The sequence below is a fragment of the Siphateles boraxobius genome, unplaced genomic scaffold (assembly GCF_051911475.1).
Source record: "Siphateles boraxobius isolate OS27281-9 unplaced genomic scaffold, OSU_SipBor_1 86, whole genome shotgun sequence".
Lineage (NCBI taxonomy): Eukaryota > Metazoa > Chordata > Actinopteri > Cypriniformes > Leuciscidae > Siphateles > Siphateles boraxobius.
Genome location: NW_027509215.1, coordinates 7,465,105 through 7,572,500, shown reverse-complemented (window position 1 = coordinate 7,572,500; position 107,396 = coordinate 7,465,105). Strand labels below are relative to the sequence as shown.

At 38.3% G+C, this 107,396-nt stretch overlaps 2 protein-coding genes and 1 long non-coding RNA gene across 4 annotated transcripts; all 3 read left to right on the top strand.

The window, feature by feature from the left end:
• The first annotated feature begins 13,225 nt into the window (after positions 1-13,225).
• LOC143731440 (uncharacterized) lies at positions 13,226-17,431 on the top strand. The gene is made up of 2 exons (XR_013200760.1): positions 13,226-14,138; positions 17,123-17,431. It is a non-coding gene; the product is annotated as an uncharacterized LOC143731440 (long non-coding RNA).
• Positions 17,432-23,445: 6,014 nt separating this feature from the next.
• gna11b (guanine nucleotide binding protein (G protein), alpha 11b (Gq class)) lies at positions 23,446-80,541 on the top strand. The gene is made up of 7 exons (XM_077222184.1): positions 23,446-24,464; positions 60,045-60,229; positions 62,970-63,124; positions 65,986-66,114; positions 69,215-69,344; positions 69,482-69,635; positions 75,206-80,541. Exons 1-7 carry the CDS (start codon positions 24,329-24,331, stop codon positions 75,394-75,396), a joined length of 1,080 nt encoding a protein of 359 aa, XP_077078299.1. The 5' UTR covers positions 23,446-24,328; the 3' UTR covers positions 75,397-80,541.
• Positions 80,542-82,138: 1,597 nt separating this feature from the next.
• On the top strand, positions 82,139-101,600 carry chico. Of its 2 annotated transcripts, none has more exons than XM_077222236.1 (7): positions 82,139-82,774; positions 92,286-92,383; positions 94,631-94,694; positions 95,407-95,451; positions 95,787-95,849; positions 96,040-96,114; positions 96,738-101,600. In XM_077222236.1, the coding sequence occupies exons 1-7, from the start codon at positions 82,748-82,750 to the stop codon at positions 96,963-96,965; spliced, it is 600 nt and encodes a 199-aa protein (XP_077078351.1). In that variant the 5' UTR covers positions 82,139-82,747; the 3' UTR covers positions 96,966-101,600. The 2 variants fall into 2 exon arrangements, with proteins under 2 accessions (XP_077078351.1, XP_077078352.1); XM_077222237.1 differs by having other exon boundaries at positions 82,140-82,774; positions 96,741-101,600.
• The last annotated feature ends 5,796 nt before the right edge of the window (positions 101,601-107,396 follow it).

Genomic DNA, 107,396 nt, shown 5'->3' with positions numbered 1-107,396 from the left:
GATGCTTCAGTTTTAGCACAGCTAACCAAAAACATCTAAGTTACTCTCTGGCATTCGAATATTAGCTGATACGGAACCGGTCATGGGCATTCTCTCCTTTTTATCTTATGCTCAAAGCACTCAGTTTCTAAAAGGTTTTTTATCTTCTTTGAATTGTTAAAACAACCAACAACATCACATGTAGAGCCCGAACTCATTCTCTCACTCACTGCTAATACAATACGAACCGGGAGTAGGCAACCGGAGTCGTCGTCATTGCGGCGCGCATTTAGAGCAGAATAAGGTAGATAAGTATTAATAAACTGCCAATATCCTATGCAAGCTAATATGCAACTAGTTAATAGTGAGAATTGGATCCTAAATTAAAGTGTTACAAAAGTTACATCATGCACCTTTAATGATGGTGTTGCCTAACATCAATTTCTAAAAAGAGACTATTTTAAGTAAATATTTTATTTTTTATGTAAAATGTAACAGAAATGCATGTCATTTTCTTGAAATGTAATGATATACGTCACTTAGGCTACTGAACATGCATTGATCATTGAAGCCCCGATCTAAATGGCTTAAATTCTCCATGCATTGCGTTATTTTAAAGAGAGTGAGTCACAGTCCTGGTTTAAATGGTCTTCATTAGCCTTCTACATTCAGATGCGTCATTAAACTTGTACATGTACATATGATAAAAGCGTATCGGTGCAGAAAGCTAATCCCCTGCTTTCAAGACCCCTCTCTGGAGTTCAGATGTGTTGTTGCAATGTATTCTTTTGGTTTTACGGCTGTTGTAGCAGTGCATGTGAGCGCCACACACACACACGCTAAGAGACTGTTCACGGCGGGAGGCTTTTCTCTCCAGTTCAAACCCGCTCTAATTGGCTACTGTTTGCATGTAGCCATATTTCTCAGCACTAATAATGAAAATAGCTCAGATGCATCAACTAGTCAGAGTCTGATTAGTAGCAAAAAAAAAAAAAACTACCCATGCTATCATTAAGGGGGAGGATACAATGTCCAGTCTTTACATTGTTACAGTGTTAAATAATAGAGGGAATATTTTTGCTTATTATTTTACCTAATATCTTTTTTCTAAAATGTCTTTGAAGAAATAGAATCAAATGAGGCAATTGTTGCGGATAGCATTATATTATTTGGTGAGAAATATTTGATTTCATATTGAGATCTGCAAACTTGGTATGTGTGAGCACAGTTTGAGACAATGTAGAAACATCATCAGGAGGAACATCATTCAAACTCATTAAAGAGATCTCAATTATTTCACTTGTTTTGCTGCCCATCTTCATTAGCTTCATCAGTTTGGCTTTCAAACATTTTTCTGGTGTAATAATTTTCTGTGCCTTTTTCCCATTATTCTCAGATCATTTGGATGAATTACACTCTGATATATACTGTACATATTACTAATGTTAGCTTGTATCATTCTGATTTCCTTGTATCTGACATTGAGCCATTTTTATGATGACATGTAGCCCTTTTTGCAAATGTTGAAGTGGCACTTGACGCTGGTTTCATCATCACATAATGTCAGGAAGAACAACGTGTTCAAAAGGTCAATAGATTATTAGAAGAATTAGTATTACTCTATTATTTTATTTCCTCTTAAGATTTCCCTTTGGAAATCCAATTTTCCCCCTTGGTGGTGGCGAATTAAATGTGAAGTGTGTAATTTCTCGGCCATAAACTCACCAAATGGAATTGCAAAAGTAATTGCTGTGTTCCAATTCACAGGGTCCCTACACAGTGTTGACTGCCACGTCATCAAACGCAGATAACACTTGAGGTGAGCAAATTAGGGGTTTTGAATATGATGATATCTCTCATATTTAACAGACGTATGTTGGGTAACTAGGTTATGACTTTTATGCTGCCACTCCAACACAATCTCATGAAAGTGCATATTTATACTACAAATGTTATTTCTCGTGCCATTTATACGCCAAAAATGGTTTCAGCGTGCATATGCTTCGCGATGAAAACCCCTTGGGTAGGATTAGGGTGGGGAGTGCGTGCGTATTACACGCCATAAAGTGCGTATCATATGCACGCAAAAACTATTTTTGGCATAAATGGCACGAGAAATAACATTCGTTGTATAGATAGCCTACGCATTTTCATGAGATCGGGCTTGCCTATCTGACCTTCCACATTTAATGACCGTTCACACCAATGACAATATGGGTAACGATATAGTTCTAAAAATCGTTCTAAATATAAAAGAATAGCCCACACCACAACTTTAACGATAACGGCACAGGGGAATTTTATTGTTAGAATCAGTTTCATAAAGAGTTTTTTGCAGCTGATGAATGATAAAAACACTGACATCCAATCAGAATCCATCCTGCTTTAAAGAGCTTGAGCATTTAAAGTGACAGATGCAGAGTATACTTAGAATAAACAGAACGATACTGGCATGGATGGACATTTATTTCTGTCAATGAATTGTAACATAATTTTTAAAGATCCATTTTAAAAAAGTTGCAAAGAACTTCATGCATTTTGTGTGTTCATTTAGGTGTGTGTGTGTGTGTGTGCGCGGGTGTGTGTGTGTGTGTGTGTGTGTGTGTGTGTGTGTCTGTGTGTGTGTGTGTGTGTGTGTGTGTGTGTGTGTCTGTGTGTGTGTCTGTGTGTGTGTGTGTGTGTCTGTGAATGCAGTATATTGATTAATCACATCTAGCAAAAGTTTGTTTATATAATATACTGTATGTGTGTCACATATATATATATATATGTGTGTGTGTGTGTGTGTGTGTGTGTGTGTGTGTGTGTGTGTGTGTGTGTGTGTGTGTGTGTGTGTGTGTGTGTGTGTGTGTGTGTGTGTGTGTGTGTGTGTGTGTGTGTGTGTGTGTGTGTGTGTGTGTGCATACAAACACACCTCAATTAAATGCAAAAAGTGCATGATGTATATATTCAGGAATCCAACTGAAAATTTTATGATGTTGACTTCGCTTGGCTGATTGGAACATGTTTTTTTTATTATTATTTTTAACTCCCCTCATCCTCCATTATTCAATTAAACTGAGATATATGAAAGCATTTTAACATCTAAAACAAATCATATTTATAAAGTTTATTGCACCTTCTGGCTGCATTTCATATTGGAGCAAACAAATGATTCTTCCTACTGTTTCTGAGTGACTTTCATGCCATCTGGAAATGGCTGTCAGCGCCCTTGATAAAGCCAAGAAATCTTAGCTTTTTGGCTCTAACAATATTTTTTAATGAGAATATTTGACAGAAGTGTGAAAGGTCTTTAGAGTGAGTTGATTCAAAGTCCCGTTGATTCAGGCGCACTCTCATTACCTTTCCTCCCACTTCTCTTTCTCCGCAATGAGCATTTCATGATCAAAGGATGCCTCTGCAGTTAACACACTCTTTCCACAAAGCTCGGATTAATGAACAGATTTACCCAACATCATCCCGGCCTGGTTCACCTAAACATCAGGAAACCCATCCAACCATGTGGCGTGTGTGTACCGGCTCTGTCAGTGCACATGTTGCACATGATTAAAACCTCTGCGATGGATTTCTTCAGCTCATGGGACTCTCTTATATAATACCATCTCAATAATGTGGCTCTTTCTTTCACGCCCGACTTACAGGGGGATCAATCCATCTAAATGCCACCTCACAAAGGAATAGCACAAGTTAAAACCAATGAACTTGGCTCTGTAAGGCTGAGGCGCGTAATCGATATTTCCTCTCCTTTGATAAGTTCTGGTTGGTCAATGGCGCATTGACTATCTAATACTGACCCCGGTACCGGAGACGGCAGGTGACGCTGCTCTCCAGCATTGAAGTCAATTACGGGAACAAAAGCCACTCTGAAATGCCATGACTGATTCACTCCGAGCGTACAGAGCACAGCTGTTGCGTTCCCATTTACAGGCATACGGTCGAGAAGAGTCAACACCGGCGGTTTGAGCTGCAGAATCAGCCGCTGGGGAAACTTTCAATTTTACTGCTCAGCGTGCGAATGACTGGAAAATAACAAAATATATCACATTTCTCGAACTCACACAGTACAATTTGCTCACGGAGTCATTTGCAGTAATGATTATTTACGATGGAAGGAAGCTGTAAAATTTCTTTTCAGTCTCTCGAATAAGCCGGTGAAAAAAGCTGAACGTTTACAGGCTATTACCAGCCATAATGGTTGAATGCTGTTTTCAGCAAAAACATAAAAAATAGCTTCAGTTCCAAGCAGGCGCTGAGGCTTTTTTCCCCTAGATTTGGGATGGCAGCATGGAGGTGGACAGCGAACGATAATGTGTTTTGGAGGTGCAGTCCTGAACGCCGACGGCTTGACAAGGCTCATCGCATCACCTTCAACATCTCACACGGTAGGTGAACTCCCACACTCCAGTCAACAACACCTACAGGAGCCAAAAAACACTTTCACTTTAATATCTTAACTGTTGGATCTGTAGAGCGAATGGAGACTTTTACCTAAAGCACCGTAAAAACAAAATGGACAATTCTGGTTTTTGTTTTCTTATGGAATATTGGAGTATTTATTATAAATAATTGATCTGTGCACATTATTATTGTTTTAAATTCATGTGCCTCATAATTTTTAATCAAAATAACTTCCCCTCTTGCAGTGACATCTTCTCTTCTTTGATGACGAGGGCGGGGCAACCTGTCAATTACATGAGATCCACCAATAGCAAACCACAATCATCCAATCAATTCCCAAGGGACATCGAAGCCCCGCCCTACATTCAGTCGCATAAATGGGGGGAAAGACTTCCGTTTCATGGTGACTTTAAATCTCCTTTTTAGATTTTTGTTGTTGTTGAAAAAGACCGCCAAAGTAATGCCAATAAAACTGTCTAGATTCAGAAGAGATCTCAAATTGTGCTCAGGTTAGTTCTCAGATAAGTACTCGTTTTAAAAATCAATAAACTATTGGCAGCTCTATTTCACCACAGTAACTTACATTTTTTGTAGCCTAAAGTTTGTTTTGAGTTACAAATCTCTGTGTACTTTATAAATACATACAAATAACAAGTCTGCAATGAAACGTCTTCAGTATGAAATTTTCCCAAAAGCAATTAATCTGAGCTGCTGTCTACATTTTTTTTATTTTTATGGATGTGCTGACAAGAAAAAAAACATGGTAATACCATGGTACATAAAAGTAAACACAACCGAGACATATTTGGACATTGTTTGTGAAAAGCAATTGTATTTTTTTTGCTTATTTATTCACAGAGAAACCATCGAGCAGTGAAGAATCTCCTGGAAAAAAAACATGGTGAAACTGGGGTAAAGCATGGGGTAAAAAAAAAACAGTATATCATTTTAAGGTAAGCATGATGAGTATTTGTTCTCTTTCTTTTGAGTAAGTATGTACAGTACTAGTTTTTTAGTTTACTCTTTCTTTTATTCGCCCTCTTTCTCCTGCTTTCCCCCGATCACTGTGTATTTATGGTGTTTCTATTTGCAGGTATGACTTATCTGTCTGGATAAACAAATCCATGGTGATGGTGACATACAACTTTGACATTACATCTCACATCCTGATTTCTAACATAACCAATTATGCTTGTTTGTTTGCTAAGGCTAGCATCATTATTACTATTGCTTATACTTGGAGTCAGTGATTTGCCCCCTAAATATGTAATATGAACAAGAACACTGGGAGTTCTGTCTTTCATTCACTCACCCAGTATGACAAACTTCTTCCAGTTTAACGGTACATCGAGTCACAGGGAGACCCACTTATTCTCATTATCAGAATAAATGAACACAAGCTGAAGATGAGGTGAAGAGTAACTTTACTTTTAACGTCTTATGTTCGGGTCATATTGACCCAGAGAGGATTTTCTTTTTCCCGAAAATGGTAATGTTATCGCATTGGACTATAATTTACTGACTTCACTCACACAGTGTTTAAATAGTTCCCAAAATGTTTTGGGATTTTTTTGGGGATTTTTTCCTCCTTGTTACACTTCCGTGTTCCCGGTGACCGGCCTATAAAAAAGCTAACAAACAAAAAAAGCTTAGAAATCTCTCTGTATGCTATATTATTATCAAATACTAGATTCAATCTTTTGTCAACTTGTTTTCTTTGAATTAGAACATGTTTTGTATTTATTTTTCAAACTGTCTGATACTGTAGGCCTTATTGATCTGAGCTTATATTGGTCAGAAATTACCAGCTATTGAAAATGAAAGGGAGATCGAAAATAAGAGAAACGTTTAGTTAACCCTAGCATGTTTATCGTGTTCACATATTTACATGTGTGCTTGCAAAGATAAAGGCCTCAGACCTGTGCAAGCATGGATACACACACGCACTCAAACACACACACACACACACACACACACACACACACACACACACACACACACACACACACACACACACACACACACACACACACACACACACACACACACACACACAAACAGACTTTCTTAGGCCCCGTCCACACTACTGCGTTTTCGTTTAAAAACGGAGAATTAAAACGAAAATGATCTCCGTCCACACCAGCGTTTTAGCTGCGTATTAGAATTGATCTCCGTCCACATTAAAACGACTGAAAACTCGGATCACGTGACCATTCTCCAACTCTGTGCATGCGCGTGCCGGTGTAAACAGGAAACGGATGGACTATTCCTCAGATTTGATGAGGAAGCAAGTAACGTTAGCTACCTCTGCAAAGATTAGAAAATGTCGAAGACCAGAGATTTCTTTTCATGGACCGCCGCTGCACACGGGAATTGTCATAGATCGCTCGAATAATAGTTTGCCTCCGGCGCATGTAGGCAGTTATAGCATTGTAAAATGCAGAATTTGCTTGCACAACAGCTGCTAACAAAGACATCAAAGTCAGTAACGCTTGTAATTCGTTATCCATGTTGCACTCACTAACATCAGCTACGTAGTCCAGGATGTTTTTGTTTGTTTTCTTCCGGTGACGGGACATGTGATGGGTGGCTGACGAATCAGGGAAGGATACGTCATGGGTGATGACACCCAATCATAGAGCCGAGCGTGACCTTCTACGTCATCGTTTCTAAACTCCTCCGTTTTGTCCCGTCTACACTAAAACGCCCTCCGGAGATTCAAAACGAAAAACGGAGCTGCAGCGTTTCTAAACTTCTCCGTTTTGGGTCTTCGTTTTTCCCGTTTTAGTGTGGACGGGAGGTGCAAACGTAGCAAAAGGTCTCCGTTTTTAAACGAAAACGCAGTAGTGTGGATGGGGCCTTTGTCACAGAGATCAGTGAGGTCAAGATCAATAAGGCCTATGGTCAGTTTAAAGAATAAATACAAAACCTGTCCTAATTGAAAGAAAAATAGTTGACAAAAAGATTGATTCAAATATTTGGTGATAATAGCATAATGCGATTAAGAAGCAATTATTTAGGCCAGTCATTTTTGACCAGGAATTTTGTAAAATTTTGTTCAAGATAAAAGCATATCAAAACAAACTTCCTGATTAAACATTAAAGCACACTAGTGTGATAAACAGTGCAAATTTTTCCAATATTATGTTGAAAATTGACAAGATTGTCCACAAATACTGCTTTTTTTCACTTAAAAACTGAGGTGCATAAGCTCAGATCAATGAGGCCTATTTTAAAATAGAAATACAAAACCTGTGCTAATTGAAAGAAAACAAGTTGACAAAAAGATTCAATCCAATATTTGGTGATAATATAACATAACAAGCGATTTACAAGCAATTTCTTTTACAAAGGCACATTTTTGACCCGGGAACAACACAGCGTATAAGGTTTAAAGTTGGCATGAAACAGAATTTGCAATAGTATTTTCTTCTCTATTGTGACATATCTGAGTGAAACAGCTTCTAGAAATAGATGAGACTGGATTTTTTGTCCATGTCTGTGCAATTAATTAAATGGTTGTGGTTTGGTATTGGTGGATCTCGTGTGAGTGACAGGTTGCCCCGCCCTCGTCAAAATAGAAGAGAAGAGAAGAGAAGAAGAGGAGAAGAGAAGAGAAGAGAAGAAGTGGAGAAGAGAAGAGAAGAGAAGAGAACAGAACAGAACAGAAGAGAACAGAAGAGAAAAGAACAGAAGAGAAGAGAAGAAGAGAAGAGAAGAGAAGAGAAGAGAAAAGAACAGAAGAGAAGAGGAGAGAAGAGGAGAGAAGAGAAGAGAAGAGAAGGGGAGAGGAGAGGAGAGGAGAGGAGAGAAGAAAAGAAAAAGGGGAGGGGAGAGGAGAGGAGAGGAGAGGAGAGGAGGGGAGAGGAGAGAAGAGAAGAGAAGAGAAAAGAGGAGAGGAGAAGAGAAGAGAAGAGAAGAGAAGAGAAAAGAAGAGGGAGGGGAGAGGAGAGGAGAGAAAAGAACAGGAGAGAAGATAAAAGAAGAGAAGAGGAGAGAAGAGAAGAAAAGAGAAAAGAACAGGAGAGAAGAGAAGATAAAAGAACAGAAGAGAAGAGAAGAGAAGAAGAGAAGAGGAGAGGAGAGGAGAGGAGAGGAGAGAAGAGAAGAGAAGAGAAGAGAAGAGAAGAGAAGAGAAGAGAAGAGAAGAGAAGAGAAGAGAAGAGAAGAGAAGAGAAGAGAAGAGAAGAGAAGAAAAGGAGAGGAGGAGAGGAGATGAGAGGAGAGGAGGAGAGGAGAGAAGAGAGGAGAGGAGAGGAGAGGAGAGGAGAGGAGAGGAGAGGAGAGGAGAGAAGAGAAGAGAAGAGAAGAGAAGAGAAGAGAAGAGAAGAGAAGAGAAGAGAAGAGAAGAGAAGAGAAGAGAAGAGGAGAGGAGAGGAGAGGAGAGGAGAGGAGAGAAGAAGAGGAGGAGAGGAGAGAAGAGAAGAGAAGAGAGAGAGGAGAGGAGAGGAGAGGGAGAGGAGAGGAGAGGAGAGGAGAGGAGAGGAGAGAAGAGAAGAGAAGAGAAGAGAAGAGAAGAGAAGAGAAGAAAAGAAAAGAAAAGAAAAGAAAAGAAAAGAAAAGAAAAGAAAAGAAAAGAAAAGAAAAGAAAAGAAAAGAAAAGAAAAGAAAAGAAAAGAAAAGAAAAGAAAAGAAAAGAAAAGAAAAGATAAGAGGAGAGAAGAGGAGAGGAGAGAAGAAGATAAAAGAACAGAAGAGGAGAGAAGAGAAGAGAAGATAAAAGAACAGAAGATAAGAGAAGAGAAGAGAAGAGAAAAGAACAGGAGAGAAGAGAAGAAGAGAGGAGAGGAGGGGAGGGGAGAGGAGAGGAGAGGAGAGGAGAGGAGAGGAGAGAAGAGAAGAGAAGAGAAGAGAAGAGAAGAGAAGAGAAGAGAAGAGAAGAGAAGAGAAGAGAAGAGAAGAGAAGAGATGCAAGACGGAGGGGAAAATATTTGGATTAAAGATTACGAGGCTCATGAATTTAAAATAATAATGAACACAGATAAATCATTTATAATAAACACTGCAATATTCCAACAAAAAAAAAGATTTGTCAATTTTGATTTCATGGCGACTTTGAAGAAAAAGATTTAGAGAAACGCACATTCTCTAACATATTGAGCTGTGGTGCTTATATGGCTAATACAGGTTCAAATCCAGTTTCTCCATTTACTCTACCTTTTTCCACAATATTATGAATATAAAACGATAAAAAAGAATAAAAATAGAAGATCATACTATTCAGTACAAGTATGAATACTGATGTGTCCAGTTTTATATAATAAATGCTTAGAACATGCAGGTCATTATTTTCTCTCATTTATTATATATTGAATTCATGCAAATAAACAAGTATTAGTCTGTATTTACAAAAACAGAAGTGTACCTTGTGTCTAAAATAGCCTCCTACAATAAGTATATTTATATTTTTTGGAAGGTCAGGAGACTCATTTGCCGTATCAGCTTTGTGTTGGATGCTTCTCCTAGAATTCATGGGCAGAATTAAAAATAGACACAAATGAGACAATAGTTGACATACATTAAAGAGTATAGCGCAAAAAGAATTAGTTAAAAAGAAAGATTCAATAATTGTAGCGGACTGAATGGTTTTACGTGGTCGTCCTTTATAGCTCTGATTCAAACTGTAACCTTTCAGCCTCCTGTTGCTGGACAATTATTTCCTTGATTTCTCATCGTTCCCGACGGCGAACCTGTTTCAGGACCGACCTCTGTGCCTTAGTTTGCAGCCGTTCCTATTTAAATTCCCTCCCTGGCTATTAATCACTCTCTTAATTGGATCTGTGCATCTTAATTGCAAAAGGCCTCTTGGTTAGTTTCAATTTGTGACTCTGATGTCGAAGGAAGGATGTTTTAATTAATGACTTGGGCTTGCAAAAGGCAAGATAGCAGAGACACCACACTGTTTTCGTTCACCGCAGGACCTCGGCTACCCTGCGCTCTCTGTGATAGATAACTGGGAACTTGTCAAAAAGACACAGTCAGGGATTTTGTGGAATCGTGTTTTGTAAGCGTGCGCTACCGACTGTTTTTCTGCAGAACTACGGGGATGAAAAGTTGTTTGGCAAGTGATTTGTGCTATGAAAGTGGAAGAGTTTGGGTCTTTGTGCAGAGACTGTCCCTGATGTGAGAACCGTCTTAGTAATCCTGATATCGGGAACAGGAGACGTTGAGCACTGTGGGTATTTATGTGGCCATTTCATGCAGCAGCATTTGGGAATATTGCTAATCCTGATGAATGCTATGGCCTGGCAAAACACTGAGCTGCAATGCTTACACTGCAACTGCATAGAAATACTCTTTATTATGCAACTATTGTCTTTATTATTGCAATAAGGGTTTTTTATATATGAAAATATATTAAAATGGCATTTATTCCTGTGATCAAAGCTGAATTTTCAGCATAATTTCTCCAGTCTTCAGTGTCACATGATCCTTAAGAAATCATTCTAATATGCTGATTTTATGCTCAAGAAACATTTGTTGAAAACTGTTGTGCTGCTTCAATTTTTGGTGAAAACCATGATAAATTATTTTCAGGATTCTTTGGTGAATAAAAAGTTCAAAAGTACAACATTTATTTGAAATAGAAATGTAGTGTGATTAACTTTTTTAACATTATGAGTGGTTTTACTGTCACTTTTGATAAATCTGTACTTTGTATTATTATTATTTTTACATTTAATTTCACTTAACAGGCCCCACATCAAAAATGAGAAATATTTATTAAGCAAAGTATTTTCATATTTGTATAACAATTTTTTTTTTTTACATCATAATCATGATGCAAAACATTATGATACTGATTTGCTTTACCAAAACAGCATATTCTCAAATCAAAATTTGCAACAACATCACATATATGAGCCCAGGCTCATTAGAAAAATTTAAGATCATACACACATACAAACATAGTTTGCGAGACATTGCGAGATTCACTGGTAATGATGGTCTTAAACTCTCTTACACAGCAGGCCATCCTTCTTGATGAACCCTGGTAAAGTGTTTATGCCCATATATTCCAACAATCTTACATTTGTTGATCGTGTGCACGTGTTTTTATGCTGTGCAGCTTGAGCATTTTGTTGTTTTGCCAATTCTGTAGCCAAGGTAAATCTATCAAGCTGGCCAACATAGATTTTCCAGTTTATAGCTGTCACAGAGTTACATTATAACTATTGGAAATAGAAAATAAATTATTTGATGTTAAGTGCCTTTTCAGTGTTGATTAAAATATAGTTGCCGAAATATAGTTTTCTGACACTGTTGCTATTTATTTATGTTGGTGAGCCCGGTGAACCCGATATTTGCATTAATTGCAGGGGAAGTCCCTGGGGAAGAGCCGGGATTAAGTGCCATAATCAAGTGTACAATGGCTAGAAGCCAGGATTGACGTCTTAATAATACCTCATGGGTCAACCCTTTTCACAAATGATCCTGTGACCTTTATAGCAGAAGCACTAATCCTGAACCATTATCGTATGCGTCCACAGATATACAGAGAGTGGAGCTTTCCAAATCATTGTCTTTAAGAGCTGGACGGTAGGGATTGTGGGGTTCACAGTACAGTCAATCACTGTGAGGTGAAGACAAGCCAAGGTTGTGATGTTTGGCACAAATTACAAGCTAAATCAACAAATGAAAATTCTGTCCTTATTTGATCACCCTCTTGTTATTACAAATGGTACTGTTGTTTTCTCTATGCAACACAACAGAAACAATTCAGAGCCCATGTTTGTTTAGCTCCCAGAAGTACAGATAAACACCTGAAAATGAGGAATGCAGCAGAGAGGAAGATTTTCAGGGAATCACAGCATAAATTTCACACAGCAAATGCATTTTGCACGACTTGAGGGTGAGTAAATGATGATAGAGTTCTCATTTCTGTGTACAGCATGGTGTTGCCAGGTCTGTGTAATAAAACCAGCCCAATCCTGCTCCTGGAGGGAGCTTTTGCAATATTTCTAAATCGTTGATAAAAAACTATTGCGAAATGACGGCGTTTTCATTAACCGATCGCATAGGCTATAACTCAAATGTAATTTTTTCCTCTTGCGATAAGTCATTTAAAAACTCATGGCGATGGATGTTGGTAGGTTTATGTATATCGCAGCCACCGCACTAGCCATTATTTATAATGGAAGGAGACTGTGATGAGGGGGGCATGGTTTTGCAGAGTTTCTAGTGGGAGAGTGAGGGAGTAGCCGAGCGGTAAGTAAGTGGGTCAAGTGCAAAATGACGAACACCTGTCTCTGATTGCAGTAATTGGCGTGGGGAGACCGCATAAAAGCTGGCTGGTGCAGGAGAGCGAGGGAGAGGACTAGGGACTCGTACGAACACTCACGACCTGCTGGCTGACAAATGGACTGAGTTTGCACATCGAAAAGAGTTTTATGAATGGACTGAGTTTACACATCGGGAAGAGTTTGATAAAAGTGGACTGAGAGCTGAGCCCAGCAGGAAAGAGTGTCTTTATATTGTGCTGTAGTTTAACCTACGGTGAACGCGCATGTGGCGCAACTTTTCTTTGTTTTGTGTTTATTTAATAAATTGTACGAGTCCCCGTTACGCCGACCCTTGTCTTCTTTCATCCCTCACAAAGAACCATCGTTACACTGGTGCTGAATCCCGGGATGGAAGAAGAAGCCGCCGCCAGACAGTCTCCGTCCCCATTTGTGGATGTCATCCACGCGCTCGCGGGTCTACACCAGGAACAACATCGTGACCTGCTGGCCGAGAAGGAGTAACAGGAGCGCCGGTTCGAGGCGCTGCTCCGCACCCAGCAGGAGGACCGCGAGCTGTTCCGGAGCGACGGGCCGGACCATCAACGCCAGCTTCAATCTCGGCCCAGACCATCCCGCTCAATAAAATGGGTCCACTGGACGACCCGGAAGCGTTTCTCAACCTGTTCGAGAGAACGGCCGAGGCCTGGGGCTGGCCGCCCGGGGACTGGCCAGTGCGGTTGATCCCACTGCTGTCCGGAGAGGCGCAGATCACCGCACAACAGCTGCCAGTCCCAAACCTCCTGGTCTATCAGGACCTCAAGCGCACCATCCTACAGCGGATCGGCCGGACCCCTGAGCAAAGCAGACAGCGGTTCCGGACCCTGGAGCTCGGGGAGTCCGGTCGCCCCTTCGTCTTCGCGCAACAGCTCCGGGACGCGTGCCACAAATAGCTGATGGCCGAGGAACGGGACGTCGAGGCAATCATCGACCAGGTGGTACTGGAGCAGTTCGTGGCATGGCTTCCCCAGAGGACCGCGCAGTGGGTCCAGTGCCACCGCCCGACGTCGCTGAACCAGGCCATCCAGTTGGCGGAGGACCAAATGGTGGCGTGCCCAGGGGTCGGCGAACCCCTTCCAGCAGCTTCTCTCTCTCTCTCTCTCTCCCTCTCTTCCCCCTCAATCTGTTTCTTCCTGCCCTGTTCCTCTCCCTAGGTCCCGTGGGAATTTCTCTCCTAGGCCGGCGCCCAGTTGGAGAACCGGCACCGGGGGAGAGCCTGTCCCCGCACCTTGAGCGCCGCCTAGCGGAGCAGCCTCCGCGTCCGGTTTTCCTCAACTCCCTATCCCTGCGCTCTCCCCACGCCAACCACTTGACCCATTTCCCGCCACTAGGGCGGCGGGAAGGACTGGGCCGGCCTGTTGGCATTGCGGGGACCCTGGTAATTTTATCGATCAGTGTCCAGTAATGGAGCTGGGGACCCTGGTCAGGGTCCCTGACACACCGCAGGCCGCCCCCGATCGAGCTGGGTTGTATCAAACACCAGTGAGTATAAAGGGGGGTACTTCTCAGGCTTTGGTGGACTCAGGCTGTAACCAAACCTCCATCCATCAAAATCTGATTCAACCTGGGGCATTGGATAATAGACGCATGGTTAAGGTAAGGTGTGTGCAGGGGGAAGTGGTGGAGTATCCCTTAATGCCAGTCACGATCCAATTTAGGGGCCAAAATCATAGTGTGGAGGTAGCCGTAAGTCAGCACCTCCGACATCCGCTCATTTTTTTGGAACCAATTGGCCAGGGTTTAAAGTGTTATTGGGACATTTATGTGCAGGGGTTTCTGGGAATAAAAGGAAGTGGGGGAAGGGAGCGGTCGCTCAGGTGGGATGGCTGTGCCGGGACCATAGGACCCTGCGCCAGAGGATCAGAATGCTGTTGAAAGACAGGATCTTTCGGAGCGTGATGACTTTCCTCTGGAGCAGTCCCGAGATGAAACGCTTAAAAATGCATTTGATCAGGTCCGCACAATCGACGGACAGCCTCTCCACCCAGACCTGCCTCTTTCATATCCTTATTTCGCAATTATAAAAGATAAGTTGTATCGGGTGACCCAGGACGTCCAGACAAAGCAAGATACAACACAGTTGTTAGTTCCGAAAAGCCATCGGGAAATGCTATTCCAGGCGGCTCATTGTAATCCGATGGCTGGGCATTTAGGACAGACAGCAACACTAAATTGTCTAATGACCCGATTTTTTTGGCCGGGCATTCACGAGAACGTGCGCAAGTGGTGCGCGTCTTGTCGTGAATGTCAGTTGGTAAACCCACAGGCCAACCCAAAAGCACCATTGTGCCCCCTTCCTTTAGTGGAGATCCCTTTTGAGAGAATTGGCATGGACCTCATCAGGTCATTAGAACGGTCCGCACGAGTGCATCGTTTTGCATTAGTCCTAGTGGATTATGCAACACGATAGCCAGAAGCAGTGGCGTTTCGCAACATTTCAGCCAAGAGCGTAGCGAGCGCACTGTTTCAGTTAATCTCCCGGGTGGGAATCCCAAAGGAGATTCTCACCGACCAAGGCACGGCGTTTATGTCACGTACTATTCGCGAGCTTTACGAATTATTGGGCATTAAATCGGTTCTTACCAGTGTCTATTACCCACAAACAGACGGACTGGTCGAACGCTTTAATCGCACGTTGAAGTCAATGATTCGGAAGTTCGTACAGGAAGACGCCAAAAATTGGGATAAGTGGCTAGAACCCCTCTTGTTCGCTGTACGCGAGGTTCCCCAAGCCTCCACGGGGTTTTCCCCCTTCGAGCATCTTTATGGGCGTCAGCCCCGCGGGGTGCTGGACGTTCTTAGAGAAACTTGGGAGGACGGACCTTCAAATAGCAAAAATGAAATTCAATATGTCATGGACCTGAGAACAAAACTCCACACTTTGGGGCGGCTTTCTATGAAGAATTTGTTACAGGCCCAGGACAAACAAAGTCGGCTGTACAACAGGGTGGCTAGACTACGCGAATTTGCACCGGGAGATAAAGTACTTGTATTACTCCCCACGTCCAGTTCAAATTACTCGCGAAGTGGCAAGGACCCTTTGAGGTCACACGGCGAGTTGGGGATCTCAACTATGAAGTAGCTTGTACGGATAGGGGAGGGGCACATCAGGTTTACCACCTCAATCTCCTTAAAAAATGGAGCGAGGCGGAGTCAGTGATGTTGGCAACGTTAGTGAGTGGGGAGGAGGATCTTGGTCCAGAGGCGAACTCAAAATCTCAATCACTCGCTCTGGCCGCGGGTGGAGACCACCTCTCCAAATCACTGATATACGCAATTTACAAACGGAGTTTGTTGATGTGTTCTCGCCCCTGCCCGGCCGAACCGACCTCATTCAGCACCACGTTGAGACCGAGCCGGGTGTAGTAGTACGCAGCCGGCCTTATCGCTTACCTGAACATAAAAAGAAAGTAGTTCAGGAGGAATTGAAGGCTATGCTGGACATGGGGGTAATAGAAGAATCCAACAGTGACTGGGCAAGCCCGATAGTTTTGGTACCAAAGCCTGACGGCTCGGTCCGGTTCTTTGTGGATTATCGCAAGGTGAATGCTGTGCTGCGACACTGGATTTAACGAAGGGATATTGGCAGATCCCCTTAACTCCAATGTCTAAAGAAAAAACTGCCTTCACAACGTCGTTTGGATTACACCAATTTCTTCACTCTTCCTTTCGGCTTGTTCGGGGCTCCGGCAACCTTTCAGCGCCTGATGGACAGAATTCTCCGGCCGCATGCTGTATATGCCGCTGCTTACTTGGATGATATTATCATCTATAGAAATGATTGGCAGCGTCATATGCAGCATTTTCCGGCTGTCCTCGGGGCGCTGCGAGGAGCCTGGCTCACGGCCAACCCAAAGAAATGTGCGGTTGGGCGTGTGGAGGTTAGGTATCTGGGCTTCCACTTGGGTCATGGACAGGTGTGTCCCCAAATTGATAAGACTGCAGCAGTTGCAACCTGTCCGAGACCTAAGACCAAAAAGGAGGTTAGACAGTTCCTGGGGCTAGCGGGATATTACAGAAGGTTTGTGCCTAATTATTCGGACCTCGCTTGCCCGCTGACTGATCTAACTAAAAAGGATGCACCAGATACCGTCCAATGGACGGAGCGGTGTCAGCAGGCCTTTACCGAGATAAAGGCTGCTCTGTGTGGCGGACCGCTCTAACAGGCTCCTAACTTTTCTCTCCGTTTTATTCTGCAGACGGACGCGTCAGACAGGGGAATGGGTGCAGTCCTGTCCCAGGAGATAGAGGGTGAAGAGCGGCCGGTGCTGTACATTAGTCGTAAGCTCTCTAAGAGAGAGACTATGTACAGCACCATAGAGAAAGAATGTCTTGCCATCAGCGGTGGGGGTATGTGATGAGGGGGGCGTGGTTTTGCGGAGTTTGCAGTGGGAGAATGAGGGAGGAGCCGAGCGGTAAGTAAGTGGTTCAAGTGCAAAATGACGAACACCTGTCTCTGATTGCAGTAATTGGCGTGGGGAGACCGCATAAAAGCTGGCTGGTGCAGGAGAGCGAGGGAGAGAAGGACTGGGGACTCGTACGAACACTCACGACCTGCTGGCTGACAAATGGACTAAGTTTGCACATCGGAAAGAGTTTTATGAATGGACTGAGTTTACACATCGGGAAGAATTTGATAAAAGTGGACTGAGAGCTGAGCCCAGCAGGAAAGAGTGTCTTTATATTGTGCTGTAGTTTTACCTACGGTGAACGCGCATGTGGCGCACCTTTTCTTTGTTTTGTGTTTATTTAATACATTGTACGAGTCCCCGTTACGCCGACCCTTGTCTTCTTTCATCCCTTACAAAGAACCATCGTTACAGAGAAGAGGCGTGTTTCCAACCATTAATGGCAAGGAAAACCCCTTATTCTGGGAGCTGCTTCTTATGAGGTGTTTCTCCTTCATATCTGCTTCAAGGTCTTGATAAATTGTGGCATTTCTTTGTTGTTTAAAATCCAGTATTCCCAAATACTGGATACCATACAAGGCAAAGCCACTTGAAAGCAAGCCTGAAATGTTAGCAAATAATAAAAAGTGCAACGCCTGCTAACGCTGTGGTACGCATTAAGGAGCGTTTTTTTAATGGATGTCGAGAGAGACTTCATTACATTGAATAAACTGCTTTTGTGGGAAAACGGCTTATCATTTAATGAATTGACAGCCCATGGGCTAATCTTCAACATGTTTGAACTTAAACATTCCTTTTGGATTATTCTATTTTTAAATGCTGTTTTATTCGAGAACTCAGGGACAATTGCATGACAGGTTTCAGTTTAAGGCACTTCTCATTCATTTCTATGTTATCTGCAAACAGTGATTGCCTGTCGCACAACTCTGAACGAAATTCAATGACGTCAAGGCTGTGATGTGATTGTTATCAAGGCACACATGATCCAAGTGAACCATTACGCTTTCTTCAGTGGTAGAGCTACAGAGCCTCGTAAATTTTTATGACCTTCACTCGCTAACTTCCCTTCGTCTCGTGGACTCGGATGTGCGCCCACTACTGGCAGAACTAGTGCATAAGGTTTAAATGGTTTTAAATGGCTGATTCATTATTTAAAACCCCTTTTTTACACCATTATATATGCATATAAGCCGTTGGAGGAAATATGTAAAATCCTATAGGTATGAGCTGTTGGAGAAAATTAAAATGACACAAACGGGAAAAAAACTATCAATATTATAAACTTTGACTGTGAACATAAGGTAGCTATAAGTATTATGCGATTAAATCTCAACATAATTAATATACTATACAATTATGCGATTAATTCTCAAAATAATTAATATATCATATGTAGATCAGCGAGATCTGCTGTGACGTCACAATCAAGTTGAATTGTCGGATAATCCTGCTTGAGATATACATCAAGCGGTGCATCCCAATTCGCATACATCCATGCTAAATAGTATTCGAAAGTAGAATTAGTACGTCCCAAATCGTAGTATGTTGAAATTAGTGTTCTAAAGATACCCGGATTGTCTACTATTTCCGGTCAGAATCCGAAGTGCAGATCGATGCACACTCTAACGGCTAATATTGCCTACAACCCATCGCGCGTTGGACGAGGATTTGTTTAGAACTACAAATACGAGTAAAAAGTGTTTAAAAAAAACTACAGACATGGGAGGATGTGCGATTCCGGTGGTTAGAGTGGTTTAGATAAAGGGGTTTCAGAGTGATTAATTATCAGTACCTAACCTGACGAAAATGTACTTATGCAATGTTGTCCACATTATATTTCGTCTGCAGCTGCATGGTGTAAAGATACGTTTAGCCATTAACTTTTAAATGCATCATTATGTTAAAATTGCAAACACATGAGGAGAGTCTCCTTATCAAAGATCCACCACTGGCAGATCACGTGCAACATTTCTTTCCGAAACAGTAGGAAATTAAATTAGATTGAATGGAGGATTTTAACTGTGTCAAGATGATTGACAGGGCAGTTTACAGTGACATGATGCACGTAATAAGCACAGAGCTGTCCGTTAAAGGTGACGAAGTAGCATGTCCCAAAGTTTGCCAACTCTTTTACTACACACTCAAAAGTATGTACTTTTTCTTCACAAAAAGAGTAGCCTACACACTTTAACGGCATAGTAGAAGTAGGCGAATTGGGACGCAGCCCACGCTCCATCGGTCAAAATCGAGGGGATTATCTCTGTGAACCATTGAACAAGTATATAGGTTTTACTTGATGTTTTAGGCATACATTTTTTAAGGAATTATAGTAGGCTAGTTATCTCTTATTGGCCTGTTTAGTTTAGCAATTGGTTCAATTGATTCAAAGCTTTGAAAAGATTTTCTCCCATTCATTAGCTACTTCCAGGTATGTGTGTTGAGGCAAACTGGAGCTAAACTGCACTGGACAGTGTTTGGACACCCCTGCCAAAGGCCAATCAAAAACAGCCCGAACCCTGTTGCCCTTCCCAAATATTTGAGATTTGAAACCCCGAGATTTGGCAGCCCTGGAAGTGTACAGAGTGTTCTGGCATTCGGAACGTTCCATGACTGGCCGGGTGGAGAAATCGCAAACATCCCGCGGTGAAATCAGATGACGAGGGAACCTTCTGCGTTCCACATGGAACTCTCTGAGTCGCTGCTTCGAGCTGCACATATATGGTTGCCATTGGAAACAGGCTTGGAGCTCTGGCGGGAATAAAGTGATCTCGGCCTTTGCCAGATCAGATCCAGTAAAGCACGTAAATCCAGGGCGAGACCTTCACTATCAAACATCAACAAACCCCCACCCCCCCATAAAAAATCAATACTGCATTTATTCTAAACGACTATATGAAAGGCAATTTTTCTGTGTTTATACGTTGCAGAGGGTTTGTGCTTATTGTAGCCAAAATTGTGAAATTTAAAGAAGTTCGAACCCATCGAGAACTTTTTTTTATATAGCCTAGGTGTCTCGCTGTCGCTGACAGCGTGTCTTTGCGTGTTGGAAGCTACCTATGTCCATTTTGCAACTTGATCGAAACGAGACAATAAAGTGAGACTGGAAGCAACAATGGCTTTGAAATTTGCAATGTGATCTTAGAAAACTGCAGGTCATGGCGTGCATGATTGTTTTTTAGTTCTTCATAAAAATAAAAATGCATTAGCAGCTAGGCCTAGCTATGTCGTGTGTGCAAGAGGTTGTTCTCGAGGTTTATTAGGCTAATTATAATAACTTTTCCCCTTGAACTGGATCTGTGCAGGGTTGAAATGAATGAGTATGCACGGCTGAGAGCATTTGTAGTCGAGCAGTGCCCTCTTTTGATTAAAGAAACAACAGGATCAGCGGATGGTTGATCACGAATATCTGCTGCCCTCTGCTGTCAGGGTCTATGTAGCTACTTTATTCTGCAAGCGACTGGTTGCGCAAAATAAGAACAGATAGCATGCAAATTTATTGTTTCTTATTAATGATTGAAATAGCAGACATTGCTACCACATCAAACTAAATCACTGTGAGGACATTGTTAGCATTACTGCCAAGTGAAGCATAGATTAGGCTTTTAAAGGGTTAGTACACCCAAAATTGAAAATGTTATTTAGCCTTATCACCCTCATGTAATTCCAAACCCGTAAGACTTACGTTTATCTTCGGAACACAAATGAAGATCTTTTTAATGAAATCTGAGATATTTCTGTCCCCTCATTGACAGCTACGCAACTACCACTTTGACGCTTCAAAAAATTCATAAAGAGATTCTAAAATTAATCCATATGAACCTCATTGGTTCTTGCTGAAGCTCAATCGTGCTGCGTAACAGGAGAATGAACCTCATTGGTTCAAGCAAACACGCATAAGCGGAGTTTGAGGGGGGACCACAGGGGGCTCTGCCCCTCCAAGACCAGAGCCAATGATTTTGTCTGAGCTATGAATTTAATAGCATTATGATTGTCAAATATGAAAGGAAAGCTTGTAATTTAAAATTTAAAAGTTTCATACAGTTATAATAATAATAATAGAATTCATATTATTCTTATTTTATTTTTCCTTATCTTATGCTTTTGGCATAGAATGAGTAAAGCTGTTTAGTGTTAGGATGAAAAAAGTTTTAAAAGTTACATTTTTAGGATGATTACATTTTTCAGCTGCTCTGACCAATCAAATCAAAGAAGGCGGGACTTATTGTGTTTATGTCACTGTCACAACTCAACGAGAGTTCGTTTTTATCGTTTATAATCCATTTTAATCTTTTAATTATTTAATAATGAATAATACATTTAAAATTTTCACTTCTGGGTGTACTATCCCTTAAAGAGAGAAAAGCATGTGACGTTTCCCACATGTTTGTCATGTAGCCTACTCACTCATATTACATGAGCATTGACCAACAATTAACAATAACATAAGTATATTTCCAGTCATGTTTAGAGATATCGTAAATCACATTACTATTTTCTATATTTTAAAATAATAGCCTAGTAAGTCATCAAAACAATAAAATAACATAAATGCTTTTGCATAGATTTTTTGATTGATTTACATTTATTTTATGCTGTTTTACACTTCGCTATGAATTTTTAAAGCAAATGTTTACCCACCCATGAGGACTTTATCAAGACGTTATGACGTCAATTATTCAACATGTACTACCAGATATGTCCACTAGATGTAGGCAGAGTTCCACAATTGTGAATTGTGTATTAGCCTACACAATAACAGCAACACACACACACACACACACACACACACACACACACATATACATATATATATATAGTTGATAAAAGATAATTAAATATATTTTCTTTTTCTTTACATATATATATATAGTTTTTTATATCAATATGGTACAAGATTATCCTATTCAAATCAATGATAAAAATTATATATACATTTCATTTTCTGTAATCAACAACATATAGAGCATTAAATATAACATTAAGTCAGGGTTTCCCAGACTGTGGTTCGTGAGTTTAAAGAAAAGCTATACATCATCTACATTTTTAAATTAAAATGAATGATTTTAAAATAAAAACAGTCAAAATGAAACATTTACTTAAAAGATTTTAAAAATATTTGTTAACCTGCATGTCATGTCATGTGACCATTAACCGACATCAGAGAACCGTGAAATTAATTTTATCATTATTATTGACTTAATTTTATTATTGACCTAACTTATTGACTTCAAATCTAAGGGGGTACTTCAAGTAAATATATTAGGTCAATGAGGTTCAGCTGACAAAAAACTTGGGGAATCCCTGCATTGCATATAAATATGAAACAATGTGAATTTGTACATTCTAATGTGTTTGAAAGACAAAACGCCTTCCAAGACACTAATACAAACTGAAATGACTCACTGAGTGATAATTCAGATAATAATTAATGTGTTCGGCAGGAGCTAGGCATGCAACGTTTAGAAAACTACTTAAAACTGAAATGATTTATGTAAATCCAGTGATCAAATGCTGTGTGTCTCAGTTTTCAGTGATAGTGCAACTCCACAAACCTGGAAGACCTTCTGAACGTGTAAATAAGTAGTAAGCAAAAAGAAATAGCTATAATAAATTAATTTTTATTTACCGCTATTGTGAGAATAACATGTAATCAATAGAAAATTAACTGTAGTCTGACTATGAGTATTTTAAAATGTAATATAATCTAATTTCAAGCAGGCTACTTATTTTTTATCTGATTACATAATCCAGATCACATACATATATATATATATATATATATATATATATATATATATATATATATATATATATATATATATATAGTGTTCTCATAGAACAGAATGACCATATTTTCCATATTTGTCTTTATAATTAAAGAAGGTTAAATTATTTAACAATGTATCAAGATATTTCCCATGATGTTTGTCCAAGTAATTTCAGCTCAAATTACAATAAACTGATTTAAAAAAAATATTTGAATCTTATATAGCCTAATAAAAAGTTGAAAATTGTTTAATTTTCTATTGACTATAACTTCTATTTTGATGTGATTAAAAATACTCATTCCATAAGGGGAATAAGCAAATATTATTATTAGTATTATTAATAGTAGCCTAGTATATTTACAATTTCCCTCATGGGATCATTAAAGTAGCCTATATTTATCTATTATAAGTGCAAAACTGCGAATGCCACTAATATCCTTTTTGTGTGTGTGTGTTTGCAGAAATCTCTTCTAATTTCCTCAGAATAAGGGACACACCCCGGAGTGCGCGCTTTCAGATCAGAATGCCTGACTGACTTTGTGCCGTCGACCAAACTTGACAGTTCCTGTTATCCACACGCGCAAAGTTCCCGCCTCTCCTTTCCCTGTCAATCATCAGTGGAATCACACTAGTGTGCGCGCGCACGCAGCTCCGCTGATGTAGGAGGAGACGGCGCTGCTGTCATTGCAACAAAAAAAAAGAAAAAAAGTGGCATAATCCATTTTTAAAGGCAACGGACTTTTTCCTTCCTTCTTCCAGGATTTCTTAAAAAAATTCTACAAGTGTCGTTACTGACTGAGATCTTTCATTATATAAAAACGACACAAAAAGGAATGTTTTTGACATTATTCATTGTGAAGCAGTGACGCTTCATTCACCCGAACGGACAGCAATTCCTCCTTTCCAGAGGAGTTTTTTTCCCCTCCGTTTTAAGGGGTGGATACGGCTGGAGAGGAGGAGGAGGGGGGGATAGCCAGGAAAAGTGGATGTCGCGACTGTGCGATCTGTCCCGTTTTCACCGGGACCCGTGTTGGTGGTGAGCCGCCGCGGAGCCGTTTGTGGGAGTGTCGCACGAACGCGAGGATAGTTTGTCCTGGATTTTTCAATCATTTGCGAGATAAGGCTCCCGGACCTCCTTCTCCTCGTCGACACCTATCCTCCCTTCCTCATCCTCCTGGTTTTTGTTCCTCACGTACCTCCGTGATTTCACCGCGGTCCGTACGCGGGGTAGAGGCTCGCGGTCGCCGCGAGAGGACTGAACGCAGCGCGCGAGGCCCCCCGGCCCCCTCCCCCACTCTCAAACCCCCTTCAGATCATCTCCTCACCTCCCTCCCATTTTCCCCCTTTTCTTCTTAATATTTTACCTCAGAGAAGGAGAATAAAGGGGTTATTTAATATTTTTCGCGCCTTTTTTCCAACGGCCACTTGAGCGAGGTGATATTTTTGTGTTTTTTCTGGTTTCTGAAGCCCCGACGAGGCCAGTAAAACAGTGGGGATGACTTTAGAGTCGATGATGGCCTGCTGCCTGAGCGAAGAGGCCAAGGAGTCGAAACGGATCAACGCCGAAATCGATAAGCAACTGCGTCGAGACAAACGCGACTCGAGACGGGAGTTGAAGCTGCTTCTGCTCGGTACGGAGACCGCAGTTGCCGCCGCCGCCGCCGTTAAACTCACTAACTCACACATACACACACTCACAGTCAGTCGACAGGTTTCGCTGTGGTTTTCAGCTGTGACTTGTGGTGCTAAACACACCACCTCCTTTTTGGTGTGGTGGCGGGTTGAGGTGTTTGTGGTTCATGTTTTTATTTATTTATTATTCAAGTGAATAGTACCAACGTTACGGAAAGTGCTAAGGCGTTAGCGGTTTAGCATATGTGGGCCGAATGCTGGACAGGGCCTGGCATGCAATGTAACAGCACACAAATCTCAGCATGCTCTCTGTTGTGTGCATGTACATGATAGTGCTTGTCAGCATAGGTATTCCTATATAATCGTACATTAGCTGGTTCATTTTTCTAGCTGTCACTTTTGTGTTATGAGTCAACCCAAGTGGTCTGTTGTGTGATATTGCATGCTGCTTGATAGAGCTATAAGAATGCAAATGTGCAATCAATAATGAGTTTACTGTATGGCAGGTTTGCTCTAAAGGATGCAAGGTGTCAATAGGTGCAAATTATATGAGACTGTTTTGTGGTACTGCATTACTACTCCTGTAAAGTTACACTATTCAAATTTTAGGGAAATTATGCTGAGGTTTGGAAGATTGTCAGCTGAACGTTTACAGCTTTAGTGATTTGCAGTATAGAAATGGGCGTAGTTTTGGTTTGAAGATCGAACCATTTAGCGTGCGATTTATTTGTTTATTTATTTTTGCTAAATGGTCTTTTGTGGCATCACCCACATGCAAAGTAGGTTGATAACATAACTGCAATAAAGAAATAGCCTAGTTAACAATTACTTGTTTACATAGGATATATTATGTATTTTATATTATTTAAGGACCGAAAACGTTTTCAGTTTGACTGAATTTTACTTAAAGAACTTAATTATTGTATCTGAAATCCAAGTTTTTTGTAATACCTGTCATTTAGCATAACACATTTTACACAGTTGTTTAGCCAATAATTCAAGAAGGTCTAGACTTAAAGGTCTTGCACTTGGAAATTATGAAAAAGTAACATAGTTATTGTAATTGTTTAACTATACCATTTGTTTAAATAAGTATATAGGTAAGACCATATGGCACTTCATTACCATGCTAAGGCCAATGTTAATCTAATGTTCCTACACATAGAAACTATACCTACAACATGCCACAGTTGTAATATAAATCTTTAGTGAAAAATCTATTCCCTTAACAGGTAATCTATTACAAATTCTACAAGTAAGTCAAAATTTACCTCAATAGAACGTCATAAATTCTAATAAAGGAGGTCATGAGTAGTTTAAAAAGCTTCCTAATTTATGTTGGTGCGGGATGATATTCTCTCGTCTTTTCATCAGTTATTCATCAATTAAATAAACCTGACTTCAGACATATTGCTCAAGTAATTGATTCGTATGGGAACTTGGTGCTTAAAAAGCTCTGAATGCACGATGTATATAATTAATTAATAGCCTGATTCTATGTTTCCATTGACTATGGTGTATACCGGGTGGTTGTACCTCTTCCCATCCCCTCGCAAACTACGCCCCTGAGACACTTTTCTGTAGCTGCAAAGGATGTTTTCCCCTTGATAATCTTCAAATGAATGAGAAAAGAAACAATTAGTTTGTAGGTATCAGCCTTTAGCGCTAAATATCAATCAATTTACCATGTCTGCCTGTGCCACCTGTCACATTTGGGTTGCTGTAGCACTTTTAACATTAATTCTTGGGTCAAATTATCTGAAAATGGTGGACAGTTATATCCTTATGAGGGCGTGAGTACTCTGCACACTGGACTCTGGTTACTCCCAAGGAAGGAGAATTGGATGCTTTATCAAGCTGTGAAGTTTGGTTGCTGTTCTGTCTATGACTCAGTGAATTGGTAAGCGGTGATATCTGACACGGACAAACGTCATTCATTTCCTATTAGTCAGGACTGTTTTTCCGCTTGAAACCACAAAATGAGCTTCTAGTATGGATCATAAAATACTATGAAACTGAGCTGATGATAAAGACAGATAGGGGGAGATGGACAGAAGTATGAGTTTTGGTGACATCATGTGTTAACATTATGTTCAATTGACCCTTCGCTAAGCTCCGCCCACTTTGGTTACGGTTGATGAGCTTTACACAACATTGGAATGAACTTGAAATTTGCTTTTTCAGCAAAATATGCCACAATTTACTCTTCGTTATTATTTTCCCCCCAAATATCATCATCTGCCATATTATCAACCTATTGCTCTTTTTTGATGTTACCGGTCTACAGGCGTCCCAACAAGGATGAACACGTTTGATACCTGATAGAGTACCTGTAGAAACATTTAAGAAGCATTATGTTCAATTAAACTTAAGATATCTGTTGATATCATTTTCGAATGAGACTTAAAGCATTTTTAGATTTTACTGTGTCGTTCATCAGCGTGTTTTACTGAAAATATTAACAGAAATTTCCAAGAGATTTCTCGGATGTTCTGTGAAGCTACAGTATCCAAGGGGGCGGTGCTTAGGAAAGGGTCAATTGACTTGACATTTGCATCTTTATTATTTGGAGTCTACTTGATACATTGGCGAACCAGTATTCTAGATTGTAGTCCTCTTTATTTGAAGTTGCCACCACTCAAACTCATCTAGTCTAGTGAACTCTTGTTAAGCGAGAACAGGAGCAGTTCTGTAACAGTGAAGGATTCTAAGGACAGAGTGGCTCCTATGTGGCTCCGTGACCTCTGTGAAAATACAAGAGTTCGACCTTTACCGCTATGAGAGAATTAATAAGTAAAAGTTCTCTCCCTGTCTCATTCCCATATCCCTATCCCCATGCCACCAAAGGAAGTATATAAAAAAGCAGCTTGTCGGTGCTCAGTCATCCTATTAATGGCCTATCCTAAATAAGTTAAAACTGTCAGCCTAACTCTGGATAAGTCTTGGCTAGTCTGGATTAGCCCAGACCTTAATAGGCTTTGCAAACACATATTTGCTTCCATTGCTGATACCATAGCTGCTTTGTGTTAACCAGCTTCTCACTCTGTTAAAACAGCTTAGTCTAGGTAAGCTTTGACAAATTGTGGTTATTATAGGGCTGGCCACTATTTCAGATATTCACAATGTATTTGTGATGATTTTGCTGCACATTATTTTTGGAATCCTTGTCTTACATATTACATGTGTTGGAGTATTAAAGCAACACCAAGGAACTTTTCCTCTGCGGTCGCCCTACAGGTTAGAGGTGGAATTGTCCATTACTGCTGTCGTAAATAATTTAGCCTACCGCAGCCTACTGTCGCACGCACACGCTCGCTGTTTATCTAGCACCGGCTTTGGAATCAACAATGGCCACAGACTAGGCAGAGTATGATACATGATTTTATGAAAGACATCACAAACGAAGAAAAACTATGTATGCCGTAAAGCTGTTCAAATTTTGTAGTTCTTTTTGTGCTCCGGTTACTACCCGAAACCCGAAGTTACATAGTGCGAGTAAAAGCGATACAGACCACATCAGGCTATAGCAGACGTGTCATTTAACCTATTGTAAGTCGATGTACCATCACAAGGGTCTTGGAAATATGAAAAACTACATAGTGTTACTTTAAGTCTCTGTGTAACTGTGGCATTATTCATGTTTTGGAAAAAAACATTTATGTTGGTAAATATTGCAGCCTAACACAGCCAAGCCTTGGCACAAGATCTACTATATTTTAGACATTTTGCTTTAAATATTGTACATTATACATTCAATTGGCTACAATGGGCTCTTTGGTCAAAATTAGGTTGTCTCTGAAAAAGAAATCTTTAAAGCCATTTTAAACCAAATACATGAAGATGATAGTCTGGAATATATATCAAATTTTATATGGTTTTATTAGTTAATTAATTACCTGGGAATCAAACCCATGATCTTGTAATTGATAATGCTGTGATCTACTTTTTGAACTAAAGTAGAACATCTGATATTCTCTCAGAAACCTTTAAAATTATTTTATCATAATTTTATTCCAGAAAATAATCCTTCTCATGCTTTTGGGCAAGGCTGTTTTGGCAACCTTATATTAAGATCTCATATAGTCACAAATTGAATGAATATGTAATCCATCCTAATGCCTGTATTATTAAGATTATCTCTGTGTGGCTTTACACTTGGTTTGGGCTACAGGTAACGCAGATTCACTGTTCAATTTTGTGAAATGGAGAATTTGTCCTATTTTTGATTGACATTTATTGCATTTTCACGCTAAAAACATACTGGGATGGTGTCCCATTTTTACTGTGCCGCAAAATGGACAAGCAAGTGTACTGGATGTTTTTGTTCAAATGAACAGGATTTAACATTTGTTATGATTATTTTTTTCTTCTGAGGTGACTTTTAAAATAATTCATTATATTAATGGGGTTGCACTGCAACAGTATTAGAAATTGTTTTGCATTATTATTTTAAAATAATGTTTATGAATTTCCTGCTGAATATCTGCTGTCTGCATAACGCTGAAGTAATGTGCCATGTGTTGTTGTACAGATTTTTTGTCCTTTGAGAGCTCAGAGTTATTGTGAAGCTGTCACGTCTTGAACTGAAATCTGGATATGTTGTCATTCATGAATTTGTTTCCAATGCACAAAGAATTAACTGTAAAAAAAATTGTATGACTTAGTAGTGTTGTTGTGTTGTTTCAACCAACCTTAAGTACAGCAGCTCAGTCCTGCTTCTGCAGATGTAACTGTAAAACAGAAAAGAAACAGGAGATTATTGATCTAGGATTTCTGTTTTTTTAAAGTAAAAATAAATTGGAGGTGTTAGAAAATGCTTGTTCACTAGCGACACTCATGCGATGACACTCGATGAGACACTAACGACCCTCATCCATGCATCTTTTTAAAGTTTTATTTGTTGTGTTAAGAGGTTAGTCTGTTGTTAGTGCCCTCTGATCTGCTCAAAAGTCTTTTAGAAGAAATTAACATTGTTGTATCAAGAGGTTAGTCCGTGTTGTATGGATCCTCTGATCTGCTCAAAAGTAATTGATAGGAAATACACGAAATTCATGTTTTCTTTTAGAAGAAAACATCATGCAAAGGGCTCCAGACTAACTTTTCCACTAGTTGCACTGGTGCTACCAACTTTCTCAGTTGGTCGCACCAGCATATGATTTGGTCGCACTTTTTTTTTTTTTTTTTTTTTTTTTTTTTTTTGCTACATGCCATGGGATTAATCAATGCATGCTGATGAATAGTGGTTTTAATGGACCAAGGCTAGCAAAGGCTTTCTGGGTTGCAGCAGAAATACCTGTAATATATTAATTATCATTGCCAAATTTCAGGATTTTGATGGATTTTGGACAGTAATTTTAATCTGTAATTTTAAGCATTTTACATTTGAATTATTTACAATCTATCTTTTTACATTTTAATCATATTCTATCTATCTATCTATCTGTCTATTATTATCTTTCTATCTTTTAAAAATCATTAAACATTCAAAAGTATGCATTACATTTTAAAAGATTAGAGTATTATAATAAACTGATACAGATTTTTCGTTATCAAAGTTTATAGTTGTAACAAAAAGCAGAAATCTCTCAATCCTTACCTTCTGCATTTTATAATAATTTCCTTTTCCAAAATATAACCGCTGAATAGACATAGGAGGAAGGGGCTCTGTGTTTCGTGAGACCATTTTTATCATTTTTATATGCCTTAATTCGTGAATTCATAATTGGCGCGTTTCACCATCAGTGTGCAATGCGCGTGACTTCTACGTTCGTCAATAAATAAACTGCACGTGTCTTGCGGAATAACATTGTAGACGGAACTTCTCTCCGTTAATATCTATGGCGAGTCACGCAGGCACTGGGCTACTCCGCAGCCGAGACGACCCCGGGATAAAATAGTCCGAATATAAACACTTATTATAGGCGTACCGTAGTGATTCAGAATAAGTCAAATATACGGTTTGGAAAATGGATTCATGATGTAGCCTACTTGTTCATTTTGAACATAAGTTACGGACTGCAGCAGCTGATACAACGGCGTTCTGTTGCTCAAGCGTCCACTCGCACAAATGCGACCACATAACATTTTAACTCGCACATTCTCAAAAAATGGTCGCATATGCAACCAATTTGGTCGCAGTCTGGAACCCTGATGCATATATGTGCATTGACTCCCTCATTTGCGTGTGAGTGGAACATTAAGTGTGAACTATTTCCAAAACCAGTGACTATTCCACTTAAGCATGATTGCTCATTTAAGAAATTCCTAGAGATTCCTAATTATGCAATCAAGAAGCATTCACAAAATATGCTGTACTTTGCTGTCATCTTATGGGATCCAAGTATGAGATCTTCACCAAGTTGTAATCTTATGCATGCTCCCAATTAAGATGTTCTCCCTGATGATATAATTATACTCTTAATGTTAACAGTGTTTTTTATGGACCACAGAAATGCTTTCACCCTTGCAACTTTTACATAAATTTAAAAGGTTAGTTCTCCCAAAAATGAAAAGTCTGTCATAATTTACTCACCCTTTGCAAACCTGTAAGACTTTCATTCATCTTCGGAACACAAATGAAGGTATTTTTGATGAAATCTGAGAAATTTCTGTCCTGCCATTTACAGCTACACAACTACCATTTTGACTCTTCAAAACATTCATAAAGAGATTGTAAAACTAATCCAAATGAATTGAAATAGATTGATGAAATCTGTTCATCATCTAAAGCGATTGAGTCTCTACAGAAAATTTGGACTAAAATTTTCTGTAGACTCGATCGCTTTAGATGATGAACAGATTTCATTTAGTCTTTTATTCACATAAAAGCATTGAACAACAAGCATTGAGCAAAAATAACTGTCATTGGCTTGCTGAGGCTCAAACGTGGTGCGTTACACGAGAATGAACCTCATTGGTTCTCGCACTTAAAGCAAACATGCTTGAGCTTCTGTTTACCACAACTAATGTGTGAGTTGATGAATGTTTATATGTGAATAAAAGCTTAAATTCAATCTGTTCATCATATAAAGCGATTGTGTCTCTTCAGAAAATTTGGACTAAACCTCGCAATTCATGTTAATTAGTTTTTTACGATCTCTTGAACTTTTTGAAGTGTCATTAATTTTCGTATGCGTTTTTCCGTGTTCGTCAGCCTAAACATTCGGCAAGCACAGAAACCTTGCATGCTGAGTCCGATGCGTATTTATTAAACCTTTGCGGGAAAAAACGCAAAGAATACTAAATGGATAAGTAAAGCAGTGAGGAACATTTTGTTGCCCTCTCTCTTCTTAAAAAGAGAAAAAGAAAGAGGAAATATAATGGGGCCATCCAATCCTGAGATTGCGCCAAGAGGAAGGAGAGTTTCAGCTCCTTATCAAGGAGTTGCAAAATTATCCATATATTTATGGTTCGAGTCTTACCTCTCAGGTAGATCCTTTAGGGTGTCGTGGAGAGGTGTGGCATCTAAGACCCAACATCTAGCTACTGGGGTGCCTCAGGGCTCAGTGCTTGGACCACTCCTCTTCTCCATCTACATGACATCACCAGGATCTGTGATTCAGAAACATGGCTTTTCCTATCATTGCTACGCTGATGACACGCAACTCTACCTCTCATTCCAGCCTGACGATCCGACGGTAGCTGCTCGTATCTCAGCCTGCCTGACAGACATTTCTGGCTGGATGAAGGACCACCACCTTCAACTAAACCTTGCGAAGACAGAGCTACTTGTGGTCCCGGCCAACCCAACACTTCATCACAACTTCTCCATTCAGCTAGGCTCGTCATCCATAACTCCATCAAGGTCAGCTAGGAACCTTGGGGTTGTAATTGATGAACAGTTGAAATTCACAGACCACATTGCCAGAACTTCCCGGTCCTGCAGATTTGCCTTGCACAACATTAGGAGGATCAGGCCCTTCCTTACAGAGCATGCTACACAACTCCTTGTGCAAGCACTTGTTTTATCCAGACTGGACTATTGCAATGCTCTCCTGGCTGGTCTTCCTGCTTGCTCTGTCAACCTCTACAATTGATCCAGAATGCTGCAGCCAGAGTAGTCTTTATTGAGCGAAAGAGAGCACACGTCACTCCTCTCCTCACACAACTGCACTGGTTGCCAGTTGCCGCTCGAGATTAAATTCAAGGCACTGACGTTTGCCTACAGAACAACCAGTGGCACTGCTCCCTCTTACCTAAACTCATTACTTCAGACTTATGTGCCATCCAGAAACTTGCGCTCTGCTAGCGAATGCCGTCTTGTGGTACCACCTCAAAGAGGCACAAAATCTCTTTCTCGGACCTTTACCATGACTGTTCCATGTTGGTGGAATGATCTGTCTATCTCAACCAGAGCGGCTGAGTCAGTAAACACTTTCAAGAAACTGCTGAAGACGTATCTTTTTCGGCAGCACTTGATTCAGTAATACTAAAACTTTCCCTTCTCTTCTATTCTATTAAAAAAAAAAAAAATGCACTAAAGTTAAACTGAGAGGGGTTATAGCCCTTACGTATTGTTGTCCTACTGTTAGTTTAACTGCTTCTATCGTTCTCATTTGTAAGTCGCTTTGGATAAAAGCGTCTGCTAAATGAATAAATGTAAATGTTATCCAGAGCATTTCAAAATTTACCTGAGAATGTCAGTGGAACAGTTTGATGCTTTGCTAGCTATACTGGAGCCGCATATTAAAAAGAAGACCACCAATTTCCGTGAACAGAGACTGGCAGTAGGCTATGTCTAAGGTATGGACATGGACATGGACACACACACGTGCGCGGCCGGCGGAAGCGCTGGGCAGACGGAACAGCTGTACACAGTAGGGCTGAACGATTATGGAAAATAATCTAATTGCGATTTTTTTTTAACCAATATTGCGATTGCGATTTAATATGCGATTACTTTAAGTTCTTTACCTTCTGTATTAGTCGACAAAGACAAGCAATAAATCATTGTACAGTAGGGATGGGAATCTTTAGGCAGCTCATGATCTGATCTAATTTTTTTCTTATTAATTAATCTTAATAATACTTAAAATATGTATTTAATTACATGTGTAAATATACATACATTAAATATATATATATATATATATATATATATATATATATATATTAAACCAATTACATGTTAAGAATTTTAAATGGACTATAAACTAATATAGCTTCAACATATAAAAGCTAGTAAGTAAAGAGGAACAAAAAAAACATTACAAGCAATAAACAAAGAGTGCTTTCAGTATTTAAAAGTAGGCTGTCTGAACGTTTTCCATTCAAGAGCTGGAGTGATTTTCCCCCTATACGATAAATTGCATTCACACTAATGCGCATCTCTCTTTTGAAATTGTAAATGTAGTTTGTCCTATTGGTTTAAGATATAACTGACCGTGTTTACATTAATTTCGCGTCAAAAGCATTTTGAAATGCAAGTACATTTAACCAATGAGTCGCTCACAGCCGCATGCACGAGCACTCTTCACAAAGCGCAGCAGCACAAAGCAGGTTTCTCAGTGATTTTCATAATTTTAATATATAAGCCAACTGCATTCCAAAAGACATAATGCCTTTGTGGAGCATTTGTAAGGAAAATTCCGCCGGCCAAGACCGCGCACTGCAAGAGTAACATCAAAGCGGCAAAACCTGTGCAATGAAGCCCGCGACTGTCCTTGTAATTCGCTTAAACCCCGAGCTTTATGAAAGCTTATTTTTCGGAAGGTTCAAGCGGTGTCGTGTGTGTGTGTGTGTGTGTGTGTGTGTGTGCGAGAGAGAGAGAGAAATTAGAAGCAAGCAGAATACGGTTGTTTCTAAAGCACGCGCAGCGTCATCACGCATGTGTGTTTAAAAACTAAGCTCAGATTCGATTCTGAAATTCTCTGAATCAATCCAGAATTGTTGGAGAGAGAATAAATAACACAATATCACATACATGAAAAATAAACTGTTCTTTCCTGTATGCCAGACCTATGCGTAGCGTGCCAAGTTGATGCTTGATTTGCAGACTGCTTTTCTCTCGCATGTCACATGACCAGTGTAATCACAGCTTTTGCGGTTACAAAATCGCATTTCATCATATCGCGATATTATCGCAAATGCAATTAATCGTTCAGCCCTAGTACACAGGTTATATTTTGTACCCAAATAACAAATACTTGTCAGACGCATTTCTGGATTTTGTCGTTCGCTTGTACGGTGGCTCTGAATTGTCAAAAAACCTCTCAAAATGCTGGCTGTGGATGCGAAAAACGCAGAAAATCGAACCCGATATGAATTTCTTTATTACGGACGAAAGTTTCGTAGACTGTGTGCAAGCGTGATTGACATAACGTTAGGTCGAATTTTTTTTTTAACGTGCGAAAATTTCGGATGCGAATTTCCGACTCAGTGAGCAATGGCCTTTAGTTGCGTAGCTGTCAATGGAGGGACAGAAATCTCTCAGATTTAATCAAAAATATCTTCATTTGAGTTCCGAAAGTCGGACGGGTTTGGAACGAGATGAGGGTGACTAATTCATCTTTGGCTGAACTATCCCTTTAACATGCCTGTTGTAATGTTGTAATGGACTGTTCATTTGTTTTGTATATTGCTATCCCATTTGAACATATGATGTTTGGCCCAGTTCTAATTCCATTCAGAAGTCTTAATGGTCATAGACATTATATTTTAACTCATCGTACTACTACTTTTACCCGTTTGAACTCAACTCGGGTGTTTGAAATGGTAAAGAGTTCATATTATGCATCTTCTCGCTGGCTTAGTTTGACATGGCCATGACTTCCTGCCAGTGCAATTCATTTTGCTGCATGCTTCACTGATCTTCTCCACCCTTTCCCCCCATCCATGCGGTTTGTGCTGCCCCTGGTCTGCCCTGAAGCCCTTATCAGGCTATGGAAGGGCCAGGTGCACTGGGCCTTGTTGCTGTCTGTACTTGGTCAAAACAGATTAAAGCTAGAAATTGTCCCCCAAAATGAAGTGGCCTCTTTTTGAATGGACAGAATTGTGGAACTGATGCTGGAATGTTTTTTCTTGCACTGGGCTACATTCTTGCTAGTCAATAGTTTCAGGTGAGTCATTGTATAATCGTCCCTGTTGACGTACTAGCTCTATTCTGGCTTCAACCTTGACGATTTTATATAAGGATGAGTTGAGTGACCATTGCAGCAGTTTTTAAACATGCAGTGTAATTTTAGTATTATTTATGTATTATTAAGATTTTAAATTAGCTTTAATTTTTACATGTTCAACTTGTTCGTTTTCTATTCAGCTGTAATTTTTATTTTTAATTCAGTTGTAGTTTTAGAAATTTTAGTACTTCAACCTATTTTATTTCAATTAGTTGCCAAGGCAACGTTTCTAATTTGCATTTACGTTTTGTATGTACGTTTTTTTAATATATATTACATATATTTATATTTGAGCTTTTAGTTAACAATAACAACACTACACTGCAAAAAATGGATGTCACTCTAGTGAATATATCACAAATAATAAATTTAAAATAAGAAAATATATAATCTTCACTTTTTTTGTAACAATTATTTGTATTTTTTTTCCCATTTTAGCTTTGTACTACAAGTTTGAGACTGAGCTTGAGGCTATTTATCTATGTAATATTTACTTGTATTTATTAGCTTTTTTTGTTAATTTACTGTAATTTAGATATTTTCTCTTTTCTTTTTCAGTACCTTTTAACATTGTTTTTTTATGTGTTTTTCTTCTGTCTAGAAGAACCTTTGTAGTCTTTTTTTTAATTGCCTTGTTTAATGAAGTTGTTAACGAAAGTAGCCAAGTGGTCAATCTGTGACTTTTAGATTCTCTGTCGGTCACGCATCTTCTCGTCATTCAGATTCACAGGTCAGCATTTAAAATTACACTTTCATACTTTGTGGAACTCAGTTTCTTTGCATAACTTGGCATTTCCGGTCTCTTGCATTTACATGCAATGGAGCACAATGTCTAGTTTGACTGCGTCTTTACACTGAAGCTTTACACTGCTTTTATGTAAATGGTGACATTAACCATGTTAAGTGCCAGTGACATTGTGAACAACAAAACCAGACAATTTTATTTCAGATTTTTGGCTTTGTATTGAGTTTGTATTGGTGACAATCTGTTAGCATTGGCAGCAGTTGTTTTGGAGTGCTCTGTGCCCGGCTGCCCTTCTGAAGATTAAACTTTGGTTTTGACGTCCCCATCATGTTTCAGTAAGGGCCTCGGCTTCTGCACACACTTTCACTTTCAATTGTAGTGCTCCCAGGACACATCCGTCTTGTTTTTTTCATAAGCAGTCCTTAACGTTGTTTTCAAAGCAACACTTCAACTGTTCTCCGATCAGTTGCAGTTGTCTCTTTCTCTGCTCCCTCACAAGCAAGGCTTCATGGTGGTTTCCACGTCCAGTGCAAACAAGAGGATTTGCACTTTGGACTTCCACCTAGCAGGCGTCAAAACTCTTGGCCGGCGTGTGCATCAGGTGTCTGCGCGGGGCTTTTGTTTAATTGCGACCCACCGTCGCAGAGCATAATGGATATATGAACATGCTGAGAACATCCGTCTTGATCAAATAAGGCAGTGAAGTCATTACTGTGCCTCTGTGACAAGACGCTATGACAGCCCAGTCTAGAGCTGGCGTGATGTTTCCTGTCGCTCCTGTCCTTGTTAGGAGAGCTAATAGACTGAGTTTATCACAGAACCACCCGCTTTCTCTGCTTAGAGAACAGTGGATATCTGTGGATGTTCCTGCCAGTCATTGAGATGATTTTCCACCAATTCACTACCAGAACTAGGGCACCGTATAGACTGCAGGTAAATGTGGCCCCAATCAGATATATTTTGCTCATATGTGATCTGTTTTTCTCATTACAGTGTGAACAGCACAAACCACATGGGATCTGATCTTTTCTATTCTGATTTGGGCCACTTACATATGTGGTCCTAAATCCGAACAGGGGTGCGTTTCCCATACAAACGACGCAACTCGCTGCTTAACTACCATAGTACGATGCATCGTTGAAGAAATCAACTAGCTAGTAGGGATGTGACGGTGAGGATATTTTCCCACCGGTTAATCGACGTGTGACAACACTGGTAATACCGGTATCACCGGCGAAGGATTTTAAATCACTAATTTAAAGGCAAACATAAAATGCGCTCTTTGCACGGGCATACATAATATATATATACGTTTTGTTATTGTTCCCTGAATCGGCGCTAATTCAAAACTATTTTTTTTTACAACGCTTATAAAAAGCTGGTGCGGCAGTGTGCACTTCACTTTAACTTTTAAATTAGCGTCAATTCATCCTTCGCAGGGAGTTTGATTGACATGCGATCTGACCAATCAAAATCCACCATTTTTGTCCGACAAAGCATTCAGGAGAGTTAGTAGATTAACGTCGGATTTGAATTTGGTTTTAACTGAGGCAATCTGTCACAACACATTAAAGAGCCACAAAACGGTAGGCCTATTTATTGTTTAATTTTCTTTGACTGACCAAATTTTAAAGTTGAGACTTTGTTCCATATTAAATATTACCTGCTCTGTCCAGTCTGTCAGCGCGTTGTCAGTGTCCTCTATTTTTCACTGCTTGAGAACATGGGTTGAATCCGAAATCGCTCCCTAAACCCTCATTCACTAAGTAAGGCTTCTTCCCTACGTTTGTCCACTAATACTGTTCACTTGAAGGAGTGAATGAAAACGGTTGAGCGAATTCGGACAGCCGTTGAGCGTACATAAGCTGTACACTCGTTAATGCAATGCAATGTGGTATTAAATAAGTGCACTCAATAAGGTCCACTATGGTTTCTCACAAATCTCTACGTTTATTTAAGACTTTATTTAAATAATTTAAGACTCTTATGTGGACGCTCGACAAAACAGACATTTTGGCATAATTTGTGTGTGTTATGAAACCGAACCGAAAGAGAACTCGATACTGACGCGCATCTTTTCTGTGAGTCGTGTGTGTGTGTGTGTAATAGGCAGGACTTAACGGATACTGCGTAATTGCGTTAAATATTTTTAACGCTTTAAACTTTTTTTTTTCTTTTTTTTTTTGGTGTCGCGGTGGGCAAGTGATGAAACCGGTGTTGCGACTGAACACCGACTACCGTAGCAAGCCTACTAGCTAGTCACGAAACCAAAACCGTACTGTGGCAAATTGATCGTTAAACCACGCTGGTTAATGATGTCACGCTTATTAATGCTAGATGTTTCGCGATAAATTAAGGACTATTTGTCGTTTTGCTTTATTTCCAGATTCAATCATAGACTCGTTCTTACGTACTAGAGCACGTACGCACATGCGCAGTCTTCAAAATTAAATCTCTTGACAAACAAAAAGACTAAAATGACATTTGTATGTATTCTAAATAAAAGATTCAGATTGTTCTGAATGTCAGATTGCTTATTTTGCTCTGATAATGTTTTAAGTCCACATATCATGCAAACAAGAAACTGTTTCTGACCACTGGTCGAGAGCTGTCATTTCAACCACACAACTTTGCGATGCTGTTTGCGAATGTTCATTAGAACTATGGTTTTGGGAAACACTGGCTCGCTGAACTTTTCGCATCCTCGTCTTAGTTTCTTTTTTATATTGCCTGCGCATGGCTTCCGCGGCAGATCACACTAAATGCGTAATCGCTTAATTTAGTGTCCTCCGTGTTCACTTCCATATGTCTTTTTGTCGTTCTTTTGCGCATGCAAGTCAGCTCAGGACCATGATCTGTTTGCACTGGAATCTGATATTGGCCACATTTAAAACAACAATGTGAACAGCTATACAAAAAAAATCGCATCTGCAATACATCGGAATTGAACGCTAAGGCTCGCAGTGTGAACGTAGTCTAGGATACGAAATCTGATATTTCTAAAACAAAGAGTTTTCTCTGCATTTTGGCCTCCCATCCACCAAAGATCCACCAAATATAAAGTGTAATTTTAAATCGAATTGGCCACAACGCATAGACGAGATTTGAATTAGAAGTGCAATTTACTGAATTACAGTTCAAAGAGTCTCAACAGGTAATGGCATTCTGGGAAATTAACGAGATAGTTACCTTGAAAATGAAAATCCTCTCATCATTTACTCTCAAAATATGTTTCCATCCAAAGTTGCGAATTTGACTTGTGTGCAAAATTGGAAATCGCATAAAACATTTGCGAAAAAAGCACTTTTTCCATCCAGTGAGCCGAAGTGAACAAAATCGTCACTTTCTGATAAACTACCGCTAAATATCTCTAAGAAAAATGAAAGTTGCCGTTGTAGGAGAAACCATTCTGTAAAAATAATTTTGGGTATAATAAATTATGCCTCAGAGCGCTGACGAATGCTGCTTTTTGGGAACACAGTCATGTAATACAGTTCTGGAAGGTAATTATACTCAACCACTTTGACAACAAACTTTGTTCAGACATTTCAGCATTTCCGATGCTGTGCAACGAGATTGGTGCGTTTTTTTGATAATGATGGTGGACGCTGTTTTTTTTTTTGGGTAGATTTGATTGCATGCTTGCAAGTGTTAGGAAGTATTTTTTTTATTGTTGCTGTTTATTGTCAGGAAAATTTTTATCACCAATTTATTGCCTGCCGTTTTTATGGGAACGTCTTAAAGCATTTTTGTATTGTCATATGGTAAAAGAGATTTGCTATAACATTGTTGGTCCACATGTACATAAATACTTCTTTCTCCTAAAGGTCCTTGCACACTGAGTCCGAAAATCTCGTCCATCTTAAAATGTCGGATCGGGTTCGATTTTCTGCATTTTTCGCATCCGTATTAAGTATTTTGAAAGAGTTGTGTTGTGTCAAATCAGAGCCACGGAATGACGAATACGAAAAAACGTACTCAGTGTCCAAGATCTTAAGAATGGTTTCAGAAGTATTCATGTACCTGTGATGGTGCAGTTGAGGTCTTGTTCACAAGATTTTTCCTTGCATTTTGTTAATATTCATCATGCCTTCAGTCACCTATTGTTGCTTCAAGGCCAGTATCAGAATTTTGCATAACAGCAGGCAAGTGGAATCCTGAAGTGTCCGTAACGGTAGGTGATGTACTCTTTAATATGCCTGGATTTTTAATTGGCTGTGTGTCCCTGCTGTTACTATTATATAAGTAGCCCCTCATCTTAACCGGCCTGTAGAGAGCGCTGTTGTCTGAACTACACATGCTGCCACACACGGTGCCAAACGGGGCCTGGTGGTCTCGGAGGAGAGCTAAATGAGAGAAAGTAGCGACACAGGCGTGTTGTGCCTTGCCCTCACGATGCTCAGAAAATTGTGAGTTTTTTCACCCCAAACTTGCTGTTTGGGTTCTTACAGTGAGATTACTAAATGAAGGGTCTCTATTTCTCTGATGTGTGTATTTATAGATGTTCTCTCTGTTATCCTTGATGAAATTCTTCAAGGTGGTTGACTGACCTGACTTCTGAGTTCGTCCTCTGCTCCCCCTGTGCCGGTATTTATAGAACAGGTGCCATTCTCCGGCAACGCCACAGAGACCTGCAAGGATAGATGGGACACACATATCAATCTTTATTGCTGTCTTTCTTTCTTTCTTTTCATTATTTTTCATCTGGTTAGGCTCAGTCATAGCATTCGACGAACAGAAATGGAGTGGCCAAAAAACATGACTTTGTATGGTAACCATGTAGCTAATTATACGCCGCAAACCTCGAATGGCCTTTCCTGTTGCACACATGCACGTTTTTTCTTTTCTTATCCTTGACACATTTAACAGATCAATTTCCTCACAAAGTAGGCCATAGAAACGCAAGCCCACTGATGAAAAGGAACAGAAAGGGAGCTTTTAGTGAGTAGATGTGGAACACAGGCAGTCTCCTTGCCATCTAATTGGTAGCAAACATTAGATTTCTTGACAGTTACTCGAAGATGCTCGAACGTACATGTGCTCACATCCTAATAGGGTTGGGTATAATTAGATTTTTAACTATTCCAATTCTGCTTATCGATTCCAATTCTTATCAATTGCTAATTTCGATTCCAATAAGGTAAAAAGCAAACAAACTTGGATAGGATATCGTTCACATTTATTCTAAGTTATTTCAAAACATTTAATTGTAGCCGAATACCATGAACAACAAGCTTAAGAACACTCACACATGGAACTTTTGCCTATAAAAACCACTAGCATAACTAACATACATTTCAAGCATTATTTAAGACAAGCAAACACTCAGTAATTTAAAAAGCACAAACAAACAAATTAGCAATCGCAACTGAAAAAAGATACGATTGAAATTTTAAGATATTCAGGTATTAAGGTGCAGAAACTAATCAAATGTAAGATAACACAGCACTCTATAAATAAAATATAGATTACATATATAGTTACAAAAGTTAGTCAGTCAAGAACAGTGACTGAATTTTCTCTTTGTCTTTTGCCGTTTGATTAAGGTTATTATAGAGATGCACGGATCCAATATACTGTTACACATGCGTTTTCTTTGTCAACTGTTTATGTTCACCTAAGACATAACCAACTGTGTTAACGAGGATATTTTGATATATTTTTGTGTATTTGTCCGTTCAAAAAGACGCGGAAGAGAAATCTTCAACTCTCATTATCGCACAATATACAGTATGAGAGGCGGCTTTATGTACGCACACATTGGATGTGTCCGCAAAACAGAAAACAGCGAGTGGGTCTTCTTGTGCTTGAATGGTTTAAAGCCATATTAAAATGCACACAAATGGATAAAAATGTTCAATTCCTGAACTTAAGTATCCGATTCCAGAATTGGAATCGATTTTCGATTGCCCAACTCTACACCTCAACCATTCTAGTATAATGCAGAGATTAAACGTAGCATGATTTGCCTCTTTGTTAATCATTGGCTCATTGCAGGTGTAATTTGAAGGACAACTAAAGGTTTGATGACAAGGCCTATCAACCATCTGGTTACCAGGGTTGTGCTTCATTTAGAATTGAATGGAATTTCTTTTAAATTCTAATTTAGTTTAAGAAGCCTTGAAATTTGAAAATGTATGGGCTTAGGGTGATAAATGGATGGATGTTTGAAATCTTATCTATAGAAATTTGTGTTTAGTTTTCTATATTTAGTTTTATCATATTTTATAAAATACCTTTTGTGTTCCAAGGTTGAAGAACACAATCTTTTCCCACCTGTGTTGAATTTCTTTAAAATACAATTCAGTCCTTTTCCTGTCCCTTCTTGTGTGCTATGGGTAGTTCGGTTTAAATCCACACAATCATATTCTTGATCTTGTTCTGCAGTAAAATTAACATGTTTTAAACAAGATCATTTATTTGAGAAGCAAAACAACCAAAAAGCAGAAACTATTTGCCAGTGGGGTTTGAAAAATAAACATGTTTTCGCTTTGAATTAAGTTTATTTGTCTTACCCTTTTCTTGATTTAGTTGTTCTAGTTTTATTCATACAGCTTACTAAATGTTTTCATAATATCTTGTCATTTTGCTTCTTAGGTAAATTAATCTTGTTTTAATGACGTTTACAGAAAACCAAACAAAAAAACTCTACATTAACACTACAATAAATATAATCATTTGCCAGCTTCACTATCTTATTTTTGCTGGTTCACCAGCTAAACCAGCACCAAAACAGTTTTAAACAGCAGAGACTGATAATGCTTTCACATTTTTGTCTTAAAGAATTAAGCATTGGTTCAGGCTTGTTTATTTGTTGGTTACTGTTCTCCTTTATGTAAGGGAAAGACTTTTTTAATTGTTATTGGCTCTGTCCCTGCAGCATTTCCTGTTTTCCTGTAGTAGCGTTGAGACATGGTGCGTCCCTTGTTTTCAGCATTTCCCTCCGTCACTCATAAAGAGCACAGTAGAAACGGGAGGCGACGCTACCAGTCTACAAGTAGCCATTCATTAACATTACATTCCATCCAGACGACAGCTTTAACTAGGAATCATAAGGAAACTAGTGTGAGGAACCACATACTTCTGAGAGATGACAGACAGCTCCAAAATGAGAACTTTTTTAAGGCCAATAAAGTGGAGTCTTTGGCTCTGTTAATAACCTTTTAAAAAGCATTCCAGATGCTGTTGTGACATAAGTGCAGCGGTGCTTGTATACATTAAAGGGTGATTACACCAATTTCTCAAAGTTTTACCAACACATTTTGGCTTCTTAAGAGCTTTATGTTTTAGAAAATTATATTGATTTATGGGATCATAAAAGGGCAGAATTGTATTGCAGAAATATGGCTATCCATTATGTTGTTAGGCAGGGTGTGTTTGTGAAATTGTGCTCTAATTATGACAGCATCACATTTAGGAATAATTATTAATGTGCAAATTATTAAATAATTGGACTTTTTTTTTTTTTTTTTGAATAAAAGAGTTTATTTTTAGCCATATAGCAACATGTTCAGAACACATTGTGTTTGCAACTTTTGTGTATATTTTCTTTTGTTTTGCTGTTCTTGGTTAAGTGAATAGTTCAGACTGAGTTTTACAGTGGTCATGTGGCTCTAAAGATCATTGTTTGTGCTTATTAGTTTGTCTTATCTCTGTTCTTCAGTTTGAAGTGCATATGTGTCAGAGGTCAGAAGTGTGTTGATTCAAGTTACATTTTGAAAATTGTCTTGTTTCTATTCCCAGTAATATAAAGTGACATGACATGAAAGCCAAGTATGGTAACCCATACTCTGAATTTTGTCCTTTGTACACACATTAGCCCGGCCCGGGGAGCACTTGGGAGTTAGGTGGCTTGCTCAAGCGCACCTCAGTCGTTACTCGCTGGTATTGAGAATCAAACCCGCAACCTTTGTGTTACCAGTTTGACTCTAACCGTTAGGCTGCGACTGCCCCCAAAATAGCAGGAGTCTGTTATGGTCTCTTTGAGTGGAGAGACTATCTTCATTTAACTTTAGTTAGTGATATACCACATCTTTAAAGTGTAGTTTATAATTGTGGCAACCAGCTGTAAGTTAATGGTGCTATTAGATTTAACTAAAACAGCTTTGATGAATAGAATGTTTCTTTAAAAACAAACATCTTACTAACCCCAAACTTTTGAACGATATTGTTATACCCAGTTAAATGTTTCTCACTTGACTGCTTTTGACCCTTATTTTAGTAGCCCAGCCTTTAAAATGTATTTTCTGGATTTGTTGAATTTTTATACATGTGTTATGCCTTGCATAAGTTCCACAAATATATTTTCTTTTTCGTGTCCAGTCTGGCCAGTAGTTTTAATTTTTACTTGCCCAGCCACAAATAACTTTTTTGCAGTGTATTTTTAAATTGGCTTTTGTGGGGGGTTTTATGCTACAAGCTGGAAAATATACAGCTATAATGCAACTAACTCCATAAATGCATAAACTCACTTTTGCAAAAAAACAAACAAAAAAAAACTATAGCATATGATGGATATGATACCACATTCTTACTGATGCTCTCAAGAGTCTCTTTTTTTAAGATAGCATGCTAGATAACATTATCTTATTGACAAATCAGCATCCCATATTTCTGAAGTTTTGCACCATGGGAATGTTTTTGCTAAAAAGACATTTGTTTGGTTTATTCTGGTTACGATTTTATCCATGTGACATTCAATATTGCAGCTACCCTGACTAAGATCCATTGCAGCCGCCTTATCACTTCTGTGGTTTGATGCATGTTTTTGCATGAACTTGTAAGACTTGTTGGCCTTTGGGAGAAAGTTCAGTGCAACCGGTGCTAGTGGAGTTTACATAGTCAAATAAAATAACCAAGCACTTCCTTTATGAATCATGTAAACCTCAGTAGGTTTATCTCTACCACTCAATGCTAATTGTGTGGTTTTTGTTTATCTGATACGCTCACCTCAACAGTTCACTGCGGTTAAAGCGCGCTGCAAATGGCCTACTGGTTATATTTGCATGCTTTCCAGGAGCATCCGTGCCACTTCCCCCTCACAGTCTGGGTGTCTGCAGTGATTCAAACCTGCGCTGACCGTCAGGAGAACATATGGAGGAGGGAGCGTTGTAGAAGTAGGTTCAGCTCAGATAGATTCGTTTCGCTGAAAGCAGGCCATGCGTTATTAAAACAGAGCCGTATTTGCCTTTTGCAGTGTTTTGAACTAAATCTCTTCATTTCTGTCTCTCTTCCCAGCATCATCTATTTTCCTTGCTTGACTGCAGTGAGGTGATAAGATGCAAGTGCTCTTGTTTTACACGGGAAATGCTGCAGGGACAGAGTCAATAACAATTAAAAAAAGTCTTCCCCTTCCATAAAGGAGAACAGTAACCAACAAATAAACAAGCCAGAACCAACGCTTAATTCTATAAGACAACAACGTGAAAGGAATTGACGTGGTGGTTTGTAGCGGGGGGAGGGGGTTCGGCCTGTCTCTATGGCAACAACACAGTTTCTCAGCTCTGTCCACCCACGTGGTCCCCCCCCCCAACACACACACACACATGGTTTCAGGCCGGTCTCTGAATGACTCCTGCAGGACTTGAGGGACAGTTGTAGCCTAGATTGGAGTGAGTTTTCTGGCTCGCGCTCTCCACTGCTGCCAGCATCATCTCTCGTGTTATACAGGCCACTCGTGCTGGGCTGTAGCCCGAGGTGCTGCCATATCCTACATCCCAAACTGCTCTCCTATTTCCACTGTGCTTGGAATAATTATTGAGCCTGAGAATTGCCAAGTGGTTTTGGGACGCTGTTCAGCCCAGATCCAGATTGAGTTAGTTTTCACTGGTTAATTTGAATCTAAAATCAGGATTGTTGAAGAGGACAATCATTAGATGTACAATGACATAACTTGACTATGTTACTGAATTACCTGCTAAAACAAAATCGTAGGAATAAATTCACAAATAATGTATTTTTATATAGAATATATAAATTTGTACTTTATATGCACTACCGTTCTGGGTCAGTAATACGTTTTTTTTTGTATGCTCACAAATGTGGCATTTATTTGATCAAAAATACAGGAAAAGCAAATATTAATATTGTAAATATTATTACAATTTAAAATGACACTGTTCTATTTGAATTAAATATTCCTGTGAAGCAAATCTGAGTTTTCAGCATCATAACTCCAGTCTTCAGTGTCACATGAACATTTATTTGAAATAGAAATCTTTTGTAACATTATAAATGACTTAATTTATTTTATTTTACTTTTTTACTTTTATTCAATTGAATGCCTCTTTGCTGAATAAGAGTATTGAATATTTGAATGGTAGTGTCACGTGTGTATTAGGGCTGCTTGATTATGGAAAAAATCATAATCACGATTATTTTGGTCAGTATTGAAATAACGATTATGTAACACGATTATTTCACATGACTTTGGGAACGTGTTGCATTTATTAAAAAGATTTATTCCAACAATTCTTAAAAAATCAAAATTTGAACATTTATTGAACTTTAACTATTAAAATAAATAATATAACAGATAATATTTCAATAAGTATTTAATAATTCCCACAGGTCTACCACAAATTCCCCCGCAAACATTGATTCACTTTAGCATGTAGATTGTATGAGTATCCTAAATTAATCCACACCGATTATAAAATCAAATCAATTATTTTAAAATTTTCAAGACGCAATTTCACAAACCGCATGAGTGTTCAGCGGTGCCGCGTCTTCTCTCTCTCTTTCTCTCAAAATGGGTTGGACAAGGCAAGCGTCGAAATGACAGAATTGTCACTTGCACAATCGGGCCCGCATTGCTTCATAACTAAAGTTGATCATTTTTCTAAGTCTTATCAGTTTAAACATTCAAGCTGAGTGAGTTTATGGCTTCGGGAGGGGCGGATGTGTGTGTGTGTGTGTCATTCAGAACACAAGACAAAATAAGAGTGTTCTTGCAAACCAGAACATGTCAAAATAATCGTGTTTACTCGATTACTTGTACTATTTTGGTGATCGTTGGGAGCCGAAATTGAAATTCAATTAATTGCACAGCCCTAGTGTGTATATACTATATACATTTGTAAATGAATAGTAAATATTGCAAATACTTTTAAATTAATAGTAAAGTGTTATAAAATGGCAAATAAATAAATCATTTATTTTGGTCATACAGGAAAAATAAGTAGCTTGAGGGAACCAAATATGCGTTGTAATGCACTACATTGGATGCTTCCAGTGTCTACAGTTTTTGATTATAATAGAAGTGATAGTCTTTTTGTTGTTGTTTATTATTAAGAAAAGCATCTCAAGCACAGTACAAGCATCAGACTGTTACATAATTAAATAAATTAAAAAATTAAACAATTAAATGCTCACATACGAATGAACATGTAATCACAGTAACATATACATATAAACAACTAAATAAACCAGAAAAAAAAGGTTTATCCAGAGCTCGTCTCCTTAAAATAATCTAAAAATGGGCTCCCAAGATTTCAAGAAAAGATCGGGTTTCATTCTAATTCCAAATTTAATCTTTTCACGTTTGAGGGCAAAAAGTAGGTCAAAAACCCACTAACGGTAGGTTGGTGGAGATGGCAGCTTCCAGTTAATTAGTATAAGTCGATGGAAGTGATAGTTTGATGCTATCTAGTTTTGTTTTGAGTCAGTTTATCTGGTCTGAGTCATTGTTTTTGAAATTTTACATGATTAGTACATTTTTCCATCCACCTCTGACTATAGCAGTTTTGGATTCTGCTTTAAGACCAGGGGACCGGATTCATGAATCATGACAGAACATTTTTTCTAAACAAAAAAAAAAGAATATTTTGTATTCCCAAAATCTTTTCTTAAGTGTGTTCTTTGATTGAAAGGCAGGTATTGCGGAAGACTCGCTAGATTACTGTAGTTATCATAATAAGCACACAGAACATTTTCTTTGCGACTGGCTTGACGGGAGTTAATCTCTCAGCACCGTGTTTTTAATGTGCCGTGTCAAGTTAAAATACTTAGCCTGTCTCAAGAAGATGCAGCGGTCTTTCTTTCCCAGTAATTTCCCCCCGTCTCTATGCACTCTCTCTAGAGTTTGCTATCACTGTTTTAATGATCGATCGATCACATCACATTACTCGTCCACATTACTGGTATTACATGTAGCCAGTGTTATGTTGTAATGCTTAATCTTTGAAACAACCCAATAAATTCATTAAACATCTTACCTTTGGGGATTAAAGACAGGTTGGGTGTTATCCTAACTTTAAGAAGTTATTAACAATGATTTTTAAGAACGTTCTTTTCAGGAATATGAGTATTTCTTAAAGGGATAGTTCACCCCAAAAAATTAAAATTCTGTTATCATTTATTCAGGTTGTTCCAAAGCTGTATAAATATATTTTTGTTCTGTTGAACACAAAGGAAGATATTTTGAAGAATGTGGTAAACTGAACAGTTGTGGGGCATCATTGACTTCCATAGTAATGTTTTCCCTACTATGGAAGTCAATGGTGCCCCAAACCGGCCTGGTTACAAACTTTCTGTAGAATATCTTCCTTTGTGTTCAACAGAATAAAAATATATTTATACAGCTTTGGAACAACCTGAATAAATGATAACAGAATTTTCATTTTTTGAGTGAACTATCCCTTTAAGAAATACTCAAGTAATTTAAACAGGTTTGGAACAACGTGAGGGTGATTAAATGATGACAGATTTTTCATTTATGGGTGAACTATCCCTTTAAATGTTTTTTGGGAATACAAAATATTCATATCTTTGTTTCTTCGATTAAAAAATAAGAAGAAAATAGCGGTTAAGAAGAATTGTATTCTTAATACTTTGGTGAATCCAGCCCTGGTCGTCTCCGTCTTTTCTAGGGCAGTTCACCAAGGCCTCGTCCCCTTTTTGCATATTCCTTGGGTGGGGATTATTTAAATGAGTGACAGTAGGGACTTCACAAGATCCGGAAGAAGTGTGTTTGTAGACCCAATGAGCCGTTTGTTGTAGTTTCTTGAAAAGTGTTTCCTGTTAAAGAGAATATCTCCCTTTGGAGTGGACTTTGAGCTTTGTAACTTTGCTGATATCTTTTATGGTCAAACAGCAACATTACACACTAACTTGTTGTGAAAAAGTGAAAAAGCATAAAGGACCCCTTTAAGTATTTTCCAAGAACTGCACTTAGGAACATTCTTACAAACTTAGAATTTAACTTAAGACTTTCTTAACTTCTTTCTTAAAATGATTTTCGTGAATCCATTGCCAGGTTTTAGAAATTGCTTAGGAATTGTTCAACTTGAATGGCTTCGGAAGACATGAAACATAGTTATATGAACTTGTTTTATGAGACTTCTATGGTTCAGTGTATCACTAAGTGTAATTCACCATTCACTGTCATTGCTGGTAAGTACATTTACAAAGCTTATATAGTAGTCAACATTTGAAGTGGATCAAAAAAGTTGTCCTAAGACAAGAACGGGTTTTGTTCAATATTCATGTATAATTTTGATGAAAGGTTTTGATCCAAATGTTGACTACTATATTTTAGATGAGCTATTCCTGTAAAGAAAGGCACAATATTTTGTGTCGGCCAACTGATAAGACACATATGTGTTTCCAATGATGTACTCGTATAGCTACCCTCCTCTTTCTGGGTCATTTCAAAAAATAGAATAAAGAAGCATTTGAGTTATGAATATGCCTAATACTGGAGGAGGATGAGGGCTGGCTGTTTCGGAGGAGTTAAATGACTGATTTAAGAGGAGAGGCCGTCTGTCCTCGTAAACACAACACAGAACGAGAGAGAGAGAAAGGACTGATAACTGGAAGGCTGGAGTGTGTGTTGGGGGCTGTTGTGATCTTGTGACAGGGTCACGAGAAATAAATCAGACGTTTTAAATTATTCTATTTCTTTTGCTCGGCTCGTCTGGGAAGGTTTTGGAGGCGGATCCGTTCGCTTCATGAATGAATGAACGTGTTTATAGCTTATAAAGGAAGAAGCGCCATATTTAATTTGATGTGAATGAAAATAGCGCTGTGAGGGACAGAAGTACAGGCGTTCAGTGTGATGTAGTGGCCTGAGGTCATGTGTGAACTCGTCACACGATTAGTGTCCCGACAGAAAGCCTGCAATCCTAACCCTATCCGTCTGTCTATCTATCCATCCATCCATCCATCTATCCGTCCGTCCGTCCGTCTGTCTATATCTATCCATCTATCTGTCTATCCATCTATCTATCTATCTCTCTATCTGTTTGTTTGTCTGTCTCTATCTATCCATCTATCTGTCTATCTATTTATCTGTCTACAGGTCTCATTTCTCAAAAAATTAGCATATTGTGATAAAGTTCATTATTTTCCATAATGTAATGATGAAAATTAAACTTTCATATATTTTAGATTCATTGCACACCAACTGAAATATTTCAGGTGTTTTATTGTTTTAATACTGATGATTTTGGCATACAGCTCATGAAAACCCAAAATTCCTGTCTCAAAAAATTAGCATATTTCATCCGACCAATAAAAGAAGTGTTTTTAATACAAAAAAAAAAGTCAACCTTCAAATAATTATGTTCAGTTATGCACACAATAGTCAATACTTGGTCGGGAATCCTTTTGCAGAAATGACTGCTTCAATGCGGCGTGTCATGGAGGCAATCAGCCTGTGGCACTGCTGAGGTGTTATGGAGGCCCAGGATGCTTCGATAGCGGCCTTAAGCTCATCCAGAGTGTTGGGTCTTGCGTCTCTCAACTTTCTCTTCACAATATCCCACAGATTCTCTATGGGGTTCAGGTCAGGAGAGTTGGCAGGCCAATTGAGCACAGTAATACCATGGTCAGTAAACCATTTACCAGTGGTTTTGGCACTGTGAGCAGGTGCCAGGTCGTGCTGAAAAATGAAATCTTCATCTCCATAAAGCTTTTCAGCAGATGGAAGCATGAAGTGCTCCAAAATCTCCTGATAGCTAGCTGCATTGACCCTGCCCTTGATAAAACACAGTGGAACAACACCAGCAGCTGACATGGCACCCCAGACCATCACTGACTGTGGGTACTTGACACTGGACTTCAGGCATTTTGGCATTTCCTTCTCTCCAGTCTTCCTCCAGACTCTGGCACCTTGATTTCCGAATGACATGCAAAACTGAGCAACAGTCCAGTGCTGCTTCTCTGTAGCCCAGGTCAGGCGCTTCTGCCGCTGTTTCTGGTTCAAAAGTGGCTTGACCTGGGGAATGCGGCACCTGTAGCCCATTTCCTGCACACGCCTGTGCACGGTGGCTCTGGATGTTTCTACTCCAGACTCAGTCCACTGCTTCCACAGGTCCCCCAAGGTCTGGAATTGGTCCTTCTCCACAATCTTCCTCAGGGTCCGGTCACCTCTTCTCGTTGTGCAGCGTTTTTTGCCACACTTTTTCCTTCCCACAGACTTCCCACTCAGGTGCCTTGATACAGCACTCTGGGAACAGCCTATTTGTTCAGAAATTTCTTTCTGTGTCTTACCCTCTTGCTTGAGGGTGTCAATGATGGCCTTCTGGACCGCAGTCAGGTCGGCAGTCTTACCCATGATTGCGGTTTTGAGTAATGAAACAGGCTGGGAGTTTTTAAAAGCCTCAGGAATCTTTTGCAGGTGTTTATAATTAATTAGTTGATTCAGATGATTAGGTTAATAGCTTGTTTAGAGACCCTTTTCATGATATGCTAATTTTTTGAGACAGGAATTTGGGGTTTTCATGAGCTGTATGCCAAAATCATCAGTATTAAAACAATAAAAGACCTGAAATATTTCAGTTGGTGTGCAATGAATCTAAAATATATGAAAGTTTAATTTTTATCATTACATTATGGAAAATAATTAACTTTATCACAATATGCTAATTTTTTGAGAAGGACCTGTATATCTGTCTATGTATCCATCTATCTGTCTATCTTTACAAGTTTTATTTGAATTGTATTATTCGATTTATCTGTCTACTATCTCTCTGGTTATCTGTCTATCAGTCTATTGTTGTCTCGTTCTGTCTATCGTATCGTTCTGACTCGTTATATCATTCTGCCTATCGTTGTATCGTTCTGTCTATCGTTATATCGTTCTGTCTATCGTTGTATCGTTCTGTCTATCGTTGTATCGTTCTGTCTATCGTTGTATCGTTCTGTCTATCGTTATATCGTTCTGTCTATCGTTGTATTGTTCTGACTCGTTATATCATTCTGCCTATCGTTGTATCGTTCTGACTATCGTTATATCGTTCTGTCTATCGTTGTATCGTTCTGTCTATCGTTGTATCGTTCTGTCTATCGTTGTATCGTTCTGCTTATCATTCTGCCTATTGTTCTATCTATCGTTGTATCCTTCTGCCTATCGTATCATTCTGTCTATCGTTTTACCATTCTGCCTTTCGTTGTATCACTCTGCCTGTCGTTCTGTCTATCGTTGTGTCTGTTTATTGTTTTGTGTATTGTTGTATCATTCCTTCAAACTTCAAGGCATTTTAAACCTTTTAAAACAAGGCTTTGTCAAGTCATCATTTAAATTTTATCCATACGAACTAGCCTATGCTTTTCTAATAATAAAAAAAAACAGTTCTTTGAAATTCAGTTAATTTACATTCTACTTTTATTAAAAACATTTTTTAAACAAAATAGCGATCCTGAATTCTGACCAGCCTCTTCAGTCTAAATTTAGTTTAAATTCCAGAACTGAATTGGAATTTAAGACATTTTATATTCATTTCTGAATGGAGTTCATCCCTGATCCTCAAAGGGCAACAAGTCCTTGTTTCGTCTTTTTTTTCCTGGTGGAGATTTTGAAATATATATTTTCAGTGCTATTCAACCTATTGAAAAGTCTGTACTTCTATTCCTCACAAATTAGTTTTTCTGACTTCTTTATTAATGCAATATATATATATATATATATATGTATATATATATACTGTATATAAATGATTGTGCACATTCAGGAATTACCAACAACAAGAGTGAATGCAGTGCAGCAAAATGGACCAGTGTAGAACAGCACATGTCATGTTATTGTAGAGTAGGCTATATTACCTACAACTGGCTTGTAATATTTTACACAGACATTATCATTGTCTGCATTTAGTGGCTTGGTATGAGATCAGGGTCCAAATGTAAAGACACACAGATTTTCAACCACACTATATGCATTTGTAGTGTCCAAAAAACGAGATTCTTACAAACCTTTTTTTTCAGGCAGGTAGTCAACTGATTGACTAAAAAAGTGAAATGTGACGTGCCAAAGTTCACATTATACTGCATTATATGACTGTAAGAGCTCATTCAGGAGAGATGCAGCACTGCGAGATGCTGATGCGTGTAGTATTTCTCTGACGGAAACTGAATGCACTAAAACAAACAAAGGGAAAGCATTGTTACTATAGCAACCAAATGACTGGCACTTTGAACCTTGAATGCAGATTCTTTTTCCTTTAAAGCACTGCAAATATTTGTTATCAGACTTTCATTCACTTTGTAGCAATAGTTCATATAGGTATAGAAGAGTTTTTGTAATAATGGCGGATGTGCGTCTTTTAAAAAGATTTTCCACCTCATTGAAAGCATTGTGAACCTGGGTCCGTTTGGGTTAAAGGGTGTGTACAGAGTTAGGAATGGCCTTCAGTATTTACTCACTGTATTGCTTCAGTCTTTATTTAATATCATCGTTGTCTCGGAGAAACAAGTTTTAATTCGAAATTTTCTGTCCTTTAGGTTTGCTGTACAAGACTGGCACATTCAGAGATAAGAATGAGTCATATACTCATTAGATACTAGAGATCTATTTAACATCAGACATTTCTAGAAGATTCCCTGCAACCTGAAATGAATCATGGGTCATTAGAGCCAAATCTCATCTATTATTTGCTCAAATAAGCTTAGGTATTTTTGATGACCATCCTAAAAGCCAGGTATCTCTTGGCATTAATGTTTCCCTATATTTGGAAAACTATGTTGTTGTTTTGTTTTTATGACCGGGAAAATCCCCTTTTCACATGCTTTTAGCATTCAGGACATTTCCTGGGTCTGAGCAACAAAACCATATTTTCTGCTTTTGCTCTAAGATGCAATTACATTGTGGCATGTTGCTCGGCTGAAAGATAAAACAATTAGACCTGACGCATGTTTTGCGGGGCGCACGTGAGTTTTAAATGATGTACAGATACTGTAATTTGATGCAGTTAGATTTGCATCTGTTTAGCATGGGAAGCAAAACATATCATATGTTTGATATGAAGCACATTGACTCTCCAGGGATCCAGCCCTGTCATAACATAATCAGCACTGACCCATTAAAAACCAACTCTTCTTTTTGCTTTGGAAAAGCAGTGTAGACTTCTATGGTCTCTCTCTCTCTCTCTCTCTCTCTCTCTCTCTCTCTCTCTCTCTCTCTCTCTCTCTCTCTCTCTCTCTCTCTCTCTCTCTCTCTCCCTCTCTCTTAGTTAAACCTCGGGTGTTGCTACTTCAGTTGTCTAATGCATCACGTCTTAATGTGTTTCCATTTTGGACCTGCTACACAATCAGCGCGTTTAATGGTGATCTCCATTAGCATGAATCCACAGAGAGAAAAGAGAAAAATAGAATTGCTTGTGCTTCTTCTAAAAGATCAGAAAGCTTTTTCTATAGGTTGTAATATCTGCTGAGAGAAGGTTACATTTGACCTGAATGTGTGTGGAGTGCAGATTAACTGCACTATATGTTTGCTTTTATCAAACAATTGTATTTATAGTTATTTTTTTAAATACACCATTGTAGAATTGTCATTTGGCTGCGTTTACACTGCAAATGCATTTATTCAATTTATGATTTTTAGTTGGCAAATATCACACAAATAGTTTGTGTAATTGTTAATGGCATTGTGCTATTTCATTTAATGGCACCATTTCATTAAATGGTGCTAATTATCTTTATTATAATTGACTTGATAATATTACTTAAATAAATTATATTATAAATATTTTAATACTATTATTTAATTTGAATGTATATTGGGTTGTGGTGCAACGGATCACAAAACTCATGAATCATATTACGGTTCGAATATCAGCCAAAAATATGAAAAATTGGACCATTAATTACTTAAATCACACTTTAAGTACTTTGATACCACAGCAAAAACTACTAGCCTAACTAATAAAGTTCAAAGATTTATTAAAGACAAGTGTACAGTCACAAAATAACTAATTACAAGCATAGATAAATACAATAATACAAAGTTACAAATAAAGTATAGTCTAACAGTAGTATTCAATGTAGAAATATAATCATTAAATGTATAAATACACTATAGTGCTACTATAAATGAAATATATTTGAATCTTTGTTTTGTTGTTTGATTAACATTAATGACTTTGACAGCAGCAAGAATTAATAGGCCACTGTCACTTTAAGACCGAGTGCACGGATCCAATATAATGATGAACACCTAATTTCTTTCTGAACTGTTTATATACATTTAGGACATAATCTACTGTGTTTACGGGAATACTTGCCAAGATGGGTATTTTGACATAATTTTGTGTGTGTCTGTACAAGCGCAAGGAGACACGAAAGACGAATCAATTCTCTTTGGCCTCTTCTTGCGCTTGAATGGTTTAAAATTGCTCGAATGTGTAAATTGGCCAGACAAAACATGTGCAAATGATAAACATTCACTCTATGATGGTTAAACTTTGCAATTAATCCGCAAATCACATGCGTGCCGAACCAGGGGGACTTGTCCGTATGGATCAGGGATCAACTATGATTTGTTGCACCCCTAATATTGGGCTTGACTGTTTTATAGTGCAATTTGTCAATACAAGCCCCTTTCTCAATGCCATATAAATCCCAGGGGCTTATTAGAAAAATTCTAAAAAATATATTTAAAATATTGTGTGCAGTAGTATCCTCTGGTTTTTATTAATTTTTTTAACTAAAAGTAACAAATATTAGAAAATATCAGCTTGTTATATGTTGATAAAAAAAGTACTGTTGATTAAAATGCTAAATTTTATATTACATTGTGGGTGTAAATGAATAGGCTTGGACTTGATGCTGATAACCCAATGCACAGGACAATAGAGACACCAGAATAAAAATATTCATGATTCTGAAGTTGAAAATACAGAATTATTTTAGACAGATATGCTTGCACTTTGTCAATGACTAGAAATATTTAAAATAATGTAGGCTTTTTACTGGTAACAACAGACATTTGGCATTATCAGGACCCACAAATATTCCCTCATTTTATTATTATACATTATATTCAACATTATACTTAGCCGTTTAATGTAGTACTCACACTAAAACTCTGAAAACTTGAATTTTTGAGTGAACTATCCATGATACATATTGTTGCATTTTTGTATTACGATATATTGTACACCCCTACCTGATGGACAATAAAAGTGTGCGTTAGATTTTGTGCTGCAAGTAGAGTTGAAAGCACCGCAGCTTTAAGTGCAGCATATTTATATTCCTCAGAGCCTCGACAATTTTTTTTTTTAAAAACTAGTTAGGATTTGGCTTTATTTGTGCAGATATGCTCGTGCCCCTTCGCTGATCGGTTCACTTCCTGCAGTCACAGTCTCATTCTGAAAAGCGGCCTTCATTTGAAATCCTCACTCAGCTGAACCGAGAAGCAAAACAGGAGTGTTATGTAACGAGAGACAGGGAAGGAGAAAGAGCTTTTAATTGTGTGTAAAAGAGAGGAAGTCAGGGGGGACGTTTTGTTTGAGAGGTTTGTTGTTTGAGGTGAGTGGGGACAAATAAAACTAAAAAACTGAATCTTTTGGTATTGTCAATGTCTCTCAAGGTTTGTGTTTCCGGCGTTGGAGGCATGTCTGTGGTTTTCCAACCAAAACTTGCACAAAGTTTTCACCTCCTACTGTGGCTACATTTTGAGCAATGGTGCTTTACACTCTTAAAGGGACAGTTCACCCAAAAATGAAAATTATGTCATAATTTACTCATCCTCAAGTTGTTCCAAACCTGTATGAGTTTTTTTGTTCTGCTGAACACAAAGGAAGATATTTTGAAGAATGTTTGTAACCAAACAGTTGTGGGGGCACAATTGACTGCCATAGTTTGAAAAAAAAAAATGTCAATGGTGCCCCATAACTGTTTGGTTACAAACATTCTTTCTTTGTGTTCCAGTACTTTTTGTGCACGTTTAATTTTGCACCCTTTTTTTCTCATTGAATACCCTGTTTCATTTGGAAATGTTGCAGAATTAAAATGTGTGTGTCCATGTTGACTTTAATCTCTGAGTATGAGGGTCTGTGTGTGTGGGCGAGTTTACATGTGTGTCAGATCATACCAGCCCAGGTATTCAACATTGTTTAGATTTTTTTTTTTTATGATTAAAACGCATTGCGTTAATGAAACCTAGAGGTTCCCAAACTTTTTTTTTTTGTTAGTCAAACTCCTTAGATATAAAATCCCCCCTGAGATTTTAAGGAAGCATTTCAATAATTTAACAACATGTTCATATATTCGAATGTTGGTTAATGGTGAAATGCAAGTCAGCAGATAAAATATTTGTATGTATGTATGTATATGTATATATATATATATATATATATATATATATAGGGCTGGGTACCGAGTTCGGTACTTTTTAGGTACCGACCGAATTGCCTCGATGCTACCGAGTATCGAAACATGTCTTGTTTTTCAGTACCAAATTTCGGTACCTAAGTGGTTAATCTCATCAACGTCAGTGAAACAAGCATCTAGCATGATTGGCTGTGGCGGAAAAACACTAGTTTACGCGGCTGCCCAGAGACGTGGCTCGTCGCACGTGAGGCTGTAGTGTGTGTGTGTGTGTGTGTGTGTGTGTGTGTGTGTGTGTGTGTAAGCGTCCCAACCCAGATAGATAGAAAATATGTGGAAATGATCAAAAGTGTACCTATGTACCAGACTCGATGCCAGAAGCACGCGATGCAATATTTTCGACAAGATAATTGCTGCCAAGACCGGCAACACGATAAATCCGATAAGGCACTTAAAAGCGCACAGATAGCCTACACTTGAGAGTAGAAAGTTTATCTGTCTTCGACTGCAAGAACTGGAGCGCGTCACAAATTAACCGAAACTCAGCGTACAGGATACTTGCCTCACAGACATGACAAATAGTCCTATATAAAGTCAAAATTTGTCTACTTTTAAACGAAACAATTAGAAATAAATAGTTTGATTACCTAATCCATATAGGTGCGCACGCGTTCACTACTGCAGGAATGATCGCAATAATCGTCTTTGCAGCCAACACACTTAATAATCACTTGTTCATTAATAAACAATTTAAATATCTCCTTGCTACTGTTTCCCGACACATCCATAATCATTAGGCTACTTTTGCCAGTGCTTTGCGCAAGCTTCATGTGTGCTGAGAGCGTGAGGCACATATCCCGCCCCCATTAGCCTATATTTATTTCAATTCACATTTATTTGTATAGCATTTTTCACAATACATATCATTTCAAAGCAGCTTTACAGAAGATACATGTGTCTAAAATACAATTTAGAGTGATCTGTTATCAGAGGTGACTGTGTGTAATGTTTTTCAATTAATTTTGTATTCAGTTTCATTGTTAAACAATGCATTAAGTTAAGGCAGAAACAATGAGCTCATTGAAGTAAAGAATACATGTTGTTAAATGATTAGGAAACATAGAAAACTTTAGCATTGGTGCTTTTTACAGACTCAAAATATGAGTGTAAAAAAATCAACAAACTGAAAAAATAAACAAAATATTTGAAGGTAATGTTAAATTGTTAAAACTGGTTTCATAAAATTGGTATCGAAAAAAGTATCGTTCAGGAACCGGTATCGAAGTCAAGGTATCGGTATCGAAAATACCCAGCCCAATATATATATATATTAAATACAAATATATAAATTAAAGGACAATTGACCCTTCGCAAAGACCCGCCCCCCTTAGTTACTGTCGCTATGTCCAACAAGCTACGCCGCTCTCACGCACACACCATGTTCTCATGCAGTGAAAAATACATCGCGGATCAGAGAGGAGACCGACAATACGCTGACAGACAGGACAGACCAGGTTACTTTTCGGTTACTTTTGATATTAAACATATTAAACAAAGTCTCACCTTTCAAATTTGGTCATTTTTAAAAAGAAATTTAAACAATAAATACCGTTTTGTGGCTCTTTAATGTGTATTGACAGATCGCTGTAGAGCCTCAGTTAAAGCTGCTCGTGAACCGATCATCTCTTCCGACTAGTTCATTTATAGCATCAAATAAACATGAATGAACATATGAAGGAATGTTGTTTTAACCGCGGAAAGGCGTCAGTATATTCAGTTTTTCAAGTTCAAATCCTCCCATGTTAGTCTACTAACTCTCCTGACTGCTTTGTCGGACAAAATGGCGGATGGCGAAGTATGATTGGTCAGATCACCTGTCGATCAAGCTCCCTGCGAAGGGTCAATTAAACGGTGCAAAATAGATTACATTAATGGGAGTCATGCAATTATTTTTTCTAAAATAGACTGATGTTATTGTAAGGAGCAGCAGCCAACATGGCAAAGTTCATGACTCTTTTTTTTTCTCAATTGAAGAAATAAGTGTCCAGATGTGCTGCCACATTGTGACCAAACCATCTGAACGGATGATCATGAATGAAGGATGCCGTACCTGTGGTCTTTATCTTGTCTTTCAATATAAACCTGACCTCCGACCCTTCTCTCTGCTCTAGGCACGGGTGAGAGCGGCAAGAGTACGTTCATCAAACAGATGCGTATCATCCATGGCACTGGATACACAGACGAGGACAAACGTGGCTTCACCAAGCTGGTGTACCAGAACATCTTCACCTCCATGCAGGCCATGATCCGCGCCACCGAGAACCTGAAAATCGGCTACAAGTACGAGCAGAACAAGGTTAGAATGGTTCATGTTGAGTATTTCAGTTTTAAAGCATTTAAGGCTGAATCTGATGAAAGCATCTTGGTCATGTTTCACCCCTAAATCAAAAAATATTTTTAAGCCTTTTTTGCATTATACATTTCCTGCCAAAATCTTTATGCAGTTTCTTTCTTTTGATTCTGGATAAGTTTGTGACCGGTTTCAAAAAGTTTAATTTTCATATCCAGCCTATGGGGAAAAGAAACTTCAGGGTTCATGTGGTATTATAAGGGTACCTTTACATGACAAAGATGTACTAAAGACGGAAAAGTTTTTCCTTTGCGTTATTCGTGTACAGACGACGTTGTCAAACCAAACCCCGTCCACACAGATCCACGAAAATGATTAAAAACGCTGTTTTAAAAAAGTTATTTTTTTACTTTTATTTAAATGGGGAAAATTTTTAATTTCCATAATTGCTGTACTCAAATAGAGTGTTGCCATTTTCATATAATCAGCCGTTCAAATCTGAAATAATATTAATCTACTGATTTTTTTAAATGAGTGTAAAATTAACAGAAATAGGTAAATTACAAGGACTTTAAATGTGAAGTGTATATTTCATGCTCCACTAATTGCACCAAATGCAATTGCAAAAAGTTTCGTGAAAAAATTTAAAACAGCACCTTTAACCTTTTTCTGTAAAAAGATTTTAGGTTCAAATATTTTTTTTAGCTGCTGTAACTGGTCACCTTTTGCTTTTAACCACTTGTTTTTTCAACATTCATATTTTTTTTATTCTCTTAAAATGTACTTTAGTGTGGCAAATTTAAAAAAAAGACAAATATTCCATGAAATTACAGAAACATTAGAGCATGTTTAAAATAGGTTTTTATAGGAGTATTGCACACGTCAGACTTCTGTTGCATGTCAGCCCTTGAGTAAAAGAAGTACATACTGTTTATGAAAATAATATACTTTAAAAGAATATACAGTCCTGGTCAGAATTATTGGCACCCTTGGTAAATATGGCACTCTGCAGACCTTTTATTAAAAAAAAAAACCATCATAAAAATCGAAACTTTCATTGAAGTATAAAAGGGGGGGAAATCCCATTATGAAATAAAAGTTTTTCTCTAATACACGTTGGCCACAATTAATATTTTTTGCAACCTTTTGCCAAGATAACAGCTCTGAGTCTTCTCATATAATGCCTGATGAGTTTGGAGAACACCAGACAAGAGATCAGAGATCATTCCTCCCACAGAAACTCTCCAGATCCTTCAGTTTCCCAGATCCATGTTGATACACTCTCCTCTTCAGTTTTCTGAAGGGTTTTAGGTCAAGGGACTGGGAGAGCCATGGCAGAAGCCTCATTTGTGTTTTTTTATTTTTTATTTTTTTTATCTGTTGGTATTTGATAGAATCCATGTATGTGTGAAGATGTCCAGGACCTCCAGCAGAAAAACAGGCCCACAACATTAAAGATGTCTCCTCGCTGTGCATTAAGACAATCAAGACGCACGTTCTCTTTCATGCAATTTTGTAACATGTTCTTAATTATTGCCCTGATGGTGGAAATGGGGATTTTCAATGCTTTAGCTATTTTCTTACAGCCACTTTCTATGTTGTGTAGCTCAACAATCGTTTGCTGCATATCAGAACAGAATTCTTTGGTTGTACTCATTGTGATGGATGATTAAGGGAATTTAGCCTTTGTGTTTCCTCATATTTATAACAAAAGTCATTGCTGGATAATTCATGTTCCTAGTCGCCCTGGTGTGCTGAAAATTGTAAATATAAAGGGAAATATGCGTCAGATATATTTTACTCATTAAAATTTCTGTATTAGATTTCTGTATTTTGTATTAGAGAAAAACTTTGATTTCATAATGTGATTTTGAGCGAATTCAAACACTTTCTCACTTGATCTCCTGGCGCTGTGTAGTAACAGTGCCGCTTGATCGAACTCGTGCCGCGCTGTCTAATATTGGTCCGAGCTAATAATCTCTCCGCGCCGCTCAAAGAGAAGGTTTTGTTCTGCTTTCGTTTCGTTTTCCGTTTTTCATATGCAACAGAAATGGCGGCTCCTATCAGTTGGGCAACATGGTGATGGCAGTGCGACCTCCAACTAAGTTTACTCGCACGAGAAGAAAAAAAGGTCGCAAAATGCAAAGATTTGGTCGCAGTCTGCATTTCATAATTACATCTGTTGTCTTTGAAATATGGTTAAACTGTACTGCTAAATGTACTGACAAGCATTTATGGTAGACATCATTATACTTTAATGTCATTTCTACTAAAACTTGTATGTCATATATCTAAATATATGAAGTTGCAGTTTAGTACTTTGAAAATATATTAAATTTAAATGTTATTTGATGAAGTAACACACTACACTTAAAATGATAATGTACCTAACTTCAGTGTGCTTTAATAGGTTAGTCAACACATCAATATAAGTGTGTATGACAAAAGGATTAATGAATTTAAACATAATGATTTAAAATGTACTTTAATTTGACATTATTATAAAGTGTTGAGAAACAGTCATGAACGTGTACATTTTAAGTACACTTAATTGGCTTTTTATTTCATTAATATTCTATTATCTTCAAGTGCTTTTTTTTTTAAATATACTTCTAATATTTGAAGTAGACAAGTGCACATTCAGTACAATTAAGTGCACTTTTTTTCACATGTAATGTCAACTGCCCTATTGCATTGCTGTTGATTATCTATATTTTTTACATTTTTGATCTGCTCTGGACTGCAGGCGAACGCTATGCTGGTGAAGGAGGTGGACATCGAGAAGGTGATGTCATTTGACCATCCCTACATTAATGCCATAAAGATGCTCTGGACAGATCCAGGCATTCAAGAGGCCTACGACAGACGCCGAGAGTACCAGCTGTCAGACTCCACGAAATAGTGAGTATCATCCCTGTATTGAATACAATATGATTGTTCATAGTCATGTTTGTGTTTAAACCATGTCAAATCCCCTAACATTTAAATGTATATCATATTGTATCTGTAAAAAAAGAAAAGAAAAAGTCATACAACATACCTTCTTAACACATTCATATTGTAAATGATCATTGGTGCATGTTATTCCATTGAGACATGTTTATTCATCTGGAAATCGGTCATCATTCAGCTCATGCACTCTGTCTAAACTCTTATGTGGGGAACAGACTGAAATATAAATCTTTAATCACTGATAATCTTGATAGTCTATGAGAATCTGTCTGATTCATCAACCGGTCATTCAGACTGATTTTGTGAGCTTCTTTGAAAAGATTTGATTTAACCGGTCAGTTTGAATTATTCTGCAGACATCGCTATTGCTCATGAACTCTGATGAATGAGAATGATTTTTAGTAAATAACTCACACAAAGCAATCATGTGACTTCAGAAGGTTTACAATACACCCCGTGAGTCACATGGATAACTTTTATGGTGCATTTGTGTCCTGTTTAGAGCTTGAAAGCCTGCATTCCTATTCATTGTAATTGTGTGAAAAAAAAAATCTTGTTCCGTGAATGAAAGAAACAACCGAAGAGGAAGTAAATGGATTGACATTTTTGGGTGAACTATCTCTTTAATGCTAGCCAATATCCAAGACGTTATTAAATCTGGAAAAAGAAGGGGAACAAATCAATTTGTACTTAGAAATAACATGTCTTCCAGCCTGTGCAACACACACAAATCAATTAATCTCTCAAAGAACGTGCTTCAGTGTTTCATGGGCCTTTTTCTGAATGGGTTTGTGTCCGTGTCTCTCTGATGATCCAATTGAACAGTTTGGCGGCAGTCAGTCTTGTCTATTTCTTTTAATGGCCCAATAAAATATGGAGGCAGTGCATATTTCACCACATTAATACACACAAATGTATGCAGCTTGGAGTCGTTGGCATCATGTGAATAACGCCCCCTGCTGGTTTGTTAGGGTAATAGAGGTCACATCAGTACAGTAGAAACATCTGAGATTTACACAAAATCAACTAACAAAACTAGAAACATACTCGTTTATATCATTTTTCAATACATTTCTGATCTTGTTCTGAGTCGTCAACCCTGACAAACTACAGCGTTTTACTAAATGTTTTGCTACAAATTGCAAAGGAATCAAAATTAATCAGTGGATCTTTTTTTTTTTACTAACCAGTTCACACAAATGAATCAGAGCTGTTCTACGAAAGTATGTTTGATTATTGATTTGATAGTTTATTTCTTCAGTTCTGTACATGTAATCTATAATATTTTAATTATTTTTCAAAACAAGGAAAATGTAGTTTAATTGGTAAAACGGGATGCAGATGGCTACATCTCATTTAAAGTATTTATTTCAGAGATTTGGCATTTGGCCGTTTTTTTCTGAATTATACATGCCACATAATGAGGTCATGTGACATCATTGTAGCAGACTGCTCTTTGTTTATTGTGACATACTGCTTTACATGCTATGCAATATAATCATACCACATACATCACAGTATACTATTTCGAGAAAAATAGTGTCAGACAAAAACTAATTATGCAAAAATACAAATGTCAAAACCTTGTATGCTATATTGTGACCCTCACTAAATTGTCACATAAAAGCTACTTAGCATATGCAATTCAGAAATAATTTTTTAAAATGTAAATTATGCAATTTTGTGTACAAATTACTACAATTTGTTTATTTATTCATTTACCTTTATTCTAATTCTTTCTTTAATCTTCTTTTTGCATTACATTAATGGGAAGAATTTTATATTCTGATATTTTGACAGTGATTGATATTCAAAATAGTAAGAAAGCGCGGCTTTGTTTTACGGTTTGTTTCTGCAGTCCTAGATTCGTTTTCCCCTTTTTGAATGACGAAAACAGACTATTGATACCTGCCGATATAGACAGATATGTTCTTGAACGCTGGCGCAGAACACACGTGTTAGTTGACAGTCGCCTTTAGTCCTTTCGGTGTGTTCAAGTGCAGCTTTTTGGCCAAGACGCAGCCGACGAGAGGCGACACAGTCAACTTTTATCGTCTCTAGTTCTTTGACGTCGGTTTGGTGTGTCCTGGGATTTATGCGATTTAAAGAGTAGAAAGAAGGGCTAAGAGATGAAATCTCCTACGACAACTTGCAGTGCTACATATAATCAAGGCTGAGAATAGAGCACAACGCCGCAGACAATGGCGACAAGTAAATGCCTTTAACATTAGATTTCTGTATGTTTATGTCTTACCGCTGTTTTTCATATTCGTGGAGTAAGTAAAAATGTCGGGTGCAGTTGTTTCGTATGGCATGCGTTCGGCCAATGAATGTACACTTACGTCACTGGTAGTTCCTGGAGTGCTGGTTTAGAAGTAGGAGCTCGTTTAGTTCCCCATAAACTAAAATCATTCCCAATTCCCGAGGAGCAAACACACCAAAAAGCAGGTACATCAGTAGTCAATAGTTATAGAAACTATGAAAATGTTCCTCTGGAGCGAAAGCCCCTATGGTGTTTTTATTCTCTTGATTCAAATCAAATCAAATAATTCAATAAAGAGATTTCTATTCGTCGGGAATATTAGACCATATGCAGTGTACATTCTGAAAATAAAAGAACCTTAGTTTGACCACACACAAAAAACATTTGTCTTCCCTATTTAGCCGTTGTGTTCTTCAGGTTGTCCCACAAGACACCATAATAAGCATCCTCATAGATCTGCTGACTGGGACGTCTGGAAACATCCTTTCCCAAAGCACCCGCTTGTGATATAAAGAGGTTAATAATCTCTCTCCTTCTCCTTCTATAGCTATCTCACTGATCTGGATCGTATCTCCGAGTCCTCCTACCTTCCCACCCAGCAGGATGTTCTGAGGGTTCGAATCCCGACCACAGGGATTATTGAGTACCCGTTCGACCTTCAAAGCATCATTTTCAGGTAGAGGAAACAGGGCAATTATTAATCAGCTTACGTTTGAAATTTAGGAAATGATTTTTTTTGTCCCACTGAATGTAGGTTAGCATCGAGAATACATCCACCGCTGGAGAGTTATTAATATTTTCCTGAGCTGAAGACGACTTTCTAGTGTGTGACCCACAAAGATCCAGTCACACCCCACAGCAGTCAAAGTTGTCTTGGTTGTATTTTTCGATTGATTTGTTTGTCTTTATTGATACATCAAAACCCACGAAACAATTTCCTCCAGTTTTCTCTTGAGAGAGACACACTGTCGTCGGCTGAAGCACAAATTTAAATGAGCATTAAAAAGATTGTTTTATGTTTTTAAAGGAAGTCTTTTATGCTCACCAAGCATGCTTTTAGTTGGTCAAAAAATGCAGTAACATTGTGAAATAATATTTCAAATTAAAATAACTGTTTTTTATTTGAATATATTGTAAAATGTAATTTATTCCTGTGATACAAAGCTGAATTTTCAGCATCATTACTCCAGTCTTCAGTGTCACATGATCCTTCAGAAATCATTCTTATATGATGATTTGCTGCTCAAGAAACATTTCTGATTATTATCAATGTTGAAAACAGTTGTGCTGCTTCATATTTTTGTGGAAACTGTGATACATTTGTTTTCATGTTTATTCGATGAATAGAAAGTTCAAAAGAACAGCATTTAAATTTTGGAACATTATAAATGTCGTCACTGTCACTTTTGATCAATTTAATGAATCCTTGTCAAATCAAAGTATTAACTTCTTTAATAAAAACATTTGATTGGTAGTGCATGCAGGGGCGTAGTAACATTTCGCCTTTTTTTTTTTCCTGGCCGCAGTGTGTGTTGCCTGTAAAAAGGACTCTGCCATCCGGTCGCTGTGTTTAAATGAATGCACAAGTGGTAAATTGTAACCCAACCATGGTTAGCACTTAACAACTTCCGCATATCTAATTTCTATACAACATCTGAAACTTTCTATTGTAGACCTCTCATGTTAGTTCCTCTTTGGATGAATCACTTAGTTTTTGTCCTCATTTGTATGTCTCTTTGGATTAAAGCATCTGCTAAATTAATAAATTTAGATTAGCAAATGTTAAATAAGTGAGGGCAAACATCATATAATGTAATTAATATTCATGACCCAAGGGTGTGGCCTATGTAGACAAAAACTAGCTAAATAAACTACAGTTTAAACCAAAGTGAGTGTTTTCAAACGAATGTGAACTAAAATTTGATCAAGAACTCAAAAAATTACAGAAGTGTGCATTTTTCAGAAGTACAGTAACCTAGATTCATAGTATTTGCAACAGCGTTGTAGGCCTAATTATTGAACTTTCAAGTTTATGAAAAGTTTTCGTATCTAGTGCGCCTACACATTTAAAATCTGTCATGCTTATGAAAGACACTGATGAGATTCACAGCATGTTTTTGAATCGTTCCTATGTACGTGATATGAAAATTCATCAAAGCACACACCAGATTATTTCTGCCCTCTTTGCCATATTGACTCCATAAATGATTACCATCAGCTCTGTGGTTGTTAATCTCTGTAAAACTGTCTTAAACCCACACGCACCTCGTGTCGAGCTTCCCGGAAGAGAAAAAAAAAACGTGTGCGCACGGCCATCTCTCTTATCTTTTCACATCTCTCTCTCTCTCTCTCTCTGTCTGTCCTCCTGCCAAAGTTCGCTAAGTGCGGAGTGAATGTGGAGACTCGTCCTACATTAAAGAGCGTGTGTATGTTCAGAAGTAGGTCACCGAGCCCCTGGCTGAAGGAAATGAGGACGCTTCTATCTGAAGGAGCTTTATTTTGGGCAGCCAATCCTAGAGGGCTTCATTTATCAAAGGCCCCTCTGTGAACTGCTGGCTCAGGACTGGAGCTCTGGCTCCACTAGGGGGCGCCGCGTAAACCCCCAAATCAGTGCTGGCTGCACACATTTACCATGTTACTGAAATCTAGGGCTTTGGGTATGTTCAGAATAGCATTCTAGCATACTACTTTTATTGTTTGTGCATTATGCATATGAGCAATGTTTATTAGGTGATTGGACTCACATGTTCACATAAAAATATTCGTATGTGCAAGATGATTCTTGGACGTGCTGGATTTAACATGCAACATAATAAGGGTCAAGTGACAACAATGTAGGATACTACAGTTTGACTTTCTTTAAATAGTAGCTAGAATACAGTATATATTGCATGGTATGCATAAGGTATGCATTTTTTGTTGTAATGATTAGTCCTTAGATAAATTAGGCAAGCTCGTTGAGAACCCAAATGCAACTTTAATTTACAAACGTGAACAAACTCGAAACAAGAACAACGGCAGGAAACATTTAATACTAGACAAAGACACAGGGCAAACATGAGGCCTTAAATACACAGACTAATAACTAGACAGGGGACACCTGTGAACAATTAAACTATGAACCAATAACAACATGACACATCAGACAAGGGAAGACATGGCAGGATCACATGACTTGATCAAGGGATCACATGACATACATGAAACAGGAACAAGGAACAAAACCCAAACCGTGACAGTTGTTGCATCATGCATGCATACTGCATACTCCAATGTATTCAGTACAGTATATGCATACATATGCTGTATACTGCCTACTATTTTTTAAAGAGTATGAAAAACTGGAAAGTGTGCATTATGCAGTGATAAACAACAGTACTATACTATGTTGTTGTCACAATACCTCGCTACGTTGTAGATTTCGTATATCCAGCCGTCATCTCAGCAATAAATACACATATTTTTCCTTTTTTAATCCGAAACGAATTAATGAATTTGTTAATAATAAAAACAAGTAAAGGAGGAAATAAATGAGTTAAGATATAGCTTTCAGTGAATTCGGCACACTTGATACTAAATTCGGGTTGAGCGCGTTGCATTATGGGATACATATCCAGTGTGTTCTGGTTGTGTGCTGTGAATTTTTGCATGCTGACAAGGTCCTTCTGTGCATACAGAAGATTTGCATACTGCGCACAGTGTAATCATGAATTATTAATGCATATAATGTCTGTAACCTATCAATAATGCAAACGGTCGCTCTCTTTGTTTCTCAGGATGGTTGATGTAGGGGGTCAGAGGTCAGAGCGCAGGAAGTGGATCCACTGTTTTGAGAATGTGACATCCATCATGTTCCTGGTGGCTCTGAGCGAGTACGATCAGGTTCTGGTAGAATCGGACAATGAGGTGAGCAGCTCTCAAACCACACAGAGCTTTATTTAACTATAGACACGTTTACCTTTACCTGTGTGTGTGGATGAATGTTTTTTTTTAACCGTGCACTTTTACATATATTATAATCCATTCTTTGTGTCTGTATTCAGAATCGTATGGAGGAGAGCAAGGCTCTGTTCAGGACGATAATCACATATCCATGGTTCCAAAACTCCTCTGTCATCCTCTTCCTCAACAAGAAGGACCTGCTGGAAGAGAAGATCTCTTACTCCCACCTGGTCGACTATTTCCCAGAGTTTGATGGTAGGTCTTCCTCCTGTCGTACTGTGTTTTTCATGTAGACTGGTTTAATGCAGACAGTACCAATGTATGCATGTGTTTTAGTTGCTTTTGAAATTATTAGCTTTTCGTTGACATGTTTGAAGGCGTGTATGGCATAACAGCAGTAAAACGATTAATCATATCGCAATCGCGATGTCAAGCCTATGCAATTATATGACGCAAATGCTGCGATTTTATTAAATAAATGAATGCATGTGTGGACATGACAACCCATTCTCTCTGAGAGCTGTTTGCCTATTTTCTTCACCGCTAATACAAAGAAGACCAGAGCGTTTCAGTTTAGACAGTGGCATGTGTGTGGCGCGTATGGAGTATCTCAGCGTGGAGAACAGGTGAAGGTGATGCCGAGCAGACGGACACTGAACTAGTGGCCACAAAAAAATCTACCTCTGTTATATGGCGATATTTTGGCTATAAGATAACCGACACTGAGCAGAGAGAGCAGGGCTGCCAACTCTCACTCATACAGCGTGAGATTCACACGCTCTCACGCCACACATCCATTTTCTAACGTGGAGAAAAATCGTGAAGCAAAGAGGACACTGACACCGACAGACTAGACAGAGCAAGATACTTTTGATATGAAACTAATTCTCTGCTCTCAGATTCTGTCAATTGTATTACGAAATTCAAACAATAGCGTTTTGGCACTTGTAAATGTGACGTGACAGATTGTGGTCGTGAACCGAACATCTCTTATGCCTGGTTCAGATTGCATGATTTTTTTTATCTGTTACGATAGTCACTGTGTCAGATTACGCGATTTTGACTCCTAAAATCTTGTCGTGTCGTGGACAAGAAACATGTCAGACTACACGTTGCTTCCTGACCAGTCATCGCGTGCCGTCTTTAACAACGCGCGTGATGTCATTGAGAAGGCGAAACTAGTAGCGAGTGACTTCCGGAAACGAACGTAAACAAACAATGGATGAAGCGGTGAGTGTTGTATTGGCTGTCCTGTGTTCAGAAAAACTTTTAAAAAAGAAAGAAAACCCGACAATGGACACGTTCCTGGATTGCTCGAAGAGGACAGTATGGGCTGTCAATCCTCCAAAGAGAACTTGAGGTAAAATATTGTTTTCTTACGAACCTTTCCTCCATGTCATAACTCCACCTAGTATATATCTCTTTCGTTTCGCCATTTTTGAAAGTTGGGTACGGAAAAGCTTCTGTGCTCCTATTGGTCAACCTCATACATGTGACGGAACCCGTCGTGGACGACCGTTAAACAAATTAAACATGCTAGTCTTTTTGGCGTGATGTCGTGAAGCATCGCCCACAATGACACACTATACGAGATGATACGATCGAATCTTGCGTCCCTACGCCTGTTGTCGTTTACGAATCCCCACGACACCCTACGTCAAGCGGATCGTGTCCAAATCGGGCTAAAATCGTGTAATCTGAACCAGGCATTAAGGCGGGCATACTTGCGATTTCAGCAAGGTTACCTACTCACACTGAACGAGTAGATCGCATGCAAAGCCAAAGTTCAGGATAAATGTGCTCACACTATACGGTCTGAACATCGAGCTGCGACGTGACTGCTCACACTACACGTGTGAAATATGTGCGATAAACCCCCGTGTCGGGTTGCGCCAATAGACGATATCATGTATCCAGAGATATTATGAAAACAAGCATCAGCTATCAATATGATTTAGCATTTCCAATTTATGTATTAAATTGTTATTAGTATTATTATTATTATTGTTAAGGAAGGCCTAGACTACTTTTATTATTAAATTGATAGGCTTTTATAATTAATTAGCCACGCAATAATTTCATAGCGCATCACCGCATAACCAACGCACTGTGAGGATAATAAAACATTACTTAGAAGGTTACTCCTCCTCATTGAACATTTTCTAAAACATTTAGGTCGATTACAATGAATTATAGGCTGTCTATAATATGTCCGAAGACTGTAATAGTTAGTCATCAATGAAAATTAAAAACAGCTTTATTTCAAAAACATTGTTTAACAAATTAATAAAAGAGGCACGGTGTAGATACATCGCAGGTAGCTTGGAAGACGTGGGTAATATATGGTTAATCCATTTTACAACACGAACTGGGGACAGAATTTAAAGATCTCCCTCTTTTCGTTTTTGTATTTTTTTTATTTTTTGCAGATGAAATGGTTAAACTTCTGTTTTCGCGCAGGTGCAGTAAGGGAGAAAAGACTGAGTTTAGGGCAAACGGTTCGTAGCTTTGCTTCAACTGTGCGATAATGTCACGAGGATCGACTAAAATTTCTGAAATGCCAGAAATTCATCCGACCATTGCCGTTCGGGAGAGGTTAATCACCTCTCGTTGCTCCCTGTACACTTCACGAACACGACAAAGCTGAAATCCGGACAGACCTGAAAGAGTCGCACGAGTCAGAATTCGGCTCAAAATGTCCGCCTTTACTCTTCACTAGTTAATAGTAAATAAACACGAATTAACAATAGGTGTGTTGAAAGATACAGTACAACTTACTGAAATGCCTATGCCTCATACATAATACCGATCAATCAGTGTTTTTCAACCGCGGAAAGAGGTCAATAAAACAGCTGGAGAACAAGTCACATAATGTTACATTTACATCAGGAAAGCCATTTGATGATAGATAGCATGTTAGTTGGCTAGACAAATTATATATTATATAGAGAGGAGTATTTTGCTAAATATGTGCACTATATTAAATATTTATTATATTTTTTACTTATATTATCAAAATATTGTAACGTTGTTATTATAGCCTAGTAAAAACCACATTAGATTTATTTTGAGTTGTTATTTTTAACCAGCTGACAGGGCTCTCTGTATGTTTACAGCATTAGGTGAGTTTTTTTTTTCTTGCGAAAATTAACATGCATCTGCTGTAGCTAATATTTATCCAAATGAATCAAATCACAAGATTTGAATTGAAATTGTGAAATTTGTGTCAAGCAATAATAAAAGCATTAGCCTACCAGTCATTGTACCATGTAAACATTGTAACATGTCACTAAACTTAACAAATTTCTGTTTAGTTACCAAATGTGTTGACAATCACAATACACATCCTGCTTAAATGTCCCTGTTTGTCTGGACAGAATGTTCAAAATATCTTATTTTCATGAGCATACTTGTTCTATTTATTTTATACTATTGTACGATTGAGACCATAACAAGTTTGCAGTAATGCAAAGATGTAATTATTTCATCTAGTAAAAAATATTATTTTAATTTGGTTGTTGTTGCTAGAGAAATACACATTTCAGCATTATCACTAATCTGTGTGTATATTTTCCTTCAGAACCAAGCGAGTTAACTCATGAAACCATTTGTTTATTATTTCGCTTATCGTAATATTGACCTCACTAATTGCAATATGACATTTTCCCCAAAACGTGCAGCCCTAGTAAAAATGCTGTTCAAAATCTCCAAATTAATGTATTAACCTTTCAAAGCAGATCTGCCATGAGTTCTTAGAGTTAAATGACAGAATAAAGCAGTGTAATTTCAACTTTTTTAAAGAAAATTGTTCTAAATTGCCAGATATTGGATGAAATATACTACACTACTTATAATCTTGCAAAATTGCTAATCACAGATATCGTTTTCATCTGGGTACAGGGTAAACATCAGGACTTTTCTGATTTCCAGGCTTATAAAAAGGAATACAATCTTTAAAGGTCATGGAAATGTCTATTATCAGCACATTATATAAACTATACCAGGGGTCTCAAACTCAGATTTGCTGGGGGCCACTGCTGTGAACGAAAGCTCATAGGAGGGCCATTTTAACATTCAAGCACAACAAGAAAGCACAATATTTTTCTGGAAATTTACTTCACTTGCTGAAAAGTTAGCTCTCATTTACTTCAGATTATGTAACTAACACATTTGTGTCGTACAAAAAATGTAAACATCAGTATATAAAACAGATAGATGGGGCGCCATCAGTGGTAATGCCTACCAGTCTGTTCCACAGCAAACCAGCGTCCAACCACGCTCAATTGCGCCGCACAGCTGCTGAAATTTATCGTTAACTCCGTCACTTCAAATTGTTCATTAATACCCCTGATGAAAACGGCTAGCTGCGCAATCTCTGTTTTGTCTGTGCTTTTGTCGAGCACTACAGAGTACGCAGTGAAAACTGAAAACTCTAGCTTTGGCGCGCAACTGATCATAAAACTCGCTAATCCGCTCTGCCACTGTGTTTGCCGATAGAGAGAGATTGTTGAACAAGCCCTTCTTTTCTGGACAAAGAATATCAGCGACTTTTAACATACAATCCTTCATAAACTGCCCTTCAGTGAACGGCTTTCCTGCTTTAGCAATCAACTCACTTACCACATAACCTGCAGCATCAGCATCCTTTTTGGCTTTGTGGAAAAGGCTTTGCTGGGATGTTAGCTCTTTCTTCAACTTCATGGCTGTTTTTTCTCTCTCGTCTGCCTGGTACTTCTCATACTGTTCTCCATGTTTAGTTGAGTATGAACGATTGAGATTATACTCCTTAGGACTGTGACTTTTACTTGCATATCAGACAGGTAGCATTTCCATTAAACTCCACAAAAAAATACTGCAATGTCCATCTTTCTTGAAACTCTGTGTTCATCATCCACTTTTCTTTTCGTTTTGGAAAGAGAAATATTTTCGTTTCCGTTAGCAGCCAAACAAATAAACTCCTGGGACCAAAATCAGCTCTCTTACCAAATATGCCGGAATGCGCAGGGTTTTTTTTTTTTTTTTTTTTTACGCATTCACGTTTTTTATTTATTTTTTATTTGATTGAATCGTGTTCATGTTTCTAATATTCATGTTCTAATATGAAGGGTAATTTAAATTGGCATGAGGCAACTATAAAAAAAATTTAAATAGTTTTGCGGGCCAGATTATGTTATATTCTTTACATCAGTTGCGGGTCGGAGGGAGGGGGAGGGGGGGCCGCAAATGTTCGGCAGTTTGAGACCCCTGAACTGTGCAGTAAGTTTTATTTTTGTTTGTTTGGTTGGTTGGTTTTTTGAAAGAAATTAATACTTTCATTCAGCAAGGACACATTGAATTGATCAAAAGTGACATTTATAATGTAATAAAACAAAATATTTAAAACAAATGCTGTTTTTTTAAAACTTTTTATTCCTCAAAGCATCCTGCAAGCATTGAGGATCCTAAATCAATGACTCTATATGTGAATCTATACTTGCCCCAAAACAGAATGTATACCCCTTGTTCTATTGGGGGTTTTTTCTTTCCTCTTTTTTTTTTTACTGTTTTCCCTAATGCTGTATTAGACATTTTCTTGAAAATTCATCAATACAAATAATGTAACCAAAAAAAAAAGCAGCAACTGTTTTCAACATTGTCATTAGTATTAATAAATGTTTCTTGAGCTGCAAATCATATTAGAATGATTTCACAAGGAGTAATTCAGCTTTGATCACAGGAATAAATTACATATAGAAAACTCTTAATTGTGGAGTAAATAAACAGGAAGGATGGACTCTTCCAGGTCTCGTGAAGTCTTTAACTCCATGTACACATGTGTTTTGTAGGACCCCAGAGGGACGCCCAAGCCGCACGGGAGTTCATCCTGAAGATGTTTGTGGATCTGAACCCTGACAGCGACAAGATCATCTACTCGCATTTCACCTGTGCCACCGACACGGAGAACATCCGCTTTGTGTTCGCGGCGGTGAAAGACACCATCCTGCAGCTAAACCTGAAGGAGTACAACCTGGTGTGAGACGTGACGAGTCCGACACCACTCTCACCAATCAGCATAGAACAGGCACCCACAGAGCGTGCGCACACCTACGTCCACAACACACACACACACACACAGGCATCATGTACACCTTCAAAACACGACATTCTTTTAATTTCTCTTTCTCAGCTTCCAGAGTTATTCTCTTTCTGTCCAGCGGAATCGTAACGGACGTGTCCTGCTCATCGTTTATTTTTTATTTGTTTGCCAAAGTCTGTCCGCTCAGCCCCGGCAGCTCACGTTAAAGGCCTCTTTCCCTTTTATCAAATTTGACCACCGAAACGTGGCTTGGGTTTGACAAAGGGCGTTAGAATCCAACTCGCCACTCCCAATGTTTGCGTATTTCAAAGAAAATGTTGGATTGGCGGAGCTTCGATGAGAACGTTCTGTGATGCGCTGGCCTGAAAAACTGGATGTGACGTTCCTTTCTCTTCCTGTACTATCACTCGCTCCAATCACATCGTCCGCTCCGAGTGTTTCTCGGGAATTCTGCCTGGATGAATGGAAAAATGTGGTGTTCACAGCCCTGCAAAAAGACAAATGACTAAAAAAAAAAATCATGACATATTTACATTCTTTAACATGGACACAAGGACTAGTGCTGTGGTGCCAGAAGTTCCGAAAGGGATCCATTGGATCCTTTTAGAATTCTGAGGATTCCGGCGGATTCTAAAAATCCAGTGGGTTCCAGCGGGTTCCACTGATGGTGTGGAGAACCTTTCACTCGCAGAGATGATTCTCTCGACGAGGCTAGTCTTCAACTCGCATCGATAAATGTAAACTTCATGTGAGAGCATCGCAAATGCAAAAAAAAATCAACAAAAAATCTAAAAAAAATGATAATGAACGAAAATAGTTTAAGAATGCCTATATAAGCAAAAAGCACGTGAGGGAGAGATGAAAATTAATAAATCTGTGTATATTGCTGAGATGATCATTTTAAAACATTTTTAATGATAAGTAACTATAGCTTCTTCTACTGCAACTGATAAAGTAAATTATAAGAGCAGTCGAAATTAATGATGGGTAAGAGACAGCGTTAAGGATTTTTAAATGTGCGCGAAACAGGATTATACACATATGATAGGTATTGTTCTGCAGATTTCCACATTTAGAGTTGAAAGTTATTGCATTGCTTCCTTCCCCCATGGTTGTTATCTTTTATCTTTCTTCCCGGTTTCGTTTTAACTTCGCAATCTAATAAATTAGTGCGCGGTTAAACTTTTCTTTCTTTTTTTTCGCTCATGAACAGATACTTTATCAATTCAGAATCCGGGCCGTAGACTCGCGGGTATCGTCGTCATCCAGCGGCCCAGATGCACACAATCCATTATTTGTTTATGCAGTTGTTGTTTTTTTTTATTGTCATAACATACATTTTTTCGCTCAACAAATTCTAAACTAAATTCCGGTGGGAACGTGGGAGGACGAGGGTGGGGGGACAGGAAAGCTTTTATGCGCTGAACTTAATTGATTGTGTATATTTATATTTGTAAATACGTATACACATTATTGCTTATGTACAAAACGTCTGTGGTACACTATCTTTGGCAAAAAAAAAGAGAAAAAAAATCACTTTTTCGTGATTGTGTTGGTTTTATTATGAATTACAATATTATTGATACTGTGATTCTTCGTTTTAATTTTTGATTTTGATTTTTTTGGTCACTATGAATACGTCAAATGATATACACATAGCTGGTAACGTGTGGAGGACGAATGTGGTTTTAAAAATCAACGCGCGCGGTTATGATGAGCAATAGTCTGAGAAAACCTAGAGCGTTTGGAAACATCAGAGAGGGATAGCGAAACCGCCTTCTCTACGGTGTGAATGTTATATGAGATATATGAAAAATAAAAAAATGATTTTTAAGCAAAAGAAACGATTAATTAAGTAAAGAACATTTTATTTATATAATTTATGGACCAGATCTGAAGTTGTTGATAATTTGAATGCTATTGTTTCCTCTTTCCTGTTTGAAGCACTCCCATGTTATGAGACAGAAATAGGAGACTAGTGTCTGAACTGCTGTATAAACCTCCGTTATGGATAAAAAATGTTCAGTTTTTTATTTTATTTTCTATTTTTATTTTTTTCCCCAAGCACACAATATATTGTACTATAAATATATTTCCTACAGATCTTTTTTTTTTTTTTTAATTGTTAAATTTCCAAATGATGTTTAGGTTAAGTGCTTAAAAACAAACATAGGAAATGTACCATATGAAAATAGACGGCTTTTTATTTGTGATTGAAGATCTTTTTGGTCGACGCTTGCAAGTAGTGACTTTTTCTTTCTTTCGATTCTGATTTTATTTTAATTTCTTTCTAAATTCACAGCTTGTTTCCTTCATTGTGTATGTGATGCACAGATAGAAAAAAAAAGTGTTCTATGGTTCTTTTACAGTTGATATTTTATACTGGTGATGTTTCATTCATTTTCATCAAGGGCTACGAAAAACCATGCCAGAAGCAATTGGTCACAGCTCAAAGTGTGATTCGGTACCAAGAGAAACGTCTCTTCTGTTGTATGTGATCAGTTTTACACCCATTCCACCAAACGCTCATGCATTATCCATTATTTTATTACTTTTGAGTTCATCAGAGAAGCATTCCCAAACGCTTTCTTGATGGATATAAAACCTGACGTGATATTGTAAACTCTACCCATGTGATTCAGTGTTTAAGTGGGGTTTGGAAATGTCACCATTTTGTAAGTCCTGCAGTGTTGTTGTAGTAAGTTAGATTTGAAGACACTGAAGCAAATCATGGCCATTGAGCACTTAATCATCTTCTAAAATACCGTGTCCTACTCTAAAGTGTGTCTTACTTACGCCTGAACAGCTTGATGCTGTCTACACTAGACGCGACAAAGCGACCGTTGCAAATTCATTTGTTCCTCGTGTCAGAAGTTGATCACTATGTCTGTAACAAAGTTTGTTGATAAGGGAAGAAGTAGGTGGGAACTGGCGTACGATCAACGTAAAGTTTAATGACACAATAAACAAACAACGAAGAGAAAGTAAAGCGGCAGCCCCTCACGGACGACTGCCGCTTATAAACATAATAAAACACAACATAAATAGTCCAGTCGTCACTCCTCCTTTTATCCTTCCGGAGCTCCTCCGTGAGACTCGAGACCGGTGTGTTCCCACAGCTCTCGGCCCCGTCCTGCTTGCCACAACGTCAGAAATAAAAGCGGTCACCATTTTACTGTCGGGATTTTTCTCGTCGCTCCGCATCCAGTGTAGACAGCATCACTTTTTATAATGGGTTCAATTTGCTTTTGTCGCATGGCACCGCTCGCATCTGGTGTTAGTTCACTGCGACTGTCGAAATTATGGCTCTGCTCACTATGAGAATTTGTTGCTTTGTTGTGTCTGCGGTTCGAAGGCCTTCGATTGTAAGAAGGACACGTTATTCGGCATAGCTTTGATTGTTCTTCGTGCACTTTTTTTCTTTCTTTTTTTGTGCCACAAGGCAAATGCCTAGAAACGCTTCGAGCCGCAGCGCGACCGTTTGAGCTACACATATCTATAAATGTGCCAGTTTTGACGTTCCCTCAAGAACCTCTACCTCTGTGAACCGTGTTTTTTTTGGCATTTTAGGATTGGTAGTCACGTGACAAGCACACTTCTTTTGTCAGTAGGGCACAGTCGTTGAGGTTTGGAGGCAAAACTTTGTTCGTTTATTGGATCTTGCCAATGACCTGCATGTATTTTGAATGCTTCGTACATTGAACACAGCAGTAAATCAAAACCTTCCTCAGGTCAAATATTCTTCGTTGGCCAACTTCCTAATTGTCCAGCGAGTGGTTTATTGAAAATAGTATCCGTCCCGCTGTTGGCAAGATAATTTTTCGCCTGCGGCTTTCTATTTCGGTTCTGAAGTGGACAGGTGAATAAACATATCAGTAATGAAGGCTTAGGCTGTTTTCAAAGGCATCTGGGCAACACTACTATACACAAATACAGAAACGCAGATGCTTGTCGTATTGTTGAAACTGCATTGCTGTGGAAGTAGCAACACTCAGTACTCAAGAGGGCGCTAGAGTTTCCTTCAAATGTCTGTGTCATTAAACCAGATGTTATTATTCCTGAAAAGGATATTTGGCTGTAGAAGTTGCCATTGTTCAAACCAAATTCTCAGTATTCGCTTCATTTCAGAGACTCAAAAATTAATCTTCCGCATTCCTGTAAGAGCTTTCTCTATTGTAGGCACCTAAAGATGAATCCATGACGGTTGCAATTTGATTCAGTGATTCATTGTGATGGAATGAACATATGAATCTTTTCGGATGCTCCGTTTGTTGACATTGAATCAGATTTGCTGCCCCATTGCAGACAAGACAGTTACGTTATTTCCATGTAAGTATGTTTATGTATGGTATGGTTAGATGCCATACATCTGTGTGATGATGGATCAAGTTCTGACCCATTCAAATTTGATTTCATCCCCTGTTCTTTTATTGTACTACATTACCTGAGCTGTTATGTCCAGGACCACTTTAATATTTTCTCTTTTTTTTTGTTGTTATGACAGGATCATGTACATTTTATTTGAGTTTTATCTCTCATTCGTTCTCTGCTTCTTTTTGCCCTTTTATTTTGTAATTATACCAAATGTAAATGTTGTATAATATTGTGCGTGCCAATCCCCTTCTCTGAGACTGACTCGTAACAAGTGCCAATTGTTGTCCAAATCACATGCGGACCGTGAAATTAGACGCGGCCTCCTTTTAAAAATTAGTAAAACACTAAATAAGAGAGTAAACGGATTTACTTTGTATTTAAGATAGAAGATAAACTGCTGTTTTTCTCTTCTTTTTTTTCTTCTTTTTTTTAAGGAATTGTAATTATTGTATGTCCTCTTTGTCCAGGTGGGAGTTTTGGGCTCAGACAAACATCGAAATCCTCGAGATGAGAAACCATAGTGGAAATTTATTTTACAACATTCTCGCCATATTTTTTTTTTTTGTTGTTTTTATTTGTATTTGTTTTATTTCAACCACTGTTGCCTGAACCTCATTCAAACATGGAAATGATTTTCATAACCGCCTTCTAAAAAAAGAAAAATTATAAAGTATCTGTTTTAAATTTAAATAAATTTGTTCCTATACTTGCTGATTGTCTTGTAAATTGTTTTCTTTGCAGTGCCTGCAATGTTGAAATGTTACAAATCTGCACATTGCTGCTTTTTAAAATGTTTTCTTTTTTTGTTTTGTTTTATCTACATTATAAATTCAGCACAGAAGTCTATTATGGAGTTTATTTTAAATTGTTTGCCAAAAATGATTGTATTTTTTGTCCAGAAGGGGCACACAGAAAAATTCCCTACCAGCTAAAGTTATAAAACATATAAACATTCATCAACTCACACATTAGTTGTGGTAAACTGTAACTCAAGCATGTTCACTTGACGTGTGAGAACCAATGAGATTCATTCTCATGTTACGCAGCAAGTTTGAGCTTCAACAAGAGGTTTGTTCTCGTGCATCAAGGAGGTTCAGTTGAGCTTCTGTTTATATTCACTCTATTATTTCAATATAAAAATCTAAATTCAATCTGTTCATCATATAAAGCGATGATGTCTCTTCAGAAAATTTGAACTAAACCGCTCAATTCATATGGATAAGTTTTACGATCTCTTTATTAACTTTTTGAAGCATCAAAGTGATAGAAGAACGAAAGTCTTACGTTTTTTGAACGACTTGAGGGTGAGTAATTGATGACAGAATTTTCATTTTTGGGTGAACTAACCCTTTAAGAACATCTTGTAGGGGGAATTACATGCATTTACAAGGGTTTTAAACAGGAGTATAATTCGTTATTTATAATGTGCTTGATCAATTGCTTGTTTTTAATATATATATATATATATATATATATATATATATATATATATATATATATATATATATATATTTCATAATTTTGTTATTTGCATATTATATTATATTATAAATCACAGGATGGTGTCTTTAATACTCCAGGAAAATCTCTGGCCCTAGTGATATTAGTAAATAACATGTTCACTACAGTGGAAATGGTCCCATGGGTGCAGTTGCCTGTATTACAAGTTGGAGTCGCTGTGCATTGACCAGGAACAAAAGCAGCGCAATTCCAAAACCTTCCACCGACAGACACTTCCGGTGTTACTGTTATTTCATCCATTTGACATCTTAAAATGGGCCTACTGAGCGCCACCTTAAATCCCGCATGCGAACGCACCAAGGTACAAATCCTACTACGATAAAGGCTTATCCTATAAATATTAATGACGCAACATGACGTTCGCCTGGTAGGCCTGTCGGATTGGCTGGAAAGCGAAAGCTTGAATTTATTTATAATTTAAATTTTAATTGTGCCAAACAGTTCTCGTTATAAAATTTGCTTTAGATATAGAAAAAAGGCCTCCACACAATTAGATTTAATATTAATAATTTACTTGAAGGACATTTTATTACATATACAGTGACTGTAAAACCCCGTGTCACTGCATACTTGTATTTTTGTGACAAAAATAAAACAGTAGTGCAAAAAAAGAATCTTTTCATAATACTGGAAGGTTAAATATTAGATTTAGACTTTGTATCGGAGGAGACCCAGCAGCAAGCCAAGACCACTCATTGAATATTAATTAGGTGATGTAAACATACGCTCCCGGAAGGTTACCAGGCAACGTGAGCACGGAGTAATTAATATTCATGAGGAAAACCTTCACCGTAGTAGAATCCGTTGTTTGGCGTCTTGCATCACGAGTCCGTACATACGAGTCCAGAAGCGGCGGAAGAGGCATGATTTTTCGAACACAGGCTATTATTTCATCGCCTATAGACAGATATATGCACGACTAGTTTACACACGACCAGTTTTAGACGCTTTTATCTCATTTTCAAACGCATTCTGCTCACTTTCTGCAATATAGACGCATCTGTTAGCTTTAGCCAGTTAGCTTGTAGCTGGAAATTGGGCAAGTATGATCAGCCTGGCAGTGGATTAATCGCAGAGATTGGCCTATTCCAAAAGAAGATTCATTTTTTCGTATGTGAAACCGCAATGTCACAAACTTTTGTAAAGATAATCTTCTGTTTTTGTTATTCTAAAGGCAAAGTCGTCTGAAGTTGATGTAGGTTTTTGCAGTGGTGAACAAAAATCCAGGAAAACTGGAGATCATAGCCAGGAAATCTATTCAGGAGATCAGACTAAAGACCTTTCTAGCCTCAAACTTATCAGTTTAGACGTAATCGAGACCGAACAAAGAGAACATCAATCCAAAGCGTTTTCATATCATCTACAGAGAAAGAATAAAGCACAAAAACAGGCTGATATGATGTTTCCACAAGCCAGGCACTCGGTAAGTGTTTCATTTTCCTTTATTCGTGCTGATTGTCACATAGCGGGTGTTATGAACATTGTATCACTTCTATATCGATGTAACAGAGATTACCCATGTTATTGCCATTTTATTTGTTTGTATATGGTACTGTAATGTTTTTGTGTACATGAACCCTGATTATACCATGTTTTTGGGCATGGACCATGGTAATACCATGCTGCACATGCACAAAGGTGCGGTTTTCTTACATGTACAATTGCAATACCATGTTTTTTTTCTCGTATGTCCACTTACAGTAAATGTAAGTTCTGTATGGAGCTACTAAGTCCACATAGTTTGTGCACTATTGTCCACTATTGTGCCAGTGTGAGTTTTAAAGATGGCCAGTTTCTCATTGTCTAGTCCTCGCTAGTGTTGTTCAGTCTGTATCCTTCCTCCTGCAAAAACTGGATCTACTTGTTTTTAGTAGAAGTGTATGAACATTGTTGACATTGAGACATAAGCTACATAAAGCATATTGTTTTGGAAGCATTGTCAAAAATGAGTCTCAGAAAGCAACGATTAGGCCTGACTAATGTTTATAAATGCAATGTTGTTCTTTCCAGCAATATGAATCTATACAAGATTTTTCACCTGGATTACCAGAGACATTTTAGAAGATGTCTTTGTGTATTTTTGCCGTGCTAAATGGATGGATAGATCGCAGTGGCTTCTTAATGTGTTAGTTTCTTGATCTTTGGCAGGTTTCTTTCACAGTTTGGCCTATATCTCACGATTCAGATGTCAGGTTTCCAGGTCACATGTCTAAATGAAAGCATTTCTGAATGTATTCTGGTTCAGGTAGGGTCGGAGATGCTTGTTTGCACACCAGTTGCCTGGTTCCCTCCCTGTAGAGGCTTAATTGTGTCGTTTCCATGAATTGTTCCTGTGCACACAGTGGGCAGCTTGTGTTAATGAGTCCCCAGTCATTATTTTGTTTGCACTCAAGCCTAATTGCCTTTTCCCCGTGCACACAGGCATATGTGAACACACAAACACGAGGACGCTAAATTAAAACCCTACAAGTGGATGGATTCAGAGAGTAGAATTTAGGAGAACATTTCAGTCTTCAGCGAACTTGAGATGTCTGTGAGAAAGTGAACGGGACGTTCTGACACATGAACCGATTGCAGTTTGAGCCTGAGCAGAGTCCGTAAAACGATTCCTTAGTCCGGTATTTCACATTTTATTTTGAAGCATGTTAATGGTGTTTTCAGTTGGAGTTGATGTAACGTAGTCCTCTGCCTTATAGTTCCATGAAGTGACACTTAAAACCCTAAAGGAATGAGGTTATGTTTACACGACAACAATGTTCTAAATACGGACACATTTTCCTTTTTCGCATACAGATGACAACGTCGTCAAAGCGATCCCCGTTCACACAGATCCGTGAAAACGACTAAAAACGCTGTATTATTCATGCCAGGCCAGTAGTTGGCGATGTCACTTTGTAAAGAGAAGCTACGTGCCTATAAACTGAACACATAGCCTAATATGCATCCGCATGAAGTCATAATTTTCACAAATTAGCATTTTTGTAGTTTACACAAAGACAATAATGCTGTCGTTTTCAAATGCTTGTACTTTGAATTTCTCAGGCCCCCAAACCGCTGTTGTTGTGTAAATGAACGGCCCAAACGTATAAAGTTTTCCGTTTTTACTTGAAAACGATGTAGTGTAAACGGCCCCCTAAATGCCAATGGAATTCTTTTATAGTTTGAAACTAGTCCTAATAAGATCAAACAAAAACCTTCTAAAATCTTACAGTATTATTTTTGTATTATATACATAACTAAATTCTAAAATGTAGAAATCATATCTATATTCCAAAAATTTCAAGTTTATTTAATAAATATTAATATAGCCTAGCTGCATAAATTATTTATTATAATGTCTGTTCATAGAGAATTCCAGTTTAATCCCGTTAAGAATTATTTCCAAAGTATGGCAGCATTTCTTTAAGGATTTAGTTGTTGTTGTTGTTGACAGGCTCTAGTGTCTTAAAATAACAGATTAATACATCAACAACGAAAACTGACCACTTTAAAGACGTTATGTTGACGTCTTACTGCTTCTGATGAATTGTTAAGTAAACGGGCCAAACTTTGGTCTTAAACCTCTGAAATTTCAGCAGAAGTGGGAATCAGGCGGAGATTAACTGCAGGATCCCAAATCTTGGATTAGGAGTTACAGCCGACTGCTCCGTTTAATCTTAGCCTCAAAGATTTACTGTGTTCTTTGGGATCAGTTTGACTTATCAAACCTCTGAAGTTACTTAGCGACTCATGGTCGACAGATTTGATAATTGTTTCGAGACAAATCCTGAGTTAGGAATTATTTGAAAGGGAATGATATTTTGCTGCAGACAGTGAAACTTGTGCTCACAGTCAGGATTGAGAAACTTTTTTTTACTTTTTTTTTTTTAAATAGAAAACACTTAATTCTAAATGAAGTATGTGTGACACTGTTTCTCTTAATCCAATTGTTGGTTCTTTTCAGCTTGTTTGTGGTAATAAGTCAGGCCCAGTGGATTATGGTTAAGGATTACAGCTTCAGCTTTGTTTGGTGACCATAAGCAGCTATTCGTCAGATTGCGATGACCATCCTTTTCCTCTCTCCATCTGAACTCTTGAACTGTGTGCTCAGTGAAGATAATGGACAATACCAAACTCCTTTTCTCCGAGCAGCCGTCTTGTGCTCAGATAACGCACTGATCTTTTGAGGTCTTGTGTTGATAATATTGTTTTGGTCGTAGGAAAATTAGGAAGGTGTTTCTTCTTTCTCATAAAGTAAAAAAGTGAAGCTTTTCACATTTCCGGGGTACTCGAACCAGAAGTCATCATAGTTGGGTACATTTCTATGGTGGTAATCAGGTGGTTCTCCAATAGCAAACGGAAAAAGTCCATGGAAGCATTTCTATGACTTTTCAAAAGAGGAAAAAATAACCAGATTGATTATGAAATATGTCAGAAATAGAGAGGGAATATGTCAACTTTGCCATCAGACGTATTACAAACACCCTTGCAGTTAGGGATGTCCCATTACCAAAGTTTCAGTAGAACTGTTTGATTAAATACTTTAATACCACAAATCCAATATACTGTTACACATATGACTCATCTCTCAACTGTTCACTTAAGACATAACCTACGGTGTTTAAGCTAGGGGTGTGAACCTACACTGGTCTCACGGTTCGGTTCGATTACGATTATCATGTCATCGATTCAGTTCAATTCGATATCGCGGTGCACTGCATCTGCAATTTAAATTTTTACTCCAAAAGTGATGTGTGCATGCGCGCGCGAGTGTTCGCCTGTTCGGGAAGTCGCACTGACAGAAACTGACATTCCAGTTTAAGTTTCAAGGGAGTAAAGCCTGTTTATGCCTATAGTAAATGAAATTGTGTCAAATCAATTTTGTTGTAAAGAAATGTTCATTTAAAAGCAGCGCTCATTCATCAGTGTATAATGTTACCATAGAGATGCACGCATCAACCGTCGCCGAGCCCGCTGTTGAAGGTAACGATCATCCATTTATAATCACGCGTAACAACACAGAATAATTGTAATTTGACCATCTGGTTCGGATACTTAAATCAGCTCTATGTGTGCGTGACATGAGTGCGCACAGCGCGTGTCTTCTCCAGGTCGTGCTTACCAGGTTGTTCCTTAGAGCCGAAATGTGCCCAGAATAGATGTAGGCTTTCAAAGTATTCGGAGCATTTTTAATTACTCGCACTCGCGTCTCACCTCCTCTGCCATTGTATGCTACCGCGACAAAGCACACACGCGACAAATGACGTCAGAAAAGCGTCAGTATAACCAGTTATGGTCTATTACTGAACCGATACCGAATCGTCCTCGTCTGCATCGTAGAAAAGATTAATTTCGACACCCCTAGTTTAAGCCAATACTAACCGTTTTGACAAATTTTTTGACACTTAATGCTTTTGTGATAACTTTTCATCAAGCACATTCTGCAGTTTATCAGCTGTAGACTGTATTTTACGACAATCACTGATCTAGCTGGTTTTGAATGTTAAGTTTGGGCTTTTAGAAAGCGCACCACTGTGAAATCGCACAGCTCTAGTTTCTTGCTGTCATTGCTATAGAGTTACTGATTGTTGTAATGTCTCACAAAGAGGATACAAATTTATTGTCCTTTTCAGACACCTGGTAGAAGTGCCAGAACGCAATCAAACTATATAAAGATATTATCGACCGATAACGATCGGCGTCTGATCAATCAGAGCACCTTTAGTGTGGTTGCTGAGGTGTTCTGGGTAAAATGTGTTCTGTGTAAATTGTAAGTTCAGTCTAGGCTTGCTACGGTAGTCGGTGTTACCGGTGTTACACGGTGTTCAGTCTCAACACCGGTTTCATCGCTTGCCCACTGCGACACCGCGGTGAAAAAAAAAAATGTTTAAAGCATTAAAATATTTATTGCAATTACGCAGTAGGCCTATCCGCTTTTTTCTGTCACCCGTTGACTAGCGTTGTATGATCATGCTCTTATTAATGTGAATGCTTCTAAGCGCGACAAGACTAAAGAGACCGCGCTATAAGTCCTGCCATTACGCACACACACACACGCGCGCGCGAGCGACCCACAGAAAAGACGCGCGTCAGTATCGAGTTCTCTTTTGGGCTTGAACAAACCATAACACACACAAATTATGCCAAAATGTCCGTTTTGTCGAGTGTCCTCATAAGAGCAGTATTAAATGATTTAAATAAAGTCTTAAATTAACGTAGAGATTTGTGAGGGACGCGGGTCAGATCGCGTCTCTGTCAGCAGCGGCTGGTCTTAAAGTGTCACTAATGTTAATCAAAGAACAAAGGTAAGGAGTAAATTACTCACTCAGACACGGAGCCAGGATGATTATTATACCGGTAGCCTAATAATCATGAATGCACTCCGCTATCTTTTTACGCATCTCCGGCGAGCGGCTTATTCATGCTAAAGAAAAACTCTTCATGAAGTGCAGTGAAATTCAGTGATCTATCGCGTTTCCTGATGGATCATGTTTGTTTGTTAACTTCATTTTATACGTGCAACTCACGTAGCCTACAAGGACACTGACAACGCACTGACAGAAAGGACCGAGCAGGTAATATTTAATATGAAACAGTCTCAACTTTCAAATTTGGTTCAGTCAAAGAAAATGAAACAATAAATATGCCTACCGTTTTGTGGCTCTAATGTGTCGTGACGTGAGAGATTGCCTCAGTTAAAGCCAAGTTCAAATCCACCAACGTTAATCTACTAACTCTCCTGACCCGTTTGTCGGACAAAATATGGTGGATTTTGATTTGTCAGATCACATCAAACTCCATGCGAAGGATGAATTGACGCTAATTTAAAAGTGAAGTGCACACTGCTGCACCAGCTTTTTATAAGCGATGTAAAAAAAAATTTAGTTTCGTTTTCAAATTAGCACCAATTCAGCGCACAATAACAAAACAGTGTTGCTCCGCACGACCACCAATTATGCATGCCTGTGCAAACACGCGCATTTTATGTTTGCCTTTAAATTAGTGATTTAAAAAGCCTCCGCCCGTGATACCGGTATTACCGGTGTTGTCACACGTCAATTAACCGGTGGGAAAATATCCTCACCGTCACATCCCTTGTTCAGTCTCTTAGAAACATAATAATAACAGATCTCTCTCTTCAACAAGCTGAGCAATTGTAGTACAAAAAAGTTGCGTGCTAAAGTTAATTAGCCTACTTAGTGTTTGGGTTTGTTCAAATCTCTAACCCTCAGTATGAGCAATAATAATAGTGATGCTTGACTTGGCAAACACTTAAAGGATTTTACAGTCTGATACCATGGAGAATCTTTTTAACTTCCACAAAGAACCCTCTAGAGCTTTAGAAAACCATCCACATACCAGTGCTTTAACAAAACCAGAAGCCAAAATGCTGATCTGAAGATCCTGCAATGAAACATCAAGAACTACAGATCTCCATGTACAACAACACAACGATAAACGGCTATTTTTAGCACTCCACACATTACAGTTCATGTGATGATTCATCAGGAAATTCGAAACACTGTTGTAGGTCAGTTGGCATTTTCTGGGAAATTGTACTCGTGGTGTTTTTTTATGCTCATTCTCAGCTCATGATTTCACAGCATGATTGTTTTACATTCTACTTTTGAATTCTGTTAGAAACCCACTAATCAGCTGTGAACGTTTAGCAGGAAAGAGTGTGTGAGCCGTGTGTGTACAGGAGCAGGTGCAAAAGAGTTGCGTGTGTGGTTCTTATGCAGTCAGATATCAGTCACATAATCACTTATCTTTGTTTATGGACGTAGTGGTGTTTGCTAAGGCAAGTATAACTGCTATTATTGCTTATGCATGAGTTAATGATTGAAACTAGTGCTGCATGATTTGGGGGGGGGGGGGTGGGTTGAATTGTGTTTTTTGTCAAAAAAATAAAAAATTTGATTGTAAATTAAAATGCAATTAAAAAAATGCTCGTGATTATATAGTAATAATAATGAACATTATCATTACATAAAAATATTAGGCTACATAAATTAAGAAATTTTTCTATTGTAGTATTTCACTGTAAAATAACAATCAGTCAAAATAAAATCGCTTTTTACTGTAAAATGACAATACTAATTTGTAATATACTACTAATATTTAAGGACTGCACTTCTCTCTGAAACATGCAGTGAATGTTTTTATTTAATTAAATGCATAATTTTAATTTATTTAAATTGCAGCCATATTCCAATTTCAGTTCTATTTTGATCAATTATGCTGCTCTAATTTACACAAACATTTGGCCTATTGCTCACCTAGCGCTGTTTATTATACAGACATAAATGTTTCTTCAAGTCATGCTTTAGAGGTTGGGCGTTACGGTTAGGTTTACGTTTATGATTTCTCATGAGACAGTGTTGAAATATCATAGGAATTTTAGGGCCTTTTCTGACTTGGGCCAGTACGTAGTAGCATAAAAACTGCATAGCATCCGCCAATCGTGCAGAAAACCTTAGCAACCACATAGAAGAACCCTGTCAACCACACTGTAACAATCACATGGCAATGATCCATCAACCACTCAAAACACCTTAGCAGCTGCATAACACTTTCTTCAGTGAATCTAGTTTTAAATGTTTTTTCTTTCTGTGTTTCTGCTGAGTATGAGACTCTCTTTCTCTCTCACACACACACAGTAGTCTGGGTTCATTATGTGTGTATTGTGTTGTGAGGGTGGACAGGGGTCTGGAAGACATTATTAAGGACAACTGAATTAACAAGACCCCCCTCTCAGTACAACACCCCCAACAGAGAGAGAGGTTAATCCCCCCAGTGCACACACAGGCACACACACTTTCATATTCTCTGGAATAATCTCACACACACACACATTCTCTCTCGGCTGTTAACTGTGTGTGCGCACCACCACCGCCACCACACCCGCTGCTGCTGCTGCTAAAGTGCTTGTGAACCACTGAAAGATCAGTCATACTGTGAAAACACACATACACACATATATACGCTTGCACAGTGTAATTGCGAGACTGTTTTTGTCTGCCGCACGCTCAACTCCCCCTCAAAACATCTCACTTCCTGTTCTACTAACACACACCAGCCGCAATTTTGGAGACAAAAAAGCAGATAAGACCCTGAGGGCTCTAAGTGTGTGTGTGTGTGTGTGTGCGCATGTGTGTGCGTGTGTGTGCGCAGCAGATGTCTGGGTCACTCAGGCCATAGTCCCTCATTAGCATCACAAAGGGGGCAGCAGCAGAGCCTTTAGCCCCGACAGCCGCCAGAGGAGAGAGAGGTTTTTTTTATTCTAGATATTTTTGTATTTATTTTTTAAATCAATCTAGAGGCTTTTTTATTTTATTATTATAAAAAAAAATTTTAATAAATGCTTTATTTTTTCAGGTTTTTTTTATTCTAGCTTACACACGCACATACACGTGTGTGTGTGTGCGCTCCGTTTCATTCTAGAGGCTTTCTTTTTTTTAGCTTGTTTGTGTGCTTTTTTGTTTTTGTGTATTGAATGCTTTGGCAATAAAACATTTTTTTCTGTTTCATTCTTGATATTTTTTTTTTATCATACATGTTTTAGTTTAATTACATTTTTCTAAGGCTTTTTAAAATGTATTTGTATGAAATATATAAAATAGAGCCTTTATAATAAAACACAGTTTTATTCCAGAAGCTTTAATATATATATATAATACACACACGTCATTGTGCTAAGGTGCACACTCTATAAGACTCCAGTTTGTCACCGTTGATGTTTTTTACTCTGCAAGAAGTCGCAGATCTTGTGGTGTGCACATTGAGACATGCTTCAACTAGTCGCAGGCGCTATGGCACATTTTTTTCAAGAGAGCAAAAGAATGCAAGAGGAGAGCAAAGCATTGTGAAGCATGAGCAAAACATCACACTTGTCCTGCTAGCACATTTTTCTTATTTACCCTGTTCTGTGCAAATTAGTGCATAAACGAGTTGCAGGGCGACGACCTTCTGTCCCATAGCGTGTGTGAGGCTTAAGGTGTTCTGACTGGAGTTTAGTGTGTCAATAGTGTCATGCCAATAAATCACATTTAAACTGAGAATGATGCTGGACCTCACAGTGAACGAGGAGGAGGTTCAGGGGTCACAGGTGATGCTGCTGTTTCTCTTCCTCTAATTGATTTCTATTAGCAGCCATAGACTAGTGACTAGAGGGATTTACTGAAACACACACATGTCTCTCCTCTCCCTGGAGACACTATCATCCACAGGAGGAGAGACGTGGAGGGATGGACTGAATGTGAGGGAGGAGAATGGGGTGTGTGTGCGTGTGACAAAAAGAAAGATTTTTCTTCTGCCTGTATATTCCTCCTCTGGGGGCCGATTGTATATAAACACACACACATCAATTTCTGTGCACATCTGTCTGCTTTCAAACGACTGTGTGACCATAAAGCATGCTGAGCATAGAAACGTATCCAGTTTCTCTCTTTCTAAGGTGTGATGATTTGTGTTGTTCCTGTCTGTCTGGTCTTAAAGGTCACAAGTCGGTGACCCCTAGTAAAGCAGGGCAGAGGTGAAAAGCCAATGGCCCTTCTATTCGGTTTGTGCCAAGCTTTAATTTCAGCCTGACCTGAGCAGCTCACCTCAGATACCAGATATAATCACGGTCTCAGTTGTGGCGATTAGAAGAACTGTTTTAACCTGTTTGCACTTTGCAGTAATGAAATGTTTTTGAGAAGGGACACCACAAGCTAAATATGATCAAAAGAGTTATCATGGGTTTGCTTTTTGTCTGTGTGTGGTCATAACATTTTGTTATGCTTTTATGCACTTATGCACATATTTTAGTATCAGTTCAGTCTTAAAATTAGCTTGATAACAACAATTGAATTATGGTTGAATGTGTTAGCCTACGTCTTCCTAGCTAATGGCTTGCTTGTTCATCATCAGTCACTGTCGAATCTAATCTCTCATCTATTCCCTTTGTTTTTCAGGCTTCGTCTCAATCAGCACAGCCGCTCAAATTCACCACATCAGACTCTTGCGATCGCATCAAAGACGAGTTTCAGTTCCTGCAGGCACAATATCACAGGTATACAAACACTCGTGCACCACCGTCACAAGCTTGGGGGTCAGTAGGGTTTATTTTTCAATGAAATTAATACTTTTATTTAGCAAGGATGCATTCAATTGGACAAAAGTGGCAAAGACATTTATAATGCTACTAAATATTCTATTTCAAAATTCCAAAATACTATATCAATAATTACTGAAACAAATGTATCATAGTTTCTACAAAAACATTAAGCATCACAACTTTTTTCAACATTGAAAATAATAAATGTTTCTTAAGCAGCAAATCAGATTATTAGAATGATTTCTGAAAGATCATGTGACAATGAAGACTGGAGTAATGATGATAGTTTATATTAAAGTAAGTTTATATTAAAAATAGAAAAAAAAAATTAAAATGCAATAACATTTCACAAAATTACTGTTTTTACTGTATTTTTAGATGCAATAAATGCAGCCTTGGTGATCTTTTGAATGGCAGTATAACCAGACACCGCTTTACACGCTCATACCAAAGATTTCAAATACACAAAACTAGTTTAACCGTTAGCTAAAGCACATTCAACCGGAAACCCTGAGAAGCACGGGCAGGTTCTCTCCTCCTCACTTTCACTCTACACCCTAAAAACACCCTGCCCGAGTGAATTCCTCTCCGTCGGTCAGAGTGTGTGAACGCGACCCCTCCTGGAAAAGCTTCCTGTCATCATCCGTCAGCACCAGAGATACGAGCGATCATGGAGGGCGTCCGGCCATCACACATCAGACAGAGGAAGGAAGAGGGAAATGGAGAAGGATAAACAAACGAGTGTGCTGATGTCTTTCAGATCTGCCGTTTCTACCAGACAACACTGCGGCGCTTTAGATTTCCACACTCAATATTCTCTCTCTCGGTGTGAAAAAGCCATAACTGTGGTGTGTGTTTAAAAACAAATCACGGCCGCTACACGTCACTGAGAATTTACCCAAGTACACACTGAATGATCCTGGTTAATGAGTAATTATTCTGTGGAGCTGCTTGTGATTACGTTGTTGTTATTATTATTATTATTATTATTATTGCTTTTAGTGATTAAAGACCTCATAAATGGTTTGACAAATGCAATTTTCTTTCCTGTGTTGATTTTAGGGCGTTGGGATATATAAATAAAGTAATTTGTTTCAACTAGTCAATAGTCTTTGGTTTACATCACAGTCATAAATCATGATTTACTACTTGCTTTTAGTTGGGGGAAGGACATTCTCATTCTCGAGTGCTTTTGTTAAATTTATATCCAAAATTTTTGCCACAAACAGTTTTCCCCGGCAGAGAATTATTGTACATTTTAAATGCACGTACATAAGGTTTATTTTGTCAACTTTTAGGAGTGTATTTGCATATAGATGACGTCCAAACCTAATAGATATCCACTTATGTCAGTTTTTAGTGTAGGTATACACTAGCGTCAGTCAGTAAAATCAGAAATGTTTAGCAGTAAATCAGAATATTTTAATGATTTCTGAAGGATCATATGACACTACAGACTGGAGTAATGATGCTGAAAACTCAGCTTTGATCACAGGAATAAATTAAATTATATTTTCACATAGAAATTCTAAATTGCAATAATGTTTCACAATATTACCATTTTTGTTCAAATGAATGCAGCCTTGGTGAGCATAAGAAACTTCCTTCAAAAACTTTTTAAAATCTTACTGACTCCAAACTTGTGAATGGTAGTTTATGTGTAGCACAGACAATGTAACATATAGCATTACCTAGAAAGAGTGAAGCATTATATGAAGGACAGAATCATACATTCTTTCATAAGCACGTTCTTCTAAAAGTATGACCAGCCAATCACAAGTCTCCATCATACTGTCCAGACAGGAAACTTGTTGTCATGGTGATAGAATGTTGTAGAATTCTCTCAGGGTTCTTTTCCCGCTTCGAGAGTGAAAGAGAGAAAATGAGTTAACGTGCAGCTGACAGCCTCAATGTGTGTGTGTGTGTGTGTGTGTGTGTGTGTGTGTGTGTGTGTGTGTGTGTGTGTGTGTGTGTGTGTGTGTGTGTGTGTGTGTGTGTGTGTGTGTGTGTGTGTGTGTGTGTGTGTGTGTGTGTGTTTTTTTTAGGGTGAAATGCAAATATTTAAGCTGTCATACACGCAGACTGTCATTCAGACCATGAGAACTTCTCCATCACTTAAAGATGCACCTCCTAAAAGACATTTTACAAGAAATGAATAGTATATCTCATGCTGCCTTGTATTTTGCTCTCTTTCTGTCCTAGTCTGAAGATGGAATGTGATAAACTGGCGAGTGAGAAATCTGAAATGCAGCGTCATTACATAATGGTGAGTAAAGCATGAATGTTAAATGTTTTATCAGACCTACAGTTATACCCAGATTATGCTATTATCCAGCATACCGTTTCTTTCTATACTCCTATTTAGTTCTTATATGCACATTTCTTACATTCCCCCCTTTTTTGACTTAATTGTTTGGCTTAGTTTTGTAATTTTTTCCATTCCCTTATTCATTTAATTTAGCCTTTTTCTTTTGTCTGTAACCCAGTGGGCGTCTGCAGTAATTCACACACAAGCGCCTCATTGATCAGTTGTATCATGGGTCGTAAGTGTGCACAAGCGTATTGACGTCTTCGTGACGGATCAATGTGAATGTGTGTCAGTAACAGCTGTGTCTGAGAGCGGGACCGCAGAGATCTGAGTGATCTGCTGCTGTAGCCCAGAGCTAAGCTTCTAGCACCGAGACTCAATCACAGTTTCAGGAGAAGTACTCGATCAAGATCTTTAATGAATATAAAGATTTAGACTGTCAATGCTCCATTGTGTGTTTTGCTTGCTTTTCTCCACACTCTTTTGTAATGCCTCTTTGAGACACTGTAGAGGGTGAATTGTTTGTTTTTTTGTACATTTTATGATATCCCAATTAACCCCTACAAAATGGGAATCACTATATGTGCATAAGTCCAGCTGTTACGTGTTCATATGTATCTGTAAATGTAAATACATGCTCTGTTCCTCTTTCCCGTTTGTCTGACTGCAGTACTATGAGATGTCATATGGACTCAACATTGAAATGCACAAACAGGTGAGAATATGAATTTTGTTTCAGAATCTGCACTTTTTGCTTTTTTTTCTGCATGATCATAGTTGTCAAAATATTGAATAAATATGACACATTCGGTTGTGCAAAATCTGCATAGTTTCCTTTAAAGTGCAGAAGCCTACTTGTATGGTTTGTACATGCGTATGCAGCGTCCTAGATTCAGTAGCGTTCTTCCATCAAACACGGTCAGCATACATTATCATGACTGACTGTGTTGTTCATGTGCTTTTGTGCAACATCAGCAGACTGTAAGCGCATCCCCAGCTACCTTATTAATGGATGTAAACCCATGAGATGTGCTTGTGTTCTGTCCGCAGGCGGAGATTGTGAAGAGATTGAACGGAATCTGTGCTCAGGTGTTGCCCTACCTGTCTCAAGAGGTCAGACTGTGTGATTTATTTATGACACACTCTCTATAATGACTCTCAGCCTCATTAGTGACATAAATGTGCTGTTGGTTTGTGTCATGGGTTGCTTTTCTACACTGAAGAGGGTTTGGTTGTTTTTTGTGAGCTGTGCTTTATCTTACCTGAAGATATAAAATGTGTATATGTGTTTTTTTTTGTGTAGCACCAGCAGCAGGTCCTGGGGGCGATTGAGCGAGCCAAACAGGTCACTCCTCCTGAGATGAACTCAATTATTCGGGTAGGAACTTCATACTGTTCAACATGAGTGCTATTATGTAGGGCCGAGAGATTATTGCTAGACAAAAGAAAAAAGTATATAAATATATACACCAACTTTTTTGTTTGATGCGATTAATCGTCTTGACAGCACACTTGATATATATAAATACACATTTGAGAAAATCGGAGGATCCATCATTTTAGCCAATTAGATTCAAATTGTTTTATGCAAGATTTTTTTTTGTTTTGTACTTAAGAATATTTAGTTGTTGTTTTTTTAGCAAGTAATAGACAGCAATATTATTATATTTATATTCCATGAAAATTTTTTGATTGATCAAGCAAATTTTCGAATATTACAATATTAAATTCCCATTTGCACCGATTTATTGAAATTGACAGTTCGAACAAGCAACACTATTAAAACAACTCTGTATTAGCGCTCTCATACTCGGAAAGGCAAAATAATAGTGAAAATTATGGCAAACTAAAAAGTGCATTACAAGTTATGTAAAGTAAAAGTGCAGGTAAATGTAATGTGGCTTTGTTATTGTTAAATGCTTGTCAACAATAAGAACGTTATTGCGATTTATCTTTAACCTCCACGGATATTTGTCTGTTTGTTTTTTGATGTGATCACAGCAGCAGCTTCAGGTTCACCAGCTCTCTCAGCTTCAGGGTTTGGCGTTACCCATGAACCATCTGCCCCTGGGCTTGACTCAGCCCTCCCTGCCCGCCGTCACCTCCAGCTCTGGCCTCCTGTCGCTGTCCAGCATCCTTGCGTCACACGCTCACATGGCCAAGGAGGACAAGAGCTCTCGCGACGGGGCCGACGGCCACCGCGAGGATGATGCAGACAAATCCGACTAGCCTTCGTAGAGATGGTTTGATTCAGTCTCATGAGTTCTGTAAAGAGGGGCGGAGCTCAGAAAGAGACGAGGAGAGATCGTCGAAACCTTCCTTTTCCTCTCTTCACACCTGTCTCCTTGGATTGGGTCTGATTCAATCTCTATCTCTCTATCTCTCTCTCTCTCTCTGTTACTACAGCGAATCTTTCCTCTGTAATATTGTTTGATTCTTTTGCTTTTCATTAGTGGTGCTTGCTAAGGTTCTATTACTATCTTATTTGGGGTATCATATTAGTGATCTGAACAAACCCCTAATCCTAAGTATTAAACTTCAGCATGTAACATACCTCAAATCGTGTGTCTTGTTGAGGAGAGGTGTATTTTTACTGTAAATTACTCTTTAATTTTTCCTGGCAGATAGAGCTGCACGATTAATCGTTAATACATTACCATCTCCATCCAAACACCCACACAATCTTATTCCTAAATGACAACAATTTGACAAAAATCCCTTTGACAAAATCACACCGGAACATTCAAATCTGCGTTGGTGTTGGGGGTGAGCCAGAGAGAGCAGTTGTCGTGTATAGGAATTAAACAGCTTCACAAACATTTTTTTCAGCCACACTGTATCACTATTTCTGTGTTACAAATATTCAAATTATCACAGAAGTACTGGGATAACCGTTTATAGTTCAGATATTAACACTGTTGTCTACGGTAGCGATCAAAATAGAGCAAATCCCTTTTTGAAAGTAACACTGCTTCAAATAACGATTATATTGTTACGCCAGTAGGTGGCGACTAGTGACTGTTAAAAATGTATTTGTCATTGAATCATTGATACAAGAGATTGGTTTAAAAACGCTGATTCATCCAGTAATAAAACAAGTGAAGTATTATGATTGAGTCATTGAATCATTCACTCAAATCAATTTTTTAAATGATTTATTCTAATTAATTAAACATTTTCAAATGTTTTAATATTTTTTGAGAACCTGTAGTAAATGCTGTAATTTTATTTAGTTGTCTGTTCAGAATCGTGGGAGAATCGTGATCTCTATTTGAAACAAAAAAAATTGTGCTTCTCAATTTATCCAGAATCGTGCAGCTCTACTGGCAGATTATAAAATCGGGGGGGAAATACTTCATAGATATTGACGGAGGAACCCAAACCATATCTAGAGACCTGAATATCATAGAGACTAGGTAGTGCACACTTATGAGTCACCCATAACGCACAGGCAATGCTCTAGCAACCGCCAAGTAACACCCTAGCAACTGCATAACTGCCCTGGCAATCACCCCATACACATTGCGCAAACAACCACGCAGGGCTGCGTTTACCAAAAGTGTCGTTAGCCAACTATAGTCATAAGTTTTGTTGAACTCTTTGGTAAGGACGGAACTTGCGACCATAGTTGCTTTTGGAAAGCGCACCCCAGAACAACTTAGCAACTGCATAGCAACAGCTAAGCAACCAATTAAAACATCATATTTACATAGCAATGCACTAACTACTATTCAGCAACCTCCCATAACACTCTGATAGTGGCACAGAAATAATTAAGAACACCATATTAACCAATCAAAAAGCTCTAGAATTTGCATAGGAATGCACAAAAAACATTCAAAACATTTTAGCAACCACACAGCAACACACTGGTAACCACCCAGATCTCTCTAGTAGTTGCAGAGCAACATGCGCAAAACATTCAGAACACCCTAGCAACCACCTGGTAACTGCATAACTGCCCCGGCAACCACCCTAAACAAATATTGTGCAAACAACCACCCAGAACAACTTAACCATAAAGCAATGGCCTAGCAACCAATTAAATCTAGCATTTGCGAAGGCAATGTACAAGCAACCGTTCAGAACCCTGTGGCAACCACAGAGCAACAACTTGGCAACCACTCAGAACACTCTGGCTGTGGCATAGCAACATGCTAAAAGCATTTAAAACACCCTAGCAACTGTACAACTGCCCTGGCAAACACCCTAAACACATGCTCAAACAGCTACTCAGAACAACTTATCAATCACATAGCAACAGCCTAGCAACTAATCAAAACGTGCCCTAGCAGTTGCATAGCAATTCATTAACTATTCAGAACAATGTAGTAACCACAAAGAACACTCTAGTAGTGACATAGCAACATGCTAAAAATATTCAGAAAACCTTAGTAACCACCCAGAATGGCCTAGCAAGCACCTAGTGACACCCTAGCAACTGCACAACTGCCCTGGCAACCACCTCAAATACATTGCAATGTGCAAACAACAATTCAGAAAAACTTAGCAGCCGCATATCAACGGTCCAGCATTTGCATAGCAATGCACTTACAAAAAACATTTAGAACACCCTAGAAACCATAGCAATGCCTTGGCAACCACCTGGAATGGCCTAGCATCTGATTCTGATGCTTTCACGTCACTGGTTAGTGAACCACTTCAGCTGGCCAGTGGTCTGTTTATGACCTGACTAGTGGATCAGAAATGCTTGCAGTTAATTTCCTCTGTTATCTAATATTCATTGTATTTCTTGATATTTTATTCTAGGCTTATCTAAGGGTTTATACCCTGTAGTGACCCTTTCACATGAATTGAAGTATTTTATATAAAAAGACAGCACACTGTCAATGTTGCCTAGAAAACAAGGTAAAGCAAAGCCTTAAGAGCCCTTGAACGGATCAAGCCTGTGTAAGAAAGTGACGGTCCTGAGAAAAGCAAAGAGAGATTCCAATCCGGACCCACATCCTCATATTTTCTTCTGTGTAAAAGGAAGTTTGTTTTTCTGCCGCCTGGTTTGCAGTGAATGTGGTTCCACGTGTGACCAGAAGGTGGCAGCTAGTGAGTGCGTGTTAAATGATTTGTGAAAAGTGAAGCCAAAGCATTTCTATCGCCCCCTGGTGGCTGGCTGCAGTAAAGCTCATAAACCCCGCCCTCTCCATGTAATCGAATAGGACAAACGCGAGGCAAACAAAAAATTCCAATTACACTTTAAATACTTCTATTACATAGATCGTTTCGAGCATTTTAACTAGTTATCACAGAGATGTATGTTCAAGGGTTAATTTGCCCAATAAGTTTGGTTTTAGTTAGTTATTTGATGGTATAAAAACGGGGTGTAACGTCATGATTGACAGCTGTGCTTGAGATCGAGTGTGGGCAGGACCTTCATACTCCACTACTTCGCAGACTCCGGCTCTGAACGATGTAATCGGCAACTCTGATTTTTTGGCTTCATTTTTCTACAGCGGAAAGAAGCGGAGACTCGCTGTCCATCTTTTTTACAGTCTTTGTTTGTGAAGCTGTAATAGGATGTTAGGAATGGCATACTACCTTTACTGTGTCTGCAGCTGTGCTTCTTAACTTCCGAGTTAACTTAAAGTATTTAAATGGATGCATCATTATTGATATTGATCAAAAGCACAGTAATAAAATACTAAATTTTCCCCCCTCTGTAGTTGTTTTTAATTGAATAACGTGCAGTTCCTTAAATTTCTGAAATCACAAAAGAAATTAACTCATCATTACTCCAAGTTTATGTTAAATAAAAAACCCAGCAGATTTGTCATAATTCCGGCATAACTAGTTCAGCATGTGCCCTGCATAGTGTGCACGTTTTCTTTATACTTTGAATACTCAGATGACCTACTGCGTTTGCCAAATTGTTCAGTATACAACAAACCACACAGATCTTTTCCAGTGTAAAAATATACCGGCGATTGCAAAATAACCATTTTTATTTTAAATGGACGCTGAATGAGGTCATCACACAGTATATACTGCACAGTAAGTAGTATGCTAGTATTTCATGCTATTTCAAAGACACGTCTACCTAAGGTTGTACATATGCACCGGTGCATTGTGGGTATTTTCTAATTGTGTGTTCCTGGACATTTATTAGATTTTGTCCCATAATTCCTTTGTGTTTTTCAGTACACCAGTGCTGGTGTATACTACAAAACGCTCGCTTTTGAGCCCTTGATTCTTTTTTTTTTCTCTAAATTAAGTTTTCTGATGTTTATCCTTTCCATTTGATCTCAAAAAACTGCTGGCCAATTTATGTACATGTATAAATATATCAATATACATATAATTTTGTACACATTTTTGTATGTATAAAGCTACATTTATGGTGTATGTGTCCCAGAGGACATTTAGTGCAGGTCTGAGATATACAGAAATCTATAATCATTTAATAGTCAAACGATTAAGCTGATTTGTTTAGATGCACGTAACAATGGCTGCTGGTCTTAGTTGCTAAACGTTCTGCCTTGGTCTCAGTCTCATGAACATCAGCTGAAAGAGACTAGTTTGTGACTTAAACCGGTATGTAAGCCCATCCCTGAAGCCCCGCCTCTCTCCAGACATAAGCCCCTCCCTCTTCTGACAGTACTCATCAAATATTTGCCACATTTTGGAGCTTTGTAGTAGTTTTTTAAAATGTGTGTGTGTGCGTGTTGTATATGACATGATGTACTTGATGGAAATGTATTTTGTTTGTGTTGATAATCTGCTATTATAACTTCATTTAAAGACAATTGGAAGAAAACAAAAGGTTAAAACATTTACTATTCATGTATGAGAGATTGAGCAGTAAGGAAGTATTTATGGTGCCTTACAAATAAAAGATTCATTGGACCTTTATTTGTGCTTCTTGTTTTGTTTCATTTGGGTAAAAATGTTTCATTTTGTTTTTAAAAAAATAATTCCGCTAGCTTTCAAAAAAATACTGTTTGTTTGAATTTTCTATTCATAAAATGATCCTTAAATGCAACACGGTTTCCACAAAAATATGAAGCAGCACAACTGTTTTCAACATTGATAATAATAAATGTTTCTTGGGCAGTAAATCATATTAGAATGATTTCTGAAGGATCGTGCAAGACTGGAGTAATGATGCTGATAATTAAGCTTTGCATCACATGAATAAATTACATTATAGAATATATTCCGAAAACAGTTATTTTAAATTGTAATATTTCACAATATTCATATTTTTTATTAAATAAAAGCAGCTTGGGTGAACAGAAGAGACTTCTTTAAAAATGTTACTGACGCCAAATTTTGAACTGCAGTATACTTGCATTTTCTTTGAAACTTTAACTTCTAGAAGCTATTTAAAGATTAATAACCTCTACACACTATATTGCTTTTTCAGTTCGTCCAGGACCAGAACTGTCCATTTATAATGTCCTTGAGCGCTTGAAGGCTTTTGGCCACTGTATATGTTTTCTTTGTATTGAAAAGAGTCGCGTGAACACTGTGGAAAACGCCATGGAAGGAAGACAATGCATTTGGTGCAACATGAGGGTGAGTAATGAGTAAATAATGCCAGTGAGTTTCCGTTCTGTGGAAATGATTGTTCCAGTTGGCAGTTTCTCTTCTGTACAGCAGGTGCTGCTGTTGCTTCACAGTAATGCAAATATTGCATAAATATGAAGTTGAGTATCAACATCAAGATTATTAAACTGCGTATTTGTTTACAGTCTAAATTTCTTATGAAGCAGATATGATGAGCAGTCTGTGTCCATAATTGAAATTAGTCCTGTTGATCAGGAGCAACGCTTTAGAAACACCATTAACTGCACGCTTCATCAGTTCTGAGTCTGTCCGCGTTTAAAGAGATATATATCAGTCATTACATCACTTACATGACTTACTATATTTGTGCACTTTAAAATGTATATATATGTACTTAAATTTTAGCTTTTTATCTGATTTGGTTTCCTTGTGACTTCAGATGTTGTTTTTTATTTTTTATTAATTAAACAATTTAGCTCTAAATAGGATTTTTTTTAATTTAAATTGTGCTTGGATGTCTAGTGTTCTGGACGGTTCTTTTTATGTTTGGGTTTTTATTATAATTGAGATGGTATTATAATTTTATGCATATTTTGAATTTGTATTTATTTTGAATTTGTTTAAAATGTTTAATAATTTGTTGTTTTGTGTTTGCCATTTTATGTTTTTTTAAATGTCTATATACAGGTCCTTCTCAAAAAATTAGTATATTATGATAAAGTTCATTATTTTCCATACTGTAATGATAAAAATTTAACTTTCATATATTTTAGATGTATTGCACACCAACTGAAATATTTCAGGTCTTTTATTGTTTTAATACTGATTATTTTGGCATACAGCTCATGAAAACCCCAAATTCCTATCTCAAAAAATTAGCATATCATGAAAAGGGTCTCTAAACGAGCTATTAACCTAATCATCTGAATCAACTAATTAACTCTAAACACCTGCAAAAGATTCCTGAGGCTTTTAAAAACTCCCAGCCTGTTTCATTACTCAAAACCGCAATCATGGGTAAGACTGCCGACCTGACTGCTGTCCAGAAGGCCATCATTGACACCCTCAAGCAAGAGGGTAAGACACAGACAGAAATTTCTGAATAAATAGGCTGTTCCCAGTGCTGTATCAAGGCACCTCAGTGGGAAGTCTGTGGGAAGGAAAAAGTGTGGCAAAAAACGCTGCACAACGAGAAGAGATGACCGGACCCTGAGGAAGATTGTGGAGAAGGACCGATTCCAGACCTTGGGGGACCTGCGGAAGCAGTGGACTGAGTCTGGAGTAGAAACATCCAGGGCCACCGTGCACAGTTGTGTGCAGGAAATGGGCTACAGGTGCCGCATTCCCCAGGTCAAGCCACTTTTGAACCAGAAACAGCGGCAGAAGCGCCTGACCTGGGCTACAGAGAAGCAGCACTGGACTGTTGCTCAGTGGTCCAAAGTACTTTTTTCGGATGAAAGCAAATTTTGCATGTCATTCGGAAATCAAGGTGCTAGAGTCTGGAGGAAGACTGGGGAGAAGGAAATGCCAAAATGCCTGAAGTCCAGTGTCAAGTACCCACAGTCAGTGATGGTCTGGGGTGCCATGTCAGCTGCTGGTGTTGGTCCACTGTGTTTTATCAAGGGCAGGGTCAATGCAGCTAGCTATCAGGAGATTTTGGAGCACTTCATGCTTCCATCTGCTGAAAAGCTTTATGGAGATGTAGATTTCATTTTTCAGCACGACCTGGCACCTGCTCACAGTGCCAAAACCACTGGTAAATGGTTTACTGACCATGGTATTACTGTGCTCAACTGGCCTGCCAACTCTCCTGACCTGAACCCCATAGAGAATCTGTGGGATATTGTGAAGAGAAAGTTGAGAGACGCAAGACCCAACACTCTGGATGAGCTTAAGGCCGCTATCGAAGCATCCTGGGCCTCCATAACACCTCAGCAGTGCCACAGGCTGATTGCCTCCATGCCACGCCGCATTGAAGCAGTCATTTCTGCAAAAGGATTCCCGACCAATTATTGAGTGCATAACTGAACATAATTATTTGAAGGGTGACTTTTTTTGTATTAAAAAAAACACTTATTTTATTGGTCGGATGAAATATGCTAATTTTTTGAGATAGGAATTTTGAGTTTTCATGAGCTGTATGCCAAAATCATCAGTATTAAAACAATAAAAGACCTGAAATATTTCAGTTGGTGTGCAATGAATCTAAAATATATGAAAGTTTAATTTTAATCATTAAATTATGGAAAATAATGAACTTTATCACAATATGCTAATTTTTTGAGAAGGACCTGTAGACTTAATTTTGTTTTAGTACAATAAGCGAATTAGTTTTTATTTTTCATTTGTTCCATTTGAAGTAATTTTGTTGTACGTTTTTGCCATTTTGTTTTTTAAATGTAGACTATTATACTTAATTTTTTTTCTAGTTATTTTAGTACATCAAGAAAATTAGTTTTTATAATTATATTTTCGATTTAAATTTTTAGGAATTTATTTAGTGATTTTGTTGGCCGTTATATTATTATATATGGTCATTTTATTTTATTATTATTTTATTCATTTTTGTCTATACACAGTTATAAACATTTTGTTTCAGTTTTAATTGTTGTAGTTATAGGCTACATCAAGCTACCAAATAAAAATGAGAAATGTGGCCTTGGCAACTGGCTTAAATGTAAGTTTTTTAAAAAATATTTAATGCCCAGCATATTACAGTCCCTGCAGAGACTGGGCTGTGAACCCTCTCCATCCATCACAGAGGACTCGCACCTTGCTTGCCAGCCGTATCTTATACCAGCTCAATGTCCGTGCTTCTCTTGTCCTCCTCGATACGGTCCTCCCAGGGAAATGTAAGTTCGATAAGGATAATCTGCTTGAAGGATTCTGAGATCAGCACCATAGTGATGGTAACAGTTTTCAGAAACTGAAGTTTCTTCCTCAGGTCCCAGTCCTGTGCTGTTGTTATTAGGCCAGATGAACTGGTCCTAACTGGTGACACCTTCTCCCCAGCCCAAGTGATGGTGGTCGTCTTGATAACTTTTTTACAACAAAACTGAACCACTGAACATAGCCTACTGAGAGGGATAGTTCACCCAAAAATGTAAATTCTGTCAGTAATTACTCTCCCTCATGTTGTTCAACCCCGTTAGACCTTCGTTCATCTTCTGAACACAAATTAAGATATTTTTGATGAAGTCTGAGAGCTGGATCACTCCTCCATAGGCATCTTGAGGGATTGAAACTTGTTCCCTGAAAAGTTACTAAAGACATCATTAAAATAGTCCAAGTGACTACAGTGGCTCAATCTTAAGTTTATCAAGCGACGAGATTACTTTATTACAACTTTATTTCAACTATTCGTTTCCTTCTCTGTGGGCCTCGAGTCAGCTCACTAGTGTAACAGCGCAGCGATTCTGTGTTGTACGTCACACGTAGGCTCACTATTGGCCGACGCTGGTCATGTGTGTGATGCGTGTGACGTATAACAACAGAAGCGCTGCGCTGAGAGCTAACAGTGCTCGGATTCTCCATGTTCATTAGTTTACGATCTGTCTAACAGTCCTGTGTAATACGTTATTAGCTAGAACTGTTTTGCATAGAAAGCAGACAGTATATGAAAGGATATAAGCGTTTGCCATGTGGTTGATGTTCTGTTACTAGCTGAGCAGAAATACATAATCATGTTTCTCTTGGTCCCCTCAAAGTTGCGTTGGATTTTCTCCTCGGCGTAAAGGTTCTATCACTATCTATCACCATCTATCACTGTTTTCCATGTTCGTAGAGTTAGTTTCTGGAGTAAATATATAGGGTATAATCTGTGCGTTAGTCGTCACGGATAGTTCTGGTTTAGACCGACTCTGAAGTAGGAGCTAAATTAGTTCCTCCAAAAGAAGGTCCTAGAACTAAAATCATTCCTAGTTCCTGCGGTGCAAATATGCCAAAATATTCCACCAATAGCTCTAGGAACTATGAAAAGGTTCCTCCGGTGCAAAAGCCCCTATAGTGTCGGCCCAGATCCGGGCTACATCCGGTACATGTGGATTCCACTCTTACCAGATGTGGGCTGGATCTGGGCCGACACTATGTTTCTGTCTGGGATGGAATCTGAGTGTAAAGTGTAAAGCAGAATTTGTTGGTGACCTTTCCTTTCTTCGACACCAGGGATCTGGTTTTGCCGGCTTGAAGCTCATGCTCGCAAAGGTCATCAGCTCTTCAAGGCCCTTCGGGATGCTTCAGATGCTGTTGTCACTGCTAGGTCATCCATTCAAGCCCTAATCGGTGGTTGCCGGACAGACTAAAATCATAAAAATAATAGTTTTATATTTGCATTTAGGTGCAGTGTAGTGTTCTGAGTTCATACGCTCTAAAAATGCTGGGTTGTTTTAACCCATGTTTGGGTAAAATATGGACGAACCCAACATGGTTTCATTTTTTTAATTAAACTTTAAAACCCAACAGTTGGGTTTGTCCATATTTGAGCCAAACGTGGGTTAGAACGACCAAGCATTTTTTAGGTCTGCAGAATGAAGTTAACAATCCAGCAGTCTTTCTCTCTTTCAGTGCAGAATGTGTGCGCTTCTGTCTCTCTGTTCATTTCCTCTGGTTGATGGAGATGTGGCCTGTGGCAGAGCGCTCTGACATGATATTTCATTAAACTCTGTGTGTGTGTGTGTGTGTGTGTGTGTGTGTGTGTGTGTGTGTGTGTGTGTGTGTGTGTGTGTGTGTGTGTGTGTGTGTGTGTGTGTGTGTGTGTGTGCTGTCACTGTCTCTCACTTTTCATTCCTCGGCCTGTCGCCACCCTCCTATCCCTCTTTTATTTCTGCCACACTGCATCACCACTCCTCCTCCTCCTACTCCTCTTCTTCTTTAGGTCTGTGGGCTCCTTCCTTTCTTCCACCTTTCATCTTTTCCCTTCCGTCGTTATCATGATGGAGATACAGGGTTAGTGTATATGGTTATGTACATTATACATGTATTTGTAAGTGTATGCATCATCTCCACCGAAAATGTCTCTTCCTGCAGGATGATGTAATGAGGTTTAGTAAAAAAAATAATTTTAAAAAACTGAACATGATAGGCCTAATGAGGACAAAATAATTAATTCCTAAGGAAATATTTAGTAATTACCAGTCTTTC

Coding starts and splice junctions, on each gene's coding strand:
- gna11b (XM_077222184.1), top strand. CDS start 24,329: ATGACTTTAGAGTCGATGATGGCCTGCTGCCTGAGCGAAGAGGCCAAG. Junction 24,465..60,044: donor GTTGAAGCTGCTTCTGCTCG/GTACGGAGACCG, acceptor TCTCTGCTCTAG/GCACGGGTGAGAGCGGCAAG. Junction 66,115..69,214: donor CTTCAAAGCATCATTTTCAG/GTAGAGGAAACA, acceptor TTTGTTTCTCAG/GATGGTTGATGTAGGGGGTC.
- chico (XM_077222236.1), top strand. CDS start 82,748: ATGATGTTTCCACAAGCCAGGCACTCG. Junction 94,695..95,406: donor TGCAGCGTCATTACATAATG/GTGAGTAAAGCA, acceptor GTCTGACTGCAG/TACTATGAGATGTCATATGG. Junction 95,452..95,786: donor ACATTGAAATGCACAAACAG/GTGAGAATATGA, acceptor TTCTGTCCGCAG/GCGGAGATTGTGAAGAGATT.